General features: G+C 40.1%; 3 protein-coding genes across 3 annotated transcripts; all 3 read right to left on the bottom strand.

The window, feature by feature from the left end:
* Nucleotides 1-2,361: 2,361 nt before the first annotated feature.
* On the bottom strand, nucleotides 2,362-12,225 carry LOC310950937 (terminal nucleotidyltransferase 4A-like). The gene is made up of 12 exons (XM_083918975.1): nucleotides 11,452-12,225; nucleotides 10,794-10,917; nucleotides 8,224-8,270; nucleotides 6,911-7,031; nucleotides 6,310-6,417; nucleotides 6,099-6,227; nucleotides 5,361-5,574; nucleotides 4,429-4,555; nucleotides 4,230-4,333; nucleotides 3,924-4,117; nucleotides 3,609-3,746; nucleotides 2,362-3,017 (listed from the first exon to the last, which is right to left on the bottom strand). The coding sequence occupies exons 1-12, from the start codon at nucleotides 12,144-12,146 to the stop codon at nucleotides 2,571-2,573; spliced, it is 2,448 nt and encodes an 815-aa protein (XP_083775101.1). The 5' UTR covers nucleotides 12,147-12,225; the 3' UTR covers nucleotides 2,362-2,570.
* A 1,243-nt stretch (nucleotides 12,226-13,468) lies between these two features.
* ice1 (KIAA0947-like (H. sapiens)) lies at nucleotides 13,469-22,364 on the bottom strand. Its single transcript, XM_083918526.1, has 20 exons — nucleotides 22,251-22,364; nucleotides 22,032-22,090; nucleotides 21,158-21,269; nucleotides 20,916-20,992; nucleotides 20,787-20,824; nucleotides 20,582-20,664; nucleotides 20,350-20,426; nucleotides 20,094-20,131; nucleotides 19,898-19,980; nucleotides 19,766-19,802; nucleotides 19,510-19,566; nucleotides 19,299-19,382; nucleotides 18,802-19,139; nucleotides 16,151-18,634; nucleotides 15,626-15,794; nucleotides 15,247-15,407; nucleotides 14,757-14,947; nucleotides 14,504-14,604; nucleotides 14,294-14,392; nucleotides 13,469-14,074 (listed from the first exon to the last, which is right to left on the bottom strand). Exons 1-20 carry the CDS (start codon nucleotides 22,338-22,340, stop codon nucleotides 13,893-13,895), a joined length of 4,560 nt encoding a protein of 1,519 aa, XP_083774652.1. The 5' UTR covers nucleotides 22,341-22,364; the 3' UTR covers nucleotides 13,469-13,892.
* A 6,683-nt stretch (nucleotides 22,365-29,047) lies between these two features.
* Nucleotides 29,048-81,137, bottom strand: adamts16 (ADAM metallopeptidase with thrombospondin type 1 motif, 16; the record flags this gene model as incomplete). The annotated part of the gene is made up of 24 exons (XM_083918960.1): nucleotides 29,048-29,163; nucleotides 29,288-29,435; nucleotides 29,605-29,808; nucleotides 30,071-30,127; nucleotides 30,265-30,459; nucleotides 31,187-31,391; nucleotides 43,227-43,353; nucleotides 45,411-45,546; nucleotides 45,659-45,903; nucleotides 46,274-46,397; nucleotides 46,748-46,878; nucleotides 46,992-47,164; nucleotides 48,973-49,121; nucleotides 52,207-52,302; nucleotides 54,827-54,980; nucleotides 57,793-57,930; nucleotides 58,824-58,929; nucleotides 60,696-60,855; nucleotides 61,723-61,806; nucleotides 63,689-63,891; nucleotides 66,270-66,678; nucleotides 77,505-77,863; nucleotides 80,791-80,884; nucleotides 81,048-81,137. The coding sequence occupies 24 exons, from the start codon at nucleotides 81,135-81,137 to the stop codon at nucleotides 29,048-29,050; spliced, it is 3,903 nt and encodes a 1,300-aa protein (XP_083775086.1).
* Between the last annotated feature and the right edge of the window lie 40,759 nt (nucleotides 81,138-121,896).

Genomic DNA, 121,896 nt, shown 5'->3' with positions numbered 1-121,896 from the left:
CTGATACATAAAAAAAAAAAAATCTTCAAATAATTATGAATAAATCGATCCTATAAATCCAGATGTTGCTAGAGAAGTTGCTAGATGACAATATTTTCAAAGCATTGGAATAGACCCCTCAAATATAAAATATCGTAATGAAATGTTAATTTCTTAATAAGTAGTAGTAGTAAATGAATCACATACACAATTTTTTGAGAGTGAGAGGTAAAGAGGGAGCTCACCTTGATCCTTTAGGCCCCCACTACCCATTTCATGCTTGTATCACCATAGTTATACGATAGTATTCCAGAACTCCTTGTCGGGTTGAATAAGAACTCCCTACTTAAAACCATAAGTAACAACTAAGAGCTGTATTAAAAAACAAACAGGAAGAAAATTTGATCTCAAATGACTTTAGAACAATAGCAACATTCATGCATTGCCACACTTCTTTGGCAATTAACCAAATATCCCTTTCACCCATAAGCCACAATGTACTGGCCAGCATGACGTAATAAACAAATACACGCACTAAATGGAAATAGTTTTAAAATGTTTATTAAAAAAATAGAAAACTTACATTAAAAAACAAGGTACACATCTATATGTCAAGTAATTTACACATAATCCATCCTTAATTACACATTTCAGCTCGGAATTTGGTTCCACGCAATATGACGCAACAAAAACCCATCAATCTTCTAGAGAGCTTAATAAAAAGCGCCGTTGAAAACGAGGGTATAATGCTAACATTATCATGAGTCCATCAGATTGGTGTGCAGCCTGTTACAATAATCAGACTTCTTAAAACATATGACCGTCACCAAATTTTGGTTCTGTTGGCTTTACCAACACTCCAGTAACAGTGAATCTGTGACATCCCAGACTCAAGTCCTTTCATGGATTGCTGTGTAAATTATATAGCTTTGAAACCTCGTCTTACAAGATGTAGAAATACTGACTTTAAATATGGGAGAGGAAAATCTCTGAAATGTAAGGCTCTCTTGCCTTTTATAATTATGAACTTTGAATAAAAAATCAATTAAAAAAAATGCAATATGTCACTGAATGCAGTAGGAGTGTACTCCTGGAGCATACACCTAGAAGCTGCGTGTAAAAATAAAAGCCAAGTAAACCTGGCAGTGCTTATAGAAACAAATAGGCAATACAGAGAACTGGCTACGTACACAGGAAAAAGGGCAAATATGGTTGTTTAAGAAGGCAGTTAACCTGTTGCTTTAACAGAATCAAAAAGGAGATATAAGGCAGAAAAAGCAATTTGCTGGTAATAAGTAGCACCAACTATTTCTGAAATGACATGAGAAAACACGGCTTACGGTGCATTTCTCCAGTACAACCTATCAAGAGGAAATGCCTCCAAAGAAAAGTTCAAACACTGAAAAAATGATACAAGTAGTAGTGGAAACATTTGGACAGGCAGTTGGAAAAATTTCAAGTGATCATAATGCAATGGTAAATCATGTCATTTTTGGCACATTTCTCATGTCAGGTTACCATAGCTCCCCCTTCTGCTGGAAAGCTGTACGCACACATACACACACACACACAAACACACACACTTCCTTCAAGGTCCTTAAATCCATCTATTGCACAGATCAATGTCGAGAAATTAAAAAAAAAGTAAATGTAGGGTGGGGAGAACCCCTGAAATGAAAAATTAAATGTGAAATAAATTAAATAAAAGCAATTATTGCACATGAACGCAACAGACATAAAATAAGGTGGCAATGTTTAGGATACAAAAACAAAACATATAGTGCCAATGTGAACAAAATAAAGCCCTCAGTGACAAGAACAAGAGAACAAATGACCAACACAAAAAAAGGAAATACTTGGTACATTCAAACAAGTCATCACAGTTTAAGCACTTGAGACAAGGTCCATTTTGTGCCGTCACACCAAAAACATCAAGTCAGCGTTGTGCTGCATAGGTAGAAAGGTAGTGCTTTGCTTCGGTCCAGAGTACAAGTCGTAGATGATAGTCCAAGCTGTAAGAGCTCTGAATCAAGAGCACAGCCAATAGGGAGTTGCATTCAGAAGACTAGATAGGCCCAAAACCTGATCAAAAAGGCCCAATGAGTCAAAAACTTCAACATAACCAAACCAGTTCAGTACTATGGCACATGATGTTGCTTTTTAAGATGTTCAAGTTGCATGGAATCTCAATACTTGACTGAACTCTTCAGCCAACCAGTCTGAGCTGCTGGAAAGTGACACTGGCTAGAAGACAGACAATTCCTTGATCAAATCAAAGTCTGTGCTGGTGTGTCTCAAATTTAGAGGCAGGACCTGTGCCTATCATTAGACTGATGTAACACAATGAGCACAGTTGAGTGTAAGCCCCCTTTAAAGTCACCCTTCAACTGCAAGAGCCTTGCAAAATCAGAGATCAATCATTTGAAGAAAACTTCAATTGACTTATGACTTCCAGGCCAAGGTAGGTGCGTTTTTGAGAGGCTCCAACAAAAAACAGGTGCATCCTGAATGCTTCACAGCTCCATACCACCACTCATGACGGGCTAAGTGAGGCCTTCAAAAACCCATGCCAGTGAAGTCCTGCATGCCTTTCATCTGCTCTGGTTAAGAGCAGAAAGATTGTCCCGCTTCCTGCGCCGCCAGGTGTTACGGTTGAACTGCTGCTGGTTACTGAAACCTGAAGCTGTGTTATGACCCTGGGGAACAAACTGCTGCTGGGGACTGAAGTTACCTTGAGAGTGATTTTGACCTCGGAGGCTGCCACCTTGGTTGTGCTTATAGCCTACTTTGTGCGGCTCAAGTGAGCCATGGGAGTTAGGTATCATGGTGTAAGCGTGGCTATGCTGCCCTCCCATCTGAGGGTGGTGGAGCTGGTGGAGGGGGCTGGGGAGAGGGCTTGTGGAGTTAGTGTGCTGGGAGATGTGTGCAGCTTGCGACATGTGACAGTGCACAACGCTGATTGAAGGTGGATTCTCATGGTAGAACCGGCATTCAGAGAATGAGGGGATGGTCAGGTTTTCTGGCAGGGACATCTGGACCTAGAAAAGTAAAAAATGCAGAATATGCAATGAGAATTCTATAGAGATTAGGTTTCTACATTGTTGAAGAGGGAATTAAAAATGTAATTCATAACTCACTGTCAAATTTAATTTTGTTTAAATATTAGAAATGCAATCATTTCTATGCTCAAACATTTTGATCTAGTTTCAATTTTTGAATAGAAACTAGAATTACTGCCTTGCGGTTGTATGCCTCTGCCAGTCAAGTTTAAGTTAACATACAAACTGTCCATACTACATAATAGGAATTCTTGAGTTATGGCCAAAAATGCATTTGGGTGGGGTCACAGTGACCTAAAATCTAATCAGTTCATCCTCAGGTCCAAGTGGACATTTGAACCAAATTTAAAGAAAATCCCTCCAGGAGTTTCTGATATACTGCGTTCACAGGAATAGGACAGATGAACCGTTGAACAACCTGAAAACATAAAGCCTCCGGCCACAGCTGCCTGTCGCCGGCACAGAGGCATTAAAAAAAATTGTACCAAGATAATAATAGCTTTTATACTGCTCAAATAGAAAAAAAAATTGTTAGTGAAGGTTCAACCTGTAAAAACTAATACAACTGACCTGAGGTGTGGTGTGGATAAAGCCTGCTGGATGTGTCGCCCTCATGTCAGTAGCCATCTGGATTACTGAATGGACTGAGGCCAGGGTGAGGGGGTGGAGTTGGATAGCAGCATTACTGCTTGGGGGAGAATCAGACTCCTGGAAAAAGACATACACAGTTAACACAGATTAACAAAGTTGCACAGACAGGGAAAAAAAAAAAAACATGGACAAATGGCAGGGGGAACCAAAGTTCCCATCATGTTATTCAGACAGTGAGTTTCTGATCTAGTAAATGTTTCAATAGAAAAAGGAATAAAAAGACTTTGGCCTTACTATGTCACTTCCGGAGGAGGAGGAGAGCGAGCATGCAGAGGAGGATGAAGAGCATGATGAATGATGCTGAGGGCTGGGGAGGAAGACTGGAGAAGGTGAGGAAGAGTCAGCACTGAGGGGGGAGGAAGTGTCTCTCTGATCCTCTGCAGAAACTAGCATCAGCCTGGCAAGGTCCCGCTCACAGGTTTCTACATCTAGGACAAAACAGAACACTACTTGTGAAGAAAAAGTTTGAACGTTACGAAATACAACTGCAGTCGAAATGATACAAAGTGGATGCAAACCCCAAGGTTCCCACAACATTACCATGGTTCTCCAGCTTGGCATACTGCCTGGCTCCCCACTTCTTAATTGTCCAGTCCCTGTAGGCCAACACCTCTGGGCTGACTTTGAGGATCCGTCCTAAAGTACTGCAACACAGGGGGTAGTCCATAATGCCATCAGGAAAAACTCAAAAGATTACAAGAAGTTAAAAAGAAATGATTTTGTTGATGCAGAAACCAACCTGTCATATTCTTTGTTGGGGTAAGCGCGTGCATGATGAGATACTCCATGACTCAGCACCATGTAGGCAAAGTCAAACACCTGCTTGACTTGAAGGATGCCATATGAACTCCTGCCCACATCGTTCCCTGTGAAAATCATAAAATCTTGCTTACAATGGGCAACCAGACACACACACACCTCCAACCAGGTAACACACCTGCAATCTGGGTATAAAAATGTGTAACAGCATTAACCATGTAGGCATAAGGGCGTGATCCTGTCCTATCGTGAGCCAGGATTTGTTAGTTAAATCCAGATTAATTAGCTATAATTTGACTCACAAATGGAATTAAGCAGTTTTCACGTGTGAACCCCGAACAATGTCGGAAGAATCATGCGGAGGTTCTCTTTCACACATGCAACACATAACCGGAGACTCTCCGTGTCAGAGATTCTCACTTTCAGTATGACTTAGGCGAGGGGTGGCGCCGGGGAAGGGGTGCAGGATACAGGGCTTGATACAGATTGGATTGCACCACTTTGATGCTGGTTTGCAATTTGGTCATAACAACGGAGTTTCATGTTCTTTGAATTTGTCTGATCATTTTACTTGGTCATTTCTGGCAGAAATTCCTGAATCCTATTGTCTTAATAGTCTTTGTACTAGGGTGTTGGCAAGTAAAACACTGCTGTCCAGTCCGACTGACTCCGACATTTGTGCTCTCACATAATGTCTGGATAATTTTATGTTGGCTGTGCATGTAGTGATCCATTTGATTACTTTTCTGAATTTTCTTATGCCGGTAATTGCACAACGGCTCTTTACAATTTTAACACTATTTGCCATGTTTTCTGAAGTAAACAAATGATGTCACACCCATACCTTTTACATAGATTGGTGAATTGATCATGTCACTCCATTTATTCACTAAATTCAAATGTCAATCTGACCTGGCTGTATGGGATCTTCCATGCAGAGCATAGACGGCCTGTTTCCACTCCCCACGGCTTTGAGCATTTCCTCCTTGGAAAGGTAAGCCCCTCCGTTCTTTACCCTGATGCCGTATTTGGTGTAGTTGAAATTGCGACCATACAGCCCGAAGAACTCAATCAGCAGAATACCCAGGTTGATGTTGGCACGTCGTGTGTCGATTCGAGGGTGTAACTGTGATTAAGACAAAAAGAGAGCCGATAATTGGTAACCAAATCCAGCCAGCTTAAATTAGTTCCCTGATGAACAGCACAGCAGGAAATATTAACAATGTTGTAAAATTGTTAGGTTTATCAATTAACCCTATGTGATGGTAATAACATGAAACTTCCATAAGCTCATCAATCTGATGAGTCACACACAAAATTATGTGTATGAGGTCTGTGGCGTGTGCGCGAACTGTGCCGGACAGTCAGCCCTGTGCTGAACGGACAAGATGACTTGGGCGTGGTGGATTTTTGGAAAACAAACAACAAGCTCTAGTTGCACGTAGAGGCGTTTTTTTCCCAAAAACCGGATGATTTATGTTGTGTTATTGGAGCATAGTGTTGGTTTAAGTGAATATGATCAAACTAATGTTGCAGACTGCAACCTTAGTATGCTACTGGTGGATCTGCCAAAGTTTAAACAGAGATGAACTTAACAATAACTTGTAACACCGCATTTTTTGTAGTTGTAGTAGGCATATGTATGTGTACCTGCAGGAAGCTGATGGCCATTAGTATAAGACTGTAAGAACTGATCCCTCCAGTGAAGACTTCATTCAGATCCCTCTGCAGTAGGAACTGCTTCAGGACAAAGATCAGAGGCGGCAGAACAGTGTACTTCTACAAGATGGAAAGAAAAACATTAGAAACAACCAAAAAAAAATCCCATTTGTGTTAAAAGTGTCAAGTGTTCAAGGTTCACCTTCAGATAACTTTTGATGAACTGTGCTGCTTTAACAGCAGTCTCCACATTGAAGCTGATATCCACTTTCACCTCTGTTTCATGGTCAGTAAGCTTGATGATTGGCACCTGAAAACAAATCCAAAGAATCAATTGGAATCAATCCAGGCAGGTAGCTAATTGACACAAGCTCTTGTGTTAAGTCATTCATTGGTAAGGAAGTTAGGACTAGGATTGGTTATCGAAAAACAGAATGTGGGCGGTCCTACTTGGACCAAAATCTTTGGTGGTTTCCCTAATTAGTGCTCTTGGCTCTGAGTGGCACTGTTGGGACATACTGCAGAGGGAAAGGACGGTGATTGGACTCTACCGGGCAGCTGCATCTGCTCGAGTGGCAAAACGGCCTCTCTACAGAACTTGTGAGTCAGTGCAGTGGCGCTCAAGTCTGGGACGGAGAGGCAGACAGCAGTGCACACATAGGAAAATAATGTCTCTGGTCTAATAACAGGATGCTTCTGCCCTGGGGTTAAACAGATCCACAATCACCCCCCTTTTTTGATTTGGGTTTTGAACTCATCCAAGAGGCACCCAAAGTAAAAAACATTTGCAGCACTGTCCTTACCGTAGCTTTGTCGAGGACCTTGATGGGATATGGGCCAGCCACATTGTGTTTCTTCAGGGCTTGTTCCAATTCTTGCAGTGGGGGATGGTCCCACTTCCCAAACACCACCAGATCAATGTCACTGAGAACACACACAAACAAAAGGTCCTTCAGCACCTCGCAATGCAGTTTCTTCTCAAATATTGTGTAATTAACAGTACCTTGATAAATTAACATAGGAAGAAACAGTAACTTCAGGAGGGGAGTTCATGATGTGGTCACTTTTAAGACCCTAATCCATAATCAATGCTGTTGATAATGTTAAGCCCAAATGAATAAGTTAAATTAAGAAGGGTGGTTCAGCTTTTTTTGAGTTAAGTGAAATTATGAAACTTATCCATAGTCAGTGTATTACCTACAGTACATGACGTTTAGCACACTGTCAGTTTGGAGAAGTGAGAGGGTGAAACCCAGAGATCAAAATAAACAAATCAAGAGAATAAAAGAGTGGTTATGACAGTGACGACAAAATGTCATTCACTGTGGGGGGATCCATTTAGCAGCTGGAGTATACAGCAGAAGACCCTTTTACAGAGGGAGACTGAACGGCCGAAGGAGAAAGAGGGGGAGGAGACTTCTGTGTAAAGGAACGGGCTGTCTCATGACATAGTAGAGTAGTGAACATTTTCTAAATATATCGTACATTTAAACGGATTCATTTTTGTTCTGTAGAATGCTGCCCCAATCTACAGCAGTACATTGCTTAGCGCTCGTGTTGGTACTTCCATCTGCTTTTAAAAGCTTCCAAGCTTTAATACACCACGTATGGATAATTACCTCATACAACTGCAATTTAAAAGGCTGAACTATCCCTTTAAGTGAATACAGTGATGTGATATTGAAAAACATCACTGCATTAAACAGCTGTCTTATTTCCCCACACCCCATATCCCTGACTGATAAATCATTTCCATTAACTCAAGTTGTTCATTTGTACAACACAAATTAACTTAACAATGTTGCTCAGCTCATTACAGTAATCCTCATAACAACAAGGCCTCCAGAAATCCTGATATTGAAAAAGTGAAATCTGAATTGCCAGCAATGTGGTCGTTTCTCTACTGAAGCAATACTGAATGATACTGTATGGTAGCCTGACTCTGAAGCTATCTGATAAAAATGCACATAAATATACCCTTACAAAAGTAGAGCCCCCACTTCCTAAAAACTAACATTTTAGTGAAACATCTTATAAGTGGCCTATCAGTTTAAAAAAAAAAAAAAGTCAGACTGTACAAGAGACACACACACACACAAACACAACTAAATATTACCTTGTTGGAAGATAAAGTCCTGTGCTGAAGCTTCCAAATATCTCCACCTGCAGGGTACAAAAACGTAATGAATTAAAGCCTGATAAACCATCATTCTAAACATTAGTTTGATAAGTCAGGTCTTATCTAGTTTGACCTTTATGTTTAGCAGTTTAGCCATACTGCTTTATGCCTGGATTGGTTTGCTTTGTTTTCATCTGTTTATTATCAGCATACATATTACTCCATTATTGGATTCCTTGTAATGCCCACTTTATTTGAAGTCTTCCACTGAATTCTCAATCCAGTCAACTCATAGACTGTATATAAAAGACTCAACAGTTCAACAGTTGTCCCAAAAACTGACTCATAATTTATTGATCGCCCCACTGGTGGCTGGCTGTAGTATAAGTCATAAAGCCCACCACAAGAATTCTAGTTACACTGACAAACAGGGTGACCACTGACTCAAACAGTCTAACACGGGTCGAATGCACATCAGCAGGTGTGCGTTATATAGGTCTGGCATGTGAAATGTCTGCACCATCACTGTGCTATCTTTTTATAAACTATGATAACGTGGTTGTGCCTGCGTCCTGGTGTCATCTCACTTGCTCTTCCTCGCCGTACTCATACAATTGAAGTTACAGCCAGTAACTACTATTTTTGGTGGCAAAGATTATACTGTGGTGGCCCGCTACAACCAAACGTTACCAGCAAAAACCCATTTCCAGCATTGACTAATTGAATTTAGTCAATGCTGGAAAACAACACTGAATGAAAATGCTAATGACCCTTCAAGCCCATAAAGAATTGATATATTATTGACAAAAAAAAAACCCTGATAATATTCAGATCAAACTTGTGTGTCCTCATACCAAAGCAACAGGTCAGGAGAAAATAAAAGGAAACTAAAAATGGCTTGTGAAACTTGTAGACTTAATGTCTATGAGATGTATAGACTGACTTAACGGATGGGTGTGCATTTCTTTCTGTAAAGTTTAATTTTGCACGTGGTAGTTTTAGGCCTATATGAAAAGCCTAATGTTAGGGCATATAGAACAAGCTGATCTCTGTAGAATACAGGCAGTGTTATTTATGTATAGTAGTACAAGATATTATTCTATTAGCCTTATGTCCACATTAATGTAAATAACCCTATCTTCTAGTCAAGGAGCAAAGCCCACTACAAAAATGAAACACTTGTACCACCACAGCTTGGAAGAGCAACACAAGCGAGGACCTTCGGGAGTTTTCTGGGCTATGATTAGCTCAAAATGTTTAGAATGGTTAACAAAAAAATGCCATTTGTTACAAAGTACACTCTGTCCAACATTCTGTTGGCAACGTCGACTGAAAATGATTCACTAATGTAACTTTGGGAAGGAAAAAGACATGAATAATGAGTACATTCAGCCAACTCTGTTTGGATGTGCAGTGTAAACTAGGCTGTTGACAGCCTACAGCGTGGCCAAATAGGATATGTGAAGTGCAGTAAACCTCCAGACATACCGACGGCTGAGTATATAAGACAATAACATTTTAAACCGTCCCATAGTAGCTTTGCAAAGCCATAAACTAATGTCTAGAAAATAAATAAATTGTACTTAAAACCAAGGTTATGTAATGGAAAAACCTGCAAATACAATATGCTAATGTCAAATAAATATTTTATTCAGAAAATTTCATTTTTAACAATAAAATGTGAGTCCTGGGTGGGGACCATGGTAACTTCATGCATTTTAAAAGCATCGTTTATATAAAAAATGATCTATACAATATGTTCTGTGGCCAGCAGTGGCTTAGTGTGTTGATAGAAAAGGGAGAATAATTTAAAAAAAAAAGGGGGGTGTCATTATCAGGCACACTTGTAGATTATAAAACAATACAATAGCCCTTCAATGAGTCCCACTCTTTCTAAAGGCTGTAATGTTCAGTCTGATTAGACAGCGTGTCAGAGAAGTGGCGATTCCACTCAATGGTAATATCCCATCCATTATACATCTCAACATAAAGCAGTCCACTACAACACCACCACTTACCTTAAAAGTGACCAGGGACTCGCCTGACACTATCGGCATGAAAGTGTCTGAACTGTCCATTTACTTTAACTTCATACAGTATATTTACTAATTCATTCACTGTACATTTATAGTGGTACACTGTACAAATGTCACTTTGCATTTATCTTATCTACAGTTTTATGTGTTTTTTTTATTCGTCTAGGTGGGTTCTTGACTCTTGCCCTTTCTTACCGCTCCTGTGTTTCTTTCTGACTGCTGTTACTCCTTAAACTCCCTATAGATAGTTCAGGTTCATCTTAGGAATTTAAGGACCATGCCACAGTCAGCTACGCCATGTCCAACTTTGGTTAAAGACGTTTAGAATTCACGTTTGAAAAATGGCACTGAACAGGGCAAGGGGCTGAAAAACAGCATGGCCTCAAGATCGGTGCATTGTGGTTCACCTCAAGTTATAAATCCATTTTTATTTAAAGACAGGACATGTCTTACATGCTACGTAGAGCAGAGGGGTGTACTGCTCCCACCGACAGGAGCTTGAGTTACCTTTTCAAGCCTTCTGACACTCACCCGTGCTGTGGGCCACAAGTCCTTGATGACTCTTTCTATTCTGTTCACAACATCTCTTCTCATGGCCTCCTCCTCTGGTCGCGGTGACATGAAGTTGAAAAAGTCCACGATTTCTTCATGAAGACTATAAGAAATCGAGGGAGACAGGACACCTAGGATCATGGACTGATATAAAGACAGGTTGAGTGCTGGATGGACAGTGCTGGATGTACTTAAGAAAAATAGGAAAGTGTGGAAAGTATTAGGCCTGGGCCTACCAAATACTAATACTCCTGGTAATACACCAAAGGGAAATGTTTAAAGCACTGGGGGGAGAAGTGTGTAAATTGATTTGTGCCTCAAAAACAGCTGTGCTCACAACCTTGGTTTTTTGCAAACTAATTAAATTGGTAGAAATATGACTGACATGCACATTAAATCATTTAGGTAGAAACATACATAATTTTAAAAAAGGGGGACAACAGATGATGATTTGTACAGTTTTATGTGATTTAAGAACTAAATGCACATTTATATTGAAATACACGGAGAGAAATGTCATTATTGTGAATATCTTGCATTAATACTGAATATTATGACTTTAAAATTCATCAAACACCACTGAATCCCGGCCCTCAAATTGAGAACATGTAAAAACCAGCTCTCCTTATAGCCTTACCCATTAAAGCCCGGACTGTAGCGCCGGGTTTTCCAAAGACTACAGGAGGAGTCTATGCGGTGTCCATTGCAGCCGTACGACAGGAGCGGGTTGATGCCGTGGAAAGTGTTGGCTCTGTTCAGGTGCCTCCTGCGGCCGGATGAATGTGACTGGTAGTTGTGGTGCTTGTTCCCATGCTGATTTTTCATCCCGGTGGGGGTGTGGCCGGCGGATTGTTGCATGCTGCGACAGTGTTGCTGAACAGTGTGAAAAGGCGGAGGGGTTTTCTCTCGTCTTAGATTGTTCTCGTTCAACTCGTGCTCGCCGTAGTGTAAAAACCGGCTGGCCTCTTCTGCGACGTTCAAATTATCGATTTGCAGAGAGGAGCCGGAGGGCGAGGAGCCCTCGGCCTCCGAGTCCAGAGAGGAGGAGGACGGTGACAACGAGCCCTTCCTCCGGACATTCCCCCTCTCTCCGCCGCCGTCTCGCTTCGACACTTTCCCAAACACACACTCCGGCGGCAGTGCTACATTTTTGCAATACTCGCCATTTGACTCCGTGGACTTAACATTTTGCAACGCAAAGTTTCGTTGGTGGTGAAAGTGGTTGTCGATGCCGGAGTTTGCTCCAAATCCCTTCGAGGTCTCCCATATGTGCATCAGGGAATTGGCAGGTCCCTTCTGCTCCGGCTGGATCCAAGCGGTCCTGGGATCCATTGGACTCGAGTTAGTCGAGGACCTCTTCACGGGAAAATGGCGAGCAATTTGGCAAATTAAACACTTTGCACTTACGGAATCAAATGTATCCTACCGCGCTGGTTTACTTGTTACCTCCGAAATGCTTCATGTCCAGAAAGTGGTTTGGTTTTTCAAGCGGCTCGTCCAACTCCTCATGTAAGCCAGCCAATATGGCGCACCCAGCAGCACGGTTGAGCAACTACGCATGTCTGAGGGATTTAAATCTTTGAACACACCCCTCGGGACCCAAAGACGCGTCAAGTCAACAAAACACAGGCCCGACAACCGGAAGCTCAAGTCCAATTTGATTCATTATTCTTTTCTCACCAAATGAGTCGACTGCAAATATATAAATACAACTATACTTAACATTTTTCACACAATATTGATGCTTTTCATTTTTTGTAACATGATGCACGTTTTCTCAGTGTCTGTTATTGTCAATTTTTAAGATAACATTTTCAGTCTTACAGCAGCACAGACAATAATGCAAATAACAGAAGTACAAGTTAAAATGCAAGATTCATCTAAATCAGTCATATCAAAATAAAGATAAAAATAATAAAATATAAATTAAAGCTGCTGTTGCCATAAACAATTGAAGAAAAAACATTTAGAAGCATTTCAATACATTACTTCCCAGCTCTGCAATATACACAAATAACAAGCATATTGATGATATACGTTGTTAAAAAGAAATCCAACTATTCCACTTTTGACTATCAGAATTGGTTTTAAAGGTAAAATGATGTTCCCTTTTGGTAATTTTACATTTCAGTAATATAATCTTAAAAATAAACGTTTTCACTTGACAGCTTTTACATAGAAATATATATACTGTATATGAAAAAATGTAGTTCGGGCTTTTGTTTTGTAGGATAGCCCCGGAAGTTGGAGCTTCTGTATGTTTCACCACTTATCACAGATCAGACCGGGCAGGGTAAAACGTGATAGTTGTAGTAATTTAGCTGGATCATTTGCAGCTTGCTTTTATCACAATTTTCTTTAATGCTACTGTTGAGATAAATAACTGAGCTAAAAAGTACAAACAGCATCTTATACTCTTAAGGAATCTAGGTCTGTTAATGAGCTGAAACAGGCATTAGTTCAGTATGCTATTCTTAACCAATTCCATGGCTCTGTGATACTGTATTTCATTGGAACAGGTGAGGATAAAAATGCATCGAAACAGACATGATTTGGTTCAATATGTAGAAATTTTAATTTGAAAAAGTAAAATAACCTCTGAAACTTTCAACTGTACAAAACATTTACTGTGGTGATCTTATTTCTTAGTCATACAAACAATGTCATATTTACAAACACTTGAAAGAAGAAACATATACAGCAGTGCCACAGTTAAACCTCAACACATGTACATATTTTACAATATTTTAGAGCATTACCTGAGTACAGCAAAAAAGAAAGGGCAGGGCATTATGCCACTACATTTATTACAAGGTGTTGACATTTTAAAGAATTATTGAGAAAACAAACAAATTGAAAAAACATTTGCTACAAAAGTACAGTGAAATCATGTATTGATTTTAGAGTAGAAGTGCACGTAGTAGGAAGAGCAAAACCGTTCGTGTCCAAATGGTAAACATCTGTTTCATAGGCTGCCAATCAGGAAGTTAAAATTAACTTTGAGGTGCATAGTAGGGTTTTATTTGTCTTTAAAATAGGTACAGACTGACATGTGGATTTGTACAGCATGTGGGTCTCTCAGCTCTTGACCTGTCTGCAGACAGAAGCTAACTGGTTAAAGCAGCTAGTAACAGCAGGAGGGACGCTCTGAGATGTTTCTCTTCTCCATTCTGCCAGGGCATCCAGAGCTTGTTTAGGGCTGCACGGAGACAGGTCGTAGATACAGTAGATGGCTGCTAACTGGACCTCCCATGGCACACCTGGGAGGAGAAGACCCGATGACATCAGGATGTTGGAGCATTATATTTATTAATTTAACACTCAAATGTACTTTAAAATGTTAGGGTGAGATATAAATACTGGAATCTGCTTAAATACACACAGGTATGAAGTTGCGTACCCACACGTTAAAAAGATCAGATTTGTGTTAAGTCACACTGAATGATTCTGTATTCACCAAGATTTCTCATATTTCATACCTTCAGTCTGTCCATGCCTACCAAACGTGTTGATGACATTGGCGACTGTTTCCACAGAGGAAACAGCCCGCTCTTTTATTCCCAGTTGACCGAGGCGTCCTATTTAAAACAAAAAGACAAGTAAACTCTCAACTGTCCCTTGGTGATCATTAAATTACACATGACTTCAGGTTATGGTTAACATCCAAGTAAATTAACACAACAACTGACCTATGAGTCGGAGTACAGTGGCGACGGTCACATCAGAGACTGGGGCTTGTTGATCTCTGGGCTGTGTCACCCAAGTGTTCATTAATGGCCACAGCTCCTTGCTGTAAAAGCAAAATGCCCAGATTAGCACAGACTTAGACAGGACGTGTGCTTACAAAAATGGGTAATTACTTTAACAAAGTAAAATGTGATATTTAGAATTAGTCTGGAAGGCAACTGCAAATTAAATTCATATCAGAAAAAAGTAGCATACCCCAATAAATTATCATAGGTCCACTTCCATTTCTTGTGTGCACAAAGGAGTTGCAGTGTTAAGACGTGCTGCCAAGCCTCCGTCCCCAGGTCATGCCCGTACCGACTGTGTTTAGTGAAAGACATGCTTGACCCTGACTGAATATCAGACAGTGTTCTGGAGATCAGCTTGTCAATGTCACAGGGTGGACTCTGCAGAGATACAGGGATATAGGGCTTTTGAGGACTCGTTCTACCTGATTTAAGTGGATACATATGGGGAAGAGATTCTGTGATAAAGACAAAGACAGACTCTAAATTTGTCGTCACACAGGTCAGAAATCAAACATCGTACAAAGCAAAAAATTCCCTGTAAGGTGCGTTTTCTTTGTTTGTTTCCACCGGCACTCCTTTTAAAAGTCAGAGGATATACAACCTGACTAGCTAGATCTGAGATAAATAATATATGCAGCACAACAAATGTAGAACCCCCATCTCTACAAATACTTTACCTTTTCCCAACCAAGGAATGCTGAAAGGCAGCTGAGGAGGTTTTCCTGTGCTTTCAGTTTGGTGATTGTATGTATTGCCTGGCACAGAGAACTACTGTGTGAGAGAACATCGGGCCATGTTGTCACCATGAACAAAATCAGCTTAGCAGCATCTGGGAAATCTGAAGTAGAGGAAAAAAAAGAGAAGAAAGAGAAGGCCTTGAATCATATACCAGTGTCAGTGGTGCCTTAAGTACAATAGCTATGGATGAAAGAAATGTATGTGCATCTAGGTGTAATAGAGACTTCCCAGTTGATACAAAAGGCTTAATTAGCCAAAGTTAAAATACCTGTGCAGGTGTATCAAGTGTGTGTGAGGGCTTTAGGAAATACAGTCTACCTTCTGTCAGAAGGCTGTGGGCCAGGATGTGAGCCTTCTCCCAGTCTTTCTTCTGTCTACAGATCCCTGTGTGGATTCTGCAGAGGGCCTGCATGTAGCTCCTGCTGAGATCTCTTTTCCCTGCTTTCAGCTTGTTCAGGATGGCCAAAATAATATCCTCTGCATTAAGCTGAAGACAAAGTGAGAAAACAGGCACACAAGTTATTTCACATGGGCAGAGACTTGAAAACAACACACATTTTTGTCTTTATATACTTTTTTTGTCACGAGGCCACACAAGAGCCACTTGCTTGCTTTATCTGAACCTCCTTCACGCTGATATATGGGTCTCTTTTTGACTTTATTAAACCACAAGCAAGGGTGTAAATATCTTATTTTTATTCAGTTAGGCTGATAACAATTTGTTGGTTATGTAACAAATAAACTCACAGAAATCAAATGACTAGAGGGTCAGAATTAAGTCAACGGATGTATGTTAACAGCGAAAGAAAAATTTAAAAATATAATATAAACCAATATACTCACCAAGCTACTTTGGCATATCACGGAGATAACCTCCTTCTCCTCATCTCTCAAGACTGGCTTTTTGGGCAGGTTACCAACGTACAGGTGGCTTTGGATCACAGGCAACAGATCAAAACACTGGTTTTCAATCTTCTTTAAAGAGTTAGCTACAAGAATTTGTTCTGCAGATTCTCCACCTCCCATGGATTGAGTGGTTGTCTGGTTTTTGAGCATTGTGAGCCTCAGAGTCTGGGGTGAGGTGGTCTCCTCTCCACTGTTTGAGGAGGAGGAAGGCACCTGCTTGCGACTGACGGTAGGAGAGCAGTTATTTAGCCTGAGACATTTGCTGCTTTTGGGTTGAGGCAAACCAATGGCCTGTCTTTTTTCTCCTCTCATCTCGGTCTTGGTGAAGGCTGTTGCAGTGGAGTTAATAGTTTTAAAACAAGACGTCTGAGTGTCCACTGTTGTAGGTAATGTTCCGCTCTCCGAACAAATGCTGAGACCGACGTTACCTCTGAGAATGCTCAGAGTTCGGGCATGGGCGGATAGTTCCGGGTACATGGTGTCAAGAAACCTCATGGAGTTTTCCTGAGATGGACTAGAGGAAGACGACGGGGAAGAATTCATCGCCGTCATGGGCAGGCGACCTGGGACCGGCACGGCATGTTTTGGAGTGGCAGAGCCGAACTGAAGTGGTGATGAGGGGACTCCGTTTGGAGGGATTGGACTGTTTAGAGATGAGGAATTCTGCTGCTGACTGTTGGGTGTCAAGTGGGCCTGGACAGGAGTGGTAGGCGACGCCAATCTATCCAAGGGCGAGGGAAATGAGAGTTTTCCAATAGCCTGTCTTGGATTGATTGATTTGCCCGCCTTTGGAGGTGTGCTCACAGGGGTCAGGAGCTGAGGAAGTGGAGGGCCCATTTCAGAACGAACTTTGCCTATGCATTCTGGTGGTTGAGCTGCAGTCGAACGTGACACTGGGCTAGGTTCTTCACCTCTCCTCACATGTTTGCTTTGTTTTTCACACACTTTTGTACACGACTCCAAACATTTATTTTGTCCATTTGTGGCAGCAGCAGTCTTTAATGGGGTAGTAGACCTAACAAAGCGCAAATTATATCTGTCCACTTTATGGTCACTTGTGTCTTTGCTGTCCTGAGGTTGGTCTTTGACAACGGCCTTTTCAATGGTACATTCTTCATCCAAATTGGGCACAGGCACAGTTTCTTTACTCGTTGAATTGTGTTTAATGTTATCACGTTTTTCTAGGTTTGGATGCGTTTCTAAAGCCTTCAATTCTAAAGTGGGTAACAGACATGTAGGACTCAACTGCCTGCATACAGAATGTATATTTTCTTTTATAGATTGACAATTAACTAGGGGGGAAGAAATGGAAGGCACATGCTCTACTAGTATTTCACTGTTCAATGTCTCTTTGTCAGCATCCTCTTTTGAAGGAGTGTCCAGATTTGTTTGACCAGTGTCCTGGTCAACATGGGTCTGGGCATCTTCCATCTTCAACAGGGGAGAACTGTGAGGAGACAGAGGTCTATTATCAACATATGACTCTGAGGGAGAAACTGCAACATCAACTTCTCCAGTTCCTTGTGCTTCATTCCCACCTTCGTCCCCAAGAGGTTTTACGGATGCATCACTTTCAAGCCTCTCTTCAACATTTTCATTTGAGACACCACTGGTGCCACCACCGCTGCTTGACATACAGTGGTTATTGTCTGGCACGTCTGTGTCCTTTCCCTTATTCTCCTGGGGTTTAAATACTGCGACATCTTCACTGCCCTGCCCCAGACCACAAGAGTCATGATGACTTTTTCCAATTCCTGACTCAGTTTCTGTATTTGGAACCTCAGAGTCCTGCACAGCGTCAGTAACTAGCTGTGCATCTCTTGTTTCTTCAGATATCACAATTGTATCACTGCTTCTAGGTGACTCTCCACCATCAGGAGAGACTGTTTTAGCACCAGAAACATCACTTGGGCTTGTGTCTACATCCATCTTTGTAATAGTCTCTGACTGATCTTCCTTTGCATTTCGTGAAGCATTTTCACTTTCACAGATTATACCACTGCTACTGGGATTTACACTGCAGGATGGCTCTTGACTTTCAGCAGTTAACGAGGCAACCTCAACCAAGATTGTTATGTCTGATGTTGAAGAAGAATATGATGTTGACACTAAATTCGAAGCTGCTGGCTCCAGCTCAGTCTGCATGTCTTTTTGAAGATGCATTTCTTCAGGGCTGCTGCCACTGAACTCATTTTGTCTCAAGTCTTTAGAGTCATTTTCATTGGAAATGTGTTCCAATTCCTGTGTTGTGACCACTGGCAAGTCCATCTTCTCCTCTATTGATAATGCAGCAGATTGTGGACAGTGGCTTGTTTCTGATGTTGTGATGAGTAAGAACTCTTCTTGTTGATGAGGAACAGAATCATCACGGATATTGGGAGGGTTTTCCTTATCGCCACCAGTTGTCTCCATCGGTTCAACCTTTGTGTCCGGGAAGAAAGAAAGAAAGAAGAAAACATGGATTCAATAAAAGATACTGTACAATCACGGTGGCTAATCAGTACCAGGCTAATCAGAAGGCAAGAAAATGCCAGTGCTTAATTGACCACTTGGAATTACATTACAGGATCCATGGTGTGAATTCTCACCAAATCTGGTAGTGGTGAAATGCAGGGAAGCATTGGTTTGAACAATGCCAAGATCTCAACAACAGATGACTCCTCAGTTTGGTGTTCCTTAGACAATCGCATGCTCTTTTTAGGAGTGTCCGTTTCCTTCTTGGCACTTGTTGACTGCAGAGATGCTTGTCGCTTGATGGTGCTCTGCCCACGAGGAGAGGTTTTTAAGTGTGTAAAAGTGGCTTTTGTCTGCATGGGGTAAATGTGGGATTCACTGCTCTTGCGAGAAGCGGACTGGGACGTGTTACTCGTATGAGAGTGCAGTCTGTTTTGTGGGGAGGAGGGTAGACCTAGCTTGGACCTGAACTCTGAAATTACAAGAATAAAAGAGAGAATTGCGATAAATGCAGAAAATTATGAAATAAATATAAACACTGAAAACCCACAAGTATTCAAAAGTGAGGAAATTTGTTGAATTATGTCAGTAACAATACACAGTTATATAAGACAACTGTATGATGCCTCACCAGGTAGGTGCAACAAGTTTACAGAGTGCTGCTGCTGAGGTTCCACACATGCCCACAAATCCTGAAGCAGCATCTGGAACTTTTCTGAAAAACAGACAACCAATCATACTCTGCAAAAGAAAAACATTATAACAATCTGCTTTTTGGGCAAATGCATGTGATTCACTCCTGAACTGAATGTGATAAATATTGAGAAAAGCCGATTGCATACCTTTGTCAACTTTAGTCTCCTCTGGTACACTTGCTTGAGTTGATGTGCTCTTATATTCTGGCGAGAAACAATTCAGATATTGCTTTAATTTGGACTTAAGTATTATGTGATTTAAATTCAGAGAAAGTGGTTTAAGTGGCTAGAAAGTTTGGTATTTTTCTTGATTACTGAAAAGTTAACTTGTTGAAGAACATAGATGTGACCACAGACAGTAAATTATCACAGATCAGACCTGACAGTAAATTAAGCTGTTTACCTTTACTCATTTCTCTTTCCAGTTTCATCAGTCTCACCTGCAAATTAAAATTATACACAAGGAAAAGCCGGTTCAATATAATTGAAAAATACTTCCACCAATTTGTCTTTTATAACAAAGTCATTACTGCACCTGGAGGTCACCAATATTTCTCTCGAGCAGGATCTTCTCTTTGCCCAGTTGAGATATCTGATGATTCTGTTTGCAAACTGATTCTGAAATAAGGACAAAAATATGTATAGCTAAACCAGCAAACAAACAGTGGTTTATAAATACAAATTCAATACATCCTTATGAAGATTCATAAAATATAATAATCAATACCAACCTTCAAGCAGTCTAACTTTATTTTCAAGGTTGTCCTTTCTGTTGATAGAAAACAACATGGGACCTTTTATTGTAATGTGTTTTAAATGATTTTCTCACAAACAAAAGAAGATGCACAATGAACTGTGAATAATCAGAATGTAACCTACAGTTCATCAAAGTTTCATAACTACTAAGGCAAAAAAAGACACCGGAGAAAGGAGGGCATGACACTCCAATTAAGAAATCACATCTGTAGAGAAAATGTAAGTTCTTACATGCTTGTTGTCTTTGTGTTCTCCTCTATCAACTTTTCAACTCGATCTGCTTGTGCCTGGGAGTTCTTCAAAGATGCCTGAAGAGGTGAAATTTGAATTTACAAAGATTATGACATTTCCTGAGTTGCTTTTAGTGATAAAGCTCATCAGAATGTTCTAATTAATTGTTAGTTGTGAGATTATAGTACATTCAAATGCCATAACTGTATTTGGAGAACCCTGTTTTAATTACCTGTGTTTTCAGCAAATTATTTTCCACAACAGCCTTTTCCCTCATCAGCCGTGCATTTTCAAGCGACTGTGTTTCTGTCAGTCCTAAAAAAAATGAAAGACAATTTAGAAAGAAAAAAAAATCAGAGGTGCATTTTAAGAGATTATCATTTAAAAGTCATGCAACTTGTCACTGGTATAAATTACAGCATGCCAACGCTAAGTACCTTTCACATCCTTTAGCTGGTCTTCAAGCTTCTTATTCCTGATGGATGTGAAAAATAATAGGTAACATTTTAGGATAAAGTTGTTATAATATCATCATCTGTCATAATTATGACATAATTATCTCTTACTCTGCCGCCGTCTTGCTGTTTTGCTGCTTCAGTTTCTCCATCTCTTCAGACATCTGTCCGTAAGTCTGAAGAGCACCCTAATAAAAAATAAACACAGTGTGAATATCAGCATGATGGCAGAAAAACAAACGAAACCGAAACGACCAAAGTTCAGTAAAAAGTTGGGAACATTTATTAAGAGATACATTATTGGCATCAGAAGGAATATCCTTCAAATGGGATTATGCGGAGATAAAGCACACCTTCTTTTCCTCCAGTTCTGCTTGCACAGATTCATAGTCTGCTGTCTTTCTCTCCAGACTAACCAGTCTGACCTGTAGCTCTTCCAGCTGTTGTTGAAGGCGGATGGTGTCTCTGCATACAGTAATACATGTTAAAAACAGGGATGCAACATTAAACGCCTGTGTGCATTTATTCTTCGTAAACCATAAAGGAGACTAATTATTGAAGTATCTTAGCACTAGGGCGTCACTGTATTTTTTCAAAGGCCAGTAGATTTTCGTTGATAAACATTCCCCTTAAGATATTTTTCAATGATTCACGAACATAATAATAATTTTTTTCGTTGATGCCATTATGAAAATGCATGTTGAGAGTAGAAAAAATGCTCATATCTTATTATGTCATACATATATGATGACATATTTGGCTTTGGGAGATTGAAGTCAATGAAAACAATAGTTGCCAATCCGAGAACGAACGTCAACGTTAGCTAACAGTCGAGTTAGTTAACAACAACAAATGTTAGCCTATAACGTTAGTGTAATGTTAGCCAGTTATCTTACATTCACACAATAATCTTGACTGTGCTATGTTTAGTATATAAATTAAACATACATATATGTACATGTATATGTGTTAAAATGGTTAAAACAATATTTATATGGTTAAAACCTTTCGCGTTAAGTCAACTGATTCCTACTGTTTTACTACGATATATCCCAGCACATACGTTAAAACATCATATCTTAATTAGCAGAAACAGTATAAGTATTACACTTGGGTAGTTTACACTTGATACCTGCTGAACTCCGTAGACATCTCAGTAGAGTGTTTGTTTTCTGAATATTGACAGGTGTCAGATGTGTGTATTTCTAGTGTCTCAGTGTTACTCACTCAGAGACCGTTATCTTCTGTTTGAGAGCCATGAATGACGACACATACTCGGTCAGGCTCTGGGAAACAAAACAAAAACAAACAAAGAAATACATAATTATTTATAATGTTCACTTGTACTGATAATAAACAAGCACGCGAATCGCGTTTATGTTCAGTCTACAGAGACGAAACACGACTTTCTATCAGAATTTTTTTCTCTTAGAAAGATGAACTGACCTGGTGCAAAACAGAGCAGTTTTGACAGTTTCCAACCGTCGCGTCCGCGGCGATGGCTGCCGTTTTGGACTGACTGTCCCCTGGCATCATGATAAGACAGGTTCAACCCAACCCTCGCCGCCGTTATTTTGTTTATATATATATATATATATTAAGAGTCCTCGGTTACACAAATTTCAGACAGGTTCAAAATAAACTTCACATTTTCGCGTCTCCCACGTTGACCAAGGACCCAAACCAGGACCCCATAAAGGGAGCTTCGTCAACTGCCGGTTAACCTAAACTTAAGCATGACTTGCTTTTTCAAAATCTGGTAAGTATTCAACTGAATTTGACCAAGTCATACGTTCATTTATATATATATATATGTATATGAGTATATTTTCTGTTTGCCAAAATATGGTGTTTCCGGACATTTGGGTTTTCCTTCAGGCAGTACAGTATGCCAAATGAGGGCGTAATCATAGACTGATACAAATGCACTTCATCGTGTAGACATACCTTCATGTCTATGGTGTGTGGTAGCCACACCATAGTATATGTTTTATTTTTTATACGGTTTATGAGTCATACACGTTGTTCTTCATTCCTTTTTTCATGTTTTACTGTGTTTGTACATTTACATTTATGTTATCATTGTTTCTACATTTAGAAATACATTTTATTTGGATTTGAGTATAACTCTGTAACATGTAAGAACAGAAATGTTTATATTAGATTTATTTTTTTTTGATAAAAAGTGTAGCTATACATGCCAGTAAATGGAAAGCTGAAATTCAATAAAGTTTAAAAAAAAAGGAAAGAAAGCTGAAAGTGCTACTATTTAGACGCCAAGAATAGCGGCGTTTGACGCATGGAATAACGCAGTTCTATGGCAAATCGTGTACAAACACAGTATCGTGACATAATTTCACCTATCACAGTGCACCTTTTGATATGATGAAAAAATCCTTCCCTGTACTCGACAGTCCCTGGTGGTCTAGTGGTTAGGATTCGGCGCTCTCACCGCCGCGGCCCGGGTTCGATTCCCGGTCAGGGAACTACTTTTTGAGTCCTGTTCGTGTGGTTCTTAACAGAGTGGAGATGAGAATTACAAATAACGAAGCTATAGTATGCCAACATACCATAGTTACCCGTTATAGGTCAACGCTACTAAATGACAGAGGGTTTTGTGGCCAGGGCTTGGTAGAGTCATAGCATAGCATGTTGCACACTTCACTCTTTTGGGGGCATTGTGTGTTACATTTATATATATAGTCAGCAGAGGGTACTGCTGTACAGATAATAATGTTCACCCAACCCCAGCCAACCACTAACACACACACAAACACACTTGGAACCAATTGCTTGGTTTACGATTAGACAAACATATAAATTGGAAAAGTCAATGTCCAGTTACAAAATCAGAAAGCTACGCATAGTTGACACTTTGGAGAAAATCTGGTTATGAATAAAAAAGCTTTTTACAATAAATAAATGGAGACTTTTTTTAAGATAAGCACCCCAGTTTGTTGTGCTCCACAATGGTCCTTATTACTGTGGCAGAATGTCGTCTACAACCTGGGGATTGTAATAGCTCAGAGGAAACAACTAAAGGTGCTGGGATTGTTTGTGCATCTTTGATGGGAAGATAATAACCCTGTAACTTCAGATGAACCTTCTGAGTGTAGCCTCGAGGCCCGAGAGCCAGATCTTTCCAAACAGATGCAGCGAGAGATAGCATAGTTTCTTTAAAGTGGAAAGGGGAGTGTTGGGCATACTTTCTCTCTTCCTGTCTCTCTCTGACACATACGCTCTTCTGTTACCTGACATGGGTTAGGTAACACTTTGGATCTTTCCAGATTTGTCTTGATCACCTTTGCTATCTACAGGAAGCCTTTGTGTGATGACTATCTTTGTATAAACAAAATGCTTCATCCTCTTAATCCCTTTCTTCTTGTGTGGTGGTTTTTTCCCCCCTCTTCTTTGTTTTCTTTGTTAAACTGCTGTAGCAAGTATACAGTGAGGTGGAAATAAATTTGCTGTGAAATGAAGGTCAAAGTAAAAGTCAATAAAGTAATAAATTATGGTTTTTGGTAGCGTAATTACTGAAATAACAGGTTAATATCTGAAGAGTAATACAACAACTGGTCACCAGTCTATCACAGGGCTTACTCACATTAGAGCTGCAAAGATGAATCAATCAGTTCGTTGTCAGCTATAAATGAATCGGCAACTATTGACAATCGATTAATCAGTTTGAGTAATTGTTGTCCTCTGAGTCCAGCTTCTTAAATGTGAATATCTTCTGGTTTCTATACTCCTCTATGGTAGTAAACTGAATATCTTTAAGTTGCGGACAACACAAGACATTTGAGGAAGTCATCTTGGGCTTTGGGAAACACTGATTAATATTCTTCACCTACTTCTGTCATTTTATGGACCCAACAACTAATCGATTAATCAAAAAAGACAGAAATAATGGTTAGTTGCTGTCTCATTTCAAATTGACAGAAAAGCACATGCATATTTGCAACAGTACAGCATCTTTGAACCGCAGGAGGAAACACAAAGACAGTGGGAGACAATGCAAACTCCAGACATACACTGTATAACCTATGGCATTCCAAACTAGATATTCACGTTACATCAATGACATAAAACAATACTGCCGATTCTTTTTCCACTCATTTTCTCCCCTGCCCCACTGAAGACACAATTCATATGTAATATTGACACAACAGAGTACTGTAGGAATTAGCCCTAAAACCTAAAACTGAGTCAGTATTTTGCACTTACACTTACAGTTCCCTCAGTGGGATTTTTAAATGGGTTTTTGGTAGGTAGTAGTAGTTTTGCAAAAAATCATAAAAAATCATAAAAATATATATTATTTAAAAACAAGCCCTTGTGATACATGAGGACTATTAGTCTTCACGTTGCAAAAGTGGTTTGACATAATTCAATGAAATGGTTTAAATGGTTAATAGTTTTTTTATTCTGAATATCAAATGAATGTTGCATATCAAACTGACTTAATACTGATCGTGTTTTGTCTCAGAAATCTGGTCACTTTAGTTTTCAGTGAGATGCCTTAAAGTGTAATTCCGGCATCCCATGGTCTTTTTCGGCACTTATATACATCAAATAAGCCATGGACACAGTTTTTAATGGACAGCTATTAATGGAGAAATCCGAGAGAGTCACTAACAGCCAGACGTGGCTTACTGATTAGCTTAGGGCAGTACAGTGAAGGCATTAAAACGGCTTTTTTAACCAATATCACTGCTTACTACGTTGTTGGTGCTTTGTTTTATGCATAGGTACTCTTAAAGCATATAGGTACTCTTAGCATGCTACTGCAGAGGTTTGGTGTTATTTTGAGCAGTATTAGTGGTTTAAAAAAGCGTTTCAAGCCATAACTGTAATGCCCTGAGCTAATCAGTGCTAGCCACGCCCAGCTGTTAGCAACTGTCAGCGACTCTACCGGATTTCTCCGTTAATAGTTCATTCACGAAAAGAATTGTCTCGATGGCTTATTTGATGTATGTAAGTGCCGAGAAAGACCATGGGGTGATTTTTCACTTGAATTACACTTTAAATAAGGTCTATGGATAACACAATTTTAATAGACTTAGATAGATCTTGTTTTACAAGATAAATAGCCTATGCCAGTAAATACCACACTTGTCAATTTTGAAGCTTCTGCGTATCTTTAAAGTCAAAAGTTAACTTTTTGACTCTGGTGATTGCATTTCAGCCTCAAATGTCATTAAAAGGGTTGTTACTTTGTGAAGATTACCTTACTGAGCGAAACGCGTACGATACGTATGTATGATACGTATGTATGATACGTATGTATGATACGTAAGTATCATAAACTTTTGTTTGCCACAGAGCTTATTTTCTGCAATAATGCAAACGTTGCCCCTGTAGCACTCTATTATGAAGATCACAATTATAAAGTTCTCTTTCCTTCTCTTCTCCATAAGATTGAGTTTTAACTTGAAAGGGGTGCAAAGTGGCTGATGACAGTGCATTCCAGAAACTTGGGGGGTTAGAGTGTGTGTGTGTGTGTGTGTGTGGTGTTGCTTTTGTCAGCAGACTGGCATTAATTAATACAACTGTTTTGCATCTCTTAATGTCTTGCAGGCATTTGCCTGTGAAAAAAACCCCGATACCATGGCCTAGACTCAGTAATACAGTGCTACACACACAAAAACACCCAGACAGAGTAACACTGTGCCCACAGCTGACCAACTATAAATCAACTACAGAGGAAAACCCCCTTTTCTCTCTATACCCACCTCTCCCTCTGGCTCACATCCTCTCTTTCTCACAGCATTTTTCTATGACAGCACCAACTACACTGATGCCCTTCCTCCTCCCTTTTTCTTTCTACTTCTCTCTGTCTTCTCACACTAGACTTCTCTCCTCCCATTTTCACTCTCTCTCTCTCTCTCTCTCTCTCTCTCTCTCTCTCTCTCTCTCTCTCCCTCTCTCTCTGAAGGCCTTAGGGCTGTGCCTTGAGGATTATGACAATGATTTTGTCCAGGGCAACTGTGTCTCCTTGACTTGTTGAGGAATGACTGAAGAGTAAAGCCCAGACACAAGATGTCATAAGTGTTGAAATGGCTAATACCATTCTGGCAGTACTGTTTGCCTGGGTGCTGGCTCATGTGCTGCACTCTATTGCAGAGTGAGGATGAGAGCTTAGAATCAGATTACATGGGTCATTTCTTCAATCATAATTCTTTTTGTTTCATTATGTTATGATATGGCATGTCACATTTACTTGTGGGCTATACCTCAATATCACATGGGCCTATAATGCTTGACTTTTGAACAAGTTACAGTTTCTATCCATGTCTGTTCAGACTTACATTATATAAGCATATGTAGTAAAGACTTTGAAGGAATTTTATAAAAGGTAAAAAAGTATATTTTTTGGTAAAACATGGATGCTTCATACATATCTTCAACCCAGCAGCACAGAAGATCTATATATTCATCACAGTTTCAAGAATAGTGCCAGCAGTTCAGTATTAGAGTATAATGCAGTAACTTCATGGTTCCTGAGTTGTCGAATTGAATTATGGTCAGAAAAATTATGTCACAGTAAAGTTGACCTTTTTTTATAAACTTTCATAACTTTATAATTTTATCCTATTAGACTTTAATGTGAAATGTTGTCATAATTAGCGTAGCAATTCTTAAGCTATGGCTCGAAATGTGTTTTGTGAGGTCAAAGCAACCTTTGCTTGCTATATCAACTTTTGAAGGTGCTAAGATGCCATTGTTGCACTGCCCCCTCGTAGCCAAACATTGATGCAGGTTTAACTATATCTAAAGTAGCAACTGACTAGGCCAGAGGTGGAAACTGCACCACTTTTCTGCATGGTGGTGATAGAGTTCCCCAATGCAGTTTGTTGACAGACAAATCCAGGGCTTGATGACAATATTGTGCCCTGTTGAAGACTTCGAAGTCTTCTTCCTGAGTTTTCCCTCTTTTTTTCTTCATCTGAAAATAATGAAATCAGTACTCATGCCACAGCTGAGATGCTGACATGACATGTGTGTTTATTATTTCATTTACACTGTAAACATCACATGAAATAGCTATCACCTGTATATCAGTGCTTTTAACCATAACCAATATGTACATGAGTTGTCTGATAATGTCAGACAATGCAATGGAAAGATGGAGCAGACTCTTCAAACAGTTTTGTCATTAAAAAGATGTCCACTTGACAGCTCTGATCACTAGTCAATGCTTACATTGCTCTATTGGGCTTTTGACATCACATTTTTTTCTTCAAAAATAAAGTAAATGTTTTGAATAAAGGTGCAGTTTGTCAGCATGAAATCCTATGAAACATATTACAAAATATAAAGGTAATGGGCTTATTATTTATAGTAATAAAATGACACATTTATACTGCTTATTAATACAGTCTTCCAGCAACGCTGTATTGTAAAGCCAATAAATAAAACAAACAATACTATACATGGGTCACACAATTCATTTGTTCTTTCCTGAAACTTGAGGATTGCACATTGATTTGGTGACAGAAGATAACGTTGTAGCACCACAGAGTATGGAAGTCACACAGCCTTGAACAATCTCAGAAAAGCTCTCATGTATGATGCGTTTCCTTTGTTCTTTACTTTTTTCTTCTACATGAAAACACAACACTTCCTGCTATTGTCCAGCTATTGAGGAAGCCCACTGTGATTATTCCCACTCTGTTTTGTATCAAGCCGTAGAACAAAATTATGTTCTTCTTTGAAACATCCCTTTTCATTATCAGACCCCAGGTTTACAATTGATCAAGAATTCTGCCGAGACAAGGCTGTATCACATGTTGTTGCGTGGCAGTGGCTGAAAAACCTCGTCAAATGTTTTTCTCTGATGACTTGCCATCATTGGCCTTTAGTTGGCTGGGTTTGGGTGTCCTGGGTACAGATCTGTTCAATCACATACAGTACATAAACAAAGCTGGGATTTTTCAGGTTTTCAGTTTCCTTTGGATATGTCAGTCCCATTTGCTTTAATCAAGATTTTGCTAGTTCTCTCTCTAGTTTTTTCCTTTATTTGCACTGTCCTGATCACACTCCTGTGTAGTGAATCAAGTTCTTGTATCCAGATGTCCGGCATCGCAGGGAGAAGTAAGGGCACCGCAACTCTTTTGCATTTCCATTGAAGTGTCACTTGTTTTTCAGTGCTCGCCACAGGCTTAAAGCAAAAAACTGTCTTTTTTAAGCATGTGCGTCAAATATAGTCTTTTGTCTATCTAACTACCTATCTGTCTGTCTGATTATAGGTTTGAATTTGAACAGGACTGGCAGCACTGCTTGCCGTAGAACTTGTGGTTGCAGACTCCATGCTGGGGCACCAGATAACACCAGTTGAAGTAATCCCGGCAAGCAAGGTCTGTGGAAAAAAAAAGGAAAAACAAAAAATATGTATGGAAGCTTTTTTCTATTTCTTTTCTGACTGCAAGAGTTTTGTTTAACAAGTATCAGTGTAGTTCTATATTATATTACAGCGTCAATACCTTTCTTCTCAGGTTTTGGGCAGAAGTTGGTGTTGCAGGCCTGGGACATTGAGGGTTTAAGATTGAGGGCACAGCCAGGAGAGGGCTTCCCTTGGACCAGACATTGGACCGTCCTTGCCTGCACTCCTCCCCCACATGTCACTGTGCACTGTAGAGTACAAAGCCACCTTGATGATGAATACTATGAAGGCGGCGTGTAAGACATTCAAATCCTCCTGTCTTGTCAACAAAGTTTTGGGGAGCTTGCAAAGTAACAAACAAACAACAAACATCAACAAAATATAAAATATAATGAAGTGCTCCACAAGTTAACGTACCTGAGACCAAGGAGATGAGTGCCATTCTGCTCGAGGTGTAGGTTGAGGTGGATAGGTGCGATGGTGCGTGCTCCATCGGTGGACCGGTGGAGTAGTGCGGATGGGGCACTCAGCCTGGATGCAGGGCCTCTGGAGCTCAACTGTGGGCTTGGGGACATGATGGCACTTCTTGGCGGCAAGTTCTCTGTATTTCCCTGCAGTGTCCTGTATTATGGAAACCAAAAGATATTAATGAAAGCTACACGATGCTATTGTGTAACATGGCAATTATTCTGTACAACACAATCCATAGCCCTGAATACACAACAGTGAAGAAAAAACTGAAAACCTACATGATAGAGAGTTGATATTTGAAGAGATGAGAGTTTAAAACTATGAGTTGTCACAATTAATGATTAAAGCTACTAATTTGATAGTTATCAACATTTTGCTATATTTGCTACATCATCATGCATGTAATACACACCTTCTCTGCACACTTGATAAAGCGTGCCTGATAGCCACGACCACAAGTTACTGAACACTGGATGGTCCAAGAAGGACAGGAACAGAGAAGAAATGGAGAGAGAGCACCTTATTTACATGAGTTCAACAAATATAAATGTACAAACTGTAATCCTAATGATGTAATTATTTTAGTTACATATTTTCTTAAATTACCTCTTGCCAGGTGGAGACAAACCACTGGACTTTGCGTTGTTTCTGGCAGCGTTTGATGAAACAGGATTCTTGACTGGCGGGTTTCGACAGGCCCGCGCATAAACTGTCTGGCATTGTGTGTGCCCGGGCGCCTGGGTCAGTGCTTGTGCACAGCACCGTCCTCTTCCTCAAGCCGCTGCCACACTTACGAGAACACTGCCAAATGAACAGACACATAATAATGATCAAATTGGACTGTATGTCCTCAAATGCTTTTCAGCCACTCAAATTAAGGATTTGTCAAGAATGAATTAAATATTCAACATAATGTTGCTATTAAACTACATTCAAGCATAGAATAGACGTCACAGGCCAAATATCTTAACAAGCCAATAACCACAAAAAGTATTTAATCATGGCTACCATATTTTCCCATTATCCAAACACTGACTTATTGTGCTTTACTTCCTTAATACTTCCTTTGAGGAAGTCCAACAATTGCACACATCTTATGGCACAGCCTAAATCAAAATCTTGAAAGTGTTTCAGTACATCCATGAAACAGGGAGACTGTGACGCACTACAGAGAACCAGAGAGGAAGTACACTGGACACCATTTGTGACAGGTAGTTAAGGATATTTGGGGTAAAATGGCAGTTAAAAGTTTAACAGTGAGACAAGTCACCACACACAATGTAAAGGAATTGGACAGAGAACAAAACAAGGGAGGTCTCAGTGGGCACATTCATAGTTTAAAGCCACTGAGATCACTGTCATAAAATGTGGTGAAGCCATGAAGGCTTCAGTGTGTAGAGCTCTTTAGGCCGAATGGCAACTTTGAAGTGTTTTTTTTCCTGCTGTGGATGAAAGTGTTGTACGTAGGCCTCAAAACTTCTCATTCTTACATGACGGTGGCAGATCACTTTCACACATGCTTGCTTACCTGCGACCACGGCCCAGTGGTCCAAACAGGCGGACAGCTGTGTGCGTTGCAGGCTTGCCTCCTGGTTGGGGTGGGCTGGGCACAGTGAGAGTCGGCCAGGGCATCTACGTTGGACTGGCTGGTTCTCTGGAGACAATGGACCTGCCTCGTCTGCTCCCCTCCTCCACAGCTCCGGCTGCACACTCCCCACTCTTCTACAGACCAGCTGGGACAACACAACACAAGCACGCTGAGTCAACATAAACAGCTCATCAATCATTTACTCAGACAGGCCTGCCGAAAGTCACAAATAACACGATACAGTAATTGTGCAATGATAGTGAATGTAGAAGACTCCCTGTGCTGTCTAATCTAAGCCACTTCTTTCCCACAGTGGCCTTCACAGCTAATCTCCTACAGATCTCTGTGACCAAACACCCGTCTTAATACATTGTTGATCTCGTTGGGTTGCTGCAGGCCTAACTCTATAAGTTGTTAAGACATTTGCCCATGGTTGAGTGGCTTCAGAGCAAGTCACAACAGCCAAAACACCAGGCTTTTAAACTGTAACTTAACCCCCTTTGCACAGTTTTAAGCCCTCTCGTTGACTAAACTCAGCTCTCATCCCCACTAAAACTAAATAGCGCCACATATTCTTTTATAATTACCTCCATTTGTACTGTACATTCCTAACTAATATGTATATTGGCAATTACAAAAACATAGCCTTTTCATGATGTATATTAAAAATATTGCACAGTTAATAATTTTAGACACAGTCCGCTGCTTTGACCCTGACGAATGCTCAGTTTAGGACAGTATATTTTGTTATTTTTATGCCATTTTTTTCAACACTGCGACCAGGCTTACCACATTTCTAAATCCCCTAATCCCTGAGAGTCCTATTTCTTCTCTCGACCTCAGCTTAATCATCCCAAGTGAACCAACTCAAGGTGCAGGCGGCTCAATCCCTCATCACACACTCTGTCAACCACTTGCTACATTCACCCCAATGTACCCACCCATCCTCCTAAGATCTACCCTAAACAACCCAAATAACATCGCTGTCGCCACATGGAGTTGTATATATTAACAGTCTAAACTTTATTTGTGCATCACTTTCTTGGAATGTTGTATAAGGAGGATGAGAAGAGTTTAGCTCTAAAAGGCATTATACATGCACTATCGAATCTAAATAAATATGGATGGAGAAATTCCATCTGGTTTTATATGTTATGACTTGTCAGGAGGAAGAGATGCTGTAGTATCATCAAAGGATGATTTGAGGGGAATGTAGAGATGGACATTTCTATTACTTTAAACACTGAATCGAGTCATCAACACATACATGTAACGTTTTTAACATGCTGACATGATATTTATTGGCCCTTGGTGCAGAAATAGGAGCTAGATCCTTGTGGAGTTATTGAATACATAAATAAATGGAAGCAGAAGATCAACTAAAGTAACAGCAATTTTTAGACCCACACCGTGTCTTTCAAGAGCTGAGACATATTTGGATACATTGCACTTGCATTGTTGGCTTCAAGAGAGAGGGAATTCAATACACCCACTTCCTAATTTGTATTTCTCCATAGATATTTCAATACTTAATCTGTACAAGAGTTTTGTTGAGGTTAGCTGATATAGATATATTTTGTAAGAACATTTACATACTTGCAACAGTATGACATCATTCTGGCCTAATTAAATCTTATTTTTGCTCTCTTACATCACTTAGCTACATCTCGAATATCAGTTTGTGCACAGAAAAGTATAATATAGTTTGAGTGTGTAAGCTATTAAAGATGATATATAGAGCTTTAATTAATACTGAATGGCACTTACTTATACCATGGATTTATCACCTCAGTGACCCCACTGGTATGGTCATTGGTATAATATACCGATTAATGCCATATCAAGTTATAGACTACCTTGTGATCTTTTCCTTGACTGTTATTTGAGGGATGTTGGAGGATGAGTAAGCCTCACACTCTCGACAGAAACATGGGGATCAGATATCCTGTGGACAGAGTGTCACATAGCCTCTCTGGTCTAAATGACGCTGTCTAGCTGCTCACCGGAGGCATTAAATAACTTGTGACCAGTGTTTATGGCTGTGCCGCTGTGCGTGTGTTTGAGATTTCTAGTGTACATGTCAGTGTGTGAGTGTTTCTCTGCTTCTATCAGTGTGCGCCCATATTGTGAGAGAGAGAGAGAGTGATATCATGCTCTAAATGTAAGCGGGCATCGGAAACCTTTTTCCATGATGTAATGCCCGTTCAATCCAACTTACTGGGTGCAGACACAGCAAAATGAAATAACTGCTAGGCCCTCAGAATAGTATGACCTGCTGAGATGGACTGATGACCACAGATAGCTTGTCGGGTCTAGCATGCGTCAGCTGGTCCAGCACATGTTTCGTCTTTGCTCAAAGTTTATGTATGAGGAGGGCCCACAAACTGTCAGAAACTGAAAAACTTGTCCAGATGCTCAGTGAAAAAAATTAAATAAAAAAAGAAACATATGCACATATACTTCAACAATATGTTTCAGTTTAGCTCAACAAAAATGTTCTACACTATACCAGGAATTTCACAGAGGTCCAAGAGAAATCAGTTCTGGCTGATTAAACCATGAAACAGAACTCTAATATAGCAGGATACACAAATTAATGGGATCATCAAAACCCCCAAAATTGCAGCAACACTCTAACTGTATTATATGCATGTTATGGATGTTTAATATGAAAGCTGAGATCTGTATATACATAAGAAAAATATACTTAATAGTATTACTGTGCTGTAACATGAAAACTATATTACACACAGTAAATAGTGAGTAAATGCTGCTATAAAGCTTGATGGGCCTTGAACCCACTAAGAATTCAGAAAGTGATTATGATAATGGCATAAAATGTTCCTCTAACTGAGAAAAGATTGTAATACATAACACGGACAACTATTCATTTAAAATATGTTTTTTTAAATAATGCAATAATAGTCACTGATAATGTGCAATAAAATGAGGTACTGCAGGAGTCAGCATTATTTTGCATTCTCAATTAAAAGCATTTTCTCTCTAATACATAAAAATCAAATGCAAAATTGGTTTTCGTTTGATTATGTGGTTTTATGATATTGTTTTGCCTAAAAGTTCCTTCATATAGCATAGAAAACAGTTATCACTTCCCAGTAAATCCACATAAATATATAATCTACTCAAATACTGAAAATCTGTCACATACTGTATAATTTAATAAAAAACAACAGCATAAACAGCAAAGTAGCTCTTCTGTTATTCTCATGCTTCCACACACAGAAACATAAACACACATGTGCCTACACACAAGCACACCTAAGCAGCCCCAGCTGTACAAAATGAAGGAGAAAGGAGATGAGTGTTAACTGTTGTGAGATTACTTTACAGCCGCCGTTATCACTGCTTCCTCAGCTCAGTGTAAACACAGAAATCCATTAGTGAGTAAATGCTGTGGAGTGTGAGAGAGAAAAGAAAGCAAAGCAAGGGGCAGCAACATTTCAGATTATTTATAGGTGTCTTTTAAAGGATACAGTGAGACAGATAGACAGACAGACAGACAGACAGACAGACAGACAGACAGATAAGCAGACAGGGTGTGAATGTTTGTCATGAAGCCACAGCCCCACAAATCCCTGCTGAGAGATTGGACGTGCTGCAACCCGGCCACAACAAAGTTCAAATGACAGCTATCCCTGGCTGGGCTTTGTGTGTGTGTGTGTGTGTGTGTGTGTGGTAAGACAGGGTTGGACAGGTCACAGAGAAAAAAGACGTCACATCAAAGTCTCCAGGCCATTAGGGTACAGCTGAGCCTGAAGCCACCCAGGTAATGGACATACAGTTAGGTCTTACAACCAAGATCTGCTGTCACTCTGTACAGTGTGTGTGTGTGTGTGTGTGTGTGTGTGTGTGTGTTTGTGTGTGTGTGTGTGTGTGTGTGTATGTGTGTGTGTGTGGATGGGTGAGAGGTGGGACAGAAAGATCTCTCAACTGACCTATGCCTCTGTGTCTGAGAGAGAGACAGAGGGAAACAGAGTCAAACAGTGGGTCAGACAGAAACTGGGTGGGGTGGGGGTCTGAGGGGACAGACAGAGGCCGTGCCCCTTGCAGACAAGTGGTGTGTGTGTGTGTGTGTGTGTTGAGGTTGAGGGGAACTGAAGCATCTGCTGTACCTACAGTATCCTGAGAGATGAGTCAGCAGTTAAGTACTGACTGAAACACATGGCAGTGAAACAGTCACTGTCTCTAGCTACAGGATAATGATGGTGTGATCACACACTGTAAATGTGCAGATAAAGCTGGAATTGTTTGGCTTCTCTGCGTTGAATACTCTGAGCAAGAGTTTCCTGATGTCCTCCTTCGTGTTGCCCTCTTCTCCCTTGAAATGTTTAGTTCGATCCATTTTCCAATAGGAACATAATTCAATGTTCCACTGTAAGTGTAGCGTAGCATAGAGACATACTACATTACATACATTTGGTTCACATAGGTATACGGTAATATGTCCCTGTGTGTTATCTGATTTTTACATGGGTATAATTGACTAACCTAGTTGAGAGCATTCAGAGAGTCCGGTTTCAATATACCGATCTTTTGAGAGTGCATAAAATGGGTTATTACAACTCTACATATTTCACGGTGAAATATTAGCTTTTTACTGAACTTACTGTAACCCATCAGTTCCCAAACTTTTATGGCCACTCTAAAGATAATCTTTTATTTTGATAATCCATTAATTGTAAATCATATTTTTTTCTATGCAAAACTGTCAGAAAATTCAGTTTTCAGCCTCATGGATATGGAGATTTGAGAACAAAGTATTAATACTGAATATGATATGATATATGATTTATTATGAAATATTGTTATATTTTATTGTTTAGAATTTGATAAAATACCCGCAGTGGCTATACCACTGTACTTGCATGTTTTCTTTTACATAACCAAGGCACTTCAACAAAAACTTTATTTTGTGAATTAAACAGTGAGCAAAATTAGAGAACAGTAACCACTGTGTCAGAAGAGAAGATTTAAAGAATGTTTTTTTTTTTTTAGAGCTATAGGACTCAAAAATGAACAGGAAGTGTAGAGGCCACAGCTTGTGCCCACAGGACATCACTAGGTTCTCACACTGCTCTGGTTTGATCTTGGTCCATTCTTCTTGCAGTCTCTTCCACAGTTCAGTAACTGTAGTGGCTTTCTTAGACATTACTTTGTTGCCAAGGATTTTCCAGAGATTCTCTTTGGGGTTAAGATCTGGACTCTGGGCTGGTCACTTCATTGTTTCAATATTCTTAGCTTCAAGGAATTGTGTAACCTGTTTTTCAGTGTGACAGGGGGCATTGTCTTGCATGCAAATTGCAGATGATTGGGAGACAATTACAGTAAAGGTTTTGAATGTTACCCAACTCAGAAAACATCACAACCATGACATGACATTGCTGAAGTTCAGTTTATTTGGGTCTGATGGGAAACATTATATTCTGTGTCGGACTGGGAATGACTGAACCCAAAGTGTCTAAATAAGTCAGTTAAATTTGAAGGAGGAAGTGTCAAAGTCCAGATCTAAACCCCATATAGAATCTCTGGAAAATTCTTCAAAGTAATGGCCAAGAAACCCACTACAGTTACCCAACTATAGAAAAGACTGCAAGAAGAATGTACCAAGATCAAACCAGAGCAGTGTGAGAAACTAGTGAAGTCATTCAAAGCAAGGGCCTCTACACTTTCTTTTAAATTTTGAATCCTATAGCAGCCCAAAGAAAACAAGAACACATTGTTTCAGTCTTCTCTTCTGACACTGTGGTTACTGTTCTCTAATTTTGCTCACTGTTTTTTTCACAAAATAAAGGTTTTTGTTGAAGTGCCTTGGTTATTTAAAACAAACATGCTAGTACAGCAGTGGGATAGCCATAGTGGATATTCTATCAACTTCGGGGCAATAAAAAATCAAAGTATTTCAGAACAAATCAAGTATTAATAATTTGTTCTCTAATTTTGATCTCCAGTGTATATTCACAAAAAGCAACATTTTACCACACGTATGTCACCTCATTAGTTGACAGTCGGTGGTGGAGCATCCTTTTAGTTAAATGTGTCTTCACTGAGCTTTAATTGTACATTACAAAGTGACTAAAATGTTGTGTTGTTTTGTAAATGAATCCTTGGTAACAGTAATTACCCCAATAGAACCCAATAGTTCATAATTTAGACTGTAGGTGGAGCGAAGTGGTAGCCATCCTAACATAACATTTGGTAATCTCTTTTATTCAAAATGCCTGACAGCTCTATGAGTGCAGGCATTTTAGCCTTTAAAGCTGGCAGTAGTGCGCTGTGCTCACCACTTTTCTTGAATATAACAATGTAAACAAAGCAGGAGTGACTACATAATGTACATCACATTAGCACACATGATGACACAATGAACCACGAACATGCCGTTATTACTTTAAACGTCTGACCTAACAAAGCTCTAGAGGGAAATGGCCTCCTTTTCTGGTGATTATATATATATTTTCTGTCAACACGATTGCTACTTTATGTCAGTGAATATGAGACAGCCCTGTGGTCATCATGCAGGATTTTCCCTAGGATACCTGTTCCAAAACGGAGACAGACACAAAATGAGCAAGAAGGAAAAAGAAGGCACTGAAACTGCTATGCAGAGGAAAAATCCCCTTTAGAACAGCTGTTGGTTACTATAAAACATGAGATAAATGGTAACGTAACTGAGATTCCATGATTTCAGTGATGATTACATAATATTGGTGCCCTGTATAATGCTGCGGTTTTTTTAGCAGGTGCTGGGACGCCACCAATGGAATGCAGATTAAGGAAAGGATGACTTCATGAGCAAGAGGGGAGATTTCAAAGATCAGAACAAAAGAGAGAGGGAAAGAGAGACTGAAGATTAATGCACTTCTGGAAATGTGTGCATCAGTGTTACTGTAATAGATTTTAGATTCAGGTTTTACACTTCTTTGGGTGGGGTGGAGTAGAGAAAATTGTTCCTTGGGGGTCTTGATGAAAGGGTGAGAGAGTTTGGATGGGAGTGAACTTCACAGTAACCAAACACCACCACTGTTCCTCTCCAGCCCTTCCCTGTCTTCTTCCTATGTGTGTGTGTGCGTGTATATGTGTGTTTGATTGCGTGTGTGTGTGTGTGTGTGTGTGTGTTTGTGGGGGGGGGGGGGGGTGGGGGGTTCTGTCATGCTGCTCTTGGCAACATGGCAGCAACAGCATCATCATACACAATGACTGCATGTATCCCGTATATTTTTTTAATATATGGTTTATATGCATATGACAAAATCTGCAAAAACGTGCACCTCTCTATAACTCAAAGTTTGATGTAATTTGCTTTAGCTGTTTGTCTCTCCATGCATAAGAGGCAGGATCAAAGTTACAACAAGGCCTGTCTCTGGCATGGCCTTTGTAAATTGAAAAATAATGAGACTTGTTAAAAAAATTTAAAAGGCTTGATTTGGCCACAACAAAACAAAAGAGTTTTACATGCGGGGGACAAAGTCACATTTGGACTTACGACAACAAAATTGTTCCGGACATCCATATGCAACACTGACTAAAATGAGGTCAGTGTCTCAGCTAAACCATTCTCTGCTCGTAAATCAAGGCACAACTTGTCAGCAGTGTCCACTTCATTTGAGAGAATCTGGCTAATATTTCAAACCATTGCTAAGAGTGTACGTGGGAATACTCAGAATAGAGGCACAGAGGAACGGAACAGCAGCTGACAAAAGCCTCTGGATAAATGCTCTTGTTATTCCTTGAGAGAGGAATCTACTATACTCTGTCTGAGCAGAGGTTGTCCTGATGGATGCTCAGCGTTCTGCACCTACTCTGTTGAGGTTCTACTATGTTTAGGTATGGTGGCCCTGAAGCGCAAATCACTACAGCAAATCATAAAACAAACCATCAAACACAACGGAAAATAGGAAAACAGAAAAGCAATTCATAAAAATTAACACAGAAACATAGAATACAACAACATTAACTTATACCAAAAAAAAAGGAGGCCTATCTATCAACCAATCACAACATCAGAATGAGGCTATCGGACTATGTGGCAAGTACTTCAGCAAAGGTTACGTTTAATACATAGTGTTTTTGCCGATGTACTTGCCACAAAGTCAGATATATCCATCCTGATGTTGTGATTGGTTGACAACATATCAACTATCACCTCGTACTTATGCACCAAAATAATTCTTAATAATAGCGAAAGCATCTTCAGAAGTACTCATGTTTTCAAAATAGGCTCTTTTCCGTGTTTTCACCTCTCCTTCCTGTAATAAGACAGACAGACAGACAGACAGACAGACAGACAGACAGACAGTCCGTCTGTCCAATCAGGAGGATCTTCTTATAGATAGGCCATACCTTTTCTGCTAGAAGTTAATGTTGTCTTGTTTTCCTTTTTGCTGTTGTGTTTTATGATTTGTTGAAGTGTTTTCATATTGCCATTGTGTTTTATGATTTACTGTTGCATTTTTCTATTTGCTGTTTTGATTTGCACTTCAGTGCCACAGTTTTTGTAACTTGGACAGTAACACAGACAGAGACCCAGTACATATGAAGTTATAGGCCATTACCTTTAGGTAGTCAATAATATTTAATTATTGACTGCTGTTGCTCCTTCCGAACATTGATATTCCAATCATAGCTTAGCAACCGTAACTAGTCCTGATTGCTCTACAAGTAGAAGTGCTCTGCATGGGGCGTTTGTGAAAAAAACTAACTCTGTATATATAAAGTTTGGAGGGTGTGTAGCACCCAATAATGTAATCAATTCCTGAAATTGTAATAACGACTGAAAATGTAACAAAATTTGCAATCAACCTGATCGAAAATGTGATGTCTCGTCATCATTTATCCCTTTCAGCTATCTGTCACTTTGTGCTTTCTGCCACATACACACAGGGGACAGAATACATAATTTGACCAATAATGTAATAAAATGTCCTAATTGATATTGTAATAACATTTGTATCAATAATGTAATACCTTATTATAGCCAGCTATTGTAGAATTTCTCCAAACATGGGCTCAGTGTCAAATATTAGTGATTTCAGTATAGGCTTATTATACATATTATATACTTGCACACTTTTTACACACATTCCAGATAAAAAAAAAACCAACATACTTTAAAAAAAAAATATTATTACATTATTGAGGTATGACATTAGAATGTTATTATAATATCAGTTTTATTACTTTATTGGGTTTTATAACATTTGATCAAGTTAAGCACTTTTATTATTATGCTATGGGTACTACAGGGTGGTGTCTTTTTCTAGCCTTTTCAAAACCAAAAATACAAAAGCAAAAGTGTTGGGAATGTGTTTGTTCTAATGTAAGCTGCAGACATTAGCATGTCTGGGTAACTCACTTACTACAGTAATGATCTTGCGCAGTGTTACATGGCTTTAAAAAAATCCCCCCTCTCATTAAAACCAATGTTATCCCGAGAGTGTCTTTCACTGATCTGTTTTCTGGCCAGGGTTTTACCCTTCATGACACTGTCCAGAGCAGCATAGACAAGGGAGGGACATTTCCCCTGTGTGTGTTTTTATGTGTGTGTGTTTTCATACATGTCCTGCCTGTCAGCGGACGCACCACTCCCTATGATGTCCGCAGCATCACACCACATTGACTGATCTTTGATCCTCCATCTTGGCTCTGTGTGCCGGGGGTATAGACAGTGACTGAAGCAACTGAGCTGAGCCAAGATCCCACAGAAACACACCCTGAAACCACAGAACCATTAGCGGGTTTCTCACTCTCTCTCTCTGTCTGGTGTCATCATACATCATACTGAAGAAAATGTGTTAGTGCCACTTTAAGTGACAGCAGTGACATTTTACATCGACAAAAGCCCTCTTGGCAACAGCCTCCTGGAAGTGAACCTCAACATATGATAATGTTTCCTTCCCAACTGCATTCTGACGATCACTAGGGATTGTAGAAACGAACATGTCCCATTAATTCAGCTGGCAGTGCATTTTGCATCTAGCAGTGTTTCTTAAACTGGTGGGTGTTGATGGATCCAGAGAACTGGCGATTTGTTATGAGCTTGGGTCCCACAGTGATGCTACATGCTTACAAGTCCAAGGTTTACAAGTCCTTGGCCTGCTAAATTAAACAAACATAGAAGCTAACTATTACTGACAGTTGGTGAGGTATCATGCTCAACTGGATGAAGACACGAAGAGAATATCCGGTGGTACTTCCCCTTCTTCCCCGTGTCTCACACACATGTTTTGGCCAAAATGTTAGTTATTTTTCATTACATGAGAGGAAAATGTCATCAACAACAGGTGCTTTACTGGGCTGGGAAAGGGTGGAGAGGGCAGTCAGTGCTGCCTGACACCCTTCATTCACTTTATTATGAGGAGATAGTGTGGGAAGTTCGGAAGAGTTGACTCAACCAATAAACAGCTCTTTTTGACACCGCATGTGAAGAAATTACAGAGCAGATGTGTAGGTGTCATAGACCAATAACACATGGCGGGCAAGAGGATTGAGGGAGGAGGAAGGTGAAAAGGACAGAAGGTAGAAAGACAAAAGACTAGACCTCCATATGGTGAGGTAGGATGAGAGATGCAGAAAGAAAATACATATAAAAAGGATATTCAGACAAGGCAGAGAGCATACTTAAGATACTGTCCAGAAAATCTCTTCACCAGCATGTTGAGCTTGAATAACTATATCAACCTATTCGGCTGGTGGCCCCTAAATCTGCCTCCTCAAGTTCCAAACATGAACGTGCATGTACAGAATGTTGAGCAGTAACAGCCAACAATGTTTTTGGCTGTCACATACGGTACACGAAATAGCCCTTCCAGGGTACGCCAATTGAACAATTGAATAATTGACATACCCCAAAGTCTAGAAGTCTAGATGGGCCAACTATTTTGTCTTTTTCCATCCAAAAGTATGTAGCAGGAAAATATGATGACATGTCTGCACTGTTCAAGTACCATTTTCTAATGATGTCCAGATTGAGAGCCAGAGTATAGATGTATTGATGAGGTCATTCACAAACGTTTTCGACCAAAAATGATCATTGACATCATTAGGGTTTGAGTTGAATCAGTTGTGATAATTAAATCACAAAAACTCTAATCTCAAGAAGAGTCTGTGAGGCGTCACAGCGGTCCTTGAGCTAAATGCTAATATCAGCATTTTAACATGCTCACAATGACAACACTAACATGCTGAATTTGAGCAGGTATAATGTTATCCATGTTCCCAATCTTGGTTTAGCATGTTAGCATGCTATCATTTGTTAATAAGCACTTTACATAAGCTGATGGGAATGTCAATAGTTATACAGGCATTTAGTTATAATTCAAATCACTGGACAATTGACCTGATGATGATGACACTGGACAAACAATCTGGCAAAGTGATTACAATTCATGCTGAGGGGGACATGGGTGTCTGTACCACATTTCATTGCAATCAATCCAATAATTGTAGAGATATTTAACTAAAAATAAAGAATGTCAACCTGATTGTGGTGCTTGAGGAAAAGTCAGGAGATCCCCAAGGACAGTAGAATTTATCTTCTGGACACAACGGATATCCGAATATATTTTAGATACCCATCCGATAGTTGTTTAATAGTCTCTACAAATAGTTGTTAGATATTTCACTAAACAAATATAATTTCAAACCTGCTGGTGATCCTAGAAAACAGGTCAAGCAATCACCAAAGTTACTATCATCTGGGGACCATGAATACCTGCACCAAATTTTATTTTAATCTATTCAATGGTTGGTAAGCTTTTTACGTCTGAACAAAAGTGTTGGACCGACCGGCCGACACACAGAGCAACATAACCAATCCTAGACGCAAGCATGGCTAAACACAGAACCAATGCAATGGATGAACCTTGACTGACCTTACTGAGTAGATGCATTTACTTCACTAGCCATCACTACTATGGCTAGCAGTTGCAACATTGACATATGAAAGAGCAGAGGGACTGACCTGGCTGGACATGGTTGGGTGTTGCAGGGCATCAGTCCAGTAGCTGGTCTTGATCTGGGATTGCAGTAGGACGTATTCACTTGTACTCTCAAGTCTTTGTAGCATGCAGATTTAGTGTTCATCTGGCCTGCATGGGTGACATATCAATAATGTCAGTGACATCGTCATGACAGGAGAATATAATTTCCATTTTGACTTACACTCTTATTCTTTCTGACATTTGGCTACTATAAAATTACATCAAAACAAAACTGTAGGCTCATATTTATAGTGACTGCATTAAATAGTTACGGAGAAGGGTATAATTGGATGATTGAAAGTTATTTGGAACTTTGAACAAAACAGCAGTGTTGTCTAAGTCAGTGGGTCAAGCTACAGGATGCTATTAAATGTTTGCACATAATATACCTGCAATACACCTGTTTAATTTTATTGGTTTCACGCTGCACACACTCCAGCCTGGTCTCACTAAAAGGCGTGTGAATGACACGCTATTTCTCTTAAGCCATCTCGCGTATAATTACAACGCATGTCATGTTTTTTGCGTGTCATTTCACGCCATGTAGTCTCAATTGACTTGTATAGTGCAGAGATGGCGTTGTCATTTCACTCACAAATGTCATTGAGGGAAAACCCACGTGTTCGTATTTCTCCGCTACTTTCCGGAGAAATACGAAGTGGTGGAGCTTTCTGTCAGAGGGTTGTTTTTAAATCAATATTTCATGTGAAGGATGGCTGAAATAACGGGCGTGAAATGCCCTAACCCTAACCCTAACCCTTACCCTAACCCTAACCCTAACCCAGACCCTAACCCTAACCCTAACCCTGGGGAACAACGGGCGTTAAATGACACGCGAAAAGCTTAATATGCGTAGACATGCACGCGAAAAGTCATGCAAGTCATGAAAAGTGGCGTGCTATTTATACGCCCTCCCATGAGACCACGTTGCACACTCGAATACCTTCTAGGTAGTGAAAGGAATGTTTAAACATTTAAACATGCATCTTTTCACCACACCTCCTTCGGTGTGATGTGCAAAGAAAAATGTTGTCTTTGTATAATATGGAAAAGACACATAAAACCGAATGTTTCCTTAGTTTCTCAGACGCTATTAAACAAAATAAACCAATAAACGCCCTGACTTTTGTTTTGGTGAGTTCTGGCACAAATGTAGATCTATCAGTGTTGTTGGATTTATGAGAAACTTGAATCCGAGCTTCACAGATCCTGATTGGTATTTGGCCTTAGGCATGGTCAATCTGCACATCCTAACTCATTCTCAGTCACACTCTTTAATAAAGCAAACGACCCCGAACCCATCATGGCCTACAATCAGGACACAAAGAGGTGGAGGTGGTTAGGGTGGACCACAACAGACCAGGGTGGGGAACTTTAACCTGCAGTGTCAATCAATAGGAACTCTACACTGGGGGCTTTGTTCACACTCATGAAAGCAAGCAAGCAAGCAAGCACACATACACACACACACACACACACACACACACACACACACACAAATACACTACAAGCACTCACAAACAGAAATGTGTATGAGTAAACACACACACACACACACACACACACACACATTCACTCACTTACACACACGTGCTTGGTTCAGGTGGGACAAAGTCCACTGCATGGTCGAAGACATGCATGTGTGTGTTTGCTTTAGCATATCAGTTTGTGTGTGCGTGTGTGTGTTTGTGTGTGTGCATGTAATAGCAGGTCTCCAGTAGAACAAGAAGAGGTCCCACCAGTCCCATATAAGAGCTGTCTAATGTCCTCTCAGTAATGATGGGAACGCTCCCCTCTCCATTTAACCTGTAGCTAAAAGCCTTATTACAGATCAGAGAGAGCCAGACTGAGCTTTAGATGCTGGCCCAGATCTGAGGTCTGAAGGATGATCTCTCCTTTTTCATCCTTGCAATAGACTTTGAAATCATTTCAGAATTAAATTGACGTAAAAAGAAAAGCCACACATTTTTACACATTTTTTTTTACCAAACAGAAGAACAGCTGACTGCTCAACAGATTTGATGTGATAAGGGAAATGAAAAAAAACTATTCAACATGTTGAACACATCTACCAGTGCAGCTTGGAAATAAAACAACATTTTGACTTAATTTTATACGATGATGCAGCTAAAACAATATTTTTTGTCATTCATGCAGACACTTACCTCCGGCACAAGTTGCTGAGCATTGGGAGCGTATGATGGCCCATGTATAATTGTGTTTGATGTGGTTCCTTTTCTCATCAGCTTTCTTCAGAGTGTATTCCCAACGTACACCTGGGTTCCAGCCCTGCAACAATATCTACAGAAGAAAGAAATGTGTTGGGAGCAATGAGATGAAGGTCAACATTGCACAATTACATACATAAATAAAATGTTAAATGCATATCAGTCAAAGCAATACTTTCCCTTACCTCTATGACTAGTGTCTCATTAGTGGGGCCAGTGGATATGAGGCTCTCTGGTCTGTTGTAAGGTCTCTTGTACTCAAAAATAGCCCCAGCGATAGGGTGTCTGCCTGGCCAGTCCACCGTCCAGTGCCCGTTCAGGTGGTAGCGTCTCTGGGTGTCCCTGACAGCCAGGTAAGAGCTGGATGTATTCAGTTCCATAACGCGGATGCTTCGAGCTCCTGCTGGGATGGTTACCACCCCATAGTACTCTGAGAAAGAGTAAAACATACTAAACAACAGACACATTTAATAGCTGTGTATGAGCTATAAAATGATAAAAGGCAGACAAATGCTGTTGGGATAAAGCAGGGATTTCTAAACTTTTTCAGCTTGAGACCCGAAAGAGAAATAATAATTATTATTATTTTTTTTTTAAAGATTATTTTGTTGGCAGTTTTCCAAGCCTTTATTATATAGGACGGACAGGAAGGGGGTGAGAGAGGGGGAGACATGCAGCAAGGGGCCTTAGGTCGGAGTTGAACCCGCGGCCGCTGCCTCAAGGACCTTCAGCCTCTTTACATGAGGCACGGATGGATGTCCCCGGAGCCCCACAAAAAATACTCTACTACTCTGACTTACGGTTAGTATAATGCTGCTTGGTGTGCTGTCCTTTGTAGATCTTGCAGGTGGAGTTGTCTCCTTTACACACCCCGCAAGCATCAAGCACAGCTGTGGAGCCCAAAACACGGTCACAGCCCACTCTCTGTGGGAGGAAACACATCATTGCTTTTGACAATAAAGTAGATCTGAAGCATAAAATGCAACAAAAAATAAATTACATCAGTTGAAAACTAACATCATTCATCCCTTATGTGTAGACAGGGCAACATTTCTTTTTCATGACATTTAAAGTAGTGGTGAAACAGCACAGCGAGGGTGTCTATTGATGTTCTCCTACTGCTGAATCAACCCTCAGAATTTATAGCTCAACTTCAAAGACTTCACAAATGATCACCTCCAAAAAAAAATCTAGCACTCACTTGTCTACGCTTTGACATATTTCTTCAGACTAACCGGGTTACTTTCTCACTGCTTGACATTTAAAAGTATTACCTCACACAGTCCGTCAATACAGACATTAGAGCTGTCCTGTGAGCAGAGAGTCCCGTCCTTAACTTTGCTGGCCAGGGCAAAGAAGAAATCATAGCCTTCAGCAAAGCAGTACAGCTTACATACATCTTGATCTGTGGAGGAAGGGAAATAACCACAGGGGCCACAGGCAGCAAGCATTGTGTTTACTTGATTGTTTCATTGTTTACCTGAGTAGTTTTTAAAAAGAATGGAACCATTCTCTCACCATCCACTCTTGTGTATGGCCTCCAGCTATAGTACCATCCTCTGAACTGTTTGCCGTTGAACTCTGCACACTGCTGCGCTCTGTAGTCAGTGGTGTTAGGGGGACAGTCCTCTGTGTTGCAAAGTTTGTACGACCTAGAGGAGCCCTCACAGAACTTCCCTCCATATGCAGGTCTGCAGAGAAGGATTGAATAGTATCATTCCATCTGTTTAATATTCAGTAGTTTAATAGAGTAATTTTCTCGTGATGTCCGGATTTCGTTACATGTGTGTGAGTAATGATGTGTAACAGTTACAGGTAGAATGACACTGGTGTTGCATTCAAGTGAGCAAAAGTGCGTTAAATCCAAAACAAAATGAAATTGTCTTGTAATTCTTTGTACTGGCATGAATGAGTATATGCCTGCCCGTATACATGTGGCTGTGTTTGATTGTGTCTTTGTGAAGGCTTCTCCAATCACAGGTGTATATCCCTGGGCTATGTTCCTTAAATCCCTTCCACAGGACAATTACACCTTCTGTAAGCCCTTTAATCACATTGTCACTTATCTCTCTCTCCCTCTCAGATTCGCATTTCATCTTCGCTTTTTTAACCCCTTCTCTGTCATCTCTCCTAACCCCCTTTTTCCTCCCCCTTTTCTATTTCCCTCTTTGCCTGTCTTTGTTTTCCTTACTCCCCACCACCATCTCCCTCTCTTTCTCCTCATCACTCTCTGTCTAATTTAGTCTGCCACTTGTCAGGATCCTGGCATGATAAAGAGGAGGCCCCGGCATTTGGGATAGGGCCCCCTTACTGACTGGCGGAGCAAATAATCCTGAGTGACTGATGAGTAGGGGACTAAGTGAGCAGATAAGTGATGAAGGGACGGCCCCACGTGAGTGATCCTCACTATTTAATCAGGTGTCTTAATGTACTCCTGACCTTGTGTCAAGCAATCACAGACCAGTACGAAAGCATGGTCAAAAAAATACGGGAATGTGAAATAATTTCAAGTATGTTTGCTCAGGTGGCAACAACAATATAGCTAACAGTGATATTTAGGGGTAGCTAACCCCAGTTTTGAGCTCTTTGACTACATCATTTAGAACAATGACAAGACTCCAGGAAGTCACTGCTCCCAGTTGTTGCATACTAGAAACAGTGAATTGCTCCTTCTGGGGGCATAGATTAATGCACAGGCTGAAATAGGCTGCAGCACTGGGGTTCTACACGTATGAAGGCCCCTGACTGGCCATACTATTTTTAACTTAATCTCAATTTACTTCAAAGAAAACCATCCTTGTTGGTCCATGAGAAATATAGAAAAAAAAAAAAGAGGAGCTGATTAGGTAGATGTGGCCCTCATCTACAGAATCAGCTGTCCCAACAACATCATGCCGTCAGGTTCATAAGGTAGAAATCAGTTTTCAAACAATAAGCCATCGCTACTGGACAGCATAGTGACAGGAACTAAGATCTAAAGAAAATTCATAAATTGACAACAAAACAGGGTGGACTGCAATATAGTAAAGGTTAATCAATGTGTGTGAATGCAAGTACAAAGTGTGAACCATGTAATATCCTGTTAGCACGGAACTATCATGGAACTAAATAACTTTTTTACTGGTAAAGCATAATGAGTAAGAGGCCACCTTAATCAGCTCTTGCTAATTGCAAAGCCACACGTTGTCAGTTTTACATTTCTGTTTGTGTACAGATGAAAAAGAAACACACACACACACACACACACACACACACACACACACACACACACACACACACACACACACACACACACACACACACACACACACACACACACACACACACACACACACACACACACTGCAGTGTGTAATTACCTAATTTAAGACGTGCTAGCTAAGCTAAGCTAAGCTAATCACCTGCTGGCTCCAGCTCTATAACAACACAATTAACACACAAACATGATATCAACCATCATTGTTAGGGACTGTTATTCTGTACATGTGTACATCTCTACCTGGGGTTGTTGCACTGCCTCTCTCGATAAGTGACTCCGCTCTCACAGCTTCGTGAGCAGGCAGACCAGGATGACCACTCTGACCACTGGCCATGCTGAGGCCTCGGGCCCTCGTCACCCTGTTTCACACACTGGCCCCTACGACACCACTGGAGAAAGAGAGAGAAAAATGATGAGTGAGAGAGAAGGTGGCAGAAGAACTGAGGCACACAAGCAAAGAGCCATAAAAACGTCAAAAAAACATGCAGACTTTCCAACGGACCCCACCCATTATCTTCTTTATGATGATTGTCTGTCAAACCACAGTAGAGGTCTGTAAGATAAAGCTTTCATCTTTTAACTGCTGTCAAAAAGGTCATGGCCCAGTCCTGGTTACATACTCACAATCTATCAGTGAAACTTCAGTTGTGCTGCTTTTTGGAACGCCTCTACCTTGAGCTGTCATCAGCTAGAATTAACTGAGCTAAGCCAAACACACAACTGAAATGTGGAAAAACTGTCTCATGGTTGTCAAGGATATTCTCTAACAGTGATAGTCATATTTGCATTTTCATAGACTCTATTTAACATTTGAATTTTCCCCTAATTCACATTTTTATAACCTCAACCTGTTTCATGTACTATAAAAATATAAAACAGGTTGAACTATTGTTGCCAACAATGCACAAATCAACACAGTAATATTTTCTTCACTGGTAAAACAAAATAATACATTATACTAACTTTCTGCCAAAGCACTGTGGTTTGTTTAATTCCACTGCAAATCAACTGAAACAGTGGGGTACCAGCCTATTTGTGACTTGTTTATTAGTATATTTTTTGGGATAGAACCAGAACCTGCTGATTTTTATGCATTTTCAAAAACCAAACCCATGCTCTCCCAGTTCGGAGAGGCAAAGTCCCCTCACAATCTGGCCTAGGAAGTGTGCAGAGACCCATGTACACACACAACACGTCACCAGCTGCTTCTTCTTACCCTACACAGAGGAGGTTCAGTGGGGTTCATAATAACCTCCTCAGATACCACCACCCTTCTACAAAGAGGCCACTCTGACCAAGTGGCAAAATGTGTTCCATTAGGCAACCAGGCAAGGCAGGAGAGGGATATTAAATGTGAATACAGTTTGTATGTAGAGTGTACTGCATGATATGATGGAGGTGCTACAGGAAGCTCATGCCTCATACTCCTACCATTCACCTACCAACCAATCACATTTCCCCCCCAGAAATTGGCGGTACTACACTCCAACTCGCTAAATGTAATGTAAGACTATATTGTGGAATCTAGACTCACTTAAAGCAACATTATGTCACGGGCTGTTCCCTGGCACATGATTGAACTGGATTTGTCCATGTCAAGATGACATCAGTCACAATATACTGAACTGCTCGCCTTGGATTGATCTCAAGAACCTTTGCATGCACACATAAATTGTGCACACACAACCCACTCATGCATTGGTATTGATAGGGGGGCATATATTCAGCTGTTCTCACTGTGTGGTTATGCCTGCCACGAGACCCACACTAGCACACTCACACACACACACACACACACACACACACACACACACACACACACACACACACACACACACACACACACACACACACACACACACACACACACACACACACACACACACACACACACACACACACACACACACACACACACACACACACACACACCTCCAACTAATCTCATGGTCCTAAGAACTAGAACAGCTGATTTCCCCTCAGTTTTCCCCCTGCGGCTGAGTGCCACGGATTCCTAAGTGAGCCTGTCATTGTTTGTGTTCAGTTAATTGTCCCGTGGAGGGAGAGGGCGGGATTAAACCATCAAGTTCAATATATTGAGAAGCAAATGTGGATGAGGGGCTGTCAGGGAAGAGAGGGCAAGAGAGAGAGCGAGCCTTGGGGGAGAATCATCTTGAAAGAAGTAAGGAAAGAAACAAAGAATAAATAAAGAGCACAGATTGCTTTTTGGCCCGAGCCCAAATGGCATATTTTATGCCATGTCAGCAACAAAACAATTGCAGCTGCTCCCTGAGGTAAAATAATGGAGGGAGAGTGTGGTACCTCCATCAAAAAGGAAGGTTTTATTAACACTGCACTCAAATGAACTCAAATCTAAAACATTATAAAGTCAATCCAACCTCTTTGCTTACAAGTTGAGTTATTGGTCTGCACTGGGACAAAGACATTGGTGTGTAAAAATACACTGTTAAAAGAAGTGCAGTCTACCACAGTTCAAGGCCTTTTGTCTTGAAATAGCAGAATTGAGTGGAAGTATCTGCACTACATAACACTTAAACACTCAATAAATGCTACTTTTATAATAGTATTTCCATCAATTTTGCCTGCGTGCAATTTACTCACCCAGAGGTCAGTGGTTTCCCTTGGAGGAGGAATCTATGCGTGCGTCTGTGTGTGAGACATCTCTTTACAAGCTCTGCTCCTCTTATACTAAATGCCAAACGGCTGATAAGCAGCACAGTGAAAAACTATTGCTGGGTCACCTACAGCCTTAAAGAGAAAATCCCCTCTGTAATTTAATTCATTTATTTTATAGGAGTAATCTTCCAATGTTTTTGTTTGAATTGTGTTGTTGGCCATATTCGTCAAAACTGCAAATAAATGTTTGTGAGAGGCTCTTGTTAAGTACCTTTTATTCATGGGTGTATTTGGTAAGCTGTTGCTATGGAGCAGTGTGCTTGCAGTCAAGTAGAAAAAAAACAAACATTAAAAAAAACACATGTTGTCCTCATTTGACAAAGCAGGCGTATAAACTGCAAAATCATTTTGGCTCCTTCAGCTAAAATGGAACAGAGGTTATATTACTGGTGGTATGATTAAAGGATAACTCTACACCCTGAATGGATGGCAATTTATTTATTTACATAAACGTGATGATTAACATCATGTCCCTATTGACATGAACACTAGAACTGCCTCGAAGGCGATGGATAAAAAAGTCCAATAGAAATGAATGGATTCCCATGCCAGTCACTTGATGCCAAACACACACACATACACACACACACACACACACACACACACACACACACACACACACACACACACACACACACACACACACACACACACACACACACACACACACACACACACACACACACACACACACACACACACACACACACACACACACAGCCCACACATACACACACACACACACACACACACACACAACTACACAAGCTGAGTCACCATATCGGGTCCGCAGGCAGAGCCTTCAGCAGCTGGCATGAACTTGGTCTCACACTTCCTCCCAACTCGGTGGCACCACAGAGCCTTGCAGATATCCTGGGACAACATGGAAGAAAGTCAAAGAGTAATAAATTACACTGCACTGCTAACTTACATGTTCACATGCTGAGTATCATGATTCTTCTCCCAACAACTTCAAACAAATAACAATAAATTATGATTACATTGTTATTGAGCCACTAGAGAGCTATTACAACATGTTAATGGAAACTTGCTGAAATGGAGATGGTCTTAATAATGATCTTCTGGCAAGTTAATAGTGTGCACTGCAGCAATCTTGTATCTCCAAAATATTTATGCTTCAGTAGCAAGATTAACATTTTATTATCCCAAAGGCAATTCAATGCATCAGTGATAATAAAACAGGCACATCAATTGTTTCTGCAGCCTAATGGCAAAGTCATCACATTAATAAGCTGGAGTCAGTATTTTTATACATTATTTTTGTCTAATATACAGTACATCTTATGGTCTAGATATAAACATTAATACAAAAAGATATTGCTTACTACTTAGTACTATTACTAACTATAAGAGGGTAACTGACTTAGGAAACTTACACAATGTCATGGCAATGTATGAAAGATTTAGATGGGAGCACTGGATTGTTTCCCTGCACACACTGCCTGAGAAACATGGCCCGCTACTTTTTAACATGTCCACTCTATTACTATCTGAATGACTATATCAGATTTTGACAACTCAGATGCAGATGTTGACAGGCCCCTCGGCCTCAGCTTTTTGCTGCCAAGAGCCACCATGGAATTCGTCCCAAGACCTGTTTGTCCAGCTGTTTTGCTTGCTTAGGCCTTTTGTAGCAGTAAAAATGACAGAAAGAGACAGGGAAAAGAGTAAGTGAGTGATGGAAGAAAAAAGACAGAGACAGACAGAGAGATGTAATGGACAGAGTGAGACAGAAACGGAGTTAAAAAGAGAAAAGCGGAAAAACATGCATGCATATTATTTTGCTTTGTGCTAGGGAAACCCAGCTCTATCTAACCACACGCACCACGGAGAGTATCATTTAGCTCCTCCAGCAATACCTTATCTTGACAACGCCTGCCAAAAAAGTTTCATGAAATATGAATTCATTACACAGTGAATTGCACCGCTGAGGGGGATTCTTGTAGTGTTTTTACGAGTAACAAGTGTCTGGAAAGACAGAGTGCATGAGTGTTGCTTGGGGGGATTTGGAGTCCTGCGCACCTTGCTGCTACCAGATGCATGAGCAAGACCAAGAGCAAAACCATGAGGGAGCAAATCTCAAAGATATTGTAGCTGAAATAATGCACGGATGTTCGATGTTTAGATGAGCAGGCTAAGTAGGATACCATGTGCTGATATGATGGCTTCAAATCCAACTAATAATCCCTGTGGCATTTTGAAGCCCATTTTTCAACTCTGTTTTTCCACCATGCTTGAAGAGGAGGAAGACTCTTCTTGCTAGTCCACTCACTCCAAACCATGGAAAATCCAATCAGATGGAAAGATATGAATCATTTAAACATAATTCACTGAGTGTATTCAGTGTTGAGGCTTTTAAGCAGTAAGAACTAATGGTGTCCGCCACATGAAGACAATACTTTGCATGAAAGATATACTGTTTTGTTTTTTTTCCAATTCTAGTCTCTAATGCCTATTCGGGAGTCACAAGTAGCATCAAAAAGTTGAACAGTGTGTCCCCTTCAGGTGATACAAGAACCATGCTGGTTGAACTATTGCCAAAATAACTAATTAAACTGGATGAATATAAGGCGTACACAAATCGGTAGTTGGCAGACGGGTCAACTTGATCACAATATCTACAATATCTAACTGGCCAAAGCCTTACAGTTTAAGATTCTTATACATGAGCTCATTGTCATAATGACTTCAAAAGAGACTACTGTCTCAAAAAAACAAAAGCTGTAAAATATCAATTGACTCCTGTTTTGAAAGGGCAGGTGTATCTTTAGGTAAGATTTTGTGGCCTAGGATACCATATTTGTACCCATGAAGTTTTCTAATCCAGATGTTAGAACACAAATAATTTAACATCAAACATTGTTATCCAAACCATATCTGGACTCAGTCAGGGTATTTCAAACAGCAACATCAGCAGTAATGAGACAATGGGAGAGCAACAAGGAGATATTCCCATTGGCAACACTCCAGTGTATATTTAGTCATCCATCCCAGTGAGTATTTCATGGGAGGAATTATAACTCTCACTGTTTATATTGTGTGTGTGTGTGTGTGTGTGTGTAAGAGAGTATAGTGTGCATGTATGTGAGAGTATATGCACATGAGGGAATACAATCCTAATCTTTTCTCTTTTATCTTTTCCTTCCTCTTTACTTTATTCTTTATTTTTTTCCTCTACCTCATTCCCCCCAACCCGTTCTCAATTGTTTCTATTTTTTTTCCTAAGGAACAATTGCTACCGCATTGTTTTAAACTAATTAAGTACTTGAATTTAAGTGGCTGAGAAAACCCAGAGAGAATTAAAGCACAGCATGGGATTTTGAACTCATTCCTACATTTGCATGGGATGGCATAATCGAGTCAAAATCAATTTTACCTTCTTAAAGTCGAGGGTGCAGAGTTTGGCCTTCTCCCCAAATTGCCATTTACACTGTGTGTCTGCATCGTACAGCTCGCCAGGCAGCTTCTCAGGGTACCGGTACTCCTTGACTGCTCTGGGTTCATCTGATAAGCACACGGCCTGAGCAGAACTGGAGGAGAGAAGAATAAGATAGGAAGTAATGGAAAAGTAGGTAGAGAAAAGGAGCGGTAAGAAGAAAAGAGAGGACACAGGACAATGCAGAATAAAGAGGTAAACATAAGTGGGAGAAGAGGAGTAGAGCGGTAAGGCGAGGGGAGTGGAGTGGAGGTGAATAGGTCATCAGAGGACAGGAGAAGAAAGTAGGACAATCAAAGAAGGCAAGGTTAATAATTTCTTTTAAACAACTTCTGTAATATACAACTGACATAAACAGTTAAACAGTTATTCAGCGCTTTATCAATGGAAGGTAGCTAGTGTAAAAAGATCCATACTGTGTCTGCACACAGGCATTCCATAACAGAGAGTATCAGTCCACGATGCTCCATTGTTTCCAACTTTTGAGAGTACTGTAAAGTGTTGCCATGGTAACATAACAAGTTGCCAAATTCAAATCCTGAGAGTAATGGTTTTAATGCATCAGAGGCTCAATTGTGACAGACATAAAAAAAAATCCTTGCCCATATCACTCATATCCTAACACCAGCAGGGGGTTTCCAATGTTAACTGATATCAATGGTTACTATAGAGAGATGTTTTACAGCTTATACACCGCAGTCTGGGGAATATAATACAAAAATATGGTGGAAAGAGCATGAAAAGGCAAACTATGTTGGAAAGGCCTCATCGTGCTAGTGAGTGGTCATGATTGCTTTAGCAGAGTATATTTGTGTCTCTGTGTGTGAGATCTACTGACTTATGGGCCCTGTGTGTCTACAGAGAACAATGGCTGTTCTGCAAGTGAAACATTATGATATTCTACATTATTCACATCATAAGGTTTCTGAAAAATACATTACATTTATAATGTACACACATCCGCAGGCGCACAAGTACGCAGGTAGTCACTTACACATGAAGTTACAAGCCCAGTGGAGCTCAGAACAGATTCCCTCATGAGAAGATTTTGCAAGAGAGGTTTAGGACACAATGTTTTTTTCTCCAAATTTAAGCTGTAAGCAATGTAGTCACGAGATTTCCATCAGCTGGGCATACAAAAATAGAAAAGATTCCCTGCAGAATCTCCTCACTCATCTCTTCCAGATAAGAATTGCGCCCACTGGGCATTTTCACCACAATGTGTTGGTACATCAAACACAAAGACAGCAATATTAGGTCATATGGTGAAAAAGTCACAAAAGTCTTGAAAACATGCCAATAACACGTCCAACACCAGGGAGGTTTGGACCGGCTCTAGCTCCAGCTACAAACTAATCGTAAAGACTTCTGAGCAGTATTGATCTTCTCATCTAAACTCAACTAAACAACTGTCTCCTCAGATGTTGGCTATAAGGAGACCAAACTGTGCCCTTTGTAGCATGTCTGACCCTGGGAAAAAGAGATGTCACCTCAAGAGAACCTTGAGGTCACGTTAACTTTCATGTATCAGTGACTTTCTGATGGGCTTCACCAGGGCTTACACAAACAAAAACAACTTCAAGTGGCTTTGAAGGGACGTTTGTTTCCCCTGCCATGAAAGTTGTCCATCCATTTTAGGCATGACAAAGAGCTGAGATAAAGCGTCTGACAATACAGACAGCATTGGCACAGACTTCTCTGTCATAGCTGACTGAGGAGAGGCAGATTTAGAGTGAGTGTGATGTAAACTCTGTTGGCTGACACAGCACTGCCCTTCCATAGCAGATGAAGGTAGAGACATTTAGGAGTCTCTGTTAACTCAACAAGACACATTAAGCCAAAAACATTTAAATATCATAACATTCTGTTGATTGCAATTAGGAATTCGTACAGCATTTCAGCATTTTTTAAATCAGTGATTATACAGGAAGACGACCCCTGGTTGTTTCTGTGGTGCAGAGATCCCCTCCACGTGGCCTCTGGGTGTGATGGGAGTTTAATATAAGGCTGACAGGCCTAACAAGAGTGAGGTCACCCCAGCTCTAATAACTCAGCGAGGAAATACACTGTCTGTCTCCACCACTCTGAGAGGGGAGACCTGACAGTTCAGTTAACACACTGGTAAATTTAGTGGTGGGCACTGGCTCTGAGCTATCTGGTTTCAAGCACACATACACAGACACACATGCACAGACACATAGAAACACAGCCAGACTCATGGACGCTCTGTCTGTGATGCTTCTTTTCTGCGCTTGGATGAGCAGGCTGTATGCATGAAAATGTTATTATTGCAGAAAACACGCACGCAGCTTTCTGCCTCGCACACTTTCACTCACATGTACGTTGACTCATAAAACATACAGTCTGTAAAACAACACGTACAGGAGAATAGCAGCACCACATATCACTTAGTTGCTGTGTCAGCTATAGTTCAGCCTCTCACATACGTGCATCCAGTAGGCCTGCTTGTCCTTGCTTTTGCAAAATAAAGCAAGTCCCATAATAGCTATAACATAAGTGCAGTCATCACAGCAGCATTTGTAACTGATATCTGCTGCTGACATGTTTTTTTTTCCTGCAACACATGTTCATCTATCAGTAACACATGCAGAATAACTTCTCTTGTTTATGTTTATGACTCTTGTTTTAATCATCCTGTTTAATAAACTGATAAAGTGCTTTATGTCTTGCATGAGCACTTAACATGAGGATTTAATCATTACTCATCAATAAATGCCATATGGATGTGATGGAGCTCTTCTGTTGTGAAAAACAAATGAGACTCTTAATGCAGTGGTACCCATAAATGTCATTAATACCAATAAGTGCTTCTTAAATCAATATATTCAACACTGTTTCAACACCACAACAAAAGTGTAGCAGTAATAGATAATATGTGTGCTTACTTGAGGAAGCGGCTGAGGTACTGGCGGCTGCAGGCAGACCAGGAGAAGATACCATTGTGACCGGCTAATGTGGGAGACATGATGTTGCCTTCCGACTTCTTACAAACATTCCCTTCACCATCATGGACCATTCCAAAACTGGAGACAGAAAAAAAGGTATAAAATATTTTCCGTCATAAGTTATAGAGATCCATAATGATGGATTCATATGAGACAGTGGAAGACAGGTGGCTGTACCATGTAAACGTGTTTGTGGCATTGGTGAGCAAGTAGAAACCACAACACTGGTTGAAAACATCTTCTGTGGTCATTGCTTAGAGGGACACTTTACCCATTTTAATCCAGGTCTGCGCGGCAATGTGGGCATTGTGTGGATGAACAGTGTTTGACCTGTCTCTGTAGCAGAGGTCCCCAAGAACGGAGCATCGGAGATGTGCCAAAATCAACCAGGTGACACATTTCTCTGATGCTCCGCGCGGACTTCCGCCACTCACTTCCTCACGTCACATAATGCCTAAAAAATATCTTGTTAAATCATATGCTAATCCATGTCAAATGGCCACTGGAAATACATTGGGATACTAACTGGTTCCAAATCCTATGCACTGTTTAGAGGGAATAAACTCCAAATTTCCCTCAAACTAGAGTCTTGCATTCTCCTTGGAGATGTAAAAGTTTTATCATCGGATGTTTTTTTTGTTTTTTTTAATTCGTTATAATATAATTGTGTTGTTTCTGGTGAATCTTTCTTGTGCTCTAATAAAGATTCAATAAAAAATTAATTAAAAAAACAACTATGGCACACATCATACCCCATTTTTCATCACGTTCTGAGTGTAGATACATATATTCAATTATTAATTACTTTTCAGGGTATTTATGCCTTTCATGAATAGTTGATGGTTCACAAATGACATGCACAAAAGCCCCTGGCTGGATAAGTATCGCGAACACGAACCAGGGACATGTGGTTCATGGTCAGTGCCTCAACTCCACCATTTGTTAGGTATGAGTGGGATGTAAATTCTTACTTGTGTCCGGATTCATGGGCGATGGTGAATGCCAAACCTAGGCCTGTGTCCTCATTAATGGTACAGCTCCGGTACTTGCTGCACATCCCACTAATTGGAGCAAAACCTGCAAAACCAGTGATACAATATCACAATTCAATTATTTTGTCGGTGGTAACTCACTCATTTCCAACATAAAGTGTAAACGATTGATTGCAATAACCACTGCCAAGCTGCGTTAACTCCTACTTAACAAATACTGGGCTTATTGTAACTTTGCAATGCATTATCAGTGCAACAGCAACAGAATTCTCTCAGTTGGGAAGCACAAAAATCACCCCACGCATAAGAAATATCAAATACAGAAAAACTGCATGTAAACCCTGCCATACTCTCTGTGGAAACATTCCTCGATCCCCTGCTCCCTTTCATTTCACTGTCTACACTTCTTTCTCATATCTTTCATTCTCTATTAAACTTACTATTCAGCTCCCTTTAAGCCTCTCTCTGTCCATTCACACATTCACACACACACACACACACACACACACACACACACACACACACACACACACACACACACACACACACACACACACACACACACACACACACACACACACACACACACACACACACACACACACACACACACACACACACACACCCACCAGCACCAACACCACCCCTGGCTCTGAATCTAAAGGATAATACCCATGGGGGCCTCCTTTAATGTTTTTGTCTCGGTGACTCAGGGAGAATTTAGCCTTGTGTTTTGTTATTTTACGGCTCTAAGTCATTCGCCATAGAGTTCAAAACCCCTAAAGTAATGTTCTCATGTACAAAGCAAATGTGAATAATGATATTAAACACAAGCAGGCAGATTGACTGTGAGAACTTCCATTTAGCTCCTATTTTGTGTCAGGAAGGAGGTAGATCATGGATATTATAAACTGGTTTGAAATATAGAGAAAGACATTGAAGGATAGGGCTGTAATAGTAATGCAAATAAACTGTGTTATATGCTGGCTGGTAGCTTTAATGGTCATTTTGCCTCGCACCTTTGGGAATTAGTAAGAGCTAACTCTTTTTTTGACGGCACACATGCAGAGACACAGACCTTTGAACTGGGCTTTCATAGCAACGATTGGGGCTAATGCTAGCCTCAACACTTTGAAGTCAAAACTTAAGTGTGTGTGTGTGTGTGTTTGTGTGTGTGTGTGTGTGTGTGTGTGTGTGTGTGTGTGTATTTGAGTGTCTCTGCGTTTCTCTGGGACACACAATGGAAGTTTTTTCTCACAGTGCGGAAAACAACAATGTGTTTGCATGGTCATTATGACAAACAAGCTGTTGTTAGTTTGTTAGATGGTTCACACTGAGTGACTGAGTGTGCGTGTGTGGGTATGTTTAAAGTAGCTGAACTTGGTCTGTACAGATAGCTAAATAGCATGTTCTGTGTTTTAAGTGTATACATGATTAGCATGTGTTATTTTCACTTAACTCATACTCCCTTCAGTGTTACATCTGCAATTATGCAGCTATGGATACTTTCAGATTATGCTTTTTATACTCATAACAGTAAATATGTACATAGTATATTTTCCTATGTTACTAGTGTAATACTGTGGAGCTGAAAAGATCTGAGAGCTGAAGATTTTTTCAACATCTGGTTTGGCTGATGTGAGCCTCGTTGTGACACCGTGTGACAGAAGAAAAGGACACCTTCCCAGAAAAAGAAAGACAGCAAGAAACAGAGACAGATGGCATTCATGTGACTTATGACTTGACTGTGTTACGGAAACAATCTGCATTTTCTGGCATTAATATTGTGTTAAATAGCACTTTTGGGCATTTTGTAACTGCAGAATCTACATCTCAATGTTGGAGGCGTACCAAGAGTGTCACAGGGTTCATTCTTCCAAGAGCAGATGTCGAGTCCTGTGAGGAGGATGGCGTGGTCGTGGTGCCTTCCTTCTCTGCCCCCCAGAGTGGATTGCCAGTGGCAGAAGCTGTTTAGTGTGTGGTCTGCGTGGTGGTTGATCACCAAGCCGTCCTGTGAGATAAGGCAGATAGAAAGGAGACAAGGTTGTCTTTGTGGATGAAAGCAAAGCAAAGAGTGCTAAGTGTTATGGATATAAATGACCCCCCCCCCCCCCCCCCCTTCACTCAAGTAACAAGTATCAATAAAACCACATCATAACTTCACAGAATAGGAAAAGGCAATGCTATTACATTAATTAATTTATTATCAATTCATTTTTGGATTACCAGGTCCTTGCTTGGTCTTCATAGTTAATTATCAAGATCTTTTATGTTAAAGGCAACTTGAAGAGGAGACACCGGTCAAATAAGTGTTGCTGCTAGGAAGACAAAGGTCTGGGACATTTTTGCCATTTTTGGCATTCCTTCCACTGATAATTGCCTCTTAAGGAAGAATGAAATCTATTAACATCACAGGTGGATGGAAACCAGAATCCGTTCTCCTGCTTGACTCTTTTTCTCTGACAGAGCCCCACCTGTTTCTCTTCTCTTCTCTTTTACTCAAGCTGTCCTTCCATCTCCCGCACTCTAAGAGAATTTCCCTCCTAAATCTGGCAAAGATCCAAGGAAGTGTACACCCTATAATTAACCGCTGTAAAAGTCCTTAGTAGTTGGGATGACTCCGGGAAAATCTCTGAGAGACCAAATAATCTAGACCTTCAGGTATGAAAACAAATAAACAAATGATCTATTTATGTTTTTGCATTCCCTTTGTATCAGAAACTCCATGATGTGTACAGGTCACACAGAAGGTCACACACTGTTATTTGGTGTTCGGTAATTGTATACAAACACATGTCAGTCACAGAATTGAGAGGCTGGATTTGTGGACATATAAGGATTTTCACCTGTCAATGCTTACAAGCTTTGCAATGCTCACCTGATCTTCATCCAGAAGCACTAGGCCCACTATCACTATGTTGATGTTCCCGCCTATCGTACCATCTTTGAAGAGACTGGAGACCTAAAAGGCACATAAACAAACATTATTGCATACTATTAACACTATTGTTTACTGAAATGTTTTTTTTCTGTCTACAATCAATTTATCAAAGTCTGGTCACAGTAAGGTGACCAGATATCATTTCAATATCAAATGTTATTATCTATAAAATAAAAAAGAGGGGGAATTCCAGTCTGAGTCAGTAAAGTGACATTTGAAGTAATAATCTGTCGAACGAATGCATGATCAGCCATTAAAATATTGAAATTCAGAATAAAGTACTTCTTCAAAAAAATGTCTGGTCCGACACAATGTGAAATCATCTTTGGGTCAAGCTTACCAGTGCCATATTATACTTGATATTGAGACTGTTCATTTCTGATCTATATGTAAGTAGACACATATAATAGAGCAGACTGTGTCAAGTGTATGAGACAACACACCTTGACATTCCTGTAGAAATAAATCTTTTGATGTATGACAGCCACAACTGCTGTTTTCAATTGAGATAAGCTCAATTGTCCTCACAAAGATATCTGACCATCAATCATAACACTTTGGGCTTTAAAAGTGGACTCCTGATATTTTGCTTTTGTTTGCTCTGTCTTTTTCTCGGGCCCTGTGAATACCTCAGGTGCCACTTGCTAAGCCTCTCTCCCCCCCCCTTTCGTCAGGAACACTCTCATTCATTCCTGATGTTTTCTGATGTTTGGTCTTCATCTGCACTGACTCATGAGAGGACACATGGCTGTGGTTTGTTACCAAATTGAAGCAGAATTCAGAGGTCAAAGAGGCAATCAAAACCACTTACTTAATAAGATCTCCTGGAACACCAGTGTTTGACAGAGCTCCGGATTCGCAAAATTCAACAGATACAGTGAATCACTGTGTTTTTGAAGAAACAATCGCCAGTTTCCATAGAGCTTCAGTGTTATGTGCATAATGTACAGTGTGTTTTTTAAATTGGTAATTAACGCCTTTGAAGTCTTTCCACTCCGCTGCGAAGAAAACATAAATCCATGCAAATGCTGGAATAGCATATCGGATTTAAATTTTGGGAGCTGGAAGGTGGGGTGGGGGGTTGGGTGTTTTCTGTGAAACTCCATATTGTATTTAGACGACTCGTCTGTGGCGAGCTGTGACTGCTCCAAGTTGGTTTCAACTAGTGGGGACTATGTTTTCAAAATAGACGGATTATCTTTGGATTTGTCAGTCAGTCATTAAGTAGCAAAACGAGCATGATGAGCTTGCAGATCAGCTGAGGGGACGGGCGGACACTGGGAGTGTTAAAGCAATGATCTCACCCAGATATCAGTTTCATGTTTTTAGATGTGCTCTCTCTGATAAGTGAGAATGGAAGACAGTGTCAGGTCACTAAACCCTAAGCTATGGCAAACTTCAAATGTATGGCTTCCAAAACAAATTCTGCTGATGTTTGTCCTTCACATGCTAAGGTTTAGCATGCCCACACTTCGTGTGAGTGAAAATGAGCCACTGCTGAATAATCGACTTTGTTGTGCTGTTATTCAATCCACTGATAAAGATGTTTTTATAAGTTGATTCAATGCAAGACTTTCCTGCTGAAAGACACGGTGGTGCCAGTAGAAATACATATCCTACATCACATTTGTCATTAATTTGAGTAAGCAATGCTAGCAGCTCTGTGAGGCTGTACTTTAAATGTTAAATTCAGCATTCTAACAATGACAATGTTAACACACTGATGTCTAGCAGGTATAATGTTTACTATTTCCATCACCTTAGTTCAACATGTTAGCATGCTAACATTTGCTAATTGGTACTTAACACAAAGTATCACACCTCCAATAATGCCAATGAATTTCTGTTTTAGTTTCTCCTTTTGCTCCTATAATGTCTACCACAGTACTTAGGTCTCCCTCACCATATTAAGCACAGTAAGAACGTATGTGGTAATGTTCTCGTGGCCGTGGTTGTCCATCATCTTCTTGTCCACCACCACAAGCGTCTCCACATTTAGCTTCTGATTAGCCTGGTTCTTCATAAGCACTGCTCTTTTGTTTCTTGGGATGAACTTGTACTCATCTGGAAGGATAAAGACGTCCTCTTCTGGAGGTTTGGGCATGTCTAAATAAAACAGAATAAAGGGATGGAACTAATTAACTGTTTTAAAAGAAATGTGGGAAAGTACAAACTGAATGAAACTTTACACTGTGGCTGCAGTCAACATGATTGAATCAAGCTGTTGCACACTATAGTGGTTTGTAAGTAATTGATGAAAGAAAAAACAATTGCACATATGTTAATAGCAGTTAGGACATTCCATTACAAGTATACAAACCTTCCTTGCCATAGCTGATTATATGTTACAAAAATATTGAAATGAACCTTTAGCCATTAGCCAAATGGCCAACTTTGCCCATGAGTGTTAACCAGCGATTCTGGCAAGTAGCTGACAACCATTGTGGATGATTAACTATACACTTACTTTCCTGAACTGATGTCATGGGTACACTGAAAACTGAGATTTTTTTCTGTTGTTGACCCTGGCAGTGTCAGTGTTATGCTACCATTAAGTAAAGTGTGAAACAAAAATATGTGGTTGTACATTAGCAGCAGTCACAGCAAGTCACATTTTCTCATGTAGGCTACATGTGTTATATGAAAGCTTTACATTAACATTACTAAAAGCAAATCCCTTTTGCTGTCATCACAGAGATCTCTAAGCAAATTCATATTCTGTAGACATAACATAATGCTATATAATGATAGACAAGGTCCTTTTCTTAATTTGTTTCAAGTAGTAAATGCAGTTCATCTCTGTTTTAATACTTCACAAATTTTGCTAATAAAGGTAATGGTGCCCCTATTTATGTCAGTGTTTCATAGATAAGATGAGCTTTTTTTATCTAAAGGGAAAATTAATTATAAAAATGATAATGTTAAACTCTATAAAAGCTTATCAGTACGTTGTTGAGTGAACATGTGACTCAGACAAACACCCAGCTTCATCTTGACATCAAATGCCCTACCCTGTTTTAACTCTCCTTTTGATGTTTCCAGGTTATCAAAGCTTTTGCTATCACTGCCTGGCTGGGATAAACTATAAAGACTAGAAAGTTTGCTTATATAGGCAGACAGCAGGTGAGCGACCAAAGTGCTTTTTGGACTAAAACATGGCACAGGTGTTCAGTGATGTCATCCTATGGGAATGTAAACATCAGTGTGTTTTCACAGGGGACAGACAGCTGGGGTTCTGCAGGGTAATGATAGTGGTACTAGTCCAATCCCTAGTTGCTCTCTTTCAAATGACCCCTGTGACCCTCGGCAATGTTAACCGATCTGGTGGTAATTCCTTAAAAGAAAACATTTGTCATTGACATAGTGTAAAGTGAATATAAAACATTACCCTTGACATTTCACATATCATGCCAATAATGTCACCAACATGTTCAATATAGGTTGACATAATATTATCCGGAGGAACAATTTACCACCCATGAAATACAAATCAAAATCTCGTCTGAAAGCTCTCTAACCAAAAATATTGACTTGCCATTCTGTTCAAAAGATACAAAATCTTGTAATCGTCAAAACAGCGGCATGTCTAGATGTATAAACCATCCTCTGGTTAAGTCAGAAAAAACATACATCTTGTTCTCTCTCTTTAACAAAACAGGAGCTAATTATGTGTGAAAGACAGCACATGTTAGCGTTACAACAGATGCACCATGTTTTTTTTGTTTTGTTCTTGCCACATTAGTACTGTAAGTACCTGTGAATGTTGAAACATTAAGTAAATATATGATAACATTGGCATTCATTGCAGTCACATTATCATGGAACATATTAATACTGTTGTCTCTTTGTCCCTCTTACACCAACCAACCACAACCCTGGGAGGCTGAGTGCTAACAGAGTTTACCGGAAATGTCAACATAATTATTTATTTCCTTTCTACTTGACACTGTGAGATGTGATAATTCTTCAAATGTGGCTTAACTTCTTTGAGTTCAAAACACTAATTTAGTTACATGTGGAAATTTAAGAATAGTATGATAGTGTCTAAACTGTGTAATGTGAGACGTATGTCCAGGTGGAAACATCTTATTTAAGTGTCAAATGTTAAACATTTTCTTCTGAGGGACTAAAAAGGGAAAAAATGACAACATGGAATTTTCCAGAACAAAATATGACCCATAATCTAATTTTATGTGTTAAAAAAAACAAAATCTCTAAAGGTAAATATCCTTTAGGTTGGAGAATATAGGTGAGTAAGAATAACCTAATTATAAAATCTTATTGAGTTGTTGAAGAAACTTGAAGCTCTTTTTATACAGTTGTAGCATGTAAACAGAAAACTAAAGAAATGTTTGTTACTTACACTCAAGCAGTTGCAGGAATGTTTAATGCATCTCAACATGACGATGTGGTATATGAGAGTGCAGTTTATTATAACGCTGCATGCTTCATGAGGATTAGAATGAGAAATTGCCCTTACATACATTTCTTCCGTCTCCCGCAGAAATGTTGCCTCTGCTTCTCCCCATGTCTGTAGTCATTGTCATGGTGATGGCTGTGGTGATGATGGTCACTGTCATGATGCTCCATCTGGTCACTGTGACTGATGTCACTTTGCTGATCTTCATTAACTGTGTAGGTATGGTCCGTGTGTGAGTTTATGGATCTCTTGGTGACAAAGTGTCTGTGTGATTTGTGATGAGTTGAATTTGAGGATCTCTTCTGAAGCATCCGAGGGTCATGACCTCTCTGCTCTGTCCGGGAGTCCGTCACGCTTTTGTAGAGGATGTGGGGCTGGTGACTCGAGGGTGCTGTGAAGTTGTCTCTCTGAGCGAGGCTGCGGGATACAGGTCTCAAAAAGAAGTCCCCATCCTGTGTCCTGATCAAACCTGACTAGAGGCAAAACAGAAAGTCCTATTAGCTTTACAGTGCTAGCCCTTCGCTGTATTTAACCGGAAAAAGATAGGTCTAGCCTTTATTAAAGTAGCTAAAATATCTAAAAGAGACTGGTAGAGTCTATACTGTTAGTTTCCAACAGCTCAACATTCTTTTCCATTTTTCCATTAGCCTACAGGGCTGCAATCATATATTACAAATTAACAAACCAATACCATTCTCCAGCTATTCCTTTAGCTTCCCAATCTGTCTCTGTCAGCAATTAGTCAAGATTTGACTCTTGGGTCACTGCGAACCTGACCCCCCTTTAACTCAGTGAAGCTCAATTACTGGCCGTGTTTCTTCATGTCCAACATCTGTTTTGCTGTTCAGGGTCAGACGTTATCTCAGCAAAATCTATATAAGACTCGGTCAAATAGAAAGGGTTTCAAACAAAAGAGGCATCTCCCTAATAAACAATGTATATGCTTAGGTTCTCAAGGTTTTCAACATTCCTTATTTTATTATTATACGTTATATATTGGTTAAAAAGCCTGCGGAGGTAGAGGATAGTAAGTGATTGTGGGAGACTGGTCAAATAGATTGGCTATCAGTGATGGCTGAGTACATCAGTGGTTTTGGGGCAATTGTTTGGGCGATTGTTATAATTTTGCTAATTACGTGGTCTGCCTCTAACAAATGACCTCTGTGGACAGCCGCTCATCAGGGAGGAAAACAGCATCTTCACATCATATTCTGTGAATTAAGGATTTATTTAGATCAAATTATTAGCATTATTAAAGACCAAACCAGTTTTTGGTGTCAGTTAAGATAGTCTATAGATCGGCGAAAGAGAGAAACTTGAATTAAAAAGGTGTATTTTTCTGTGTAGTAAGTAAGTAAACTAGGTGTAGAACCTATTGACAGTTTGTGAGTTTTTTTTGTTTATTTATTAGACTAAAAAAGCTAATACCTCTATAACATCAATAACCTAGGTCAGACGGGAGTTATTTTCAATCTGACTTTTGTCAATTCAAACCAAATCACTCAATAAGGGTTAATCCCTGGTCATAACAAATCCACTGTCCAACCCATGTCTGGCCCACCTCTCAACCTGGGTATTGAAACAGAGTCAGTCAATGCAGGTTAATCCCTTTTAAATGCAAAATCAAAGCTGGTTCATCCCTGGTTGAGCCCTCGGTGTGAAAGGGCAATCAGAAAGCTTGTGTTATTATTTGTGCTACACAAAATAGCCCCTAAAGTATTATCTGAATATAATATAGCATGCATGTTCTCCCCGTGTCTGCGTGGGTTTTCCCCGGGTTCTCCGGTTTCCTCCCACATCTAAAGACATGCTCGTGTTAGGTTCATTTAATGACTCTAAATTGCCCGTATGTGTGAATGTGCCCTGTGATAGACTGGCGTCCTGTCCCGGGTGTACCCGCCTCACGCCCGATGTCAGCTGGGATCGGCTCCAGCCCCCCGCGCGACCCCAGATGAATGAATGAATGAATGAATATCCTTTATAAAAATATGTTCTTACATGTTATGAGTACTTCTCACTTTTTGAAACTCCTGTTATGGAGGGCCCCACTTTAAGTACCAGTGCCTTATGCTTTCCTTTTAGGGGATAAGTTATGGGAAAGTCCATTTTAAATCTCTAAAGGTTCAGACAGGTTTTCTTCAGTTGACTTTATTCTCTATGAGACAGAGACATTTCCAGTTTTCATATTCCATTTTCAATAAACTTCTATCAACACAGCCAATTCAGACACTTGGAGATTACTTTCTCTTACTCTCTGTCTCTCTCAGTCTCTCCAAACACGCACCACATCTGTGTTGACAGTCAACTGGCATGGAGTGTTTGGAATGTAACTGTCTTTGGCAGAAATAGCAGTTTCCCTAAAATATGTTTAATTGACTAACGTTTTATTTCACTGCGAGTGGAGTGTGAGGTCCTTGGCTGACAGAAACAGGCTGACACAGTGGCAGTGACTGTGTATAACGGTCTGAACACAGCACAAGAATGTGTGTATGCGGGACAAAAAAAGGCTGAGCGTGGAGGCTGGGTAGACTGGGTAGATTATACAACTGCAACTGAGTGTCTGAGTGTGTACAGATTTGTGCATACCTTGGTGTTTTAATCAAGTGGGAGTATCTCTTGTTGCAATCTTGCAGGAGCAGACCTCTATTTATGATGTGTTTGATGTTGCTGTAATGATCTCCACAACTGATTTTCATCCACCCCATTTCATCATCGCTTACTACCCTGGGCCTTTGCCTCTGCCAGCCTTTCAACCACAGTTCAGGAAACCAGTGGAAAAGAGTCCTTGGAAAATGCTGTGACTGTATTAAGCACTGAAGTTAAAAATGATGAACTCTGTGAATACAAGCCAACACAGATGTGTAAGCTGTGACTACAATAGCTGTAGAGTTTACAGCTCTCTAGTGAGGCAAAAGAAAATTGTAATGCATTCTTATGAATATTATATTATTGGTTCTACAGCAGCCTTAGTCTCTCACTATAAAAATAGGAATGGTCAAACTTTGCTTAATCGAACAGTATATAAGAACACAAGGACATTTTAAAAAGTATGCAAGCATCTGTATGACTCCTGAAGCACAAGGATGTTGTCCAATGGAGGCGACCATGCGAGGAACACTTGCTCAAATCCCACTCTTAACTTTTATGCCCTTACCACAAGCCAGTGGAGCGCAGTTGTTGTTTACAGGTGTTTCTGTGTGAGATAATGATAATTTCCCACCGTACAGAAACTGGTATTTGACAGACAAATGATAACCACGAACAGCCACAAAGAAATACATTTGGAGACATATTTACAGCCGGAAGCACACTTTTTGGCCCAGTACTTATGGGGATGATTACAATATTTTAGGCCACTGAAAAAACAGAACAATTGAAGCTTTATAGTGAAGTCCTCAAGACTCAGACAGTATGCATGTTTGCTGTCAGCATCTCACCAGCACTGTCATTTGTATTATGTGTTAAAAGACCTATAGATGCAATTGTTGTTTTCCTCATGACAATGTTGCAACAAACTGACCCTGAAATACACTGTTTTTTGGGGTGAATAAGAAATAAGAGGGTGTGGGATCAATTATTGAGAGAAGAGAGAAGAGAGAGGCTTACTAATGCATTACCACCTTCCTGTAGCTTGCCTGCCAGAGTCGTTGGTTACAATCGCATGTGACAACCTGTGCATGATCCTGTCATCCGCATGGCACCCACCCCAGTGATGTGTAATCACAGGCGATTGTCGTATTTGGTTCCAAGTCACGGTGAGGCCTCTGACCTGAACAGCATTGCTGTCAAACTTGAACATTTCACATGCTAAGTACTGTCTGGGTGGGTGCCGTGCATCGGGGCATTGGTATGGAACTAAAGCAGCGCTGCAGGGAAAATGCCATGTGATAGTTTTAAAAAAAAGGTTTCTGGTTATTTGGAAATTTGATCCTTACAGTAGAAATATTAAGCTTTTGTTAAGTTGTTATAGAAACTTGACACACATTCACACACACACACACACACACACACACACACACACACACACACACACACACACACACCATAACATTTCCACCATCAACACGCATGAAAGTCAGCATATCATGGTGACAATGCTCACTCTCTGCTACATCCGTCTCTTCCCTTTCAGCAACATATACACATGTTCCATTCTGTAATTTCTGGAGTTTTTTGCAGTCACCATGTTCGGTACAAAATAGATTCACTGACTCTATTATAATGTGTGTCAAAAATGTATTATGTGACATGTTACCCAAATAGGGTTCCTGAGATCTTCAGGGGTCCTTGATGAGGCATCAATTACAGGGTCCTTCAGCAAAATAAGGGATTTATGGAGATCACTATGTAAGATTATTTTTCAACCTCTACTGTATATAAGGATCTACTGTATGTGGTGTAATCTAAGTAGATCTGTGATTCCACTCCCTTTCTATTTCTATACAACTTCAAATGAGTTTCTAACAACACTCATCTTCATCTTACTTAATTAAGTTGTCTGTAAAATAAAGGCTTTCATGCTCAGGGGATGGTTAGCTTGTGTTTTTAAACTATTTCCTCTTGTCTGCTGACTGCATGGAAATTTTCACCTACAGATAGATCAATGCTCCTTATTGTTTAATGAATTTAGTTTTTATGCTTTTGGCCTGTGCTTAAGAGTTTAAATCCAGATGTTTTTATTGTATTCTTCAACTTGTGTTGGTAGGTTCTTAGTTCTTCTAAAGCATGGTAATTGAAAAAATAAATCTATAGTGTGCAGAATAAGCTTTTATTTGTAGGGGTGAATCCGACTAGAAATTGTACAGAAAACCATATGTGATAGCAGTGTACTGTACAGTATGAACAGTGATTTCAAAATGTGTCAGTCTTAAACAAAGCAGCATGCATCCTCTTTGTCTTTCTAAGCCAATATATCTCACAGATAATCTTTTTATAATGTCTTCAGCCTGTAAACTCTGCACGGACTTTAAACTTAAGCTTGGCGTCATACAAAACAACATGCATTCGCTACTTCCTCTGAGTATGTATATATGCAAGTCACAATGTTAAGAGATTAGGTCAACTACTGCCTTTCCTAAATAGTCAAAGTCATCAGACTACACACTGCGCTGCTACGGGGTGCAAATAGCAGTCATAAAATGCTGAAACACTACTTGGGAGGGCGCAAACAGCTGGACTCTTTGGAGTCAGACGCATCCAGACACGCAGCAACAGGAAAGGGGGGGTAGGGTAGGAAAACGGAACTGAGGGGGGAAGCATTCAGTGCATTACAAGGTGCACCTGACGGTGTGTAGTATATTGATCTCTCCTTTGGGTTCTCCTGTTGGTCTTTCAGTTGCTCTCAATGGAGACCAAAAGAGACTAAAAAACTAAAAGTTTATATGTATGACTTTCATTTTTGGTCCAAGCTTGCTTTTTATTTTAGTCCAAGCATTAGTCCGTAAATCTGTAAATGCAGTATTTCTGAGATCTTAGAGAGTTTAATACAGTAACAAAGAATATTTATCAAACCTACTAATTGTCCACCCTTAGTTGTGTGTATTGTGACCCAAAAAACTAAACAAAAAAAGCAGCAACACAAGAATTTAAGTTTGAAAAAACAAAAAGTAATGAAGCTGCCATCCTAAATCTATTCTTCAAAAGCAAATGTCCAAACAACATTTCTTTTGACAGACCAAAGTGTAGCAATAACTCTTGTTGTGTTGTCTTTGGTGCATGCAAACTGGTTCAATGGAGACTGCAGTACATTTCTAGCAGTTGAAGGCAGTGATCCAAACGTTGGCTCAATGTTGACAGGATGTATTGGAAAATTATGAATGATACTCTGCCTCTGCATTTCAGCACTAGACACCATTTCTTAATCGATTAGCTATTTCACTGCAAGCTGTACCTTAGTCATCTGTTGGCTAGCTGTCCAGAACACATAACACCAACTGGATTTCTATTAATTTGAAAACAAATGTTCCTAACTGACTGAGTCATATGCACATGGCTCAGTACCTAATCTATTTGCATGACTGAGAAAATCATGATTGATGTTGGCAAATTATGAAACTAGCACCAATCCTTAAAGATCATTTGATTGATCTAACTGCGTTTTGAAAATTGATTTCAGCAAGCTGCCAAGACCACACTGCCTGCTTTTCAAAGCATCATCGCATCAATAGACCATCCCTCATATATTCTTGGAAATCCCAGAGGTTGGACAAGTGCGCAACATTCTATTATTACGACTACTAAGCCAGCCCTAGGCAAGAAACACACCCGTCCTTTTACAAGAGGAAAACACATGACCTCCAAGTGATTTGTAGTGGGATGATGTTTTAGCAGTTCCCTTTGGTATAAAAGAGGTGTGCATTAGATGTTCAGCATGTTAGTTGTTTGGTTCGCTCCTGTTTCTCCCAGCTGAAGAACATTGCCTAACTCAGGCCCATTGTGTCCTCGGATGACTTTTCGCCTGCCGTTTCTACTGCAATTCTCTTTTGTCCTGCTTTAGCAAGAAATCTGCCAAGTTTTTGACCATGTTCTCCGAAATGCCTCATGTTACCTCCTCTTCGATTTCTTTACACTGGCTTCCCATCAAATTTAGAATCCAGTTCAAGATTCTTGTGATCACTTTTAAAGCCTTGCATGGATAGTTGCCTGCCTATGTTAAAAAGCTACTGCAGTCCTACATTAGTAGCAGGTCTCAAATTAAAATTTAAAACCAACTTTATTAATTCCACAAGGGGCGAATAGTTCCTTTGATCAGTGTGTGTTTGTAGTTCCTTATTCCAGGCTCAAGTCAAAAGGAGACTGTGCTTTTGAGGTTGTAGCTCCTAACCCTGGGAACTCTCTCTCACTGGACTTAAGATTTGTGGACAAAAGCAGCTCAAGACCCTATGGTTTAGACTTTCTCTTTTATGTTTTTAATTTGATGTGTGCATTTCATGTCTGTCATTTTTTCTTTTGTTGTGACGCTCTTTGTGGCGTCTCTTGAAAGGCTGTATCTAAAAAAAACAAAAACAATTTTAATTACTCCAAGTCGAGGAGACTAAGAATTTACAGCCAAGTTAGCAGCTCTGTGAGGCTGTATTTAATCACAGGGGTGGTTTGAGCTAAATGCTAACGTCAGCATGCTAACAAGCTCATATTGACCATCCTGACATGCTGGAGTTAAGGATGTTTAATGTTTACCATGTACACTATCTGTCTTTAGCATGTAAGGATGCTAACTGTAGTTAATTAGAGCCACAACAGCTAAAGTTACATGATCACCAAAGTTAATAGACTTTATATTGTGGGGGCTATGAATGCCCTTGTGCCAATCCACCAAATAGATGTTGAGATACTAATGTCTGGACCAAAGTGGTGGCCCGATAGACCACCATGTCCATCCATAGAGCTCATATTGCATGGCTGGAAATCACACAATGTGATGTCATATATGGGAAACAAAGAGTAATGGTATTATGGAGTTAAACAATGTCTGTATAGCACTCTCCTCACCCCTCAACTCCCTAACCCCTGTAAAAGCCAGACGAAAGAGGATTATGCTGCAACATAAAGTAGAGGGACCTGCTTTATGATCTCCCCTTCCACATGTGTGTCACTGTGCACAGTCTCAAACCAATTGGCGGGTGAACAGTCAGTGGGACTGGCCTGCTGCTTTTATTCCACCAATTCTTTGCTTGTAAGTACGACATTTTTATGGTTGAACTCCCTACTGTCATCAAAGCAGGGCTAACCACTATATGGGCTGCCAGAGGAGGGGAGTTGAAAAGGCAACTTACACATAAGCTTTACAACATAACACTAGAAGGGGGTTTTCAGCACTTCAAAATGCCAGGGAGCGCACAATGACCCACATTGCCTTCATCTCTATGGTACATCTATTCCCTCCGTCCTTCTGTCTTCATCTATCTCTGCCGTCATTAGCAAGCCTGAGACAACACTCACATACAGACATATAAGAAACGCAACCAATGCAAAAAAAAGCAAATGGCCAACGCTGACAATGCAGAGAATGTATGTTTACAATATATTCTAGATGCTAGAGTATGAGCCATCTGACTAAAGAAAACGCAGAATGGCTTATAACAACATCAATGAATAGTGAGTGGAGTAATTTATCTCTTTGGTTGAAGAGACTTAGAACAACACAACCACACTCAACAAACAAACCATGTTGTATATATAAACATAATGACAACATATATTTACAGAAAAGAACATGATCAAGATGTTCCTGATGCATTTTTACACTAAAGCTATACACGTATACTGGGATTAAAAACATTATTAGGTACTGAAATGAGCTGATTCTGTTCTATGGGATTTCTATGTCAGGTTCAATTCTGAAAACATAATTGCCTTATCAAGTAAAATTTCTCACACAATGACGGAGCAAATAAGAGTGATGGAATGATCTCATCTATGTGGTAACATGCTGCTGCAGTTGGAGGCCAGGTGCTCTCACTGATACAACTATTGATCTAAGTTCCTTTGGTCAATATTTACCTGCATCCTGCTAAATAGGAACTTGACCAAAGTGCAAGGTTGAGCTCTAAGGTGGCCTAGTACACATTTTTTTTTAAAATTTTGACCAGTTGTAGGCATATAATCTGGAACATCTGGAGCACACACAGCCATTAGATAATAAAGAAAACCCTTTTAAAAGCCTAGCCAGGTTGATACAGCTAGATTAGTTCAAGTATTACACTACAAGATATAAATGTATACACTTACCAATACACTTTTTTAAATCTATATGAATGAATGTAAAAACTCCTATCATATGCAGGTCAGGCTATATAAATGTAGTGCATGATAAGAGCAATTTTGGCACTAGTGAAAATTTGTAACTATTTTAAGCATTCCCCGGGAGTCTAAATACCTCTGTCTGCTGATGTAGATTTGCAGTTCCCTAATTCACATAAGAAAAAGTCAAATTCTCATTGATGCACTGACCCAGACCGTCCTAGCCAGCCTCAGTCGTGAGAACTACATTTACAGTCTGTGCAACCCTGGCCCTTTTGGCTGAATCTTTTATTGGGATCTGGTCTGAAATAAAGACATGCACGCACACACACACACACGCACGCACGCACGCACGCACGCACGCACGCACGCACGCACGCACGCACGCACGCACGCACGCACGCACGCACACACGCACACACACACACACACACACACACACACACACACACACACACACACACACACACACACACACACACACACACACGCACAAACAAGAAAAAGCATCCCTGATCCCTGGAGATATGCCATTCTGTGAGAGGGCGATTCACAGCAGTGGACCGCTACATTTAAAATATACACAGAAAGATAGCAAAAACAGGCCAGGAACCTATTATATTTAAAACACCAGAAATCCATGCTGTCGGGCAATTTGGTTAAAACTGTGAAAAGACAGCACATTTGAATGGCCACACTTCCCTTTTCTTTTCTGCTGTAACAAGGTCCTTTGGATGCAAATCATGTATGTCCACAACAAACTTGAATGCTCTCAAGACTCTTTTTTTCAATGTATGAACTGCATGATTGCACTCACATTTATGTGCAAATAAGCAACACTACAGGAGTTTCTCTTTCCGCTGCCCAGTTGCCACAAGCTCTCTTCAGAGATTGTTAAGTTAAATTGATGAATGTGTATGTAAGCTCAAGACTCTGAGGATTAGTGTGTATTCATAAAGTCCTTTGTTCTTTATTCCAGACTGCTTAGAGGGCTAGTTCTGGGGTGGAGCAGCGTCAGGTTCAGCTTAGGATTACTTAATGTCATTCTTACAGTAGTGTTTCCTTTATATTCTTGCAGAAGTGGAGGACCACCAAGGCATTAAATGAAATTCCGTCAGCTTCCTTCACAGAGCACAAAAAAGTCCAGATGTACTAACATTTAACAATATTAGCCAACATAATATATGAAGGACCTTTAACTGAGACAAGTTGAGCATATAACATGACAAATGGTAGAAACAAAAACCAAGACACCTGTAAACACTGGAACAAATACAGAACTTGTCTTTCTTTCAAAAACTTCAATCCAACACAAAAACACCATGCACTTCTGAACTGATCATCTCATCATCAAATAAATCTGCTCAGTTTTGGATTTGGATATCATCTCATTAGTTGTGTAGCTTTTAGTATGCAGTATATCATGGTAATATGAAAATTCTTAACAAGTAAGCTTGCTACCAAGTCACACCCCACCCTTCCAAATGACAATACAGTACAATAAAAATGTCTATATACTGTATTTTACAATTTGCAAAAAACAGTCAGTTCCCTACTTATGGTGCCAACTGTATTAGGTCAGCAGATATTATTGCTCCTGAGAACCTAATAAAATGCAAAAGATGCCACTGAGTGTTTAAATACATTGAATGAAATGTATATCTTTAAATTTACTTCATGCGCTGACCATGACAGCTGATCAAACAGTGTTAAATGAGAAGACGAATACCAACAAAACATTGTTTTGACATGTTTGGAAAAATGCATTTTGGGGATTTTCCTGGCTAATTGACCAAACCTTCTGCAGTGTTCACAGACTTGACTTTTCCATTCATTAGTTATTCATTAGTGGGTTTTAGCAAAATGCGGTATACATGGAATTAGTTAGGACTAATGAGTACGAAACTTCTGGGCATGGCTTGCAACTAAGCCAGTGGGTTTGTAAGTCAAGTACAAGTCAATCTTCTGACAAAATCAGACAGACAATTCACTGACTTGAGTTCAGTGTGAAAGGCAGCTTCACAGTGGCATACTGAAAGGACAGTTTGAGGGCTCTGTATGTGTAAGAGAAACACACAGCGCCTTACAATGAAAAAAGAAAGGTTTCATCTGGCTTTACTGTTGGGCTGTAATCAGATTTTTCTCCTCCTTTCATACTTTGTTCCCCTCTCACTCTTTCCTTTAGCTCTGATTGGCATCTGGTGTCTAACCCGAAATGACAATACATGTTAAACATTGCTTTCAGTCATTTGCTTCTAGTCTCCATGCTAATTTAGCATGACAAGAATACTGATGCTGTGTTTGTATTATCAGTGGTCCCAGGATAAGATACATTTCTTAAATTTGGCTTGGTATTTCTTCTAGGTCAGTGGGTGCAATTACAGTACTCACTCGGTAGATTAATCCAAATGCTGCCAAAAAAAAACAACCTTCGAATTAACTGACCCTGGAGTCCTTTTCACTGATGCAAAACACACACCAATTCAGATCAAACTTATCTACTTCCCTCGTTCTCATCCAAACCCTCCCGCAACCCGACTCTGTGCATGTTCAGACTCACCATCCCCATGCATGTGGACAGTGCCACCGAGGAGTTGACCCTTGACCTCAGCGACCCCTGGTAAAAGCAGAGGTCGTCCTGGTGGTAGGCCCTCAGGCTCTCGGTGCCGTTCTTTCCCAGGACCTGGATGGTAAAGCCAGGTGCAATTAGGCTCTCCGAGGCCTCCCTCAGCTCCATGTGAAAGTCCTGCCCCAAGCCACTCAGCTGGAAGTGGATCGTTTCGCTGCCGCCGTCTGTGTTTGATGAGGCTGCATCTGGGGTCAGGGATCTGCGTCGCCTTCTGCGCTGGTGGTGGGCAACTTTGTGAGAGATGTAAACACCTTGGTGGCTGACCTCGTAGGGAGATACAATCTCATATTCTGGATGAGAGGTGAAGGAAGAGAAACAATTAGGAGATTATTGGGGGTCAAACCCTGAATTTAACTTTATTTTGTAGATGCAACTTGGCAATAATTTATTCCATTGTCCTTTTGGTCATTGTGGTCAGTACTTATTTCAACATCCTTTAGTGTGTGTAGTGTATGTAGTGTCACCTGCTACCTTGGCTGCATCAGGGACTGAATAAAAACTAAAACCTTTTTCCTTTGTGAAGTTTCCTTGACCTGCCTCATATACTTTTGCTGGCAGGGTCAAGAAAGAGTTACAAGAAAAGGAAGAGGTTTTAGACAATTCCAACATGGGCCCTTCAGCAGAGAGTGAATCATGTTTGACCTAATGTTTTACTACAGTTTTTACTACAGCTCAGGCTGAATAACTGCAGGTCATAAAGGGAGATGGTGGCAGGTCACAGGCTTAGCCTTTTAGACCAGTTAAATGTCTAATGGCGCTGTGGCCACAGAAACTAACGGGCTTTCCTCCACAGGTCAAACCAAAAGAGTAGCGGACCCCTTCAGCTGCAGCGAAATTGGTTTTACAGAGGCAATCACAACAGTAGACGTTGCTCCTGCCCATCCTCTGAGTAAGAATGAGCTGACCTACTAAAGCAGGGCCTCTGGTATGAGGAATGAAGCATTTCTTTGTCTTTAAGTATTTGGATACATTGCAGGGTTTCAGAGATTTTGCCTCTTGTATGCATGAAAAATGGATAAAATGCAATAAAATTAGTTAAAATATGCAAATTTGTTTTGTTGTTTGGCTTAATTGATGATGGGAGAGTCTTTACAGAGTGTGTCAGTCATTTTTGTTACAGCAGAGGAGTCTTAGTGGTAATAGACGAGGCCTGGTGTTGTAAGCCATCACACACACACACACACACACACACACCTTAGAACATTATACACTTGATACACTTTGGATCTATGACTAACCACCAAGCAAACAAATAAAACAGTGTCATTGTCGATGCCATTACAGCGTTGTAATAGACATTGCAAATGTGTTCAGTCTTGCCATGGGAAAATGATATGTGGTTACTTTATCAGCTTGAAGTGCACAAAAATAACAGGAACCTTGGACTTACAGTCAACAAGAGTCAGTCTTAGTTACTGTACAGTATGACCTGATTTAGCCAGCCTGAATAATGAGTAAATATAGCACAGAGACAGACGTGTTTTGGCAGTGGGAGAAACATGCAGGGTGACAGACAGTGTGTCATCACTGGCAGTAAGAATGCCTGAGATTTGAACGTGGCTATTTGGTGCATCTTGAGGCGGACTTAAAGCCCCATACAAACAACATGACATGTGCATATACTCTAAGTGGATGCATTTATTTAAAGCACCTTGCTGCATATGTTTTAGCTTGCGTGGTCACAGTGGGAAGCAAACCTCTAACCCTTGAAGCGGTTCAACCAAATCTACCCAAAGAGTTACAGGACTGCAAAGAGCAGTCACACACACACACACACACACACACACACACACACACACACACACACACACCCACACCCACACCTCACACACATATTCTCAAACATTTTCTGTGCAGACACCAAAGCACTTAGGCAAAACCAGGAAATTAGCATTTTATCTTTGGCGTTTTGTCCACCTACCCCCAACACACTCACACATTTACACCTAGTCAACATGTTTGTTCCGCCCTAACTCAAAAACCAGCTGCAGTGACCCCAGTCTGACAGTATACAAACACAGAGGTTGCGGGAGCGTGCGTTCACACACACACACACACACACACACACACACACACACACACACACACACACACACACACACACACACACACACACACACACACACACACACACACACACACACACACACACACACACACACACACACACACACACATATACCTCGTCTGATGGACTGAGACAAGATCCTGCAGTGGTTAGTTTGTTGGTTTAGTGGCTCCTGAGTGCCATTAGTACTGATAAGAGGTCTAACCAATGGTTGCCTTGGCTTAAACATAACAATAGATTGAACATGTGAACTCTTTCCTCATCCGCTCTAACACAGCTGAATGAATGTTAAACACATTAACACAGAGCGCTGAGCAATAGTTGCTAATGTGCTGGCTGTGAGATGATTTGAAACAGAAGTAAGGGCTTCCCCTCTCTTCTGTTTCATATCATCTCCACAGTGAAAGGAGTTTTGATGTTTGTTTATGTTTTTATGTGTCTGCTTTTCATAGTAACTAAACAACGACACACAAAAAAACCAAAGGAGTGAAAGAGAATGCACAGCTAGAGCAATTGCTGACTCAGCACACCCCATGGGGTTAGATCCACAAAACAAAGAACAGATGAAAGTATTGCACTTATTACTGAATAGATTAAGCAGCTCTAGCAGGACTTCATTGAAGGTTTTGGTAACCCCCAGTGGGTAATAAAAATCTAATATACTAACTGGGTGAACTAAAATGAGGCAGGCATTTTCAATTAGACACATGTCACGTATTGAGACTTTTCTATTAACTGCTTATTGTTCAAGGGCTCCACAAATCATTCTAAAGATTCTTTCGAGTAACTTGTGAAATTTGCTATTGCAAAATTATTTCTTATGTTGCTGTGGACCCCAAATGGAGCTCCGCAGCAGCAGCATGAACTGGTGGCTCTGTGTCAGGGTGCAGGTCGCCCCCTGGTGGTGAAGAGAGGCAACACACAGCGCAGGTGATCGCTGTTTGATGCTGCTGGCCGTTTGAAGGATGCAGTGGTTGCAGTGTTAATTTTATTGTACCAAATAACTGAATAAATAAATAAATAAATAAATAAATAAATAAATAAACCAGAACCGGCGGATCAGAATAATCCCACACCAACCAAGTGTTCATTCGAGTCGCAGAAACCCTGATGGAATCTGTAAAACGTTTTGTTCAACTCTTCACATACCTGTATGTTGAGGTAAATTGAGAGATCGGAGAAGGGCGGACGCCTCTTGATGAGACTCAACACTGTCAGCAGCCCCATCATGCAAAAGCACGCTCTGTAAGGAAGCAAATGCACATTGGCCAATGACACGGTCTGTGTATGCTGCAAAATATCATGGAAAATAACTCGGCACTCTGTCATTTGAAGTGTTGACAACTTTATGAGCTCTGCATGCATGTGCGTACAGGCGCAGCGGAGATAACACACAACTGACTTACTTTGCTCAGAGTGAAAAAGCAAAAGAGATGGAAAACGAGCAACGGCCGCGTCCAGGTTCTCCGCTCTGCACAAATCCGCAAGGAAGCCATCTCTGCGTCCGGTCACCTTTACGCAAACGTTAATGTTAAAATCACACGGCCACTAGGCAGCAGACTTAAGAACTTCAATAAACAAGCCGCAGCAGCTCTGCAGAACTGGTGATGAATGAGGCATCAACCGCTTTTAGAGGCTTCTTCACTCTGTGCCACTTTGGTTTCCATTCATCTCCAGGCGCAGTATTCCGACGCGGCAAATCGCTTGAACTCAAGTTCTCTCTCCCGGCAAGTCATCTTCCTTTTTTTCGCACTCAACAGTCCGACCAGTATCCAAACTCTCTCTCTATCTCCGTCTCCCTCTCTCTTTAACACACGCTCACTCCGCCGCGCTCTCTCTCTACCCAGTGACCCCCGCGGACCATTTTGACTCCCAGTGAAATCATGTGATTGTCTTAAATAGGCTGCCTCTCCTCTTAGCAGACAGACTTCTATGAAAGTCGCACTGAGTCCGAATGTGTTTCCCCCCTCGGGAGCCTGCCAAGGGAGCACTGAACGCAAGGCTGCTGAGTACTGTGTGTGTTTTGAGGAGGGGGTGTGGGTTGGGGGTGGTGGTAAGCGCAGCCTGTAGCCAATCACATTTTACACCTGTGCTGAGAGATGGGGTTTGTGTCCATCTCTCAGGTTGCAGGAGGATGAATGTGAGAGGAACACAGTCAGTGTGTAATAAAGAGAAGAAAACAGGCAGGAGGGTTCTGTTTGCTTGCAGGCCAAGGGAATAATTGCATTTCCCTCTTAAATGCACTGCAAGGAGACTGCAATAACAAGTGTTTGTTATGTTTGTTCCACATCAGGTAGTTTTAAATTGATGATGCATTTCAAAGGTATAAAGTGCGCTATGTGCACTGCAGGAATGAAAATATTTATTTGAATTCAGTAGTTTGGGTTTTGTAAGCCAAACGGGATATGGAGATCACACCCGAAGCAGGTAATCAGTAATTTGTGATGGATAACACCGGATTGGAAATGTAACCTTTGACCCTGTTTAATCCGCTCGTCATTCTCCCATCTCTCCCGTATTCCGCAGCTGCACTGATAGGCAGCGTGCCAACATTTCTTAACTCCCCACAATCATTCATGGAAGTGGTTCGGAGTGTGGGAGCCAAAGGATCGGGAGCGCTTGTTTCATATTCTGGAGCATTTCATCCTGCCCAAAAGAAAACCAGATGAGCGTTCTGCTGTGCTGTAGAGAAATCAATGTGTGACGGTTTACGGTGTGATCTTTTTTGGCACCGACTCAGAATATCTGGATCAGAGTGAAAGGAATCAGAGGTGATAAGCAAGCTATGAAGCACTCCCCTTTCTATAATCTGTAGCCTCTGATCCACAAATGTCAGTCTGCAATGAATTTTTATAGGTTTCTTTTATTTCTACAAGGCTCAAACATGCAAGGGAGGGGTTTTATGTCCTCATCTTTAGATAAATAGCACTATTTAATTAAATTTGAGCATATGATGGGTCTAAACCAGAGGTTCAGGTGTCCAGTATGGTAACATATACTCATTTAGCTTGAGATAAGAGAAGAAAACCCCAGTATCACGTTCCAGCATTTTAGGGAGAGTGATGAGCGAAGACCTCTATGATAAATTACATTGAGTGAAAAAAATGGGACAGGACTTTCTCCATGACACTCTGTCCTGAGGCTTTTTGCTAGGTGTTTGATGCATCTTCCAAATGTGACATGCTAGATCAGAGATAGTATCACACCTGTAGGATGATTTGTTTTGAAAGACAGTAAGGGAATAAATGAGACAATGTGGCAGTGTCTTACCCAAATGACCAGAAGAAGGGGGCAAAAGTAAATGTAAGAACATTATCATCCTCAAAGCAAATCTATAAAACCGATACATATACATAACTGACAACGTTTGCCATTCAGTGATAAAAAGCCATCATGAAGACAATTCCTACCATATGTTTGAAGGCTCAGGAAATCTTTATAGTGTCAGCTGCTGCTGAAGTTATATTGCCCCACCTCATCCTACATTAATACACACACACACACACGCACACACACACACACACACACACGCACACGCACACGCACACGCACACGCACACACGCACGCAATACAATACTCCTGAAAACATACTGATCACATATTTCTTTGTGAGTCAAGTCTTTATATTTGTTCAGCAAATGAACATGTACACAGCAGATTTGAAAGTTGGAAAGTTGTGCTTCATTGTACGTGTGTGTGTGTTTGTGTGTGTGAGTGTGTGTGTGTGTGTGCAGGTACAGCGGATTAAGAAATAAAGAGGCAACGCTGTATTGTATTGAAGTCTGAACTGAGCTGGCTGCCGTGAGTGATTTGACCTCTGAACCCCTGAGCTCCTGTATGCCTCTTAGTCTGCCTGCTTGTTTGTCCGCCTGCCTGTCTCTCTTTAGCTTGACTAGACTGTCTTGAATATCATCTGGTGATGTACAAAGACAAAGAGCTAGCACATAAAGGAAGCTCTTGCCATCACATGTATTTCCACGTACACTGAGACATGCAGTCTCACACATAAAGTGCATTAATTTACATCAGACAAGCTGCAAACATTCACTGTTCACTACAGGAGGATTTTGGAATGAAGAATACCTGCACTAAAACAATTGTCTTTTTTCACAGACATCTGCAAGGATTTAAATCTTTGTGCAAGTTTCTGGCTGTTGTTGTAAGGGAGTTTAAGGGAAAAGTTCAACATATTGGGAAATTCGCTTATTCGGTTTCTTGCAGAGAGTTTGATGAGAAGACTGATACCACTCTCATGTTAAAGTATGAAGCTATTGCTCGCGGCAGCTAATTTTCTGCCAAAGCTTAACAAACAAACAAAACATGTTTTATAATTGCTCCACGTTTCACTAACAAACAGTATGGTTTTAAATGCAAAACAATCTGAGATGACTGAATTTAAATTGCTACAGCTGCCAACTGAAAGTCCACCTCCACAGCTGCCACCGCTCAGTAAAGTCCTCTCCTAGTGGCGTGAGGAAAAGGGACACATGATGGCAGAAAGATTATACCAAAAGTCATGTGATATTTTTTGTCTTTATAGGTTGTATTTTTTGTGCTTGTCAGACATGTTTCTGAAGCATGATGTTTTAGTATATGTGCTGTATTTGTGTGATAGGTACATTTTGTATTTTCAAAACAAGATGCATTTGTTGGTTAATGGTGATTTGTGTTTGCACACCACACTGTGTTTGTAAGCTAGCCTGGCTCTGCACAGAGGTAACAGAGTCTGATTATACCAGCATCTCTAAACTGTGTAGTGTAATAATGTACATTCGTGGAGTCTACACTGGTTGCTTGGCAACTGAGCCCGATCAAGAAATACTGTATTTTGCCACACAATCCACTTTTTTACAAAATATTTTGCTACGGATTAAGCCAACAAGATACTACACACTAATTAGTGTGCATTAGAAGTGCTGTTAGGCGGATTTCGTAACACTTTGACAGAGCCAGTCAAGCTGTTTACCCGTTTCCAGTCTTCATGCTAAGCTAAGTTAGCTGGCTGCTGGCGGTAGCCTCCTATTTACCAGACAAATATGAGAGTGGTATTGAGGTTCTTATGTAAAGCCTCAGCAAGATAGCCAACAAATATATTTTCCAAAATTTCAAACTATTCCTTTAAGTCTCACTGTGCTCACTGTGTGGGTCTTAAAGTTTCTTTCTGCTTTGGTCTTTCCAGGTAGTTTTCACTCCATGGTCTAATTTAATTGTCTGTCTAAAACTGTCATCATGGCAACATGTGTGAGAACGCACAAGAGTGCACTCTTGTGGTGAACGTATAGCTTGTGTGCATGCTCTCTTATGTGATTTAAGTGCATATACAGTATGTCTTTGTGCTTTAGTGTGAGTGTGAACCTGTACATGCATGTGTGTTTTGGTCCTTATGCGTGTGCGTGTGTGAATAGTAAGCTGACAGCAGCTGTAAAATTCCTCTCTGAGCATCACAGAGGGGAGGCTGATGGGAGCTGACAGGGAGCAAGAGTGAAGGGAGGTGGGAGAGGAAGATGAAGGTGAGTGTGGAGCGAGGGTGGGGGTGGGGGGTTTGGTGGTTGCCAGACAGCTTGAGGATTGGAGGTTTTGCCAGGATTTGCAGAAAGGGTGTACTGCTGTTGTAGAATACACTGTTATTGTCCTGACCATATTGTTTGTAACCCATACACCTGGGATGTATCAGCTCAGAGTGAAACAACTGTTTCTCCTAAATATTTGCAGATGGAACTGAAGTCTGGCTTTAGGCCACCGCTGGAACTTTTCCCAACTATCCATTTATTGATCTTACTTAATGTTTTAGAAGACTAATATTTATTATATTCTATCTTAACTGCAGCTAAAGTAAACTGCTATTAAACAGCAGTGTATTAGGAACATTGGTTTGTTTTGTTTCAGTTGGATAAAAGATAAAGTCTTTAGAATTTTTACATGCATCCATGTGCAAAATGTATGTAATAAGAGGCACATATGGACTCCACTGAGGAGGAAGGTGAATTTGAAAGAAGAGCAGGGGTAGTGCCAGTTTGGCTGGTCGGTGCAAAAGTTGCTCGAACTAGTCAGTTGGGAAAACAGGGGCAAACATATTTTCAACCCTTTAGTTCTAATCTGTCAAACCAAGCAATGTTCTTCTATAGGGAACACAGGAACTAACTGACAGATTTCCAAATACGTCACCTGCCAAAATGAGGAATCCTATATATAAAAAATGGCAGAAATAATAAGTACAGTAGTACAGAGTATGACAAGCCTCAAATAATCAGTAGCATTTAATATAATGGTTTCTCTACATACTGTACGTTCATGAGCGATACTGGCAACCTTGCATGTTAATGTCCCACAATTCCATAATTTGAAATTGGTTTAATTTGAGAACAGTCAATCAATTTTAACGTAACTTGGCAACATTTCATTTAATTCTCACAAACTAACAGTTCTCAAAAATCCTTACATAATGAATGTTATATCTTCCCCTACTATAGCAACCACTGTCATATGCATGGTCTAAGCAAAGTTATTGTTTGTGTTAATGCTCATATGTGGTTACCCCTTATCCATTTTGGCTGCTAAAGACAAAGTCGAATGTGTGAAGGACAGGAACATTGTTTGCTTCAAATGTTTTTTTAGTTGGATTTGAGAATCTATAAATGATGGTAATAGTTTTCCTTCAGAAGAATGACCTAAAAAGTCCACAGTATTATTCAGCAACATACAGCACCAGTCAAAAATTTTGGTCACGCTTTCTCATTCACTTGGGAAAGTGTGTTCAAACTTTTGACTGCTACTGTATGTGACTGGCCAAAAACATGCTGCCACATTGTCTTCCTCTTTTAAATAGAAGAATCAGCATGATACTTTTAAGACTTATGAAACAATATAGTGTAGATGTTACCCTGAATCACATGTAAATTAGGCCAGTTCTAGTTGTTAGTGACAACAGCAATCAGTCGAATCATGGAGGCTTGGTCGTTCACATAAGAGCATATCGTTGGTTTCTATAGGTTCACCAGCACTCCAGTGCAAAGTTGCACTTGGAATACGTTACTGTACTGCCCCACCCCTCCCTCTCAAATAGCTTCCACCGAACTAGATAATGTATTGGACATGGCTGAGTGACTCAAGCATTATTCTTCATAATAACCACTGATTAGTGAAGCTATTGTGCTGATGTCAGTGGTCTACATCAGTTGGCCCGAGAAGTGTTGCAGTGTGGGAGGTCTTGTCCTGACCCCGTGAGCAGTGATCGTTCACATTGGGACACGGTACTGGACGAAGCTGACGTATTACTGATTAATCTGATTTATAGTGGTAATCATCATGTTGATCTATTGCTGTCCAAGTTGTGGTTCAAGCTATTAATCCAATCAGTTGCGCATTATATTTGGCAACAAGTGTCCTATAGAAACACTGGTTATGCTTTGAGTTCTCTATTTAAAGCACTAGCAGAATTAATGGTTTAACTCACAGATTCCTCATTGTAAGTTATGACAATAATTATGTTGTATTCTACTTTATTTTTTAAGCTAATGCACTGCAATCCATAACTGCAACTAGCATACAGATTCATTGTTTTAACTTCTTTTCTCTTTACAAGGGGCTCCCGTACATTAAACTTAAAGAGGCAACATTAGCACCTTTCTAACAAAGCATCCCTCTCTCCTGGTTTGAGAGCCCAAAATGAAGGGCTGAAGAATTGCGCTAATTATTGGTAGTCAGCTGTATGTGATCGCTGGGGCAGAAAGAGCATCTCTGGAGGGGTGAAACCTAAAAACAAAGTGGCTAGTCTTATGACACTCTGCAGGGGTGAGAGCCTGCTAAAGTTCACCACCTCTGTATTGTGTAAGCAGTCCGGGTATAATAACTGCCTTCATCTTGGCAGGGAACAATACTGTAAAGCCAGTTTCAAGGCTTTTTAAATCAAAGTTTAAGTGCAGAATCTTTCCATTAGAGGTGCAGTAAATTTAGCTTAATCATTCTCATTTAAAGCCTTCACCTCCAGAAACTTTGCTTGATTCTTGCACAAATCTATGATAAATGTAATGCCAGTTTCAGTAGCGCTGCCAGTCTGACCCTGTACAGAAGCTCTATTTTACACTGCCTGACCCATAGGAAAGTGTTTCTCTCTTGGCAAACATTTGCATGTCTGCAAACTGGTAGCGGGGGTTTCACCCTGTGGGAACCGATGTCTGGCCAAGAGTCTCTGACCCACACAACCCACTAGTGTCCATAGTGTGGTGTGGAACTGAACATGCTGGCAGGAAGAAGAGGAAAAGAACAGAACAGTCCTCATTTAGCTGTAGGCTATGTGTGAATGCTCATAGTACAAAATTCTTGTATCAAGTAGCATTCATTAAACATGTCAATGTACCCATTTCTATACAGTATGTTTCAATGATAAAATCTAGACTCCAAACTTAGAGTGGGACAGTCAACATAGTCAGACCCTACTGGCTACACCAGCATATCATTCTGGGGTAGAAGAAATAAAGAAATGCTCTGGTTTAATTGTATTTCTTTAAACCGATCACAATTGTCTTGGGCACCACTGAGGGGCCATCCATAGGAAAACGCAGTTTGCTGTCACTGCAAAGGTTTTGTATAATTCGGCCGATCGTCCACATGGATGCAGCATTATGGGAGTCTGAAACCCTTCTTTTCTGAAACCAGGTCCCAGAGTGGATAAAAAAGAAAATGCCACCTTCTCTTGTCATCTGGATGGCTATACCGCATATTTTGTGTCACCCCTACTTTGCAGTGCTGCTGCCTAAGAGGAGATAGAGATGGGCAGCAGTGGCCTGCATAGGAATTATTAACCATATCTTTTCCCTGATGGTATGAATGAGTTGCTTTTTGTAAATAAAGTTGCTAAGAAGGTCTGAAAAGTCGCTAAATCTTGTGACAAAGTTGTTAAGTTGGCCGCCTTTGAGTGCTTTGGGACAGAGGAAGGGGCTCTAGTCATTACCCTCTGTTCGTTGAGGGCAGTAACTGCAGAGTGTTATGTGCTTTTAGGTCAGAGTCTCCAAAACACTACAATAGTTACCATTAAAACCAGAAATAGTTGATAGTTGCTTTTGACAAAAAAAAATTCCCCAGAGGATTTGGAAAGTCGCCAGATTTTGCGAGAAAGAAGCCAAGTTGTATACAATGTTTACCTGGCTCTTCTTCTCCATATTTGGTGTAATTCTGTGGAAGAGTTACAGCGTCACATATAGGCCTGGCATGTGTACTACAGTGTTTTCAGTCAGTTTCAATGGTTTCGTGTGGACACATATTCTTTGAGATGATGCCGTGTCGATGGGAAACTTTTGAAAAACAAGGGGAAAAAAAGATCATTTTTGGACATGTGGCACACCTTAAGCCTAATAGCTAAGAAAGCAGAAGGCGAAAAGAATAGCTGACATCTGGTGCATGAAAGACGTGCCCAACACTGTACTTCCGCTAAGCCAGACATACAAAACCTGACCTCCGCCCTCTTCCTCTTGTGTGATAACTGCATGGAGAATGATCATGAAGTATTAAATCAGCATTAGATAGAAATCTTTCTACATACTTGAAGGGCATTTGCTGCACTTGCTGCATTTACTCCTTTACAGTTGATTTACCTCTTAGAGAAACAATGCAGAGGCTTGCAACTGTAACACAGAGTACATGCACAGTGTGTGGGCTTATACAGTCGTGTTAACACACTTGGATTTTTCAGGTATCAATGTAGGGGTCAGCCCAAGTATGAAAAGGGCCAATGACTAAGTTAAAACAATGTTAAATTAAATAGCTTGCTCATTAAAGCATACTGAATGCACTTTCATATATGAGATATGTTGTTACAGACTTAAATCACATTTCAGATACACAATGTATATATACATACTTGCACCATGAATTCTAACAAAGGAGCTACATCACAGCAATCTCAAAGCTGAGTCAACTTGCTGATATGGATTAAAATTTCTTCTGTTCTCATATAATGCTGACAAACTTTAATTCACCACCAGTCACCAAACCAACAACCCACCTAACCCCCCAGGATAATCAAAGTATGGAATCTCATAGACCACCCACCCACCCCCCCACACACACACACACACACACACACACACACACACACACACACACACACACACACACACACACACACACACACACACACACACACACACACACACACACACACACACACACACACACACACACACACGCACACACACACACACACACACACACACACACAAACACACACAGGCACTGCATGGTGCAGAAGCAGATTGGCATACTGGATGTGAAGTTGTAACTTTCCACAGAGTCCTGTGAAATTGGCAAAAACACGAGACTAAAATATCAGAGTAATGGGGGCAAATATAACAGGTCCATCACACTTTTATATACACTGGAGATCAAAACTAAAGAGCAACGTATTAATACTTGATTTATTCTTTAATACTGTTATTTTTTATTGTTCAGAATTAAATAGAAGATCAGCTGTGGCTATGCTGATCTGGACTGTGGGCAGATCATTTTTTATTGTTTCAATATTCTTAGCTTCAAGGAACTGCTTAACTTATTTTGCAGTGTGATGGGGGACATTGTCTTGTGTGAAAGTTGCAGCTGATTGGGAGACATTTGCAGTGAAGGTATTGTATGTTGCTGAAGGAGGTTCACATAAACATTTGTATTCACCCTGCCATGTAGCTGTACAAGAGGCCGAACTCCTGATGCAGAAAACATCCCCCAAACCATGACACTTTCTCCATTAAATTAAACTGTTGCGTAGACACTGTGTGCCGAGACAGATTCTTGCCCAGTTCAGAACTGAACTGACGAGCAACTCCAGTTGCAGTGTTGAACTGATTCTCTATTGAGACGTTCCATAATCTTCTCCTCAATCCTTCTCCTGCACTTGTTTTACATGGACGACCGGCCTTTTTGAGGGACTTAAATTAATCTGTATCCTTGTAAAGTTTCAATATTCTTGAAATCATAGACTTGGAACGCTCAACCCCTCGATGGTTGAGAGGGTCATCCCTTTGGCCTTCATCTGGACAACCTGCTGTTTCAGGGTTTCAGTCACCTTAGAGCAGCTCACCATCTTGAAAAGTAACCAAGAGAGCTGCCAGATAAATAGGGTATGTCCAACAATTAAGTAAATCGTCACAAAGGGCCAGATTAACACCAATAACTGGGAGGGATCTGAAAGTGTTCTGTAATTTTGCTCACTGCTTTTTCACAAAGTAAGGTTTTTGTTACAGTGCCTTGGTTATTTAAAAAAAACATGCAGCAGTGGCATAACCACGGCATATATTCTATCAAATTCTGAAAAAAAGCCTGTACCTGTATCCTGCACCAAGGTGCCAAGCCTGTATTTTTTAACTCTTAAGCAATAGGCTAACATGAGGCATCATTGGAAAGTGATTCAAAAGGACGAACGAATAAAAACTCTCAGGTTTTCGTCAAACTGATGCTATTTTTACTATTCCTGCGACTCTCGAAATGTTATCAAAATAATCAAGATAGATTTTAGTGTGTGTGAACGTGATCCTTGCGTACTCTCGTTATTGCAAGATTTTGGCTCCTGTGCAAGGTAAGCCATGGCTCCAATCCACAGCAAAGTTTAAGCCATTGCTGAGGGGAATGCCTTGTGTGGTTGCAGGAATCCTCCACCTTCCCCTATGAAGGACATGCTTTGTTCTTTTAGTAATGCTTAATTTCTTCAAAGTGCAGACAAGCTGAACAGTATTATACTAATGGGCATTCAAGCTAAGGTTTACTCACAGCAATGAATCAGTGTCCATGAATGAGCCTGTAAAAGATACAGCAGGTGATACAGGCCACAAAGGAGGATTGTCAGGGTTTTAAAAGAAGTCAAAATAAATAAAACATCAAGAGAGGTCATGCAATCCCCTGCTACTGAGCTACTGACCGTGTTCAACCCAATTGGTTTTCTCAAGGCCCACACTATCATCTGTTTAAGCAAACAAACTTAATATAAGTGATGAGTATTTACCATGGCAACAAGATGTATTTTTCCTCTATTTTAAATGTTAGGGGTGTTAGGGTGTCTGTCTCTAAAATACCAATTCTAGATTAATGCTCCACAACATTAGGAGTATACATCCGTTCCTCACCTAAAGGCTTTTGATCCAGGCTCTTACCATCTTGACTACTATAACTCCCTGCTGGCTGGTCTGCCTGCAGGTGCCATCCATCCTTTCCAGCTTATCCAGAATGCAGCAGCTTGGCTGGTCTTCAACCTATCCAAGTTCTCCCTCATCACATGGCGGCTTGAATCCTATTCAAATTACTGGTACTTGTCTACAGTGCTGCGAAGCCCTTCCACTACACTCTGCTACAACCAAGCTGTCTGCCATTTCTTCTGTGTGAGGGGGGTCCAGCTACCGCTCAATACAATCCAGACTGTTTGCTATCCTGGCTCTACAATGGCAAATGACCATCCCACTGACGTCAGGGCAGCAAAAACCCAGCCTGAAAACTCACCTGTTCAGATTCTGTGTTGGCCCATTGATCAATAGAAAAAACAAGAAAAAACCCCTTTTTTTATCTCTTTTTTCTAAAATGTAGCACTTGAAGTATTTTTTCTTAATTTATGAATTGTATGTACTTGCATGATTCTTTCACTTTTGGGTTGGTTTCTTCATGGTTGAATGCACTCATTGTAAGTCGCTTTGGATCCACGCATGACCTAAAGTAAAAGTTTGTAATGTAACGTAGCAAAGCTCTACTGACAGCACATACTGTATTTGGTAGTGATGCAGTGGAACAAGGTTCATTATTTTATGAGTCTGCAGGATCTTTTTAGCCATATATATTACAAACACGAGTTGATTGTGTCCTCAAATAGGTCACGGGTGTGATCCTAAAATTAAAAAGGAAAAATCTGGGCAAGAAAAGAGAGAGCAGCCCTGAAGTGTCCTTTACCAAGACACTTAATACCCACCAGCTGTAGTGAGCAACTTCCCAGGTGTGAATGTGTAAAAGTGAACGTACCCTGGTTAAAAAAACTTGTGTGTGTATAAAGTATGAAAGTCACATTTTAATAACATGAGGGGAAGGAGACATTGAGTTGGACACAGCTTCCTCCCAGGGGCTCATCCAGTCAAGAAAGAACAACAACAACCCTACATGCACCCGGACAATCCTCACAGGTCACCACCTCCGTCAACATGTGTCCCCATCAGTGACAGAATAGGTGACCATCCGTAGCAGGAGCAAAGCTTTATTTTGGTTGTGAGGTTCAAAGGTCCTCTAATGCAGGTTGACAGAAGCTGTCATGGCTGCCTGAGTGGCTGTCAGTGAACCTGAAAATATTTGTTTGTAAGCATAAAACACTGAGAAAAACCATAGGTGAAAACTATGGCTTTAGAATAAAATCAACTGAAATATGCCCATTTAGCCGTTAGATTAAAGGTATGGGTGGCTTGCACCATTTGTTCTTCTCAGTATATTTTGTTTTGCAAATTCTAAATTGGCGGTACTGAATTTATTCACTTGAAATCCACCCTATAAAGAGGAGAAAGACACAGTGTTATGGCGTGCAACCAGATGATTTAATAAGGGGGAAAAATCACTAAACCTCATAAATAAATTGGCTTTTTCACAAACTATAAAATCCCTCTTTTGAAATGTCTCATAACGAGTTGATTTGTTCAGCATAACAATGAGAAATAAAACCATCACCCATACATTTTCTATGAATATATTTCTGCTGTCACTAGTATGACTTTAAAAAGGGCTTCCTTTGGAATGTTTCATGCCCTCTGACCCCATAGTGCAGGGAGTTTACATATCCATGTCTCCACTAGTAAAAACCACATTCCTACCTTCGATCTGGGTCAAAGATAAAACATGACAGAGATCTGATGCTGACAAGCGAGACTGATCTGACATTCAGAGACAACTTTTGGAAGGCAGAGAAAAAAACTGTACAATAAAATAAAACCCACATATTATGACACACAGATGTGGAGTAATTTATTGTACCAACTTCTGGCATGTGCTAGTCCCTTCTAAGTAGTGGAGCCTTTTGTCCATTTCCAGACATTGTTTATGCACCTTTACTACAATCTGTGTTAATTTAACACATTGACATCATTGTAAATGCAAGGTGCATTGTTCTGACTTGATTTAGGAGGCATCTTCCTTCGCTAGGCAGCCACATAATCGACTGCTGTCAGTCACTTAGCTAGCGTAGCTAATAGGATTATGTAATCAATCTGAAGTTGTGTGCCTTTTAGGCAAGCTTTGTTTCATTAGAGTCTGTTACACAAGTTGCACAGGAGTCTTTTATCAGTCTTTCTGAAAAGCTTATACTTAGACTATAAGGGTCTCAATTGGTATCTGTCACTGTAACTGCTTGTAAAATATAAGAACCTTGCCATTTTAACACATTCAACAGCTTCAATTTCTCTTAGCTATATAGGGGCAGTATCAAATCCTCCTGAGAAGTGCATCTGTAAATGTTCTTGTAGCTGTCTAACGAAGAAAAAGATAAAAACTCTCACGATCATTGGTAAGACTGTGACGCACCAGGCCAACAATCGGCCGTCAGTCAAAGTTAGTTTTTACATTGTGTTCCGCACCTTTGGCACTAGTCCGCACTTGCTAGCAACCTTTTTGCCAATGCAGCATGGTGAAACTGTACCAGAGTTCGTCGGTGAGAGAATTCACTCCGATTGGCGATTCATCAGTGCAAAAGAAGAGAAACGGAAGTGAGCATGCCAAGAGGCTGTGAAATGGAAAACAAATTTGTTATATCAGATAAAATAAGTCTATTATATATAAATATATATACTGTATACATATAACTATCTATCTATCTATACTATCTATACGATATATAAAGAAAAGTTTCGTCTCTTTTATTTCTGGCTGGATAACAGAGACGAGTACTGTTGATGGAGGCTGTTTTTCCACCTGGAGTTGACCATAATGTAACTTGGAGTGATCATGGCACATTTTTGAAAAAGATCCAGGTGGACAGACAAAACAATCTGAGGAAAGTCTTTCATTGCAGAAAATGCATCCATTGTGCCTAATCATTTAAACTGATTTAATGTATTAAATAATATTTAACCAGGCAAATTGACAAGAGCGTTTATTCATGGCAAATGGCCTGTGAAATTCACACATAATCACACATTGTCCTTCATTTGGTGGTCACTTGGAGCAGTCAGTAAGATGATTCTCTAGAGACAGGAAGAGACAGTAAACAGAAGGGTCACTTTCTATCACCAGCTGTGGAAAAGAAATATGTATGCAGAGCACGAAGATGTGGATAAATGGGGTGGAATGTAAGAATAGCTTACACTTTTAGAAAAATAATAAGCACATTTATTTGAGCAACATGATTGAGTATCTGTACTCCAATTCCGCTCATGATTGTAGCTATTTGAATCAGATGTTCAGAAATCATATTTGTTCAGCTGAATTCTGCGCAAGTCCTGAAAGGCAAGGTAAAAAAAAGGGGTATTGTTGGCTAAAAGTTTATCTCCTATGTAGAAGATACTATCTCCTAGAGTCCAACACACCTGTTATGAAATCTGCTGCAAAGAAAGAAGGGCAGATATTCTGTGTTTCAATCAGCAACAACTGTGCACCATTTTCAAATTTATTAAAAATGCACAATTTGAACCGGCCATCAAGTCTTAATGAGGATCGGTACAAGGACTTTGGTTGACTTTAGTTTGAATGGTGTGTTGTTTGTGTTGTGTTGTTTGTGTTGTGTTTGCTGCCTGTGCTTGCTGCAATGTTGTAACCTGTTGTACAATCAGCTTACACATAATAAGCCTAGAAACCATGGGTTATTGTGAATGGTGTTTGAATTTAGCTGACTAGCTTGCGGTGAGGACCTTAACTGTTACCAGAGGCCTGAGAAATCAACCAGACTTATTTCAGTTAGTCTGAATAGTTTTCAGTGAATTCTGCTCCATGAAGCAAGTTCAGCATATTTCAAGCTCAGCTACTATGACAATGAATGTTTCGGTTTAACGAGTGAGCCTGTCAACTGGCCACTTTCAGCTGAGTGCATCTGCGGCTGATGTGGTGATTACAGATGTTAAAAACAGGAAGAGAATGCGTAGCTGCCCTTGTGAATGCCTCTATGTTTAGTTTTTCATGACGATGTTAAACATAACGTTACCTACCTGATCAGTCTTTATATATTTTTTTTGAGGAAATGTGTCAGTTGCGTTTTGTACGCTGCTTGTTGGCAAACAGGAAGAGAGCGGGTTTAATAGTTGGGATGTCACTAATCCATAAAGCATTCACTGTCTAATATGTGATACACTATTTGACAAGGGAAGAAGTTCGACACAGCCGGCAAAGAAAGCTGAAACCTCCAGCGCAGAGCGGACTGTCCGTACAGAGAAAAAAACAGGTCCCCAGGTATGCCACCACGGGCCTAGCGGCCAAGCAGGGTACTGTAGCACTCACCTGTGTGGGTTGTTTTTTAAAACAACTGTAGTTGTTTTAAATGTGCTATATAAATCAACTTTGACCTGACTATATAGGTTGTGTTTTAACCTATAATAATCTGTTAAAATCATTACATTTTATTTTTTTCAATTATAACTCGAAGTAGCCTATACAAAAAACTTAGTATAGGCTAGTCAATATATTCATAAAATATATGAATATGATAGTTACAGTTATATTCAAGATAATGCTTGGGACAGGAAAGTAAAGCTTATATTACTATTTTCTTTTGTTGCTATTTTGGCAGTTGCTTTGGCAGTTTTAGTGAGGGAATTGGAATTAAAAAAAGCTCACTAAAGAATACAAACATTACTTTGCTTGATTCCAATCATTAAAACAGTATATACAATTGTTATTTCGGCTAATTCAAATGAATATATAACAAATGGCAACATCCTAATGGGAGCCTTCACCACAGAGCAGCTTTCTATAGGAATGAATCGGCGCCATTTTTCCCGTCCACTGTCAATTCGTTTTTCTACGTCCATGGAGAAAACACACTGCCATCATAGCTGTCAGCCGCTTACAGGTACAAGCTAACATACAACAGAAACATTTAAATATATGCTAACTACACTTACCATCCTGATACATCTGCTAGTTGCTTATTTTGGTGCACAACAGACTCCTCATCTGAGTCTGGCTCTGACTGACAAAGGTTCAGAACGCTGAAACTGTAGTTGCAGAGTAGTTGTACTTCCAGCCCCTTTGTTGAGTTTTTTTTTACTTTCTATGTGGGAAAACCGCGCTGAACAAAGTTTTAATGATAACAGAGTATATTTTTTATACTTTACAATTTGTCTGAAGTGGGGCTTAAAGGCATTTCTAGCTGTTTATTTATGCCTTTACCTTACATTTTTCTATATGTCGGTAACATTTTGTTTTTCCTTTTTTTTATCTTTATCTTTATCTTTTTTTCAGGAAGATCTACAAAGAGTAGGTGCCATTTTCTTCATGTCTGTGATGTGTTTTTGGATGATAGGGTCACTGTCTACTTATCAATCCATCATGGCTACCGTGCCATGACTATCTATCTATTATGTATTTGCTGCACTAATTAGCTTGGATCAATATTGGTGTCTATCGTTCTATGTATCTATCTATCATCTGCCATGGCTGCTGCACCATTTTCTCCATTCATCCCTTATCTCTCTATCTCTCCCCATCTCCCTTATCTATCCTTTATTTATTGCTCATCTTTATCCATCTCCCTATCTATTTAGTGAGAGAGATGAGCATGATTTTTATTTTATTTTAGTCTGTGTTTTTGTTTGGCTGCCATGCCTAACTATTCATGACCAACGTGCCATGACCGTCTTTCTCTCTATCTGTCTGCCTGCCGTGACATGACTATCATCTATCTGGTGTATCTAATCAGCAACATTTTTTGACTTAATTAATCTCTCACTGGGGAAATTCAATGTTTACACTTATTATTTGTTACACATACACACATGCACACACAGGACCTATAGACATGCATTAGTTGTGGAGAAATGTCAGTGATGGGGCTGCCACAAAGTCAGCGCTCCAAGTTGTGGTTTGCTGCCTTGCTTTAGGGCACCTTGACACCACCGCTACCCCGGGAAGATCTGCAAAGAGTAAGTGTAATTTTCTTCAAATTTGTGTTGTCTTTTTGCTGGCCGCCATGCCTACCTTTCTCTTTGATTATTTACCATGGATGCTGCACCATGACTATCTCTCAATCTCTCTATCTATCCATAATATCCCTATCCATATTTCTCTATTAAGTGTGAGAGATAATTGTCATATTTTCTTTACTTTTAGTCTGTGTTGTGTTTGGCCGCTGTGCCTACATCTATATATCTTTCATGGCCGCCCCACCATGTCTGTCTGTCTGTGTGTCTGTCTGTGTGTCTGTCTGTCTTGTCTGTCAAATCAAAATTAATGTATTATGTAATGCCACAGATGAGCACTGGGCGTACTGAAGTCACCCAGCAGTATCTTTGGTATCTTTGGCATACAAGCAATCGTTTGGTCTTTACAGGACTTCCTTCAGCAGAGTCGTGTCAGGTTTAGTTGAGTATACAAGTTTGTTGTGCTGATCAAACTCAGTTGCAAGTGCATACAGCTATGGTAAGCCCAGAGGATAAAACGTGTCAGCCACACATACTGAGTGAGTTTGTAAGTACTTTTCATGGTTCCAGTGCTTCCTTTTCAATCATTGCTAATTACTCTGGGTATATATATATATATATATATATATATATATATATATATATATAAAAGCTCAGTAAACAGGAGTTGTTTCAGGGCCCATCCACATGAAGACATGCTTTGCTGTAACCGCATAACTTTTCTGCGCAGTGCTGCTGCGTGAAAGAGAGACAGACCTCAGTGGCCGTAGAGTTGTATTACTTTGAGCGGAATGCATGGGAATGAATTAGGCCTACTGTATGTTTTTCACTTTTCTCTGATGGTCTGAATGAGTCGCTAAATTTGTCGCTTTTTATAGATAAAGTTGTGAAGAAGGTCAGGGATTGGGGCTCAAGGCAGAACCTGCTGCTCATTGAGGACAGTAACTGCAGACTGATATGTGTATATAGAGTCTCCAAAACACCACAAAAGTCTCCAATAACACCAGAAATCGTCGCTAGATTTGTCTCTTGTCGCCAAGAGCATTTGGAAAGTTGGCAGATTTAGCGAGAAAGTTGCTGGTGTTTGCATTCAGCGTCTCACGTCTCTTCCTTTCCGCTGTTTATGTATTTCTGTGGCAGAATTACAGCGACACATAGAGGAAAAAAAGATTGTTTTCTATTGTGTGGACATACACTCAGTGACTCATACACACACCAATCTTGGAAAAAGACTCTTTTTTGCTGGCAGTCGTCAAAATCCCAAACTTTGAAAGCACTTTGTGAGAACCAGGAGTGTCCCAATCGAGAGATCTTCAACAATATTTCAGGGAATAACATTGTTTTTACTTCAATTAACCCCTTTTTTCTTGGTATTTCATCTGTTTCAAGATGTCAGACCTACTGTATGTTGTTTGGCTTACAGTTTTCGTTAGTCTAATCCAATATTTTATTCAATAAAACTGACACAATGCAAACATCAACTTAAACCAGACAAGACCCACACAACTAGTCACTCAATCAAAGCAGCCCCAAAACAATTTGCTCTCCCACAAGCCTGTCCTTGTATGAAAGGCGTAGCATTTCTTGTTCGGGCAGTCCCCAAGTAGTTGTCACTCTGTCCGTATAGCTGAGACAACTAAAAGCCTATTATCTGAAAATGGCAGAGCATTAGTCTCCTGGCATGAAGATCCTTTCACTGCAGATCCCACATAAAGGAAGCCTGCAGATTCAGCAATGTGAGAAGTGGAGAAAAATGAGACCTTTAACATGGGTGGAAAAAAGGGGGGGGAGGAGGGGGAAAAAGTCATTGAGGATAAATATGTCCTGTGTTTAGGTCCGTGACAAATCACAGTGATGCTAAAATGCTTCACTACACTTTAGAATCTGGGCAAAGCATTTAAGTGAAATAACCAAACCTCAGGAATATCGATATTTGTCCTTGTGACCAAAGAGACAATTTTCTTTGTGACTCCATTCCATCTCAATGGCTACAGTCACAGAGACTGCCCTCTGATTTTCCACTAGACCAGTTCTCACCATTGTGAGCAATGGTAATGGGGCTAACTGTTTTGTTGCGTCCAACCGTCTCTGATAACGGATGGTGTGTTTCAGTAGTGCATGCTCTACAGCACATCCATTGTCGCTGACATGATTCTGATCTGTTGCAACACAACTGCATGTGTTTCAAAGTCAGTTTAGTCAGGGGTCACTAAATACTAGATGGCTAAACGTAATATTAAGAATTTAGTAAGAATATTTTTGTAGTTGTCTAAGAACAAAAACAACAATGAAAATACCATTCCGTGTAGGAAGACAGGATTTCCCTTTCACTTGAAGAACACACTATAATATAATTTTGGATATTTGTCCCAACATTTGGCCTTCTAAGTAAGACTGAATGTTAAAGGGGTAGTTCAGATTATTTTTAAGTGGGGTTGTCCAAGGTTATCAGTCAGTGTAATAATAGAGAACCTTCAGAAAAACATAAACTTCCACTGCTTTTTTATACGTGTGTTTAAGCTGAATAGATATGCTGGGAATTGGCGTCAAACTGACTGGATTTAAGCCCAAGTGAATTTTGAGAAATTACAGCCTGATCTGCTCAGTCGGGTTCACATAGTCGCCTCCAAGTGAAGCCTTAACAGTGGTTTTACCTCACAGAACACAGGAGTTGCTGATCTTCCGCTGCCTCAATCAGTTAGTTAGTACGTATTATTGTGTGACTTTGGTGTTATAAAGGGGTTAAAGAACTAACAAAAGTAACAAAGGCGTGTTAAGCAAGGTAAAATTACTTTTTGTCACTGGAGTCCGGTGGCTTCACTGACAGCATAGATAACGACTTAAGTTCCCCTCATGTAAACTTAAACAAGGCTTTTTGACAGCTAGGTAAAGTGGTGAAAATACTCTACTTCACCAAAAAATAAACTCAGTCTGTATATGTCTGCTTGTATGTGGTCTCATGTATAAATATGTGCTTCTGTTTCAGGGAGACCCCTTTGCTCCCATGGCTCTCATTTACCCTCTGACAACTGGTTTTCACTAATCCCTCTCATGGAAACAGCCTCCCTTGGTAGCAGCTGCCCTGACTACGTTGCAGAAGAGGCACGTTAGTTCTTGTCCAGTCCAATTTAGAGTCAGATAATAGTTTGTCATGAGCATAGAACTATGTAGACTGTAGACCTACCTAATGCAGAGGTAATAGTGATTATAAAATTATACACTTCCCATGTTATGAAACTAACAAATGATTGTTCATGAGGACAGAGGCAGAGGCTTGTCATTAATTCGCAGATTTACGAGTACCTACAAAGTTTCAAGCCTTTACCCCAAATTATTGTGTTTATATACCAATAACTTGAAAGTCAAAGTGGTTCACGTTCATTTTCCCACTGCAGGAATCAGTGTGACATACTTTGGATCCTATTCTGGTTTTGTGATATTAAAAATATCATGTGTGGATATAAGCAGGATTGATTTTGTGCCATGGACTACAAGAGCTAAGGGTTAAATGATATTATAGGATTTATGTCCTCATTTTACTTATTATGTCCATGATTTGAGATAATCAGGGAATATATCGGTTGCATTTTTGGATTGGATAACAACTCGGGAATAGGTTGTTCAAAAGAAAGAATAAGACAGAAATCTGATTAGATCCCAAATCCAGGTTTTGTTTGACTCTGGATCAAACCTTCAGTATGTGTTGTTCAAAGCTCTTTAGTAGGAATGTGATACCTTTGATCAACAAAACAACGGGGGATTATCCTAAAGATTGGAGGGCACATTTAAGGAGCACATTTTTGCATTGGTCAAATTATACATTTGATCATATAGTGAGTGTGTGTATATATTCATGTATTTATGTTTTGCACTTGAATTAACTGTTACAGTAATAAAGTAGATGAAGTAAATAAAAATACCAAAGAAAAAAAATGTATTTTTACTTTCATTATTTTTCTTATTAATTACAATGACAGTCATAAGTAGTTTCTAACAACTGCATCCCTATGCTGTTTTCTGTCTCTTCAAATAGACACTTAAATCGACCCCATGCACCTGCTGTTCTTTACATAGCTAGTAGCCTACACTATGATATGTAGTCCCATTCAGTGCACTGGTTATCCAGATTTGGAAAATCTTGAAAAGTATGTATCTGGATCAGGGTGATCCAATCCAATGTTGTTTTAAAAAAATTGGCACTTAAGTCAGCCCTGCTGTTACAGTAGTCCTATAGATATACTATTTATTATAAAAACAATTTACTTGAGCCAGCAAATGATCTATTTTGCAAAACCAGTTTTACCCCATCATTCACCCAATGCTTTTATTTCAAAGAGATCTTTAATGTGCTATTATTTTCCTCTTTCATGAAGCATCCTGTATTACGTCAGTCTTTTTTTCAAGTGTGCAGTTGTCACTACAAAGTGTCTTTTCTTCCATCCTGGATCGTGGGTTGTAGATTTGATACGGACATCCATTCAACTGATGTACTGAGGAAGGAATGGGTTTCTCTGTCATGTATTACACACTTGATTCACACTTCACTTACCGAATGGTGGTCATTTTCTCACCAGTTGTTTTGAACAAGTGGATTTCCCCATCACATTTCTTTGCTGTTTTGGAGAAGAACAGAGCCATGTGAAAAGGCTCAGCCAAAGACACCTGTTGTGACGACTTAAGCCACTCGACAGTTATCAAAATTAATCTTTTGTCTCAACAGGTGCTTTCTCAAGTTCTCCTGGTCCCTGTTGATGCTCAGGATGTTGATTTATTAAGCATGGAGATTTGTCTTTGAGAAGTGTCAGATATCGAGTTTGTTCAGAAACGTAGATGATAATTTCAGATGTTTTAAGAGATGATTGGTGGCCATGAGACAGTGGGTGATTTGTACACTATCCAGACCCTTGTACTTGAACCCATATCACTTTAACCGAGATCTCAGGGGGCTAAAGCAACAGCCATCAGATGGCATCTAGAGAGAGTCTCTAGACTTCTAACGTTGCTTTTTATTGCATACACATTGCTTCTGTTCTTTTATGATACTAATAGGATTATTGAACAAGTCATGTTTAGCCACAAACAGACTGGGTCTTGTAATGGGCTTCCGTGTGTATATTTTATGAATCAGTTTGCACATGTTTCTTGTGTTAAAAAGTATGGATTTCAATAGGAAAGTGAGACTTCACTCAAAAACTCTTAAGGATATATTCTGTAGGATATGTGAAGCCAGAATAAAAACTAAAAAAAGATTCTAACTGTCAGAAGTCTGGCTTACTGTACCAGCTGCGATGAAGCCTCGTCAGTCAGGCCCCTTTCTCTAGCTATCTATTTTACAAGGGCACCGTTGCTGCATCAAGGGCTAAGTGACGCTCAAGACAATTGTGATTGGTTTAAAAAAATGCAAACAACCCATAACATTATTTTTCCTGTCACTGAATGCTATGTCGGTGTAGTCAGACGATACTCCAGCGCTGCTGAGATAGATTTGGCTATGTGAGACTGATCCCTCAGCAACAGCAGACAGTCCCAGCAAAATAGCGCTGTTATACTTCCTGTATTGTCCCGGTGCCCCCTGACCTTTCCGCAAGCACACTGCTCCAAGAAACTGTGAAACTATGCTCCCTTCTGTCCAAAGTCAAAACCTACAACGCAACTGCTGCAGCTTTACTACCTACCTACCTACACTGGAGATCAAAATTAGAGATACAATTATATATATATGATTTATTCTGAAATATTGTTATTTTTTTGTTCAGAATTCAACCGAATACCAGCTGTGGCTATCCCACAGCTGTACGAGCACATTTCTTTTAATAACCACGGCACTTCAATAAAAAAGCATTTCAAACCAAACCAGAGCAGTGTGAGAAACTAGTGATGTCCTGTCAGCGCAGATGTGCTGAAGTCATTCAAAGCAAGGACCTCTACACTTCCTGTTCAGTTTTGAATCCTATTGCCCTAAGAAAATTTTGCTCACTGCTTTTTTCACAAAATAAAGTTTTTTTTTTTTAAGTGCCTTGGTAATTAAAAAAAACCTGCTAGTACAGCTGTACAAAGTATAGCTACAGTGGGTATTCTATCAAATTCTGAACATAAAAACATCACTGTATTTCAGAAGTATTTATAATTTCTTCTCCAATTTTGATCTCCAGTGTATAATATTTTTACTACATAGATAATGATTTTTTATTGCTCATCTACAAAACCCAAACTTTGCGGCAACATTGTGTTGAGTGTTGCATGTTGCTTGTTTCACTACTGCACTTAATGTTTGAGCAGTTTTGACCTTGTTTCCTGGTAACCCATCACTACTACTATAAATGAGGTGATAGCTGAATTTGATAAAAAGTACCGAAAAGGTTCTTCAGCACCCATAAGATGAACAAACCCTTGGTTTGTCCGAGCAACCAGGCCTTTGTTGACTGTTGGATTTATCACATCACAAACAAACGAGAGATGCTCTACATGCTCCAGCATTCCCTCTTTTAGCACAAGCTGTCTTCATAAGTGGTACGTTGCATCTAATCACACTACCATGCTTTCCAGTCTAATTCTATGGGTGCCCACTTGAAGTGTTCACCGGTGCCAGGTTTCCTTGAATACCCATAAACCTCATCTATCTACCATCATCATCTATGCCATTGTCAGGGCTCTCTATGACAGGCAGATATTGTCGGAAGTGGCACAGTGAGAGAGGGGAGATGGGAGGAAAGTATGTTAGATTTATTTGTGTTTGTGTGAGTATCTGTATAAGTACGGATGTCCAATATTGTGTGACCAGTTGGGGTATCGGGGAATCCTCATGAAAAGTTATTTAATGACCCAGAGAAGGGAAGAAAGAGAAGCGGGGAACTGAAAAACTGAGAACCAACTAGGCTCAAATGGTATACCAAACATCTCGTCAATCACTCTTACATTGTTTAGGTACCCAGCCTTCATCCCTCACTTAAGCGGCCCACTCAGACACATCAATCAGTGACTTGCAGAGCTGTTACAGTTCATTAGTCATTACTGAAAACATCATTAGACTAAGCTGATTAAAAATCAGGGAAGGGTGTCTTGAGGTAGCTGTATGCAAGGTTTAATTCAGTCATTCACTAATAGTCAACGTTTTGTACTTTACATTTTAAAACACGGTCAGAATACCTCTTTTCTTTCGATGAAACCAGGATTATGTCAGTGCCTCGGCGTTGTATTGTGGCAAATAGAGTATCCACAGTGTTCACCTGAACATAAACTCACTGAAAAGCAATAGTTGGTGTTGCCGATGTCACAATCATCTACTGATCGATGCTAGTTCTTGAGCTTAATTTAATTTAATTGCTAACTGTTTTTGTTGCAAAGAGTAACAAAATCACCACACGACCTCTGGTGTGAGAATGTTTTGTGTTTTTTTTTGATCCAGCAGCACAGTTTGCAAGTATAATAAGGACTGACCGATACAGGCAGTTGGTAGCCAACAGAAACTTTGAGTTTCACTATTTTTACAAGAAATATTGATTCTGCCCATTTGGCAGGCAATAATGCTTGCTCCAGTAAACTCCAGCACAAAGTATTATAATGGGTTGTTACGCTCCATTTCATTGTTGACAAGCAGGTTAGAGCATATGCAACTTGTCTTCTCATTTTACCTATTAATGAGCTAACCTTAACACTTAAACTAAAACACATTCAATTAAGATTTAGTTACCTTGCACGGTGGGCTTATGTTGTCTTGTCTCATCGCATTTTCAGTTGTATGTTGCATGAAGGATAATAAGTCAAAACTATACTGTAAGCAGATAATCAGTATTTTTTGGGGGTTAATATTAGCGGCTTATAGGCAAAGTTATGTCAATCTATTTAACATAATTGAAATAATGTTGGCCTGCATTATATTGTATGGATGTGTCCCCTGCAATCCGATTGCCTTTTTTTCTTAATGAAAAAGGGTAAATGAGTGAAGTAGAAGAAGTACGCAGTTCCTCTACCTCCCATGCTGTAGAGAGACTAAATGGAAACTAGGATGGAAGAACCACATTTCATGTTTTTCATTCTGCAACAAACAACCTCTGTCTGATGAATGGAAACCTTTACGTGATAATCCAAGGGTGCATTTCAATCAACCTAATTAGGATGGTAACATATATAGGGCCTGCGCCAAATGTTTGAAGACTGACAGCCTCTCTTGTGCTTGGTTGTACAGTGTAAGGCACACACACACACACACACACACACACACACACACACACACACACACACACACACACACACACACACACACACGCACACACGCACGCACGCACGCACGCACACACACACACGCACACACGCACACGCACACGCACGCACGCACGCACGCACACACACACACGCACACACGCACACGCACACGCACGCACACACGCACACACACACACACACACACACACACACACACACACACACACACACACACACACACACACACACACACACACACACACACACACACACACACAGTGCCAAGCCTGCATTCCATAATGACTGAGAAAGAGAGGGGGGCTGTAATTTTGTTTCAAAGGAGAAAATATTATTCTGTGATTGTAGGATAATTAGAGCTGCTGTACTTAAAAAAGACTGACGAGATGAATGACCGGCACCTGCTTGGATGTCATGCATGCGTGTAGTGTATGCATATTATTTGCATGTGTAGTATTCAGATCAGTGATAATGCATGATACATGTCCTTGGTGTAAACTTATCTCCTTAAACATTTCCACTTTGGCATTTAAATCTAGTCTTGATCTTGTATTATTGATGAGTTGTTGATATATGAGCCAAATTGAGGGCACATTTTTGTGTGGGGGTGCGTGTGTGTGCATTCTGTACTTGATTTTTGCATATGTGTGTTTATTTGTGATGATTTAGTTATGTAGTCTTGTACCTGTATACCATCTGGCCACTAGAGGGCGTAATCATTTACAGTAAAGGCTGAGAATGAGTTGCTGAAAGTCTTTACTTTTCAAAATTGTACCTCCCTTAAGTTAAACACTTGTTTCATTGCATAAGTTAGATATATGGGATCATCTGTGTGATGACCCACCATTCCACAATTTAAATATTAAATTAACTCAGGTTGATGATACTCCATTTGGTATTTCTTAAGTAAATTTGACTGGTTGTTGCCAGGGCAGGATCTATTCCCCTATAACACATATCAGCAAAACTATATTCACTGTGTGTTGGTAATGTGTTGGTAATATCAAACTCCCCCAAGGAAGCAAGAGAAACCCAGAAAACAATTTGAGCTGAATGGGGGAAATCCCGGCACCGTTCTCCCTGTGTGTGACACATGCTTGGTCCATGAGGTGAAAATTGCTGGGGGAGATGCCTTCCATTTCTGCTATAGATCCTGTGAACAGCTGGTCAGGGGTTGTTCTTACACTGAGAGCCCCCTGGAGCCACATAAGGCTCCATGTGGGTAAACATAAAGCTGCATCCACAGAAATATAAGCCTAAGAACGGATATCAGAGCAATATTTCTCAGGTCATTAAAGTGTGACGTATGTGGACAATTGCATTGCGACTTTTGTACACAAATCATCACAGGATGGTGACATCGCAGCCAGGGTAGCTTCTTTACAGAGCTACAAGAGAGTGTGTGCTGCATGTCAGAATTTACTGGAGGAACCATGCTATTGACCCTTACTTATTTACCCAAATTGCTTAAAAAATATGGATTTGATTGATTTTCATATTTACTTGAATTGAAGTTTGAAAGTTCTGTTAGATCTACACAAATTAAATACAAAGGCTACATTACATACATTATTGTGTAGCTCTAACATCTATCAATGTATATCTCCATATTGGCTGAACTAGAATAGATATATTTAGCAGATCAAATTGTTCAGATCAGTTGGGAAACTCATGATCTAAAAAGCCTATTGCTGTTGCTTTTGAAATAGTCCATTTTTTGTTGCATAGCCTGACATGATATTAATTAATAATCTCTAGCATGATTTACACATTTTGCCATACAACATTTAAGTGAAATTATTTTTTCTCAATTTCTGAAAATTAATAAAAAATAAAACTTCAGAATAAAATCAGCTGTTCCTTGAGGTATACCACTCATAGTAGTGCATGGTAACACAAATAAGTCACCATAGTTGGAAAGAGACTTTCAAAAGAGCTCCGGGATATAAAATATATCAAAGGCTTTAACTCTCCCTCTGAGTAGCATTCAGAGTATTGTCTAGAAGTGGAAGGCATATGGCTCCACCCAGACCTTGCCTAGATGGGGCCGCCCCTCCAAACTGGATGACTTGAGCCAGGAAAAGATTGATCAGGGAAGCTACCAAAAGGCCAAAGGTGACCTTGAAGGAAATTTTAATGGCAGAGGTTGGTCGTCTATGCATGTGACAACAATTTCACAAGTTCTACATGTCTGGCAGGGTGGCAAGAAAGAAGCCTCTTCTGAAAAAATGTCACACTGAGTTTCATAAAAAACATATTGAAGATTCTGATGCAAATGGGCAAAAGGTTATATGGTCAGATATTTTTTGGAGCAGAACTCTAAGCGCTATGTTTGTCAGAAGGACAGGAAGGTGAATGTCCTACAGTGGCCTAGTCAGTGCCCTGACCTAAATCCTACAGAGCATTTGTGGATGGACTTGAAGAGTGCAGTCCATCGTCGCTCACCACAGAATTTGATTGAACTTTAACAGTTCTGCAGGAAGAATGGGCAAATATTTCCAAATCTAGGTGCACAAAGCTGGTAGAGACGGATCCAAGCTGACTGAAGGCTATAATTAAAGCAAAAGGTGCCTCCACAAAGTATTACATTTAGGGACTCACTTTTTCAACGCTGCTGTTTTAGTTTTTCATTTTTTACTACTTTTCAGAAATTTAGGAATACAAATTTCCCTGGAATGTTGTAAGGCAAATGTGTGTGTGTGTTTTTTAAATGTATTATCATTTCAGTCTGTAAAACACAAAAGTGACTATTTCAAAAGGGTATCATGACTTTCTATATGCACTGTATGTTTGCATTGCTGTATGGACTTACGTACAGCCATACAGTATGTCCCACAAGATCAGATAGGGGGTAAGGACTACACAAATGACACAGACCTTGGATGACTTCGGGGTTACCTGACATCGTGTGTAAATGGTCACTGAACTCTGCTTGACCCTGGAGCCAATGAGAATATGGGTCAGTCGCTCTGTTTCTTCTCTTTTCTGTTTCACCCCTTTCTCTGGATTTCTATTGCTCTAAAATCAATTGTTTTCTCAAAAGAAAAAAAATATACCTGCGGCTGAACAGAACAGTGGCTTCAAATAAACATTATCCCCCGCAAGAAGTGAGTTTTGCCACCGTATTAAAAGTGATAGTTCAGAGAACGGCTGTAATTCATTTTCCTGGAAGTGTTTATGAATCGTGCCAGGCTATGCTTGGGCTAAGTGATGACCCAGCAGGGAACCATATTATAGAGCTCATTCTTTCAATTAACATCGATATCAACAAAGGGGATTAACACTTTTTTTCCTCTCAAAAAGTATCCCCTTTTAGTGTGTGTGTGTGTGTGTGTGTGTGTGTGTGTGTGTGTGTGATCATCTACGTGTCTTCAAATGTGTGTGGCCTATACAGTATGTGTCTGTCAATGCTTATTTATACTTGTGCATGTGATCCCTGTGAGTGTGTGTGGTGAAGCTTGTGCTAATGTCCATGCCTGCTATCTCTGTGTGTATATGTGTGCCTGCTTTTATGTATCTGCATGCATGTTCAGTGTGTGTGTGTGTGTATGTGTGTGTGTGTGTGTGTGTGTGTGTGTGTGTGTGCGTGCGTGCGTGTGTGTGTGTGTGTGTGTGTGTGTGTCAACCATCTGGGCCGGGCGGGTGCCAGCTTTGATCAAGACAAGTGTTGCCTGAATGTGACACTTTGACAGAGGTTCAGTTTCCCCCTCAGAGGGAACAACGCCAAAACTAACACAAAACACAGATCTGACCTGCCACACTACAGTGAGCTTGCAGTACTTGCCATCACTGATGGGCAGATAGATTTTTTTACTTACTTGATTCCTCCGGGCTGTCAGACAGTGAAGAATTGATTCACCTTTGTTAAAATGAAAAAAAAAAATGTTACCTTCAAAAAACTTGACAAGGAAAATTGATAGCATCACAAAATAGGACAAAAAGAACTATATGGTTTGATCCTCCACTAGCACTACACTTGTAGTTGTGTTAAAAGTCAAAGGTTATGGATGAGCCTAGTAGCCTTAAAAAAAAACAAACAAAAATACAACAGGTTAATGCTACTAATAAAAGTAAAATTTATGAACCATACCCTGGAATCTAAAGTCCTTACATCTACAACAGAAAAAAAAAATTCTCCCCAGTAATGCCTTTAGTTGAAACAAATCAAATAGTTGATGGTCACAAAAAACAATAACTGCCAAAGTAAACACTTTACTGACATCACACTTACCTGTATATTCTGATAAAAATCCTTTTAAGGTCCAATAATCCAGCGTATACATCAAATATAAACTGTATTAAGCACACAGAAAGAAAGAGCTTTAAGTAGACACATGTAAACACTAATTAGGGACAGCAATACCAAATGAAATGTCAAACTGTGGCCTTGTAGTGATATTGTAGCTTGCGACTGCATGCCTGAAGTCTTGCAAGTTAAACTAAAGACAGATGGAAAAATCACCTCACTATGTAATGCAGTCAGGTTAATTAGATTAATAGCCTCTCATACATCAGGTTTCCTGACCGACTGAATTAATCATACGTACTATAACTGCAAAAGACAAGTCAATGTAAATCGTTAGATTTGTTTCTTAATAAGCAGTCCAATCTCTCCCTCTAGTGGATATTTGCTGTTAAAGGTTATTCAACAGCATGTTGAACACATGCCTGGAGATGTCTATCAGTCCATACTTAATTTTAGTAAACATTTTTTTTACAGGTGAATTGCAAGAAATTAATTGAACACAAATATTGAGGTATTTTTTATCACACATTAATGTCTCATAATCCTTACTTTGTACATCTTAATACATCTTAAAATCGGTGTCATTATTTCACAACAACTCCAGGCTTTTTTTTTTTTTTTAATATCTTTACAAGGTGACACCTAAACATTTCCTGTCCAAAAAAAAAACAACCTTCACATTGCCACAGTCTTCTTGGATAAAGTCAGCACAATTTACCCTTAAGGCCCAAATTACTACTGTACAACAGTGGAACCCCATTCCCCTCACAAGACGGAGAAAGAGAGCATCCGTCTGTCTACGCTATACTGTTTGACAGTGGTGGTGAGATGGTAAGTGGCCCCTGATGGAAAGAGAGATCCATATGAAGCACACAACACCAGTGAGAAGGTCTAGTGGGAATCCTTCCTCTTTGACCATGCTAGAGTTTCTCAATCAATTCCCCTCTGCTCCCTTTGACCCAGATCAATATCCATCATTGGAGAAGAAGAGATAAAAGAGAAGAGTGATGTCATCTGCTGTAAACCCAATGGGGAAAACTAATTATTTATTATTATCTGCCCTCTTTTCACATGATAGTCAGTTTATTATAATAAAATAAGCTTTAAAGAAGGAACTGAATTTTCTTCATAGATATTTCTTTAATCTAACATTTACAAACACATGCAGATGCATGCACAGGCAGAGGACACACTTCCCTCCTCCTTTCTTGCTCTGTTTCTTCCCATTCCATTCCCAAACAAGAGAACAAATCTATATCTTCTGTGTTGTTATATATGTGCCTCTTACAATAACAAACACATGATCATTGCTTTACCTCCAGATGAATATTCAATGACGCATACGCCCTCCAAAATATGGAAAATGAAAACTGCTAGACCTGCAGAGACAGAGCGGGGTAAAAGGGAGGATACAAAGCGCTTAAGCCTCCTCGTCATTACGATGGCCCCTGGTACTCAGGGCCACCAAGGAATCCCTTAATTCCTCCAGCATTATGCGCTTCAGACTCTTTCATGTCCTCCGTATGGGAGTCAGCGGAAGGGGATGGGGGGGTTGCTGGAAAAATTCTAATATGTCTCTTGCTATGAAAAAATATGCACATACATTTAGCATTTAGATTCTCCAAGGGCAGAACAGAGGAGATGGGCACATGTCAGCTAACATATTGTGTGTGTGTTTGTGTGTGTGTGTGTGTGTGGGTCCTTGTGTATATGCAAACGCACATATGTTTGTGTGAGGAGGCCATCCTTAAATGGTTCAGTCTTTATTTATCCCCAGTTTGTGTCTCTGCCCTGCGGTTACCATAGTAATATTAATGATTCGTCTCCACACTGGAAGTGAGAAAGGTCATGTGTGCTATACAGCCCTTCTTAATATATACTGTGCTAAACTGACAGCAAGGCTACTGGTTAAACTGACGGACTAGTTGACTCATTGGCAGAGGTTAACTGGTTTCCTGTCTGTCTGACTGAGTGACTGACTGGTTTATTTGAAGTTCAGACTGGCTGCTGGTTCGGCGGTGGCGAGGTAGCAAACTAAATGACTTGTAGATGTGTTGGCATGTTGACTTGTGAACCCGATGAGTGGCAGGCTGGCTGGATAGCTGACTGGCTTGTTGACTGGCTAAAGGATTAGCTGAGTGTCTGATTGACTTGTTGGTGGAGTGACTGTCAAACTGACTGCTCATATGCCCGTCTGGGTGCCTTGTTGGCCAACTGTCTGACTGACTGGATAGGTGGCTGTTTGTCTAAAACTGACTTGCTTGTTTGCTTATTGTTTTGCCATCTTGCAGAGCCTGATTCATCAGCAAAAAAAGGAAGAACTGATCTAAATATATAATATGTATCAATTTAAGTACATTTAAAAAGCATATGTTAAACACTTTTAATTATATTTAAACAGCATTATTATTTGTTAATAATGCATAGGCTAATAAGATTAGCTGTAACAAGGACTGAATGGATAACTTCTCCTTAATTGTGTTTCAGTTTGTCCAGCAGTCCTCAGAGGATTTTTTTTGCCTTTTATGTACCGTAGTAATAGTCTTTGTAGCATAAATAGTGTGTTGGAATTTGAAGAATGCAAATTATTCTTCACAACAAAACAATCATTATAGCATCCGTTGTCCTTCATTTATCTCCATCCCATAATTGAAAGACTTAGCAGTAGACATGCACACTGCAAATGTATTTTAAAGGTGTTCTCTGTCACCTATTGTACTGATGTGTTTGAGGAATGTATTTATTTTTTTAATAAGTAAAAAGTATTTTTCCTGAAATTGTTATGAAAACTGCCCTCATTGATAGAGCTCCATGATGCATTCCTTTTATAGGATAATAGAATTAGAGTGACTCCAATTAGTTGTCGACAGAGACAGGCAATATTTCACTACTGTGGCCACAGGAGGGCACAGCAGGCTCATCTCTCACCCTGCTGCTTTATTAAGATGGAAAAACTCAAAAGGAGGAATGATCTTTATATCTCTCTCTTTCTATCCCTTTCATTCTGCATGTATCTCAAGCCTTTATTGAAATCTCTCCTCTACTCAGACGTGTTCAGAATTAATTACACAATTTTGGACACACACACACACACAGTTGTGTTCCTCACCACAGCTCAAGACTTCATTATCTGCCTCTCAGATTCTCCACAGGCTTACTGGGCTTGCCTCATCACAAGTCTTTAAACAGTCACCGCCTATTCAATAATACCGACTGCTCTTTTCGCACCAAGTAATCACTGATTATTAGAGCATCAACTTTAATTGACTGCATCACGCCAAAGCTGCTTTGAGCAGTGAATGAAGAGATTTATTGAAGCTGTCATATGAAAAGATGTGTCTCCAAATTTTAAAGTTGGACAGAATCAAAGAGCATTGACACACTTTAAGACAAAGGACCATGTTTTGCTTAAGTCTCTGTGTGTGCATTAAGCTTTTACTCATTATGTCAATATAATAATACATTTGATAGCATAGTACAATGACATAGACCATTGAAAACCTCTCTTTACAGTATTTTTTTGTAACCTTATGACGGTGCTCGACAACCAAGTCATAGTCATACACTCCCATTGTACTGTAGATATTATTATGGAGTAGGCTGTTAAAACAGACTCATTTTGTGAGTAGTAGTCTTTCTCAAAATAAGCTTGGATGAATACCAGTAAAATTTATTTAGTAATTGTATTTATATTTTCTTTGAGCTAAAACTGGTCAGGGGATGATTTTAAGGTGGCTAAACTGGCTAGACTTATTCACACACCTGTTACGGGGGCTAAACAGTGTTATGTCTTATAACCTCAATTATGCATCTCAAATAATAAATCACAATTGTATTTTAGTAACTGACTGCTGCAGGAAAAATATATTAATTAATATTATTTATTTATTTTAAATTGTATTATTATTATTTTATTATTTTAGGGGGTCGTGTGTTTGACAAATGTAGCCTAAATATCCTACGAGTAAGGTAGGGTGGTGGAATGTGTCTGTATAAGGTAACAGAAGTCACTTTGTGTCACTATGTTCCAACAAATGCTTAAACAATGGAACCATTTTCACATTGTTTACCAAAATTCCACATTGATCTACATTGAAATGTAACTTAAAAAGGGGAAACAACTTCAATAAAAGTGTTCCATGTTTAACCTACTTCGACAACTCTTGTCTTCTGCCACAACTTAAACATAATGTGATTAATTTTGTCAACAATAATTACATTTTTCATGACAGAATTTTAAGTAAGGGAAGATGCAAAACATTATCATAACACTCCCCATTAAAATGTTTGTGTCTGTTTGTTTATTCAATTAATTATTAACAGCCTGCGACTAAAACTGATTAGCAGTTAATTCTCTCTCACAAGTGGTCTCCCAGATCTGGAGGATAAATCAAACCAAACGTGTCAGTTGAGGAAAACATCCACATGGTCAAGTGACAAAGATAGGTCTGGTTGAGAAAACAGTGTTTGAATTCATTTCAAGTGAAAAGAGCCCCCCACTGTTTTCACAAGACAGTTGTCATCATCATGTGGTGAATTAAAACGTCTACTATGGGTATCTCTTTATACTTGAAATTGGAGCTTTCTTTACCATCTGCTATTTCACCTTAAAGCGAATAACTTTTGCCACTTTAACTTATTATTATGAAGTAAATGTTAATTTCACAATGTAATGGCTATTGAAAATGACACCATCAACTGTTAGACTGGTTCCTTAGAATTGCATGGTAAAAGTGAGGTTTATGTCTGCCACCGAGTACAATCTTGCGTACGATCTCCTGTCTGCAACTGCGTACAGTCTTCCAGAAAAATTCCAATTTGCAGCAAAAATACTTCTATTCTTACCTTTCACAATAAAAGCCCTAGACATATACAATATATCACTGCCAAGCATTTCGTTAAGAGGCAATTTAACAAAACAGCTTACATCTTAATGACATAGCTTACAGTAGCTATCATTAATAGCATAGCTTACAGTAGCTATCATTGGGTAGTGTAAATGGGAGATGGTGGAACAACCGGAGTAGGTGTGCGCAGCGTGGTCACCAGAATTTTTTGTTGTCATTTTTTGTTTCTGCAAACTTTTTTTGGCACCGTCTAGTGTCTATGTGACATACCTCAAGCTCCACTTAGGGAGGAGGTTGGGCTTTATGGTTGGGTCAACGTACACCAGACTTTCACCTAGTAGTCCGGGATTCATGTCACATTCATGTCCCGTTCTGTGTGAAATTGAAACTTAATTAAGTACCAGATGACAGATAGCCTATTTAACCCAAAGCATCTTTTCCTGAACCTCACCATATAGTTTTGATGCCTTAACCTGACCTAACAAAGTTGTTTCAGTGCCTAAACCTAAGTAACATTAATAGTTTGTTTTTTTAATTAAGAAAGTAAACCATGTGTATAAAACCGCCCCCATGGAACGTCCAAGAGTGTAGGTATATGAGTAGGGAACAAGGTTGCAGCAGTACGAAATGTTGAGATTCAATGTAGCTGTGGTTTGCAGAAACGTACAATGATTTTTTTTTCTTCTGGAGACTGGGTTGCTGTGGCAACTCAAACCCGGGGATTTAAAAGTTGTCTCCACTTTAATTGCTAAGTTGTAGTTTGTGCATGATGCATTGAAGAACTTTTTACAGTGCTACTAATGTCAGCTATGCAGGAAAAAATAAATGTATAGAGTTTATTTATATCCCACGATAAGTGCTCATAAGTATCTGCAAGCAGCCTATGATCTAATAAATTCCAAAATGCTAAAATCTACTTTGCATAAAACTGCAAGAGTAACACAAAAGCCAGTAAGTCGCATGGTTTTCTCATGAAACCGGTGATGGCAGTATATTCGACAGCATGACAAACTGACCTTCATACGTTTACAGTACATACTGAGGTTTGCGCAGTCGCTCAGCTACCGCAAATAGTTCTGTAAAGGTCTAGAAAGTTGTTCTTTGAATATGAGATGAGTATATATCTGATGGCCATACATACTCACTGTTTTGACATCCCTCTTCCTCAGACTGTAGGCTGAGGTTAATGTGCAGGTACAGCTGAACATCTAAAACCTTTGCATACATACATTATTAGCCTGTCCTCATAAACCATCTTAGTAGGGTTTTTTAGTCCCAATCTAGGTAAGCAGGTTTTATTTTTGGGTATGAATAATTAAGGCTCTATTAGAATACCCCCCGCTCACGCATTGATGGAGGTATGCATTAATATTTTAAAATATTAGTGAGACCTGGCTTTACAAGTCTTCTGTCTATATCATTTAAAAGTCCATTTTTCCTGACAGGTCAGCCTCATGTCACTTTAAAACATGCATTTGAATGACCATGGTGACAAGAACATTAGTGAAATCTGCCTTTACACGACATCCATTTTATGTCCAAAGGGCCAGCCTCATATCTCTGTAATCATCCATTTCAGTGACTTTGGGGACACCACTTCAGACACTTCCTCTACCCAGTCTTTATTTCTAAAACAAAGCGGTATCTTTTAAAACTGCAATAATCCGAATTTAGCTGAACATTCTTCTCTTTTGCAAAAGGGAAAGATGCACTTTTGCTCATTTTGTTGGCTATGTATTTAATAATTGGTGGACTCACTGAAATAGCGATTTTTTTGGGGGGAGTTTTATATTAGAAAAAAATAGTGAATTTCTTTCTGCTAAGCATCTATTTCCTAAAATATACAAGTCATTACACATACAGCCAGCATTCTGCTATATCATGCAATGTTCTTGAGGTCGTTTGCAATAACATCGTGGAGGAGATGACACATGCAGCTCCTCCGACTTCATAACTACATTTTGGACAATCAGAGGATTGATGAGAACAGCTGGTTATAGTTTATAGATGCAGAGAGGAGGGATAATAACCTAAAGATTTGTCGTGGAAATGTGTCATCTGTGTGTCCAGTGTTTCTCAGGATGAGGTTGTCAAGACAGGCATGTTGTGCAATTCTCCACCAAAGTATTGTAAGTGAACCCATGGAGGCTGTTACCCTAGTTGAAAAAATGAAACTTAAAGTACAAGTTAGAAGAAAACAGTGATCATTATTTATTTTCATTTTGAAGCATCATTATATTGCAAATGTAACACAATATGAAAGGCTGTGTATATATTGCTGTTAAACTTAAACATACTGCCAATTAAAAAATACACCAAAAAAAGATCCCTCAAATGTCTGTGAATTGCATTGTGCATCTCAGTGCTGTTTTGATATGTGGATGCTGTGTCTATACTGAGTTTGTGTTTGTGTGTCCCTTTATTTGCACGTCTGCATGTGCATGATTACAAGTAGGATATTTGTGATTGCAAACCTTTGTGTGTGTGAATGCTTATGTTTGTGAGTCTGTGTGCATGTGTGTGTAAGTGTGAGAGATGGCAGCTGCTGTCACCCAGTGTGGCTGACAGTAGTTAAAGACAGTAAAGCTGTGTGTGTAACAGGCCTGCTGTCACTTCCTTCCCTGTGTTATTTTACTTCTCTCTAATGGGCTTTATTTCATTGTCAGCTGGCAGTCTACCTCCTCCTCCTTTTCTCTTTCTTTTCTCCCTCTGTTCCCCCCTTCCTCATTTTCTCTCTCTTGACACATTACAGGCTGCCTTTGGAGAACAGCAGAGGGCCAGAGACCCCCTGCCAGCCATAATAATGTGGTAAAACAAGCCGACAGGTAGAGTAGGTGTGGGTTTGTGCATGGATGTGTATGCACATCCACATTTGTGTAAGTTTGTGAGTTCACAGGCATGCACATGTGCATCAATGTGTGTGTCCGTTCTTGTCTCATGTGCTTTCCATGCATATGTCTTCCTCTGTGTGGCTTTTCTGTGTCCTGGAAAACCTATCAAAGTCCTCCCTATTAAAAAGCCTTCTGTGGCACATTATTAGCCCCCGTTACAAGGGCAATCTATCTAAGCTCAAACTAACGGGGAAGGAGAGGGGAGGAGGGTTGGGCATCGGAGTGGTGGGGGAGATTCCTGTCAGCTCAGAGAACATTAGCTGTCCCAGAGTGCTTGTAGCCGCAGCAGGTGTGCTGACCCACCAAGACCTATCAACCCCCTGCTTCTCTCTCTCTCTCTCTCTTTCTCTCTCACACACACCTACACAAACCCACACGCACACACTCATGTCTTAGCTGGGGAAGCGCAAACACACAGAATGTTCTGACTGCAGGCACACACGCATACACCACTGGCACAATAACAGACACTACACACACGCACACACCAAACCAATACCACCCACTGAGACAAAAGCTCTTTAAATCATCAGAAGTGAGATGAAGTTGTTGCATTAATAAGAATGCAGAATTGTATTGCTAACTTACGAGATGAAGAAAGCAGCCAGGAGTAGCGATGCCTTATTAGTGGATGTGGACCACACCTGATGTTTGTGAACTGAGGGGTATTGAATATGGATGTGTCGTTCCTGAAGGTGAACCCTGTAGTTTCATCATGTGAGGAGGGAAATCAGCTCATAAAACATACCCTGAATATATTTTTAATAGTAATTTTCAAGGATTAAAAAAAGTTTTTCATAGAAAAAGAATACAATCCAGAATTAATTTTCAAGGGACGTCCATTACAGCTAAATGGTGCCTAATAGCAGAATCTAAGGCTACACAACACAAATCTGAGGGCTCACTTGATGTGAGCATCAGGATAGAACTGTGATCTATCCATGAATCCAAATCACTGTTAACACTGAGCTACATTAGTCTATACTGTATGTGCCTATGTCTTTACTGTAACATGCTGTTTCTGATCTAAGCTGAGTAATAATGGCTCTCCCTCCCAAACTATCATCATTATTCAACCCGTTCTAAAAGTTTGATAATAAATCTTGCAAATCGCCTGAGTGGTTTCCAAGATCATGAAGTTCATCTGTAATGTACAGCTACAGAACAGCTACAGCCCCTTTGTCACAGAGATTAAAAAAAAAAAGCAATATACAATGACACAAATTGAAATTTCCTGTCAATGAATTATTTGGTGGTGCTCATATTCACCTCGACTGCACTCTGCATAGCTCATATTTACCACATCGCTTTGCATTTAGCAGCTTTCCGTATGACCGCCTCATTTGCTTTGAAAAAGGTCTAAGCTGGGAAAGCACTGAATGGAAAAAGGTTGGTCCTTTTATGCAGGATTCTTTTTTGTATCGCTATTTAAGTGATTTTTTTTCATGGCACTTTATTAGCCTGGCTTTTACTGTCTGCAACCACAAGCAGATTCTGAAGGAAAGAGAAGAGAGGGAGGTGGGGTGGGATAGGGTGAATGGAGACAGAGGAGGAGGTGGGAGGGGTGAGAGATGGATGTAAATGTGGAATAATGTAGCAGGAGTGAATTTGCATGGTCAAATGTCAAAAAAATGAAGCCTTCCCCTGAGCCTTGTCAGGAAAAATAACATAAGTGGCACGCTCCAGCACTGGCATGCCATTAGCGGTTAGTTCTGCCTGTCATCAGTCACTGAGAAGAAGAAATGGCCGTCATTATCTCCAAAAAATGGACTGGGAAAGATGGATACACCCCCCTCTCTCTGTGACAAAGAGGCATGTGCTCATGTATGTGAATGTGCCCGCTCAAACACCTAAGCACACAAAGACAGAGACACACCTGCATGCGTGTGCAGTTCTGTATGATTGTACACAGATAAAAAAAAGTATGTATACTGTAACACACACACACACACACACACACACACACACACACACACACACACACACACACACACACACACACACACACACACACACACACACACACACACACACACACACACACACACACAATCGTGCAAGCATCTACAGATACATCTGACCAGAACACAAAAAAGGAATTTCTCAAGAGTAATGTTGTCAGGTAGAGGAGATTGTGAAGAATATTTGTGAGTGATTGTTCAGTTCAGTATGTGTGTGTAAGTGCATACATGTGCATGTTGCTGTGTAGAGTCAGAATTTAAGATAATCATTGTCTACCACCCCTCTGATGTTATTTGTCCCGAGGTGGTTTGCAGCTGAAGATATTAATGCTCATTCTGGAATAATAGCTTAATTTCTAGTCATGTAATGTTCATTAACATGCTATATACTGTATCTCGACAGTTGGCGAACAACACACATAATTGAGTGTGCTACTAGTGGAGGATGAGGAAAGGATAGTGGATGAGGATTGAGTGCAATTGTGAATAAAAAGAACCATACATTTCTTTTGATATGCACACACACATACACACATGCACACTCATTATGGTTCAGCTCACTGCAGGAAGGAGGCTCTGGCAAGCAATTATATAATAAGCTTAAAGACCATAAAATCTGCAGTAGCAAGGACAATTAGCCATTACATTCCATGGTACTGATAGACACACATTGGTTTTTGAAGATAAAAAAAATCCTCTCACTTTTACATTGTCTGGACACCATGTTGAATTGTCTTAACAAGCGTCGACAATTCAATTATTCTTATTTTTTTTATTTATTTCCTTTTTTGTAAGAGAAAAGGGATATATCTGTATTTGAATATTGTTACAATCACAGGCACACATTCAAATAAATCTAAGACAAGCTTACTTTGTTATGCACCAGCTTTGTGCCACCGCTTTAATTTGTCCTTGAAAATATTGCTCTTGACATTCTAGAATGCAATTTCCATGTGGTGATGAGACAGGGTGGGTAACAATAGCAGAAAACTGAATATAGGTGTGTATTGAGGAGAAGTCCATGAATTTTAAGACAGGGAATATATTGAGAAGCCTGCCACCAGACAACGAGAGAGAGATAGAAAGAGAGAGAGAGCGAACAACCGAGCAAGAGATCAGCATGGCAGCTAATGTAATGAATAATATCTCAAGTGTAAATCCAGCCAATTGAACCCAGGGCTGCCTTCTCCCTCTAGCTAGGCTAAATGAGTTTCCATGGGAATGTGGATGAAAGGAGAGCAGACGTCTAGGTCAGGCATATTGGAGAGGAAGAGGCAGAGAGGGGCTTGGAGTATGAAATAGAGTCCTCAGGGTCTGGTTTGGAGAGATTTGCACTTGTGCTAAGCCACTTCAGATGTGAGTGGAGGGTCTAACAGCCTTAGACATGAGCATCAAGGTATGTGTGTAGGTCTGTTGTTGAGCTTTGTAAGCACTGAGGGCAGAGTATGCCCCAGAAGGGGTAAGATAATTTTATACAACTTATGCCATCTCTGTGTTCAATTCAACATATTGTTGGTGAAGTGTGGCGTTGCTGAGCATGGAATATGATTGCTGTCTAATCAGAGAGACAGACAAGCCTATTTACATATACAATGCATCCAGAAATGCACTATCACTGATTTTATACCACACAATGCAAGGTTTTTAGCTTGTCGTCTTGCATTTCTTCCCTCTCAATATTGTCCTTAGTTTAATTGAAAGTCCACACCGTATCCCCCGCCTGGAACCTGTCTGCAGTACTTTAGAAGCTGTAGTGACTAAGTTCAAAGTGACACATCCAGGACATGTGAGCTGCACATTACCTTGACACAGTCGAGCTGTAGAAATTAGCTGCTGTCTGAATTATTAAAATAACAAGGGACATTTCATGTGATTGGGCAGGGAGATACACCCCCACCCCCCGCAACTCTAATTGTACACTTTTACTAGTTTCTGTGAGCTTTCAGCATCAGTCAATGTAAAGTACTGGTTTGCAGATTTCTTCGCTCCCATTAGGGAAGAGGAACGAGGCATGGCTG

This window comes from Echiichthys vipera (assembly GCF_963691815.1).
Source record: "Echiichthys vipera genome assembly, chromosome: 8".
Lineage (NCBI taxonomy): Eukaryota > Metazoa > Chordata > Actinopteri > Perciformes > Trachinidae > Echiichthys > Echiichthys vipera.
Note: the sequence above shows the minus strand (reverse complement) of the source record. Positions and strands in the feature narration are given on the sequence as shown.

What these genes read in the sequence shown, in the direction of transcription:
- LOC310950937 (XM_083918975.1), bottom strand. Translation starts at nt 12,146, where the DNA reads ATGGATCCCAGGACCGCTTGGATCCAGCCGGAGCAGAAGGGACCTGCC. An exon ending in GGACTTTATCTTCCAACAAG is followed by an intron (nt 7,032 to 8,223) that starts GTAATATTTAGT and finishes GTGTGTTCTCAG; the next exon opens with TGACATTGATCTGGTGGTGT. An exon ending in CCCAACAAAGAATATGACAG is followed by an intron (nt 4,334 to 4,428) that starts GTTGGTTTCTGC and finishes CCTGTGTTGCAG; the next exon opens with TACTTTAGGACGGATCCTCA.
- ice1 (XM_083918526.1), bottom strand. Translation starts at nt 22,340, where the DNA reads ATGATGCCAGGGGACAGTCAGTCCAAAACGGCAGCCATCGCCGCGGAC. An exon ending in CCAGCTAAAGGATGTGAAAG is followed by an intron (nt 20,665 to 20,786) that starts GTACTTAGCGTT and finishes CATTTTTTTTAG; the next exon opens with GACTGACAGAAACACAGTCG. An exon ending in CACTGTACTCCGACTCATAG is followed by an intron (nt 14,393 to 14,503) that starts GTCAGTTGTTGT and finishes TGTTTTAAATAG; the next exon opens with GACGCCTCGGTCAACTGGGA.